The following is a 104,895-nucleotide window of genomic DNA, read 5'->3' on the forward strand; positions in this document are numbered from 1 at the left end:
GTCTATCATAGGAAAGTCGTGAACAGTGGTCGTTACAGACAAACGTTCACGTAAATTGTCCCAGTCAATGGATGAATTTAATGTGTCAATCAATGGCCACAGCCACACTGTTTTGAATTTCATTCTATAGAGCACAAGCCTTGCAAACAAAAATATCAACATGTATTTTAACATTCTTATTTTCGGACAAAACTTCGTTCAGGGCGACGTTCGGGGTCTACACGTATGTAGCAAATATATTCATCAAATTAAACTATTTTTTCTAATACTGAAGTTACTCCATTTACATCACCATAAAATTGCTTCTTCAATTATAATCTTACATTTTTATAAAGTCTGATATTTAGATATGTCACCAATTATTATATCATTAAATTCTTTAATTTCAAAATATGTACATACTTTTTTGTATCTTCTCTTTTTTTAGAAGCTGATTATACATTGTATATGTTCTGCACCATATGAGTATTTAAACCATACGTGTATGGTCACGACTTTTATGCGTATACTAATATGGTCTGACCATACGCGTATTGTCCGATCGTACGGGCATGGTCAGACTATACGAGTTTATACTCGTTTGGTTATTAACGGGCCAGACCATATGAGTATTGGACGATATAGGTATTTTTTCCGATATATGCATCAGAAACGACTGACGTTACAAGTCAAAACCCTCTGTCTTTCATATTGTCTTAATCTGGGTGTACCTGTTTTCTTTTCTTTTCTTCTCAAATGTCAATCATAAGACTCTCTATCTTGTCGATTTTTTCGTCAGTAAAGCCTCGTTCACACCTTAACGGATAGCTCGAACGGATGCCTAACGGATAACTTTTTTCAATCCGTTCATGTACGTTAGACGACCGTTCTTATCCGTTAGACGTCCGTCCATATCCGTTGCGTGTCCGTTTGGCATACGTTTTATCCGTCGACGTCCGTCCGGTGGAAAATTTTGGGCATGTTCAAAACTTTGAACGGACGTCTAACGGATGAAATGTCCGTTCAACGTCCGGTAGGCGTCCGTTTTGTACGGTACTCGTCCGTTTCGTTTCCGTTTTGTATCCGTTATACATCCGTTGGCGGCCTAGCAGATAAATTCACAAACGGACTTCTAACGGACGTCTAACGGATCAAACGGACGTTGAACGAATGTGAAACGGACTTCTACCGGACGTATACCGGATAAAACGGACGATAAACGGATCTGAAACGGATAAATGTTAATTAAAAATTTCAGTCAGAAATGACAATTAGATTTCTTAAGGTTCATAAATTCTTATAATTCATAATCGATCTTAGATAAGGGCACGTCTTCACAATCAAACAGCTCTTATTCAGGTTAGACACTGCCCTTTGGTGGCATTTTGAAGAACAAACCAACACCAGTTTCACAGAAGTATTTCGAATATTTATGCGATTTACATGTATTATGATTGTCGCCTTTAATTTTTCCGTATATCTTGTTCATCCGTTTTATCCGGTACGCTTTTTTAGGTGTCCGTTTTCTGCGGTACTCGTCCGTTTGATTTACGTTCAACATCCGTTCTGTCCGGTACGTATCCGTTTCTTGTACGTTGCATATCCGGTGTGTGTCCGTTATGCATTCGTTACGCGTCTATTTTATGCGGTCAGTACATCAACGGACACCCAACGGATAACAATTTTGTCAACGGACAACTGTTATGTTCATCCGTTAGGCGTCCGTTCGTGCTATCCGGTAAGGTGTGACCGAGACTTTAGTAAAATAGTTGACGTCTTGTGTAACATTTCAAAAAGATATGAGTGGACGTTATCCGAAGTTGACACATTGTTCTTTATGCGTAATGACAAATCGGTAATGGCCACAGGTATAACATGTGTTAACTTTATTTTTTTACTAGTGTGTTAAGCTGCTTATTTTTATTTAGTTAGTCTTTTTATTATCATAATATAATAAGATCATCTTTGAAAGCGTCTTTTTTAATAATGTGACAACTAAAATGGTTATATCTAATAAAGAGTAAATTTAAAAACGTGAAGTCGATTTAAAATGACAAGAAAATATAGCTTATTTAAAAATAATGAATGTCTTTTTGAATGATTGGGGTTTTGGTTTGGTTTTTTTTATGCTGTGTTTATATTTTATTGGACAGATTATTTGTTTCAAAAACCTTTTGAGAAACACAATAACTTCCTTGGATGAATTATAAAAGGAAGATACGATATGCTTATCATTGTGAATAACAATAAATGTATTACATTATCTTTGTAAACATTTCAAATTAAGGACATAACATTTCTATGAAATCGATTTGTATTTTCAACAGTTATGCAATTTAATATAGAAAAACACTAGTTGCTAAGATAGATAAGATAATTTGATTATGTTTTGCAATGCACTCTGAGTTATAATTTTTTTTATTGGATTTAAAAATGTTGCTGAATGATGGACGACTGTATAAATACAATTTAGAGTTTTCATTGTCAGTTGTCTGACCACATTTACTTGAATAAATGGCCTTTATATTGACCTTTAACGAATATCATTATTTCCTTTTTTTCTTTAAATCAAGTACAGGTGTGAGGATTAGCTGCGGATACAAGGATACATTTTTCATTTAAATGGAAGACTCCGTGTTTTGATGAAGAACCAATTAATGTATGAAGAAAATATAAATGAAGTTGAAAAATATAATAATAAATAAAAAAAAAATGAAAGGCAACAAGTGTTTTTCTCTGTTCGAAAGTCATACATCAATTGGAAGAAATAAATCCAGGTTACAAACTGTAACCGATGGAAGCACATCAACTATAAGACGAAAACAAATCAAACGCTAACATACATAGACACAGACGTTTTTATAACAACTTCCATATTCCAGACTTGGTACAGGACATTTTAAGAAAAAATAGTGGGTTGAACCTGGATTTTTTTTGTTAGAAAAACATCCTGTTAATATAATAGGTTATGTCTCGATCATATGGCGACACTACGTGACAGTACAAACAAACGCAAAAGCAAAAAGTCACTCAGAAATCAATCTATTAGTTATAAGAGGAAACATAAAACAAAAACAAAAAAAATAAAAATAAAATCCTATCTCTTGATTAATCTTCACAAATTATATGTTTTCCAGTAAATGTTAAGACTTACAGCACATTGTACTCTACCTTTGATGTTTTCTATTACTTTCTTATTCCCTCCGTATTTAGTTACAAAATGTTCTTTTACCAAATGTAAGACAATACCGAACTCCAAGGTAAATTTAAAAAACGAGAAATTGATTAAAACTAACAAAATCAACAGAACAATTGGAAACAGATTTGTTTAATTCCTGACCTGATACAAGCATTACCAGAAAAGAATAACAGGTTAAACCTGTTTTATAGCTTGCTAAACTTTTACACATGTATGACAGTTGTTGATAGTACCGTTTTTGTTCAGTTGGGAACGCAACATAAACATAAGTGCAAGGTTAATATGACTACGAATGTTGATCCGGTTTTCAAAACTGTGAAGTTCGATAGAAATGACGTGCACCACACATGATTAAATACTTCAAATAAACTGACAGCTTTAACAATATCCGACCATCACTCATTTGTCCACTGAAATAATAAATTAAATGTGTAAAATCAACAATGCATTACAAAACAAGCAGCAGTATTTCAAACAAGTGATACAATATTGTCACGTGTAATTTAGGCGAAAGGGATTTGCATCATTAGAGACTTTATTTATAAAATCATATATTATAATTCTCTTTAAGATAATCGCAATTTCCTTGCAGATGTTGAATGTCTGATAAGTGACGCCTTAGATATATTATTATTCTTAATAATAAATGTATTGAATGCATATTAGTAACCTTTCGGAAGACGATAAACATGACTTTACATAATGTTATTATCAGTAACAGTACTTGAATAGTTCATAGATTTATCTAGTCCGTCATGCGGTAAATGAAACTGAAATAAGATGAGAAACAAAGAAAAAGAAATACCTTAAATGTATTTATTTGATAAACATGTAGTTTATCTTGTCAAAATATTGTGATAAACTTAATCACAGGCAACTTCCTCATTTTGGTCATCTGTTTCCTGTATTCAAAGATTACTGAAGTTCACATTTGTTGATAACTTAGGTGAAGTTGCACCTCCTACTAGCTAGATTCTTTACTTCTGTACGACAACCACTAGGTCCATACTGTTGTTAAAATCTTACGTTTGAAAGTTATCATTTCTCAAGTTGTAGGTTATGATTTCGCAGTTTTCAGTTGATATATTTTTGGGTTTTTTTTTGTTTTGTTTTTGTTAACACTTGATATTTATCATGACCAACTTGACACTTGTCAGATCCAAGTGTATATTTGTCTATTCCAAGTTGAAATTGCTCACCTTTAATTCACTTTGGCGCTTTCAACTTGACATTTCCTAGTTTAAAGTGTACTAACGCACTACGAAGTTGTAACTTAAAATGTTAAGTTTGATTTTGTTAAACATGTTGTTGTATACGTTTTTCGGATACATAGCAAACTTTCTCAATTTCCTGGAATAGCAGATTGCTGCGTTCAGACAAAACCAAATATACTGGAAGACCTAAGCCGTTAGTTTTCTCGTTTGAAAAGTTTTACATTGTCTTATTGGGGCCTTTTAAAGCTGACTATGCGGTATGGGCTTTGCTCATTGTTGAAGGCCGTACGGTGACCTATAGTTGTTAATGTCTGTCATTTTGGTCTTTTGTGGATAGTTGTCTCATTGGCAATCATACCTCATCTTCTTTTTTAACAACTTGTTGTACTTCTGTAAACTTCAGTAAAAATGAATAGCTACCATGTGAGATAAATCTGTTGAAATCGACCATGCCTCATTAAATATAATAATTCAAAGTGGTGTCGTCGACACAGCAACTGTATTCAGAATTACGACCGCTTTTATAAAGGGAGACAATTTATTTCAAGGCTTAACCAAGTATAGTGATTAGTTTGTTAATGCTGTTTTAAAAGGATCTTTCTAGACAAAATGAATTAAAGAATGTAATGTTGAGGAGCAATTCAATCTAAAATAAGGCTTAAATGTAACTGTAACTAGTTAAACTTTACCAAAGATCACAATAATTTCAAATTTTACATAACAACAGAAATATTCATTACGTGATATACAAACTATGATATATGGAAATCAAAGTTGAACCAATACTAAAAATGAAAAAAAAAAGATATGTAACTTCACGTAATTCGTAATAAAACCACTTTTTTCCCTTCTTCCTTACTTCTTCAAATTATGCAGAAAGTTCTAAATCTTTTAATAATCCTATGAACGTGACGTTTAAAGTCGCTAAACAATCATAATCTGTTAGGTTCTAATACTTACCCCTGGTAGTCAATAATTATTATGAGAGATTCCACATTCAAACTAATTATTCAAGTTTTCGTCTTAGACACAGCTGGACATTGTATTAACGTAGTACAATTATATTCATCAAGGGTTGTAAATTATTTTTTATCAATAAAAACAAAGCTAAACTACATTTTGTAAGCTAAAAACGATTAAATGTTATGATCAATGATGATGAAGAAAAATTCAATACAAAATAAGGCCGTAGATTTAATTGGATCATTCAGTTAGTTTGTTGTCTCGTTTACCTTAACCAAAGTTCTAAATTATGTCATATGATACATAACAATAGAAATGAGTGTTACACAATATATTTAACAGACAACGACACCCATGTTAAATCACAGTAAACAAAGACTGATCAATAATACACACCTGACGTCGGTGGTATGTAATTTCGCTGTATTCGATCCAACAAACTGAAATTGTCCTTCTTCCTTACTTCCTTACACTTTACAGACAGATCTATTGATTGTGAGATGTAAACTTAATGGGACCGAAGTATTTGCATATGTTTTAACACATACAAATAAATAACTTTGTTTTTTGTATAGTTTTATATTTCTAATTTAGGAGTTCATTTTTTTTCTTCAGTAAATTAAAATGAAAAGATATCAGGATGTTAACAAATGTTTGTAAAGACTTGATTTGTCATTTTTATGAATAAACGGAAATTTAAGATAAACTTCAATGGTAAAGAATACCAATGACATGTAAATAAATATGTATATGAGCTATAACCTCGTTTTCAACACAATACTTGTCACATAAGTAATATTTTGAGATATTTAGTTCTTCAAAATAATAATCATGTGTTCTAATACCATGTTTAACCAAACTTGTCTAGGGAAATACTTTCCATTGATATTACTGGAATGACTTTTGAAAAGGATACGTATCTATTTATGTTGGCGTTTGTTTTGTTAGCAGTTCAGTGTTTTTGTTTTTCCGTTGTTTTACTTTTATAGTTGATATGTTTATCTCGGTTTAGGGTTTTAACCCGAAGTTGTTTTGGCTTAATCTATTTATGATCATTGTACAACGATATACTACTGTTGCCTTTATTTTCATTGGACAGTCAAAGTATTCTCTGGAAACAATAAGAAAAATGGGCGAACGTAGGGAAGGAAATACAAATCGAAAGTAATGTAATCCAGATATTAGTTTCCAAATGATAAAATCATGTACTAGCACACAATAATGAACAACACTGGTTCGTGGAAAGCTATAACGTACTGAAACTTTAACGCAAAACCCAGTGCTTTGAAATCATGGTCATGATGATGTTTCACAATCTATTATGTAAATGATATGAGCAAATCGGCTCTTATACGGATAATATGTCAATGATGTTTTATTTGAGAATTGAATGCTTCTTTTTGTAACTTCATTGGGGTGTAAAAGCGTTGACCGAAGTACATTTTGTATAAAGCGCGGAAGCGCTTCATACTTAAAATGTGCGTACGGTCAACGCTTTTACAACCCTATGAAGTTACAAAAAGAAGCATTCAATACTTATACTGTAAACCAACTTATTTTCGCGAGCGATTTTTTTTTCGCGACTTTCGCGAGAAGAAAAGTAACGCGAATTTAAATCGTCGCGAATATGTAAACCTTGGATCTTTCATTATTGAACTTCATCAAGAAAATCAGAAAAGCGCGAAATTAAATAGCCGCGAAGTGGTCAAAAAATGTTAAAACGCGAAATAAAGTATCCGCGAAAATAAGTTGGTTTACAGTAATTACATTTGTAAGCTATGATCATGAAACAACAATTTTATAATTGTTTTATCTAATTCAGCTATGCACTTTATTGTGGGACCACGTGTTATCATGAATGAAAAGTTTAGTTATGCAATTGCTTTAGGAATAACACGTGATGTGCAGTTAGCCAATCAGAATAACGTATTATGATGAAAAATACATCTAATGTAATTATTGAGTTGATTATCATGCCTGTGGTGAATGTTAACACAATTTTTCCTGCTGTATCCCAATCATTGTCACGTTTACGTATTATGTGCAATACGATATAAATCCGGAATTAATATTGGTTTTCGGTCAGTGCTTATAAGGGGTCCAATACGAAAAAAGGGGTTTCAACTTTCTTATGCCTAAGCTTACTTAACCGTTTAATTTTTGGCGTATCGTTATGCATATATACATTTGTATTTGAACTTATATCATAAAACATAAAAAAAACTTTGAATGATGTTCCATGTTTTGTAACGTCTTTAAACGATAATATTTCTCAGCCTTTTCGAGTACCACTCCGATTAATTTTCCTGTATCATTTCCGTTGATCAATCGTCAGAATGCAAACATTTGAAAGTTTTGAACAGGAATAGTTTAACTGTCTGGTTTATTCTTCCCAGCTACTTTATATTTGCTAAATAGAATGAATTTGTAATACCATACAATTAAGTACTTGGATGAGAAATCAGAAATTACATCTAACAATGTTAACTAATAATCCATCGTTAACGTAAAAAAGACAAGTACAGATATAAACTTCTGTATCTACTTCTACTTTAAGGTAAATTACTTAGTTTAATTGAAAAGTTGGAATATTTTGATAAAAGTGTTACATGTATGAACTGGCTATTATAGATTCTCGATCAGCTTTATTGTCAGGTACTTTACTTCAGATTTCATCTATCACTGGGGTAAAGCTGATGACCGTAACTGCATTCACGGTCATCCCAAGATGTCGGATGAAAAATTAGGTCAGTTTCTGTATTGTCTGTTAAAGTGTTTCTATATCATTTTCTTTACAAATCATACATTGAAACGATGTAAATTTATAAAAGAATCACTCGGAAATCACTAATTACTTCCGAGAAATGTGCATGAAACGGGAAATTCGATTTAAAAAAATCGCCAAGATGACCGTAAATCATAATCGAGATGACCGTAACAGAATCAGAGATTCATAACAAGGCTGACCGTAACTGCTTTTAAGATGACCGTAATTTGTAAAAGATGACCGTAACTTTTACAGGATGACCCTCAATTCTAAGAAATATCCGTATTTATATAACTATCTTTTTATATCAAATGATTAATCGTGTTGGTATACACATATTAATATGAGAGTTTTATCCTATAGGTAGAAGAAAATAAGACATGCTTCAAATGCAAAGATTACCATATGTATCTTTTTTTACAGTAGATGGTTTAATTTTTAAAATGAATTTGACAAAAGACATGCAAATGAACAGGAAGGGAAAAATGCTACAAAAGCGCGATAAAATGACACCTTACAAGCATAATGAAAAAAACTGCGGTGCACAGCCTTCAACTGCTCGACAAAAGATTTTTTTTTTGTTTCTGGGATTCCTTTAAAAGACATATAATAAATACACATTTTTAAAAATGCCAAAAATTTGCATGTACACCCATTGATATTATATCGTCTTTCATTTTGTCATGCAAATAAAATAACAGAAACATTTTGAAAATATCATTCGAATAAACTAGTGAAGTTGAGCTCCAGCAGAGTAGATCCTTAAAATAGTATTGTACGAAAAGCGTATCACAAGGCGGAACGTTGTCAATTTGTATATATACAGAAATGTTATTCATAGAGTCAGGATTCTACTTCTTCAAAATTATCTCCCCATTACGCCAGTTCATGCTCACAATCGTAGAAATGGAAGCCATTGTAGGGATGACGCTCTGCCAATTTTGCTCTTGAAAACTGATAAATTTATCCACATACAAAAATGTAGCACCATTACGATCGATCGTTATATGTCAGTTATATTTTAAAAGACAAATGTATCTACTAGCTAATGAGCATTAGTTAATGATCTTCTCTGCATTGATTCAACTTAAAAATATTGTCTGTTCGGATGTCAGATGGAATTTTTGAAAATTCTTAACCATTTAAAAAACTTCTAATTAAATATTTCGTGGAAGGGCAGACTAAACATTTTCAGTAGTTGAAGATTATAAACCCTAGTTATCACACACAAGAAAATCATATTTTTTCGAAGATATCCATTTTCATCATCCAAATTAAAAGACTTTCGTCAAGTACTTTTAGAAAAAATTGCTATTCGAACACACCTACTCTGTTTTTGTGATTCTTTAGATAGGTATCTCACTTGACCCATATATTTCATCTTTTCGTACTGTCATTTTTTTACGTTATAAAGTCAACCTGTAGCTTTGATATATAATAATGATAGAATCTGAAGCGAGATGCTATATAAAATACTCTTGCTTTGTACGTTTTAAAGACAAAATATACACCCCAAACATGCCCTAACATAAAAAGGTGCACTCGATTTTTCTCGTTTCGATACAATCGTTACCTGTTTTGGGGAATTTTTTCTTGAATTACATAATGGAAGGACAGACACGAAAATTTCTGAACTAAAAGATTGATATGTTCTCCGTCCGTGATAAAAAAAATCTGAGGTTATGCATTTTCTACATCCAACTTATAGATACTATATATAAAAAAAAGATGTGGTATTATTGACAATGAGACAACTATCCAGAAAAGACCAAAATGACACAAACATTAACAACTATAGGTAACCGTAAGGCTTTCAACAATGAGCAAAGCCCATACTGCATAGTCAGCTATAAAAGGCCCCGATAAGAACCATGTCGTCGACTTGATATCTTATTGTTTTGCATTACTATGTAATAGATACATTGAAAACTTATGCAAATGGTGTTTTGAAAATAAGAAAATTGTCGTTTTATTTGTTTCTATTAACTTTTTAAAATTTTGTTACTATATCAAACATTACAGTTAACATTTATCGCTTTCTCGATAAACACAGAGCTTCGATTCTTTTGTTCTATTTCAAAAGTGTTTCCGCCTGCATATATCAAGACAAATTAAGATTTTAATCTGCTTCCTCTGGAACCATACACATGGGCTCGATTACCAAATATTCGTATGTATTATTAATGTTTTTAATGCTCCATTTATTGGCATTATGTTTTTCTGGTCTGTGCGTACGTTCGTCCGTTCGTCTGTTTGTTTGTCCGTTTGTCCAGCTTCAAGTTAAATAAAATTGAAACTTAGTACACATTTTCCCCTATGGTATGATCTTTTTAATTCTAATGCCAAATTACAGTTTTATCCTATTTTCATAGTCCACTAAACATAGAAAATGATAGTGTAGATGAGACATCCGTGTACTAGGGACACATTCATGTTTCTTCAAATTTTCGTCGTATCGCTGTCAATTTGTGTTAAAATTTTAACGTCGATATCAATAAATATTTCATTGTTTACGAGAAAAATGCAATTTACGGTCATCCTTTACAAGTTACGGTCATCTTTTTACAAATCACGGTCATCCTTGTTTTATGTTACGGTCATCTTGAAAATATTTTGATTATGATTTACGGTCATCTTAACGATTTTTTCAAATCGAATTTCCCGTTTCATGCACATTTCTCGGAAGTAATTAGTGATTATCGAGTGATTATTTTATAAATTTACATCGTTTCAATGTATGATTTGTAAAGAAAATGATATAGAAACACTTTAACAGACAATACAGAAACTGACCTAATTTTTCATCCGACATCTTGGGATGACCGTGAATGCAGTTACGGTCATCAGCTTTACCCCAGTAAAACAATTTCTGAATGGTTTTTTATTCATAATAAAACAGACGATGAATTATTTGAAATCAAAGATGTTTTCAAATAAAAATTTGTATATCGATACAATAAATTACATTTCTCGAAAATATTCAAATAAAAGGCATTCGTAGAAACACCTTTCTTTTTAAAAATCTTGTTTCAGAATCTAAGATATGCAACATGATTCAAATTGAATTATCTTCTTTTTAACATTACAATAAAAATTCTACTGAAAATAAGATGTTTGTCTTTTTATTTTTTAGCCATGACGTTGTTAATTTATTTTTGATCTATGAGTTTTTCTGTCCATCTAGTATATTTCGCTCCTCCTTAACAATGTGATTATCAAGTTCTGCCATCAATACCAAATTCTCAAAATGAAAGAAAAGATAAAACTAGACAATGGACGATTACTGATCATGACAGGGATCATAGCTTTTGACAAACACTTGAACAAAAGCTGTTAAGGTCTTAAACCTATCCCTTGTAGTTAATAATTTGTATGAGAGATTCCTAACTTATTCTTCAAATGTTGCTCTTAGACATAGCTGAACATTGTATTAAATTTTTACAATTATGTACATCAAGTGAGGCAAATGTTTTTTTTATTAGTAAAAAGAAAGCTGAACTAAGTTAAACTTATTTGAAATTAAGTAAGTGAAGAGAGGAATTTCAAAAAGGTTGTCTAGAAAAAATTACAAGTTTTACGGAATGTCCTGATCAATGATGATGAAAAATAATCAAATGAAAATTAAGGCCGTAAAGTAGATAAACTCATCATAGGTACTAGGATTAAATTTTGTATTTACGCCAGACGCGAAATTCGAAATTCGTCTACAAAAGACTCATCAGTGATGCTCGAATCCAAAAAAAGTTTAAATTGCTAAATTAAGTACGAATTGAAGAGATGTAATTGTTTTATTCAGTTAGTATGTTGTCTTGTTGACCTTACCAAAGTTAAAAAATGTAATGATACATAACAATGTAAAAAAATATTACACAATGTATTAAACAGACGAAGACATTCACGTTAAATCACAGTAAACAAAGACTAATCAATAAAACACACCTGACGTCAGTGGTATGCAACTTCGCTGAATTCGGTCCAACAAACTGAAATTGGCCTTCTTCCTTACTTCCTTACACTTTACAGAAAGATCTATTTATTTTGAGATGTAAATCTTAAAGACTGAAGTATTTGCATAAGTTTTTCAAAACATACAGATAAATAACGTTTTTTTTTGTACATGTTGTAGTTTTATATTTCTTATTGAGGAGTTCATTTTGTTTCATCAATAAATTAAAATGACAAGATATCTAGATTTGAAATGTTTGCGAACACTTGATTTGTCAATTTTATTTATCAAGACTGAAAGCAGCATCATTGTCGAATACATAATTCATTTGGAAATTAAGGTCTTTCCGAATCGACTGGACTTGCACAGAAATGTTGCCACTGGTCTTTACTCAAACAACGATTCACTCATAAATGCATTACTTAAAAAGTGTGAGGTGAATGTATTGTTTGTATAGTACATGTATCTCGAATCCGTTAAATTACCCTTAAACCTAAAAAAAACAACATTACCCCCTCCCTTTGCCAAATACTCCTTGGAGAAGAAATACCATTTGAAACAAACAGAAAAGATAGGATTATAGTGATCCCTAAAATATTATTCCTTCTTCTCCTTCAATCTCTGTACCGATGTAATGCATTGGCTTTATGAGAATAAAAATATATATTCTTTACCTGTGAGCACGCTGCTGCAGCCTTCGTTTTCTAATGCTTAATCGAGACATCTTTATCATTTTGAAACTACTGCAAATCATCAAAATGGCTTTCATAAAGAAGCAACTACTTAACTTAAAGGGGGGGGTATTTTGTTAATTTATCTGAGCTACAATATTTGACACTATAATGTATGGGGAAACTCTTGATTTAGAATATTTTTGTATCATCTGTAGGACCTTTTTTTTAATTGGGATTCGGAATATTTCCATTACCCACCCCCCCCCCCCCTGATTTGAAGTCAAATGGTCGTTCCCTTACTGCTAGAAACGTTGTCCGAAAACGTTGCATTCGATTCTACGTAATGAACATTTAAATGACATAGAGTTTACAAGTGTGAACAAATCTTATGTACAGGTAATTAAACAAGGTGTATAGATGTGAACAAATTTAATGTGAAACCAATATCCAGTACATTAAACTAATTGTAAACAAGTTTACTGTACATGGCGTTTGGTGTGAACACGGCCTAACTTAAGTGAATGTTAATCTCCAACTCGCTATATTCTTTACTTTTGTACGAATACCACTAGGTCCATACTGTTGTTAAAATCTGACGTTTTAAAGTTGATATTTTGCAATTTGTAAGTTAGCATTTTGCTTTTTTCAGTTGACATAGTGTTGTTTGTGTTTATACTTGATATTTATCATGATCAACTTGACACTTGTCAGTTCGAAGTGGATATTGGTCAATTCCAAGTTGAAATTGCTCACCTTTTATTCACTTTGTGAGATAAAATCTGTTGAACTTGGGTGTTACATACTAAATTTGTCCTTCTTTCTTATTTCTTCAAATTATACAGAAAGTTCAAAATCTTTTGATAATCCTGTAAACGTGCCGTTTAAGGTCGCTAAACAATCGTCAACATGATAAACTTCAAGACTCTTATGAGTTTTATTTGGGGAAGATTAATTTATCTATTGAATCAAATGAAAAGATATCAATAGTTTAACAAATGTTTGACAATACTAGTCTTATCATCAATGTTGTATATAAATAAGAAGAGATGTAAGACGCTATTCAATGAGACGGAAACCAAATGACATATATAAAAACTGTAAAAGAGTACGGAAGCGCATAAGGCTCTTTATAGTTTCGAAAGTTCAAAAATAATCAATAATTTACAATGTGATTATCAAGTTCTGCCATCAATACCAAATTTGCAAAATGTATCAAAAGGTATAACTAGACAATGGACGTTGACTGATCATGACAGGGTTCATAGCTTTTGACAAACACTCGAAAATAAGCTGTTTTAAAAAAGGTCTTAAACCTATCCCTTGTACATGTTGTAGTTAATTATTATTATTTGAGATTTCAACTTTCAACTAATTCTTCAAGTTTTGGTCTTAGACACAGCTGGACATTGTATTGAAATAATACAAGTATGTTCATCAAGGGAGGTAAATGTTTTTTTAATAATCAAAATCAAAGCTAAACTGCATTTGTAAGTTATAAGTGATTGAAATTAAAAAAGTGGGAAGAGGAATTTTAAAAAAGCTATATCTAAAAAGATAATACGTTTTACAGAATGTCATGATCAATGACGATGAAGAATAATTCAATGAAAAATAAGGCCGTAGACGTAACTGTTTTATTTAGTAAGAATGTTGTCTCGTTGACCTTGACCAAAGTTTTATATTATGTCATATGACAAATTACAATAGGAAAATAACGATAGATTAAACGGACAACGACATTCATGTTAAATCTCAGCAAACAAAGACTGATCATTAAAAGAAACCTGACGTCAATGTAACTTCGCTGATTTCATTCCAACACACTGAAATTGTCCTTCTGTCTTACTTCCTTACACTTTACAGAAAGAGCTATAGATTGCAAAATGTAAATCTTAGATACCGAAGTATTTTCATATGTTTTTAATACATACATATAAATAACCTTGATTTTTGTAGTTTTATATTTCTTATTGAGGAGTTTATTTGTTTTCTTCATTAAATTAAAATGAAAAGATATCTAGATTTGCGAATACTAGTACTTGATTTGTCATTTTTATGAATTAACGGAGATTTAAGTAGTTATAGGAAGATGTGGTATGAGTGCCAATGTAACAAATAGCCATCCAAGTCACAATTTATAATAAGTAAACCATCATAGGTCATTGTACGGCCTTCAACATAAAGCCTCGGCTCACACCGAACAGCAACCTATAAAGGGTATAAAAAAATATTACTAGACGTGTAAAATCATTTAGACGGGGAAACCAACGGTCTAATCTACATGTATATAAAAACGTGAGACGAGAAACACGTATGAACTACATAAACAGAAGACAACCACTGTACATCAGATATACTTAACGATACAGAAAACAATGACATGTAAAACATATATATATATATATATAAGCAAGAACCTGGTCTTTAACACAAAATTTGTCAAAAACGATATTTTGTTAGATATTTAGTCATAATCATAATCATGTATTCTAATACCCTGTTTAACCTATCTTGTTATTGGGAATGATATCCATTGATATTACAGAAATGAATTTTGAAAAGGTTACATATTTATGTATGTTGGCCTTTGTTTTGTTAGCAGTTGAGTGTTTCTGTTTTTCTGTAGTTTTTCCTTTATGTTGATATGTTTATCTCGGTTACGGGTTGTAACCCGAATTTGTTTTTCCTTAATCTATTTATGATTATTGTATAGCGATATGCCTATTGTAAAGTCAAAGTATCCTCTGGAAACAATAAGAACAAGAATGTGTCCAAAGTACACGGATGCCCCACTCGCATTATCCTTTTCCATGTTCCATGGACCGCGAAATTGGGTAATAATCTAAGTTGGTATTAAAATTAGAAAGATTATACTATAGGGATCATATGTACTAAGTTTCAAGTTGATTGGACTCCAATTTTATCAAAAACTACCTTGACCAAAAACTTTAACCTGAAACTCCCACTTTCATTTTCTATGCTCAGTGGACCGTGAAATTGGGGTCAAAAGTCTAATTTGGCTTTAAAATTAGAAAGATCATATCATAAGCAACAAGTCTACTAAGTTTCAAGTTGATTGGACTTCAGCTTCATCAAAAACTACCTTGACCAAAAACTTTAACCTGAACGGACGGGTGCACAGACGGACGCACAGACGAACGGAGCCACAGACCAGAAAACATAATGCCCCTCTGCTATCGTAGGTGGGGCATAAAAAATAGATGAAAGCAAATAACCAATCGAAAAAAATATAATCGAGAAATCAGTTTCCTAATGATAAAACCATGTACTAGAAAATAATAATGAACAACACTGTTTCATGGAACGCTATAACGTACTGAAACTCTAAACGCAAAACCCAGTGCTTTGAAATCATGATGTCTCGCAATCTATTATCTAAATGCTATACGCAAATCAGCTCTAATACGGATACATCAGAAATTACATCTGACAATGTTGAATAAAAATCCATCGTTAACGCGAAAATATAAGTTCAGATGTAAACTTCTGTATCTACTTCTACTTTAAGGTAAATTGCTTAGTTTTATTGAAGAAATAACATCATTTGATAAAAGCTGTTATAAATTCCGATCAGCTGTATTGTCATGTACACTGCCTCAGATTCAATCTATACAGCAATGTGAAAGCTATGATGAAAACAAATTACTTTCTTTAATAATTACTTTGTATAACAATTTCTGAACGTTTTTTTCATATTAAAACAGACGATGAATTATTTTTAAATCAAAGATTTTTTCAAATAAAATATTTCTATATCGATATAATAACTTACATTTTTTTAAGTATTCAAATCAAAGGCGTTCGTAGAAACATCTTTTCTTTTGAAAATCTTGTTTCAGAATTTAAGATATGCAACATGGTTCAAATTGAATTATCTTCCTTTTAACATTACAATATAAATTCGAGCGAAAAATTATAATTGCATTTCATGTTTATCCAGTTGATACTATACATAAGTAAAGTAGACTATGGGGCTTAACCGGTCGTATCTATGTTTTATCTGACTTCCGTCTAAATGCGTGTGTTTTTGTAGGAGATTAACTCTATGAATGAAGCTGGCTCACATGAGTTTTCTAACTATCGGGCGTTGAAACAACCAATATAATACTGCAGGTCTCGACAAAGTCTCAAACAGAATGATTTAACATATACACAGTATAAACATAATGAATAATTATTCGATACTTTTTATGTAAAACACGACAAAGTTGCGTGCTACGCATGTCTCCACTCGTATATCAAACTATTAATGCACAGACAGTAGATGTCTTAGGGATTTTAATATTATTAGAAATTTCCAATTCATCAGTATTAAGCTTTTGAGCATAACACAAATTAGGTATCCAAGAAAGTAAAAGAAATGTTTAGAAATCTTTGTCTAGAAAAAACGGACGAAAGGACGAACAGATGAAAGAATGATCGAGCAATGTTGATCAAATATACAATTTAAAAGGTTGATTGAAAATTTATATTAGTGTATGTTGAATAGATAAACTATGTTTGTTCGTTAACCCACTTGGTGTAATGAAACCTTATTTGATTTATTGGTCAAGTTAGTGTGCAATGTGTTTGTACCTGCACTGTGGAAGCTTAACTCCAATTTAGGTATAGATGTAGTTTATGTCAATGTAAAACGGTTTTTAACACACTGTATTTTTATATTTTTTCCATGTTTGTAGGTGACATTAGTAATTTTCCTAGTATACTAGTATAAAATTGTTTAATTGTTATTAAAGTAATGACAGGTAGCTACTATAGTAAATTACTATACTTTGCAACACTAAGATATACAATACTTTATTGTTCTTTAAATCTTTGGACATTGGTACATATTTTTGTGGTAGTACTTTTCAAATCGCTCTTATATTTGTCCATTTTTCAAATACTTTTGTATAAATTAAACAAGACTTCATAAATTTTCTGCAATAAACCGTAAAATCAATTACAAATTATATATATTTATCACAATGAAATATAGACATATTTAAATTAATCTTCCCAAAACATGGTGACCAAACGTAGTCTCTCGTTAATAGTCGTATAGTACTTGAAATGTTAGCTAATAACCAAACGTTCATACAGTATTTCTATTTACGCTGAAATCAACACAATTTGCGTTCTCTGGTTAACATACGACAAACGTTTCAATTGTATTACTTTTATTGGTTATTTTGCAACCACTTCCCCGCATGAAAGCTTCAAATTACATTTTTGTATTTGAAAGTGACTACTCCTGGATACAAAAGCCGCATAAATCGAGTTATAAAAAGTACGCATTGAAACGAAAACAATGATGTTTTTTTAGTACTTTATATCTGGCATTTTACAGAATTGAGCCATTACTTTTTATAATACTAACAAAGATTATAATTACATCAAGATGAATAATACACAAGTTTTAAAGTTATATCGAACACTGTTATTTTTATGGTGCGTTACATAATTAGAATTAACAATTATTGTATTCGGCAATGTCCGTATAATCATGTGAGACCTATTTATAGATCGTTTGTTCTGTAGTAATAATCATCACCAGGAGCCTCGGTGAACATGGTATTCATTTCGTCCTTCAGTTGTTTAAACCCTGAACGGTGTCGAGGATCTAAGTGCCAACATTTCAACATAACTTTATAAAATCTAAAAAATATAGGTTTATATGTTTCAACAAAGCTATATTAAGGTGGTATGGGAGTCTAAAATAAAAATGATAGAATTTGTTCATACTTTGCCAAAACGTTGTATCTATTGATACATGTTGAAAAATATAATAAAAATGATAGGTCACCGCGCATTTTCTCAAGCTACAGGACGGGACAAAATGACACATTTTGTATGGATTATACAGGAAAAAACACCATTTTGTGATTAGAAACTAAACAAAATGATAGAATTGTTAAATACTTCAGGAAAAGATAGCTTTCAGACACTGCTTTGAGAATATCAAAAGGAAAGATAGGGTCACCGTACGTTTTTTCCGGCTAAAATACAAAATAGGAAAATTCCATACAGAATCCTTCAGAAAATGCACTTTTTCAGAGTTACCTCCCCTTAAAATGCCAATTTAAAAAAAAAAAATAAAAACAACCAAAAATAATTAACATTTGCAAAAATATCAATATTTAGAAGTTATATTCTTATAAATTGGTACTTTTAAATGAAAATGTACATTAAACATTTGCATTCCTGCATCAAATTTTGCTAACTTGATGGAAAATCTGCACCTTTGATTCTCTGTTTTTTACAATCCAAGATGGAAGAAGACACCCATACCACCTTAAGTGTACAATACATGATTTCCGTGCCTCACTTGAGAGATGAAAAGGGAAACATGCTTTCAAAACATTGTATACGTGGTTATTGGTTTAATGATTGATATGTACAGGCAGAAATGTATGTATTATGTTCATTTAATTGAGAACAAATGTATGATAACAATTTTCAATGTGATCAATTTTATTTTAGAAATATGCCTTCTATGCTTAAACTGATTATTTTATGAAAAAGGAAAATAGCACGTGTGCCTCACATTTAATTTACAAAAGATATTAATTGGAATAAGTAAAACAACATGTTTCTACTGATGCTCAAATGTCAAGCAATACGGTAACATATAAAAAAAAATGGTGAGGTTCACAAGAAACATTTTATTATTTCTATTTTTATTTGTATTGGATTTGTTTAGTAATGAATATTTGCAAAATTGACACAATACTTTGAGATGAAGAACATCAATAAAGAGTATTCAACTTTGATATTTGTTTGATATTTACTATGCATGTACTGGTTATATGTATTTGATGGTTACCACATATTGTTTTTCTATTACTACGTTGTTATTTCAGCCCAGTAGTCAGCACTTCAGTGTTGACATGAATATCAATGATGTGGTCATTTTTATAAATTTCAGCCCAGTAGTCAGCACTCCAGTGTTGACATGAATATCAATGATCGGGTCATTTTTGGAAATTTTCTGTTTACAAAACTTTGAATATTTCGAAAAACTAAGGATTTTCTTATCCCAAGAATACTTGTTTGGCTTTGTAACTATTTTTATATGAGCGTCACTGGTGAGTCTTATGTAGACGAAAGGCGCGTCTGGCGTACTAAATTATAATCCTGGTACCTTTGATAAATTTTTTAAGTACCTATATATCTTTTATTTTATAAAATCTCCACAATCCCCTCGCCCCCCCCCCCCCCCCAAAAGTAAAAATCGCCCATATAGGACAATAACTCATAAAGAGTTGTCTAAAAAATTCCTCCATTTGTTTTGTTTGTAGATCTAGTCTTGCTGACCGATCTGATTTGCTTATAAAAATTTCTATTTATTTGAAATTCTTGTTCAAGATATACGAAAAAAAAACAAAAAAGTGGTAAATTCCTTATCTTAAGGGCAATCGATCTAATTAGGAGTCGACAGGCGGAATCAACCGTTAAAGGTATTTTAGGTTCTTATCTTGATGATAATTTCCAAGCTTAAATTTTCTCTTTACCCATCATATAGTTTCTATATAACAGGGGGAAATGGGGAAAAACATGTGCAAATAGGGTGCATACTAAATAACCCGCGTATCATACTTTATAATTCTAAAAATCTGATAACTAAGTGATCAAATGAATGACTGTCTGTATTTGTACGTACGCATCATCACAGTATTCCGGTTTCTTCAACTTATAGCCTTGTTTGATTTTTCCAGGAACTTCTCTGCTCTGTAATCCGGGATACGGTGTCTCACCTGATTATATTTGGTAATGTAATAATAATCATGATAAGACAACTATTAAATTATTTGTAGATTTTTTGTTGTTTTTTTTTTGTGGGGTGGGGGGGGGGGGTAGAGGGGCATGTTTCCATAAGAGATAAATGCTCTTTTTAAAGTGAAAATCCAGATTCTGCGTATTTCCCCACGGCTAATTATCTGTACATAGAATTACAATTGCATTTATTGTTTATTTGTTTTTATCTTCATTAGGTTTTACACGTTCGCCATTTGACGTACTGCCAATTGATATTGCTAGCATACGTTTATACAAATACCGTACCAAATCATTACATAGTACGGCGATTTACAACATTACAAATTTCTTACCCTGTTATTGAATATAACAATATAAGCAGCCGTTTGTATTTCTTAAAGTAACATCGGATAAAGTTTTTAAATACATGACATAGCTGTGCTTAAACTGTCATTGTAGCGATTTTTTTTCTGGTTTCTTTTCTCTCGTATATTCCATTATTTAGTTTAGCTGCTTGATTGTTTTGTCGTGAGATTTTAGGATGAGTTGTTTTCGTCTGGAGTCCGGTGTTTTATTTTCGTTTGGTTATAGGGTGTTTGCAAGATGAATTTTGTTAATAATCATTCAGGTTATATTTCTTCAACAGAATATGTTTATTTCTTGTTTTTATTTTACTATATAGTAAAACAATTTTGCTCGAGAATTAAAAAAAAAAGAAAAGAAAATTCTATGGATTTACTGACTATGTATGAGCAAGAGAATCACACTGCATAACAACTGTACGTAATTTTTTTTTCTTCAAATAGAACATTATCTATTATTTGTAAAATTGTGTGTTCATTTATGTATTTGGTATATTAAATCTGAGTTAATACACTACTTGATGCTTAATTTACTCAAATACTAAGTATTCGTCTGGAATGCAGTTTACCTGTTTTCATAATTACTTAAAACATATTTATCTTGTTGTTTTGTTTTTGATTTTACTTTTTGTTTTGTCAGGTATTTTGCATTGAGTGTAGAGAAATCATATTCGATTATAATCTTACCAAGTGAGAAAATTTCCCACATTACAATTCCAAAAGACCAAACATCGCTCAACTCATTGGCATTTTGTGGTGAACTCATACATTCTGGTGCCAACCATTTGATAGGAATTCTTTCACTTTCCTAAAATTGTTTTTTTTTTTATTTTCTTTATTTAGAAGTTAGAAATTGAACTAAATGCACATTAGCGACAAACTAAAATCATGAATATGTCAAAGCAATCTGTAATGTGGCTGCAATATACCTTCACAGTATATGCTTTTATTATGATGCATTTGGAAGCCGATGTTTCGCGACAAATCAGCCAAATTTATCAGAAGTACACTAGAACCTCAAAACATCATCTTACTGTTTACGAAAGCAGATTTGTGCATTTGATTTTCCGTAAGTGGGGATAACAAGTACTTGATTAAGGCCAATTAACTATGGTTCCTTCGTCTTTTTCTATTTCTGTGCAAATACATAAGAAGTCTTATCCAATCAACTGAATTTTGAAAAGTGTTATGTTCTTGTGATATCATTATGGTGCCGATTCTGAGTACTCTGCTTCAAACATGGGTGGAAAGGCCACTTACTTTTAAAAAAAAGTTTACCAATAAGATATCAGGAGGAATATGAGATATATCTAGACAAAATGTAAAACAGGATAACAGACATATCAAAAAGTTATCATATTTCAGACTTGATATTGTCAAAAAAGCTTTATTAAGAATACTTTGACCTGAAAAAAGCAACGGCTAGAAATAAATGATTTCCTCCGTTAAACTCATACGTAAATACAAAAACAACAAAATAGGAGAGCATAATGATATCAATAGTCTTGTAATCTAGGAAGGTTTCATAAATTAAAAAAAACTGTTAGGGGGATAGCGGATTATATATTGATACCCCATCCGTATTTGCATAAAAATAAATACCTACAGATTTGGGATCTCCTTCGTCAGAAATAGGTTCTGGACCAAACCCTGTGATCTTTGGTTCGTACATGTCATTCAGTAATATATTTCGCGCAGCCAAACGTCTGTGAACAATCTAAAGATGTATAACAACACATGAACAATGTTAGAACATATTGCTTTAAGCTGACAATGTGTTAATAATAGTCATCTGCACAAAGCACAAATTTATAATTTTTTGCATTTCGGAATTATCAAGACTTTTTTATGTTATGTATTTTTAATAGATGACGCTTATTGAAAAACTTATGATGTATAAAATATAGCTATTCATTTACCTAGAAAATTTTGTAGCTGATTTATTAAGAAAATAAGAAATACAATTTAAACTGTGCGCTGTTTCATACCAATTATACAACACACTATCAGTATTCACTTAACAAATATTTGTCATGAGGAGTTATGAATTTGAAAACCTCTGTAGTTTGAAATCTATTTTTTATTGCAGTTCCTTAGTAGAAGAAGTGACAGCAATTCTATATGGTACATATTGCATTGGACTTATTTGGCACAGCTTATTTTACAACGCTCGGTTATCAACTCTCTTGAATCTGATATTTGATGTGGCATTTTAATTGTATTTAATCGAGCGTCATTATTGAGTCTTATGTAATTAAAACATACAACTGTCGTAGACAATTGCTTGGTATCTTTGATGACTTTTATTGGACAAAATGACTGAAAGTGTGTGTATATTAATATTGTAGAAAGCAGCTCGAATCCGATATATATTAAACAGACTTAGTTATGAGATTTGCTTCCGATTAAATTCCCATTGTAGATGAATATAATCAATACTTACTTTCTTTGAAGCAAGAAAGTCCATTCCAAGGCATATTCCAAATACAATTCTGTACAGTCTTTCGTCTATGTCAACTGACATTTTTGACTTTATTGACTCTAGAAATAGTTTCAAAACTCCCTTGGAGCAGTACTCCAGTATCATCATTGGCCCACCTATAAAACATATTTAAGTTTATGATTGTTTCTGTCAATGATCATTCAATTAATGCATTGAAAATATTTATGTACCTACAAGAGTAGACCTGTCGTTAACACGAAAACGATAGTATCATTATTAATCGTATGTTGCCATAGCAATTGCTTTCATCCACTTCGTATACTAGTTGTCTCACTGGTAATACGTGTAGTATCACATCTCCTTATTTTCGATTACTACTCTCTAAACTAATGGCGAATTTGATCTGGTTATATTTGAAGAATGCATTGATTTTGTTACAATACAGTACTTTGACTGCTGTTTCGATTGGTTGTGTGTCTTTGGATTGTTGTTGTATGGATTTTTACTCCAAACTCGTTGTTTTTCATCTTCAGTATGTTTGTTTTTTAGAGTGTTGAGAATCTTGACACAAAATATACCATGGCCAATAAAAAAAACCGGCAAAATACAAATATTTGTGAAAAATACTACACAAAAAAGTAAAGATTTCGTTCTGTGAAAAGTTTGGTGCTCCTTGTCTTCTAAAATTCATTTACTAGTAATTAGATGTACGTTAAATTATTAAGTCATACCATTAACAGATACATCTTGATTTGTAAAATTAACTTCTTTTATTTTGTGTATCCCATTTTTTATGTATTTGAACTTGTTTTTATTCTCATCGATTCACACTTACGGACTTCGTCTTCAACACTTCCAATGAACTCCAAAATATTTTTGTGACGACCAACTCTTGCAGTATAGAAATTAATTTTTGCTTTCATTTTCATAATTGCTTCTTCTTTTTGATCATCTAATGGAAAAAAGAAAAATTTAATCGCATTTGCCTGTTTTTAGTCAATGATAGATATCATGGCGATGCTCTATAGACTTTTCCCCACAGTTTTACCTATTCTTCGAAAATTCACGTACAACTTTATGAATATGAATATTGTTTCCAGTCCTTCCGTGTGTTAATATAAAGTTGAGATTCACTTTGTCGTTTTTACATTAAAAAAAAAACAATTTAATATTAAATTTACCATAGAAAATTTAAACAATTTGTTTGTACGTTTTGAATGAAAAATATTCTCATTGCACAAAAAGTCAGGTTTCATTTCGTAATCTTCGTTACTTTTAAAGACATGATATAATAATCATATAAAGCATCGCAATATCAATAACAAAATAGAAATGCAAACTTATATTTATCACCATATCAGCATATATTGTAGGGCATCAATTTTTTGAAATAGTGCACGTATGCATATACGTTGTGTTGCATTTATTTAAATGAGCGAATTTGATTGGTTCTGTTTTATAGTTGCATTAGAACGGAAAGAATAGTGCTGTGTTTGACGTTGGTTTTTTTTTAAGGCACCTGTTTTTATTTGAAGTTTTGAGCGCTTTTAAATTAGCGGCAACCCTAAAATGAATTTAGCCACCAAAACCTAACAGCAAATGTTCAATGAAAAAGATTTTAATTCCGGAATAGCTTGAAAAATAGGAATAACACAATGTTATCAATCTTAACTTTATTTGTCTTAAACTGACGAGTTTTATTTCGGAAATACAGGTTTTAAGTTAAATCATGATAAAAAAAATCTATTCATTGTATTTCATGGTTTTTAAATCAGTTAACATAGAGATATAAGGGTTTTGGATCAGACACTTTCAGTTTTGCTAGAGTAAATATGTTGTTTTAAACAGACGTTAACATTGGCATATAAGTCAGTGGTACGTAAATTACATACGTTTCTTTAACCCATGGCGAAACATTAGTTACAACACCTGCGGTCTAGAATTTACCTTAGACGAATTTAGATATAATTTTTGAACTCTTTTGGTTAAAAAGATCTAAACTCGTTTCGGTTCTTATCCACTCTTGCCTTAAAACGTTGTGCATTGGGTACTGCTGACGATGTTATATCAGGAACATTGCTTCAGATTCATACATAAAATTCATATATACAGTATTATAATTTTCATTTTATTGAACTACTCTGCACTCCGCATTTTTAACATAATGTTATTCTTTTGTCTGATTGCTATTGCTAAAAATATTGGAACACTATTCAAGGCCAGAAGATTTTTAAATGTACATGCATTATAAGTATACAGTTACTATAGAACATGGGTAGGATGAGGTATAATAATTAAACTCTAAAACCTATTAGTAATGTATTTGATGAAGTTGTTATTTAAAAACAATTTACCTTTTAATGTCTTTGCAACAACATCATGACATTCGCTTTTAGCGTAATACTTCGCCAGAAAAATCACAGCAAACCTTCCACGAGCCAATTCCGATTTAAGTGATATATTTTTGCGGGATATTTGCATAGTGTCTTCTAACATCTCCATTCTACCGTAGAAGTAGATATCGTCTTCCTCCTTTGAAACATTAGTCCGATTCTGAAACTAATTTGTAAAGAAATTAGCAAGATTTCATTGATTTCATTGAAGCATTCAAAGTCTAAACAAGTAAACTATTACTTATTTGTATTCTTGTAGGGCATCTGTTACATGATTCTTATCATCGGAATTTAACTGTACATAAACGAACTTTAGTAATACTACTTATGTAAAATAGTAGGAATTTCTTTCCTTATCGAACACCATAATGTTATGGTCCTCGGGTTTTTGTACACTCTGTTTTTGTTTTTTGGCTCATTTCCTCAATTTATGGCTTTTAAATGCACCTTGCTATTTTCGTTCTTTTGTAAACGATCCTCTATCCATAAGGATTGTGAAATAAGCTTTAGCAGGGATGGGCGCATTGCCAGATAAATATGACGGTAATAGTTTTATTTTTCTTGATGTCGAATTTTTAAATTTTTATATTCACTCATACAATTTTGCATACATGCACATGATTGTTTTTTTTTTTTTGTATTAAAGATAATTTGAAAGAAACTCTTTATTAATCGATATTCACAAAGCAACTAGTTGTTAATGTTGGATAACAATTTCCATATTAATTTAAATGTTGAATGTTTACCAGAATAACTTCATTATACCTACATTCACAGTATACTCATTTGACGTAGGCTGAACTCGAATTGTATTTCTGACTGTACGTATGCTAGATGTAATACGTTGTTTGGCTGGTTGTAACCGTCCAGTCCTTCCAAGGAATACCAAGACAATGACGACAACTATTAGGAGCACTGTTACTCCTATGATAAATAGAAGTTTTAATTATAAGGCAACAATCAAAAGCTACCTGCATAAAAATAATGTTTTAATGACAAAATCAGCAAATGGCATACTTGTGTTTACACAATTGCTATTCCAACACTGAATCCCCTAATTTGCTTCAACCTGCATTAATTAAAACCAAAAAGACCATTTTCAGTTTTAACCAATATAATTGTGGTACCAACCTTGAAAGACTACCATGCGTTTATAATATTCAAGATCAGTTTCGTACAGATAGGCTGTTTGCATACGAAACTAGTGATCTCGAGCGAATCTAATGATTTTTTTTTCTTGTGAATCATTTTATAAATCGTTTTTGCACATTATTCGTTTAGTTAAAATAAGCATACTATTATAGTACATACCTCAGTAGATGTTGCAGACCGATGCATGTAATAATAGAAATTGTTCCAATTTTGAAAGTATTCAATAATTATGAAAAACTAACGGATGAAAAAATAAGATTCTCTCAATACATAAACATGTAAATACAAACATACCTGCTGCTATTCCTATAATTCCATATGTTGACAAACTTTTGACTGCAAATAATATATTTATATGTTTATGAATATATGAGGCAGAAGATAAAACAAAATAAATAACTTTTAAAGCGTGCAATTCCATCTCAGTTTGGTTATATTTCCCATATGGCAATTAAATAAACCTAAGTGCCCACATTGATATATATTTACAACAGCTATCACTATACCTTTAAAACTATGGAGTTGTCAAATGATTGAATTATTTGGAACATATATAAAAATATCTGAGAGAAAATCAAAACAATGAAATACAAAAACAAGTCTATAAATATTTGACAATTGCAAAAACCATTCGTGTGATACAACTCCTTATTTTGGCATTATACACTTACAGGTATGAAGACAGTGTATCTATAGCTAGATAAAAAGTTTAATTCCTAATTTTCTCACGTGGAAAGTTTATATACCAAGTCATTAGTGTTGTATTTGTTAGCAATTCGTTTGATTTATTGAAGCTTTTGATTTTTTCATTTGATTAGGGACTTTCCGGTCTCAATTTTCCTCGGGGTTCGGTATTTTCTTTCTTTAACATTTAGTGCAAACTATATAAATGTAGCTTAAATGTGTGCCTAATTATGTAATGAATCATGTCATACGTCTAATATGTGTTTTGATAATGAATACGACAATTATAATTTGAAATATGATCATATGTAACACATAGAAAACGTACATGATTAACAATAGCAGACATACAATAAATATTTCATTGGTAAAAATGTTATTAAAAGTATTACGATAACGCTTTTTTCTGAAGTCTTTCAAGGTACTTCAAAATGTATAAATATATAGAATTAAAAATGTATTGACTAAATTTGTATTACCTGATTCGTGGTTTTGTCGAGTAACAAATGCAAACATAGCAGGACTTGAACTGCTGACAAAATTTGTGTCGTTTCCATACTTTGTGTACATAAGAAACCAATATGAGGTCAAAGATGATAATCCTGTAAGGTCAAAGGTTGTCGCATCTTTGTGAACTTTGAACTCTTTTGTCTTATTGTCAGGTCTGTATAAAATAATGACTATTCCGGCTCGTTCATAACACGTTTTAGCCTGGATCCACTTTACACTTACACTTGAGGATGTTTTTCTTACCACCGTAATATTTGATGGGCTGTAGTCTGCAATGACATACATTAAGATGATAATGAAGACTGTCAACTTTGGTTTGAAAAACATTTTTTAAATTTTTTATTTTATTTTAAATGAAATAACTTAAGTTAGTGTAGTTGAAAAATCTTAATCAGATCAAGATGTGTCCTAGACAGCAATCCTGCAAAGTTCAAACGAATTGAAACATTTTAAATTTGTCATTCGATCAAGAATGGATTCATAAGATGATATAGTTAGGCAATATTAATTGTTACACATATTTAGTATTAATGCAATTTCAGAGAAAAATCACTATAGTACACATTATTAAAAGTGCACAAACTGAGGTACTTGAATTATTAAATGTATATATCCAAGAACGTCTATATTTAGTTGCAACAATGTTTTCGGGATATTCTTAGTCCTAATCTTTGTGTCGCTGTATAATTTGATAAACATATTCACTCAATTGTGTGAGCCATGTAGTCGGGAATGATTTATATGCACATGTATATTTATTTGGCTGAGGAGAAAATATTGATGTTGGTCTGTATCTGGCTATGCAGTTCTAATGACCATTCAGTTGTGTAGTGGTGCAATTTAATATCAGAGACTCGTTTACTAACATTATTATATTGTGAGATGATCGTTGTTAGTATATTGATTGTGGATGAAAGTACGCTATTTGATAAATGTATCCATTCGCAAGTCTATATCTTCGATGAACTTGAAATAATGTAGAGGTTTTGCTATACTTGCATAGCAATGAGCTACATGTGGCATCAAACCTAAATACAGTTATTACTACTAAATTGGGGAAGCATTGCGCTTCACTAACAAAACAAAAAGCAAAGACTAATATTGTGAGAGTGTCTGACTCCTACAATTAAATATATATATAGATTATTATTCAATCCAAAATTTCCGGTATAAATAGTTTCACTTCACAAGTTCTTTCATGTTTTTTAACAATCTTCAGGTGAAACTATACAACGTAACTATGCAAATATATATATATATATATATGCATAAAGACAATTTGTAAAGAGGAACGTAATGCCAATAAAACAATGAAATGTAAAAAAAAATACATGAACTACATGTATAAAGCTCTAAATTTGATTAACATGTATTAAGTGCTAGTTAAATAAGATCGAAAACTACGAATTTTATCGTGTAAAAGTTCACAATCAGCAAATAAGAACATTGCAGTGAAAATTTTGCTCGATTTGCCATAAAGAGCTTACGAATTTTTACATTTTTCAAATTTTATTGATAAAAACATGCTATAGAACTACAAATTGTACATGTTCATGCGCATATATAACACATTTATGTTTCCATCGTTTTCAAGAGAGGGACGAAAGATACCAGAGGGACAGTCAAACTCATAAATTGACAATAAACTGACAACGCCTTTGCTAAAAATGAAAAGGACAAACAGACAAATAATAAGTTTTTTCAACTTACAATGCTGTATCCCGTGCAGTTGTTTAACCATACCAATCTACACAATATAATTAGACAAATGTTTTTATGAAATAACAGTCTGTCAAAATTAAGTTATAATTCGAACCCGGCACAAGTCTTACTTGACTATGTTCAAAGCTTAAATGCCGAATATTGGCGGTTGTCTTCCGGTATTTTTTCTCAGTATTCCAATATACATTTGGCTCGTCGACAAAACCATTAAGGCTGAAAGTGGCGTTAAAATACAAATAACATATTAGATTTGCGGTATGAGTTTTACTCATTGTTGAAGGCCGAACAGTGATCTATAGTTGTAAATTTCTGTGTGATTTGGTCTCTTGTAGAGAGTCTTATTGGCAATTATAACAAATTTTATTTTATATATCTATAGTACATGTAACAATACCTAAAAATATGAACACATTGCCTAATAATGACATTTAAACTGATTTTGAGACATTGGTATACTATTACTGTAAGTAACTTTTTCTCTTTATTGTCATATTATAATGGTAAGTATGGCACGCCGTTATTATATTTATTCAATTTCGAGATATCTTATTTAGTTAAATAAGATATCTTATAAACTAATTGAGATATCTTATAAACTAATTGAGATATCTTGTAAACTTTTAGAGATATCTTATATATTAATTGAGATATCTGATTTATTAAATAAGATATCTTATATATTAAATAAGATATCTTATTAAAATGTTTATAAAGATATCTTATTAAATATATAAGATATCTTATTTAAAATATAAGATATCTCTATTAATTTATAAGATATCTTATTAACTATATAAGATATCTTTTATATAGTTTATAATAGAGATATCTTATTTACTTAATAAGATATCTTCATAAGTTAATAAGATATCTCTATACATTTATAAGATATCTGTATTATTTAATAAGATATCTCTATTAGTTTATAAGATATCTCTATTAATTAATAAGATATTGTAACGGATTTCGGCCTCGTTGTTCAACAGTTTTAGTCCCCTCCCCCTTTTCACTTTTATCAGATTAAATCTCTGTTTAACCGTATTGGATACTTATAAATTTTTGAATATGTTTCTTTTTATTAGAATAAGTTATCTTGGATATTTATTATGAACAGTAACTTGAGCAAAGATAAAAATAACGTCAAGTCCTCCCTGAAACTGAGTCGCCTTTCTATTTATTTTTGTACAGTGTAAATACAGAATTTCCTTATGCTGGACCTACCTTTATATATTTGTTGATGATTGTATTATGTTGTTTTAATCTCTATATATATTTATATTGAGTGAATTAGTTAACCTGGTCAAGTTTCTAGAGACTCAGAGTCTCTCTTTTTCCTTGTAATGTCCGCCATGTTTACTTGAGTCGCTTTACCGTAAACCGTCAAAGTGCACTGTCGTGAACGGCAATATTACGTTGAAATAGAGTCTTTCGAGTCGCTTTTGACGTCAATATGAAGTCTTTCAAGTCTTTTTGTTGTATATATACTGCACTACCATTGAACGCGTTAGTCGTGATCGGACTACCGTGGCAAAAGGTTGCTTACAATCACAAGCCTAATAATAAATCCTTTCTGCACTGTAACTTACAATTTGAGTCTTGCACTTTAAAAGGTTAGGAAATATTTTGTCAGAGTTTTACTTTATGTAAAACATAGCTTTATAAATTTATATTATAAGGGACTCTAGAGATTAGAGATCATTAGACGTACAAAAAGTTATATACTGAAAAGTACAGAAAAGTCAGAAAATATAAAATATTCCATATTTTATACAGAGACTCACCGACGCAGTCTCGAGTCTTAAGGTCGCTTTTAATAAGACGTCAATAGAGTTTTTCTTCAGAGAAAGTAACAGTTAAAGTTATTCTTGTATTATTTACTCGATATACCAACAGTATAGAAACTGCAATTATTAACGATTCTTTACATATATATTACGAATTCGAATATTCACAAAAAGTACAGTAAAACCCGGAGTCGCAACTTATACATTTGAGAAGTCGGCATCACTTATATAATTATAGAGATTTCTATAATTACTTGTTAATAAGATTGTTTATTTAATACATGTGTATATAGAACTTGACCAGAGTACTCACTAGCTTGCATACTATTTAAGTGTTATTTATTGTGTTGATCTAATGTAAAAAGATATACAATATTGAAATTGTTTGAATGACATATATATATAACTGATCATAGTAACACTTCATTAAATCATTAACTTGAAACGAATTATTTATTTCTGTCTTCTGAAACAACGCATCTTTAAATATACCTATTGGATTACAGGGTTGAGTTAACCCAAGGGAGCAGTCATTTGAAACAGTATTTATTGTGGAGAATTAGTTTGTCTGGCTAATTGTCTAGTTTTGTCAGTGGGTCAGAGTTTCACTTCAGGGTAACGAAAACGCTATAGCAACACCGAGCGAAAACGTTACATTTGGTGGCCAATGTGGGGAGTCCCAAATTCTAAGGGGCTCTCCGAACTAAGCTGAAGTGAAATTCATATAAATATTTAAATAAATATAATTAATTCCGTTTAATAAATAAATATGTCAAAAACAAATGTCAGACAACCCAGTTTTGTTGTTATAGAAGAAGATGAAAATAGTGCAAGTCCGTTTGGGGTTCGATCACGGCTCCCCGCAATGTCCGTGAACCTGGACTCAGATATGAACAGGAGTCTTATTGATTTGACACCATCAGGGGAGGTTCAAATGCGGGTAAATAGGGAAAAGCATGATGAATTCACTAGTCCACAAGCTCAAGCGGGAGCTACTGAAAAGTCTATGCAGACTTCAACAGAAAATATAGATGTACCTAAACTTAAACAAGAGTTAAATGAAATAAGGGAGAGGGAAAGCATGTTAATGGGTTTATTGGAGAGTCATTCAGGCGACGAGTGTCGCAAATCACGGGAATCCTATGGAGGGGGAGATAGTTTTTGTAATAAGGTTTTCCCTGGTCTCCTAAATGACAGGAGGCGGCAACAGGCAGATCTCCGCGGTCTAAGTAGTGACCAGTGCTATGGGCCCAGCACTAACTCTCTATGGCAGGCACCTCACAACATAAATGATGAGGGGTGCAGTACTGTCCGAGTGGACAGAAACGGGTGTGTAGACACCATGACTCCTCCTGTAAGAAGGGCTACTAATGCAGTAGCAGGGAATGGAAATTATAGTGAGAACTCCCATCCAATTTTTAATATAAATGATAACACAGTCAATAATTGTGTACCTCAAATAAATGAACCGTCAGTTCATTTCAAAAATAAGAAAACAATTACGTTTGACGGAACAGGTAGTTGGCAAGACTTTTTAGTTCAATTTGAACTAATATCTACTGTGAATAAGTGGGATAACGGCATGAAAGCCTATGAACTTGCAACTAGTTTACGTGGAGTTGCACAAGGAATAGTGACCGATATTGAGCCTGCTAAAAGGTTAAATTATGACTATCTTGTATCTGCTTTGACATCTCGTTTTGAGCCTGCAAATCAAGTAAATATGTACAAAGTACAAATGAATTCTATTTATAGAAAGCCTGGTCAAACTTTGCCAGAAATGGCACAAGAAATTCGTAGGGTAACTAGACAAGCTTACCCGACTGCACCTATTGAAATAAGGGATCAACTAGCCAAAGACTGTTTTGTTCGTGCAATAAATGATCCAAAAATACAATTATCAATATTTCAAAGAGAACCAAAAACAATTGATGATTGTGTAAGGTTTGGTCTTGAATATGAAGCTTTCACTGTTGATCAAAAGAGATTAAATAATGCAAAACCGGCAACACGCATGTTGTCCGAAAATGATGATTCTGCCGAATACGATGTAGTTACTCGCTTGGCCAAGATAAGTGAACAAATGGAGAAATTGACAAATAAAGAAAGTCAAAACTTTAGTAGGATGACGTGTTTTTATTGTGGGAATAAGGGTCACATTAAGAAAGAATGCAGAAAATTTGAATGGGACAAAAGACACAATTGTGTCAAAAGTAACAAATTTGTTCCAAATTATAATAATCAAAATTCACAGTCTAACAGTACAAATAACAGTTTTCAAAGACAGGGAAACTGGTAAATGCTGGGGATAAGGACCGTTCACCAGCAGTTGAAGAAAGGGACTCGAGGTCCATTAGTTTAATTAAGTCAAATAAACAAGACAGTTTGTTTGTTAAATGTTTTATTGTTGATGTTGTTGTTAATTGTTTAATTGATACAGGGTCCACAATTTGTGTAATACACCCTAGAAAGTTTGAAAAACTTTCAAATGAGTTTAAACCGGAAATTCAAAGAAATAACCAGCGGCTTTGTTTGGCCGATGGTAGTTTTGTAAATACAATGGGTCATGTAGATTTACCTATTACAATAGGAAATTATACCATTATTCAAAAATTTACTGTTGCAGAGATTGATGTGCCAGCAGTAATTGGTTACGATTTTTTACATAAAAATAACTGTACCATAGACATGGGCAAAGGGGTACTATTATTGAAGGACTCAAAAATAGATTGTATAAAAGAGAGTCAAATGAGTTCAACTTTTAAAATAAAACTTAGTGACAAACTTACTATTCCACCAAATACAGAAGTTATCATATCAGGAATTGTTGAAGGTGATTCAAGTAGTATAATGAATGCTATAGTTGAACCATTACCATCAAAACATACTGAGACTTTACTAGTTGCTAAAGCACTAGTGGACCCTAGTTGTGGTCAAGTACCTATACGAATGGTTAACTTAAGTAAATATGAACAAATAATGCAGCCTTTCACACATGTTGCCACATGTGAACTTATTGACACAGGTTCAGTCTCAAATGAACCAAGGTCAGAAAAACTCAGGCGGTTGAGTTCATCATCATGTGACGAAGTAAATGAATTACCGAGTCTTTTGCAAGATTTGAAATTAAGGAGTAGTGAACTTTTGAGTAAGGGTCAAATTGATCAGTTAGAGTCTCTTTTAAAAAGACACAATCAAACATTTTCTAAAAATAAAGATGATTTAGGAAGGGCTACTGCCATTAAACATAAAATTGACACTGGTAATGCCAAACCAGTAAAGCAACCCCCTAGGCGTTTACCTCTAACAAAAAGGGATGAAGTCGATAAAGAAATTCAACGTCTTTTGGACGGTAAAATAATTGAGCCTTCAAAAAGTCCCTGGGCATCTTGTATAGTGCCTGTGACTAAGAAAGATGGCTCCACGAGAATTTGTATAGATTTTAGACCCATAAATAGCCTTACAATTAAGGACTCATATCCATTATGCCGCATTGACGACTCTCTGGATGCTCTGAGAGGCTCTAAATGGCTGAGTGTACTTGATCTTTCAAGTGGATATTGGCAAGTTGAGATGGACGAAAATGATAAGGAGAAAACAGCTTTTACGAGTACAAAAGGGCTATTTCATTTTAATGTAATGCCTATGGGTCTGTGTAATGGGGTTGCCACTTTTCAACGCCTAATGGAGTATACTTTGGCTGGCCTTAATTGGCAGACATGTCTCATTTATATTGATGACATAATAGTGTTTTCAGATTCATTTGAATCTCATTTATCCAGACTAAGTGATGTATTAGATAGAATAGCACTACAAGGACTAAAAGTCTCACCTAAAAAATGTAGTTTGTTTCAGAAACAGGTTTCTTTCCTTGGACATATTGTCTCAAGTGAGGGTATAGCAACAGACCCTGATAAAATTGCTAGTGTAAAAACATGGCCATTGCCAAAATCAATGACAGATGTTCGAAGTTTTCTAGGAACATGTTCATATTACCGCAAATTTATTAAAAATTTTGCTGAAATTGCAAGACCACTTCATAAATTAACAGAGAAAAATTGTACTTTTAATTGGACCAATGAATGTAATGAAGCTTTTGAGAAACTTCAAATGACTTTAATGTCTGCACCAATTTTAGGCTACCCTGATATGACAAAACAATTCATACTAGATACGGATGCTAGTGGTTTCGGAATTGGTGCAGTCCTTTCTCAAATTCATGAAGGCAAAGAGGTTGTAGTAGCATATTACAGTAAATCCCTCAGTAAAGCGCAAAGACAATACTGTGTAACAAGACGAGAACTTTTGGCTGTAATATTAAGCATTAAACATTTTCATCACTATCTCTATGGTACACATTTTAAATACGAACAGATCATGGAGCTTTAACTTGGCTTCTCAGGTTCAAAAATCCTGAAGGTCAAATGGCCAGATGGCTTGAGACTTTAAACACATATAATTTTGAAATTCGTCACCGCCCTGGTAAACAACATGGTAATGCAGACGGTTTGTCTCGCAGACAATGTTTTCCATGTAGTCATTGTTCAAAACAGGATCAAAAAGAAATTGATAATTCCGATGAAACTTTTGAAACGGTTGATTTTTTAAGAATGGCTAAAGTACAGGACTCTCAAGAGGCCTCTTGTTCCAATAAAACAGACTCAGCTATGTGGTATGAGCATAAAACAAATGAAGAAATGTTTGAAGCTCAAAAGAGTGACAATGTGTTGTTCAATTTATTCTGTCTCAAGTCTGATAATGATAACAGACCTGAATGGGCCGATGTGGCTTTACACGATGTAAAACTTAAGAAATACTGGTCTCAGTGGGATCGCATTGTACTAATAAACAATGTGTTGTACCGAAAGTGGATAAACACTACCACTGAAGAAAGTAATTTACAATTCATAGTCCCTGAAATCTGGAAAGAAAATATTATGAAAATGTTACATGATGACATACAAGTTGGCCATTTTGGCATTCACAAAACTGTAGCCAGAGCACAGAATAGATTTTATTGGGTTAATCATAAAGATGAAATAACCAAATGGGTGCAAAACTGTATTGTTTGCAATTCACGCAAACAGCCCCCCAGAAAAGCTAAAAGCAAAATGAAACAATACAATGTGGGTGCTCCCATGGAAAGAGTTGCCTTGGATATAATAGGACCCTTACCGATTTCATATAAAAATAACAAATATGCTTTGATTGTAACAGATTATTTTACTAAATGGGTAGAAGGTTTTCCCATGCCAGATATGGAAACTACTACCATAGTTGATAACTTAGTTAACCATTTCTTCTGTAGATTTGGAATACCTTGTCAAATGCACTCAGATCAAGGGAGACAATTTGAGTCTGGTTTATTTAAGGAACTGTGTGCTAAGTTAAAAATTGACAAAACAAGGACTACATCATTTAGGCCACAAAGTAATGGTCTTGTGGAGCGTAACAATAGAACTCTTGAAAATACCATTAGTAAATACATCAGCAAAAATCAAAGGGATTGGGATGAGCAACTTCCCTGGGCTTTAATGGCTTACAACTCATCAGAACATGAAACGACTAAGTTTAGTCCTAGTATGCTTATGCTAGGCAGAGAACTACAATTGCCAGTTGATTTAATATATGGTCCCCACCCCCAAGAAATTGAATATCCCGACGAAACAGTATCACACAATGATTATGTTAAAAGTATGCAGGAAAGCATATGGAAAGTGTCTGCTAAAGCACGACAAAATATTTCTAAAAATAGTGATAAACAAAAACGTCAGTATGATGTTAAGGCACATGAGAACACATACAAGACAGGCGATGTAGTATGGCTTTATACTTTTAATCGAAAGCCAAAACTGAGTCCAAAGTTACAAAGGAATTGGGATGGGCCGTACTTTGTTATAGAAGTTATATCGGATTTGATATATAAAATTAAAAAGACAGCAACGTCTAAAATGCAAATTGTGCATCATGATAGGCTTAAACCATTCTTTGGTGATGTTCAAAACTGGGTCAACGAACAAGAAAATCAAAGAACTGACAATACTGTTAACACTGTGGTTGCCTCTGGAATCTGAAAAATAAATAAAATGTGTTTCAAATTCGTATTTGAAATTTGAAAGCTAGTAAATGTGTTTGAATAAATGAAGAACGCATTTTGTGTGTTCATATATATATATTAATCATAGCGAGGTTTATTGCTGTGTGTTAATAAAAAGTAATGTGTTTCATTTTTTTTTTTAAATAAAATGAAAAACAGAAATTTAAGTATAAATACTTACCAAAGTATGCAAGCAAAATTATGGGTACTGGTCAACTGTGCTGTATGTTGAAATTGAATATATTCTCAAAACAGTATTTTTATACTTCAGATGGTTTTCTTTTGCTTTCACTGTGGTGCTCAGTACAACCTAAGAAGCCAATTAACAAGACATGTAAGGGACAAACATCCTAAGAAGATGCTTCAGTGCAGATTTTGCTCTTACATGGTACCAACAAGTAAGAGGTTCCGCCTGAATGAGCATGAAAAGAATGTCCATAGACATATTCTGAATCCAAGAACCAACAACAGAGAACTTATTATCCCAGAAACTCCAACAAGAAAACCAGTGACAACCTCTAATTTTAATACAAGACAAAGTTGCACAGTCACTAGACCAAGAGAAGTAACACCACCAACAACACCTATATTAACAAGGTCTATTAAACCCATTTCTCCATTGTCAGAAATATCTCCTTGTAGCATTTCCTTGGGAATTGAGGATTACAGCTCCGTGTCACCTGTCAAGAAGAACTTAGTAGATCTTTTTGACTCTCCTACAAGACAGGCTGTGGAAGAGCCCAGAGAAGAAACTACTATTGTACCTGAGAAACCAACACCAGAACCCTCCATAGTTACTACTTTGAGGGATAGTAGGCATTTGGCTTTGCCAGCTATTGGAGATGAAGTCTGTCCTGAAGACAGATTTCAGGCTCCACCCTCCCGCTTCCAGTGTTCATATGAAGCTTCAAAGTGCATGCTAGTGGCCGAGAAGGCAAAGAAGACAGGGAAATATACAGGCAGTGTATTGCCAGTAGGTTATGGATGTGTGAAGAAGGAAGAAATATGTATTCTGCCAGATGGGACAGTTTACAAACTGTTTGCAACATGGGTACCAGATCCATCTTTCCAAATATTAAGGTCGAAGGACATACAGACAGACGAGCGTCAAGTGCAACAAACCAGTACACAAACAGAGGATAAGCGGGTTGTGCTTACAACAACAGCCACCCAGACGAGGAGAGTTATTAAGAAAGAGAGAGAGAAGTCCAAACAGAAGATTGTAGAGTGGTAATGGAAAAAGGCACAGAAGAAGAACTAGAGCTGGACATAGAGGAAGAATACATGGATTTTGACTTTTATCATTAGAACAGTTTTATATCCGTCAATTATAGGCTTTTAAGAAATTAGTTATTATGTAAAAATTTATATTTAAGGTAGAGTAATTAGGAAAATTTTTGGGTTGGGTAAAGTTTTTGATAGTTTGGGAAGGGATTGGTTATTACGAACATATATATTTATGAAACTTAGATGTTTCATTCCAGTTTAGAGTGTTGTGTGTTGAGAATATGCATAGTTGTATATAAAATGCATTTATTTATTGTATTTATTGAATCAATTTTGAAGAAATGTGTATTATAAAGGTATTATATTTATTAATGCTAAAAAAAAAAAAATATATATATATTTTAGTAAATCAACTTGTCCGAGGTCGGACAATTTTTTAAAGAAGGGGGCAATGTAACGGATTTCGGCCTCGTTGTTCAACAGTTTTAGTCCCCTCCCCCTTTTCACTTTTATCAGATTAAATCTCTGTTTAACCGTATTGGATACTTATAAATTTTTGAATATGTTTCTTTTTATTAGAATAAGTTATCTTGGATATTTATTATGAACAGTAACTTGAGCAAAGATAAAAATAACGTCAAGTCCTCCCTGAAACTGAGTCGCCTTTCTATTTATTTTTGTACAGTGTAAATACAGAATTTCCTTATGCTGGACCTACCTTTATATATTTGTTGATGATTGTATTATGTTGTTTTAATCTCTATATATATTTATATTGAGTGAATTAGTTAACCTGGTCAAGTTTCTAGAGACTCAGAGTCTCTCTTTTTCCTTGTAATGTCCGCCATGTTTACTTGAGTCGCTTTACCGTAAACCGTCAAAGTGCACTGTCGTGAACGGCAATATTACGTTGAAATAGAGTCTTTCGAGTCGCTTTTGACGTCAATATGAAGTCTTTCAAGTCTTTTTGTTGTATATATACTGCACTACCATTGAACGCGTTAGTCGTGATCGGACTACCGTGGCAAAAGGTTGCTTACAATCACAAGCCTAATAATAAATCCTTTCTGCACTGTAACTTACAATTTGAGTCTTGCACTTTAAAAGGTTAGGAAATATTTTGTCAGAGTTTTACTTTATGTAAAACATAGCTTTATAAATTTATATTATAAGGGACTCTAGAGATTAGTCAGAAAATATAAAATATTCCATATTTTATACAGAGACTCACCGACGCAGTCTCGAGTCTTAAGGTCGCTTTTAATAAGACGTCAATAGAGTTTTTCTTCAGAGAAAGTAACAGTTAAAGTTATTCTTGTATTATTTACTCGATATACCAACAGTATAGAAACTGCAATTATTAACGATTCTTTACATATATATTACGAATTCGAATATTCACAAAAAGTACAGTAAAACCCGGAGTCGCAACTTATACATTTGAGAAGTCGGCATCACTTATATAAATATAGAGATTTCTATAATTACTTGTTAATAAGATTGTTTATTTAATACATGTGTATATAGAACTTGACCAGAGTACTCACTAGCTTGCATACTATTTAAGTGTTATTTATTGTGTTGATCTAATGTAAAAAGATATACAATATTGAAATTGTTTGAATGACATATATATATAACTGATCATAGTAACACTTCATTAAATCATTAACTTGAAACGAATTATTTATTTCTGTCTTCTGAAACAACGCATCTTTAAATATACCTATTGGATTACAGGGTTGAGTTAACCCAAGGGAGCAGTCATTTGAAACAGTATTTATTGTGGAGAATTAGTTTGTCTGGCTAATTGTCTAGTTTTGTCAGTGGGTCAGAGTTTCACTTCAGGGTAACGAAAACGCTATAGCAACACCGAGCGAAAACGTTACAATATCTTATAAAGTTTGTATTTAAAAGAAATCTTTATAAAGAAGTAAGATATCTTATATACTTTATAAGATATCTTATTAATTAATAGAGATATCTCATTAACTTATAGAGATATCTTATAAACTAATAGAGATATCTTATACACTAATAAAGATATCTTATAAACTTTTAGAGATATCTTATTAACTTATAGAGATATCTTATAAACTAATAGAGATATCTTATAAACTTTAAGATATATCTTATTAACTTATAGAGATATCTTATTTAATTGGTTATAAAGATATCTCTATTAGTTTATAAGATATCTCTATTAATTAATAAGATATCTCTATTAATTAATAAGATATCTCTATTAATTTATAAGATATCTTATAAAGGATGTATTTAAAAGATATCTTTATAAAGAAGTAAGATATCTTATATACTTTATAAGATATCTTATTAAGTAAAAGAGATATCTTATTAACATATAGAGATATCTTATTAACTTATAGAGATATCTTATAAACTAATAGAGATATCTTATAAACTAATAGAGATATCTTATTTACTTTCAAATTAAATAAGATATCTCATAAAAATTAAAGATATCTTAATACTTAATAAGATATCTTGTTAAATAAATAAGATATCTTCAAATTTGAATAAATATAAAAACGGCGTGCCATAGGTAAGTGACTTTTAAATTTAAGTTGTCTAAATGTTTTATTTTACATGTGAAAAAAAAATCAGGAAGAAGTTTTATCTAATTATCAGATGAGTACTAAAAGGTTTAATCAATAATGTTCAATTTAGAATCTAATTAGTATTACTAGTAATAAGTTGTATCATTTTTGACAACAGAATGGTTTATGTATTTAAAAATTACATATTTTGTTTGAATTTGATTGATTGAAATTCAATGTCAAAAACTTCTTGAAATTAAAGTATATTATATATTGATTCAAACACTTTACTTACAGTTTTGTATATTTTAGACGATAACATTGCTGAGTTGTATACTGTAACTTCCAACAACAGTACAAAGTTGGCTACTTGTTTTATTGGAACTTTTAACCAGCAGTTGTTTATATCTAAAACTGTGTCTAACAGAAAGCATTCGCCCATTTTAACACACTTACAGTCACGTGGTATGAGTTCGCATTCTTCTTTGGACTGAAAGTTGGAAATTGGTTATGACAATTGAATTAAAAAAATATTCACTGTTGACTGAAATTAGTCGGCATTGATCTGTATACAACACATAAGACAGTGCAGATGTTTCTACTGCAACAAGTGTATACATATAAAGTTATATAGTTTTCATTTTTGACCGAACGTGAATATGCAACGTGACTTAGAGATAACAACGAATGCCAATATAATTACAATTATATTTTTACAGAAGTTCCCATGATGAATGTCAATAAAACAAAGTATTTAGTTAAGATTAAAAGTAGCAAGCAATATTATCATGATAATCATTATATATCATATTGACGCTTTGTCAAACTTTTATGTGAGCTTGCATTCGTTTTCACTGTACAAGACACACATTAAGAAGTTTCTTATTTCAAAAACAGTCTGTTTAAGGGAGTTCGCTTGTGATGTGTTGGGAAGTTTGTCTGAATTTTCGAATCCTCTGGTTTTATCCGTTTGAATGCCTTAATAAAATTTGCCCATTGACCCCCTTTTTTCTTTTATAAATCTCTTACATGTATAATGATAAGCCATCTGTAATAGTCTTATGAAATTTTTAATAGTTTTTGAGAACTTGAACTTGTCAATGATAAAGCTGTGAAAAGTCAAGCTAATATCTCGAAAAACAAGCACATTGACCTATATATATTTTTGTTTGCTCTTTTGATTCCTTAATTAATCACCTTTCAATATAAAACAGTATTTTGAAAAGTTAATTATTTTGAAACTCAGAAGCGAACTCCCTTAACAAAATATCTTGATAAATACTACCTAAAACAAGTCAAAAAACTTTATATATGAAATGAAAATATCAACACTTATGTAACTTCTCATGAATAACTATCTAAACATTAACTTGTAAAGGATAGAACATGTTACGCAAGGTAATACTAATGAGTACCTTTGATTCAATAAGGAAATCTTTCTTTGCCTTTTCTTCGCCAGTTCCATTTACAATAAATCTGAATGATATTTTTCTTACTCCACTGTGCTTCATCTTCTGCTGCAACACGTACTCTAAAAAAAGAACACATCAAAGGCCTGTAATTCTTAACAAAGAACAGGGCTTTACTTGTTTTGTATCAACTTATTATGCAACTTTTTTATATCATTTAAGAGTGTTTGCTGATTTTTCATGCTTTTTAGCCTATATTGTTAATTTTTAATTCTTTGTTTCAACATGTATTTTCGTATTGAACTTTTATTTTACGGTTGGCATTTTTTTATTTCGGTATTTGAATCTGACACGATGTATGTTTAATGTCTTTGTCATTGATTTGTTTTAATTACCATGTGAATGTACAGCGACTAAGAGTAATTTTTATTTCTTTAATAGGACGCTTTTTTTAATTTTCATTATTTTTATTATTATTATTATTATTTAAGTGAGGAGGTTTGATTCTAAAATGTCCAAGATTTCAAAGCATCTGTTGTGTTATTGTTCCGTAAGCGACTAAAATGTATTGCGTTTAATACAATACCAAAACATAAATATTACGCCAATATGAAAAAAAAATCGTGTTTTAAAGTATGAAAGAAATTTATTAAATTGTTCTAGTCAAGTTATGGTTAATTGTAATATGCTAAAATGTATTCTAGTCGGAAATAAACACATTTATTCTAAAAGCAGTTGTTGGCATGAGGGTTATGTTCTTCTCATATATTCTATGATGGTATAATACTAAACCTCTAATAGGTTAATTTGTCTTGATATTCTATGATGAAGACATAATCTTTCAATCAGTTTAATTGATGTCTGGAGCTAGCATGTCAGTAACTGCTAGTAGTCCTTTGTTGTTTAATGTTTCATTGCCATTTTGTTTAGTTTCTTTTGTTAATTATTCTGACTTGGACTTTTGAAGCTTTACTGTTTGTATTGTTGTGTGTTTGGTTTCCTTCATTGGCTAGAGGTATATAGGGGGCGGGGTTGAGATCTCAAGTTAACCCCCTCTCCCTTCCCGAGTTTTAGCGCCTGTCCCAAGTCAGGAGCCTCTGGTATTTGTAAGTTTTATATGATTTTTAATTTTAGTTTTTTGCTTGATTTCTGAGTTTAGTATGACGTCCATTTCCAATGAACTAGTATGCATTTTAGGGGCCAGCTGAATAACGCCTACGGGTGCGGGAGTTTCTCGCTGCATTGAAGACCCATTGGTGGCCTTCAGCTGTTGTTTTCTCTTTGGTCGGTTTGTTGTCTCTTTGACACATTATCCATTTCCATTCTCAATTTTATTTCAGTGTTGATTTCGATATATTCCAAAATATTTTTTTATTTATTCAGAAATAAGACAGCATTGTTTATTTCCTGATTAACCCATCAATATAAGAACCTGAATATCAGAAAACTAATGACAATGATGTTTAATTAACCCAATGTTAACGGAAGGGGAACGATAAATTATTTACATGATTTGAATTACAATCAAAAATTGTATGCGATAAAACGAAATTAGTTATGCATGTAATACAAACATACAATAGACAATTCATGATTTATAGTAATTAGGGTATTCATATTTCTAAATGTTAAATTTTAATGTATAAATAAACTCATTATAGATCCCAGGATTGAAATTTTATATTAATGTGTAAATTTCACAAATATTACTCCATACCTGCTTGAAAATGGGTATTCTCCATCATCAATGTTATACTCGACTTTTAAAGGGTGAACAGTGGGTGGACTCCTGTCAAAATGTACAACAATTGAATCCACTTTATTGTTTCCCATTATATCATGTGCACGAATCCAAAGTTGATAAGAATCTCCATCACGGATGTCTGTAAGTGGGAAAGTTTTATTGTCACTTAAAGGTACAACATCTTTCCAACCAGTCTTTGGGAATATCAAATGAGAAATAACGTGTCTTCCAACGGTTTCAAAACGAATAATGGATTTTATATTTGGTATTGACGATTTGTTTCTTACACCGTCAATATCATCAAACCTTGGCAGTATTTTCTTGTAGTTATGGCGCCTTCCTTGCTTTCCATCGCTTAAGCGTGGCTCGTAGTCAAGTATTTGTTCAAGGAAATGTCCTTTCTCATGCACGTCGTTCATGAAATGGCCTGTCCATGACACTTTAATTTTCGAGAACTGACTTGTTTGCCATGTAAAATTCGATGACGGTGATGCTGTGGTTACTACTATCAGATCTTCCGAGCTAGTTGATACGTTAGAACTTCTATCAAATATTGCTACTTGTCTTGCATATTTAGAATTGTTCGCTCTGTCATTTACTTCTAGAATGGCAGAGTATACACCGGGATCACGGGGTTCATACGACGGAAAGTGGATACTTCCGGTGGCATTCACTTCTTGTATAAACAAAGGTACTGGATTTATGGCAGATGTGATGAGAGGCTCTCTTAATCCATTTCTATCGTAGCTATACTCCATTTTCCAAACTTCAAATACATATTTTGACACTCCTGATAACTTATCTTTCCAGCCACTCCAAAATGGACTCAATTTAACCTGAAACAAATAGTTTTGTTGGTTATATTTACCACAAGTAATAAATAAGTAAAAACTGGCATGCGGGTCCGTGTATATCTGCGTCCATTCGTTTTTCGTTTTGAAATATCAAAAACAAAAAACAAAAAACGAAAGTGTTTTCATTTTTCGTTTCTGATTTCATAAAAACCAAAATGAAAAACGAAAGTGTTTTCATTTTTCGTTTTTGATTTCTTAAAAACCAAAACGAAAAACGAAAGTGTTTTTATTTTTCGTTTTTGATTTTTTTTAAATTAAAATGAAAAACAAAAGTTTTTTTTGTTTTTCGTTTTTGATTTCACAAACAAAAAACGAAAAACAAAAGTATTTTCATTTTTCAATTTTGATTTCTCAAAAACTAAAATCGAAAAATGAAAGTGTTTTCATTTTTCATTTTTGATTTCACAAAAACAAAAAACGAAAAACGAAAGTGTATTTATGTTATCTTTCCAACACAGTTTAATTGTCATTCAAAAAATGACAATGTTGTCATTTGTCATTCATTTAAAGGTCGTTAAAGTATACATGCACAGCGGTTGTCAGATCAATACTACTTTAATCGAAGATAATGTCGACGGATGCAAAAGTCTTTAGCAATCTGAACAATATGGATGCGTGAACTTTATTACTTAAAAAATTTAAGTTTATAAAGGTCGATCCAAGATTATTAGAATTGATGACCAAGATCCATCTGCCAGTATTTTACGAACTACGAGGACGATAATGTATTTTGCTTGATTTAATTTTCAAAATTTCCGCAATTTCACAATTCAAACTGGGATATTAAATTGGTTTGTCATTAGGAGCCTATAAGGTATTAATTTTGCTTATTTGTGAAGACTAAAAGGTGACATTAACTAGAGGTCGTTGATGGGGGATTGTGGAATTGAGAATAGTGGACAAAAAATATAAATAATAGAGACAATGGATCAATAAATAAATAAAATAGCTAGAATAATGGTGTTAAAATGTAATGATAAGAGAATAATTGTCAAAAAGTATAAAGAATAGAGAAATATGGCATAAAATATCAAAGACTACAGAAATTAAGAACCCCGAATCCAGACCATCATACTAGTTGCATGCCTTAATGAACGTTAGTTTGTCTCTGGGAGATTGCTATTGGCTATCATATGGTTTCTCTTTATTTCTATGTCTATTAATTCAGAAGCATGCTTTCATTATTTACCAACATTTTACATATCACATTATAAAAAAAAGACTAATATTTTGCAAACTACCTTAGATTTCCGGTAATTGTTCTGCATAGACCACACCACATTGGAGTCCCTGTAAATTTTCGAGTGGACCGCAGTTACCCACCCTACCCCATCATTACATAAAAGTTAATAAACAAATGTCTACAGAAATACTTCTGTCCGAACAATGTGTAAAGGGGAGCTTGGTAGCTGATGTCTGCTGGAGAAAAAAATCAAGGTTGCTGTTTAGCTTATTTTTTTTTCAAAGATAGGTCCAAAGTTGGGGTCGAACACCGAACCCCATCCTTACCGAAAATGTAACAAAAATTGTCCTCACTAGGTGCAAAGGGAAGCTGGGTAGCTGGGGTCTACAGTAGAAAAATCCAGGGTGTTGTTCTGGTTAGTTTTTTTTTCTAAAGTAGGTCTAAAGTTGAGGTCGTATACCCTACAAAAACCCTTACCAGACAGTTAATAAAAAAAATTCTGCGGCAATACTTTTATCTGCTCTAGGTGAGAACGTAAGCTAGAGATCTAGGGCCTACTTGATCAAAATTACAAGTTAATTTATAGCACGGATCAATCGTTTTTAAGCTAATAAATAATTTACTTGCCCACCATACTTTGAATACAAAAAATAAACCTTTTGTCCAGTCATATTTAAGCGAAATCCACTAGTTCAGAGGTAGAATGTTTTGTAAAAACAGTTTTGTGTGGCAAAAAAAGTGAAACCACGAGTGCAACTTTCTTTTCTTTTAATGCAGAATTATTATTACTTTTCATGAACTATTTGACAGGATGCCGATAATAAGGAAAGCTATTTCACCCAATAGTGCAATTTTGCCATCATTAAAAAAATCATAATTATTTACGATTCTATAAACACTCCAAGTGTTGACTATTTAAAATGTAAAGCGGGCAGTACGCTGTGTAATATATCGAAAGCGATTGATTTTGGCTTTATATAACTAATAATAACATAAGATGTATGTTTCATTATAATTCGTTATTCTGATTGGCTAACTGCTCATCTCATGTTACATTACACAACGAAAATCATTATTCATGATGACACGAGGTCCCACAATAAAGTGCAAAGGTGAATTTAATAAAAATTTGAAAAAAATCGTGTTTTCATGATCCTAGCTAAAACATGTAATTATAGATATTGAATGCTTCTTTTTGTAACTTCATAGGGTTGTAAAAGCGTTGACCGTGCGTACATTTTCAGAATGAAGCGCTTCCGCTTTTCATACAAAATGTATTTCGGTCATCGCTTTACACCTCAATGAAGTAACAAAAAAAAAGCATTCAATTCTTAAATAAACCAGAAATGAAATTTTAAAATTTATTGAGAAGTGTCTTTGACTGCTTAATTATATTTTAAAAACTGATGATATAGTGGTTATATATTAATAAAAACATTTTAAGTACGTTTGAGTCTTATGCAATATTTGTTTTTATATATTTGAAAACTGACTGCTACCGACTGGTTGCTTGAGCCTGTTCTCACAAACTTCGCATTTTCATTACAGCCGATTACATTGAGTGTGTAGACAAAGGTTATATCTTTGGATCGCTTGTTTGTTAGCTGAACTATGAAGTAACTAGGTAAGGTATACCACCCTCCTGTAGAAGGAGCCTAGTCCTACAGACAGATTGATTGGTTATTTGTCGAACTAGTTTACTCTTAAATGAGGGTAGTTTACCTAACCTAATAATACAAGCAAGCTAACCAAGGATAGGCTACCTTTGCCTACACACTCAGTGCAATCGGCTGTAACTTTTTTTACATTACAGGTTGCAACACCTTGCCAAATCATTAGGTTCCAATAAACGTTTGGAAAATTTAGTTAATGTGCTTTCCCATAGGGTTTTATGCAGAACAATTACCGGAAATTTATTATGGAAACTTGCAAAAACAATATCAAAATCGAAATCTAAGTGAACAATGAAGTTACTCACATTAAAAAAGGTTGAGACATTGAAGGCCAAATAATTTTTTTTTATTCTTGCGTGTCTTATTATAATCAGACGCTAATTTTAGAGTTTACAAAGAAATTTAATATTAAGACAAATATTAATGTCGAGTTTCATTGGTGAAATTAACACTACAATACAAATAAAGGATTCTCAAATGATCATGACTTTTGCTTGTAGTAAAATGATCAATCAATCAATCAATCAATCAATCAATCAATCAATCAATCAATTGATCAATCAATAAAATTGAGAATGAAAATAAAAAATGTGTCAAAGAAACAACAGTCAGCCTAACCAAAGAGCACAGCCGAAGGCCACCAATAAGTCTTCAACACAACGAGAAAATCCGGGCTTCAGCTGGTCTCTAAATAAAAATATATACTAGTAATGTGAAAATGGACGTCACACTTAACTTGGACAAAAAAAAACATAAAAAAACTAACAAAGATCAGAGTCTACTGTCTTGGGACAGGCGCAAAAATACGGTGGGGCTAAACATGCTTTGTTAGATCTCAACCCTCCCGCTATACAATTATATCTAGCTCATGTAGAATAAACAAACACACAACAATATGCACAGAGAAACTCAGTTTAAAAGAAATCCGAGTCCGATGACAAAATGGTAAACAAAAGAAACTACACAAAACGAATATGATTCATAAATTAACAAAGAACTACTAGCAGTAACTGACATGCCAGCTCCAGACCCCAATCAAAAATATTGAAAGAATATATAGATATAAGAAGATGTGCATGGTATGAGTGCCAATGAGACAACTCTCCATCCAAGTCACAGTGTGTAGACGGAAACTATTATAGGTTAAAGTACCCTCTTCAACACGAATCCTTGGCTCACACCGAATAGCAAGTTATAAGGATCCTCCAAAATGACTAGTGTAAAACCATTCAAACGGGAAAACCAAAGGTCTAAACTCTATATATAACTAGAGGCTCTGAAGAGCCTGTGTCGCTCACCTTGGTCTATGTGTTTTTGGTGATGGTGATGTGTTCGTAGATCTTACTCTACATAACATTGTTGCGGCTTACAATTATCTCTATCTATAATGAACTTAGCCTAGTAGTTTCAGTGGAAAATATTTTGTAAAAATGTACAAATTCATGAAAATTGTTAAAAATTGACTATAAAGGGCAATTACTCCTTAAGGGGTCAATTGACCATTTTCGTCATGTTGACTTATTTGTAGGTCTTACTTTGCTGTACATTATTGATGTTTACAGTTTATCTCTATCTATAATAATATTCAAGAAAATAACCAAAAGCTGCAAAATTTTCTTAAAATTACCAATTCAGGGGCAGCAACATAACAGCAGGTTGTCTGATTCATCTGAAAATTTCAGGGCAGATAGATAATGACCTAATAAACAATTTTACCCATGTCAGATTTGCTCTTAATGCTTTGATTTCTGAGATATAAGCCAAAATCTTCATTTTACTCCTATGTTCTATTTTTATCCATGGCGACCATCTTGGTTAGTTGGCAAGGTCACCGGACACATTTGTTATACTAGATATCCCAATGATGATGGTGGCTAAGTTTGGTTGAATTTGGCTCAGTAGTTTCAGAGTAGAAGATTTTTGTAAAAGTTACGACGACGGACGACGGACGCCAAGATATAAGAAAAGCTCACTTGACACTTCGGGCCAGGTGAGCTAAAAAACGAGAAGCGAGAACGACACCAACAAACGACAACTACTGTTTTTTGTGTAATTTTTTTTATTACTAGACCAAATATTTCATGATTTTTTATTATCTAGGACTGTATTTTTGATTAACAATTGTTAACCAAGTTTAATAAAATCATATGTGCACTGGGGTAAAGCTGATGACCGTAACTGCATTCACGGTCATCCCAAGATGTCGGATGAAAAATTAGGTCAGTTTCTGTATTGTCTGTTAAAGTGTTTCTATATCATTTTCTTTACAAATCATACATTGAAACGATGTAAATTTATAAAAGAATCACTCGAAAATCACTAATTACTTCCGAGAAATGTGCATGAAACGGGAAATTCGATTTGAAAAAATCGTTAAGATGACCGTAAATCATAATCAAAATATTTTCAAGATGACCGTAACATAAAACAAGGATGACCGTGATTGGTAAAAAGATGACCGTAACTTGTAAAGGATGACCGTAATTTGTAAAGACTGACTGTAATTTATATAGGACGACCGTAACTTTTATAGGATGACCATCAATTCTAAGAAATATCACGGTATTGTATTCAAAGCTTTTTTGTTGAGTTTGTCGATCTCAATAAGGGCTCGGTTAGCGGATATAAATATGTTTCATCAATTTCTTTTTAACCGGATTTTTGTGACAAAAATGTCGGTTATTGATTTGGGGATGTACGGCGGGCGGGCGGGCGGGCGGGCGGCAATCAAATGTTGTCCGTGCATTAACTCATGAACCGTTCAACCAAAGCTTTTAAAATTTCAATATGTTGTTACTAACAACTAAATGAAGGTCAAGTTCAATAATGGCGATTTTGACTTTTACCGTTCAGCAGTAATGGTTCTTGAAAGATTGAAAAATGGAGTTTCCAGTCGTTTCCGTGCATTTACGCATGCACTGTTCTACCTAAGCTTCCCAAATTTTAATATGTTGTTACTGATGACAAAATGGAGGTCAAGTTCAATAATGGCGATTTTGACTTTTACCGTTCAGGAGTTATCGTTCTTGAAAGATTGAAAAATGGAGTTTCCAGTCGTGTCCGTGCATTTACGCATGAAATGTTCTACCTAAGCTTCCCAAATTTTAATATGTTGTTACTGATGACAAAATGGAGGTCAAGTTTAATAATGACGATTTTGACTTTTACCGTTCAGGAATTATCGTTCTTGAAAGATTGAAAAAATGGTGTTTCCAGTCGTGTCCGTGCATTTTCTCATGAACCATTCAACCAAAGCTTTTGAAATTTTAATATGTTGTTACTGATGGCAAATTAGAGGTCAAGTTCAATAATGACGATTTTGACTTTTACCGTTCAGGAGTTATGGTTCTTGAAAGATTGAAAAATGGTGTTTCCAGTCGTGTCCGTGCATTTTCTCATGAACCATTTAAAATCTTAATTTGTCTTGATATATGCAGGCGGAAACACTCTTGAAATAGAACAAAAGAATCGAAGCTCTGTGTTTATCGGGAAAGCGATAAATGTTAACTGTAATGTTTGATATAGTAACAAATTTTAAAAAGTTAATAGAAACAAATAAAACGACAATTTTCTTATTTTAAAAACACCATTTGCATAAGTTTTCAATGCCCCAAAACAGGTAACGATTGTATCGAAAAGAGAAAAATCGAGTGCACCTTTTTATGTTAGGGCATGTTTGGGGTGTATATTTTGTCTTTAAAACGTACAAAGCAAGAGTATTTTATATAGCATCTCGCTTCAGATTCTATCATTACTATATATCAAAGCTACAGGTTGACTTTATAACGTAAAAAAATGACAGTACGAAAAGATGAAATATATGGGTCAAGTGAGATACCTATCTAATGAATCACAAAAACAGAGTATGTGTGTTCGAATAGCTATTTTTTCTAAAAGTACTTGACGACAGTCTTTTAATTTGGATGATGAAAATGGATATCTTCGAAAAAATATGATTTTCTTGTGTGTGATAACTAGGGTTTATAATCTTCAACCACGGAAAATGTTTAGTGTGCCCTTCCACGACAAGACAAGATCATTAACTAATGCTCATTAGCTAGTAGATACATTTGTCTTTAAAAATATAACTGACATATAACGATCGATCGTAATGGTGCTATGTGGATAAATTTATCAGTTTTCAAGAGCAAAATTGGCAGAGCGTCATCCCTACAATGGCTTCCATTTCTACGATTGTGAGCATGAACTGGCGTAATGGGGAGATAATTTTGAAGAAGTAGAATCCTGACTGTATGAATAACATTTTTGTATATATACAAATTGACAACGTTCCGCCTTGTGATACGCTTTTCGTACAATACTATTTTAAGGATCTACTTTGCTGGAGCTCACCTTCACTAGTTTATTCGAATGATATTTTCAAAATATTTCTGTTATTTTATTTGCACGACAAAATGAAAGACGATATAATATCAATGGATGTACATGCAATTTTTGGCATTTTTAGAAATGTGTATTTATTATATGTCATTAAAAGGAATCCCAGAAACAAACAAACATCTTTTGTCGAGCAGTTGAAGGCTGTGCACCCCATTTTTTTTTATTATGCTTGTAAGGTGTCATTTTATCGCGCTTTTGTGGCATGTTTTTCCTTCCTGTTCATTTGCATGTCTTTTGGCAATCATTTGATACAAAAAGATAGTTATATAATTACGGATATTTCTTAGTATTGAGGGTCATCCTTTAAAAGTTACGGTCATCATTTACAAATTACGGTCATCTTAAAAGCAGTTACGGTCAGCCTTGTTATGAATCGCTGATTCTGTTACGGTCATCTCGATTGTGATTTACGGTCATCTTGGCGATTTTTTCAAATCGAATTTCCCGTTTCATGCACATTTCTCAGAAGTAATTAGTGATTTCCGAGTGATTCTTTTATAAATTTACATCGTTTCAATGTATGATTTGTAAAGAAAATGATATAGAAACACTTTAACAGACAATACAGAAACTGACCTAATTTTTCATCCGACATCTTGGGATGACCGTGAATGCAGTTACGGTCATCAGCTTTACCCCAGTGATGTGTGTATAGCAAACATATTAACTTTGGCTTGAAAGACGTCTATTTAATTGTTTTCGACTCGCTCTGCTCGGTTGGAAAAATTGACAAGAATAAAATCCTAAGATTGAACACGTTCGTTCAACAATCTTATTAAAATTAATATATATATTAATTTTCTCATACACATAAGTATTACGAAATCAGAGATATACATTTTGATTAGATTAGTTCGTCTAATTTACAAATGTAGTGTTATCTGTAGTAAATTTACTGACTTCTTTAATAAAGGATTTGAATAAGAATATGTCCATACCACATAAATGCCCCACTCGCACTATCATTTTCCATGTCTAGTGGACCGTGGAATTGAGGGTCAGAACTCTATATTTGGCATTGAAATTAAAAAGATCATATGATATAGAATATGTGTACTGAGTTTCCAAAACAATATATCTGTACATTAACTTCACTTTCAAGTATAGAGATGAGATTTTTTTTCTGAGACAAGTGCTTGTGACAATCCAAAAGAACTTGCAGTCATTCGATGTTCAGTACTTCAGTACTTTGATTGTTTGAAAACGAGGTAAAAATACCCTGCCACATTCGGTATGTGTTTTTGTTAGACCTTTTTTTTCCTTCTGTTTTGTATCGATCTCATACGTTAAGCCCTTTTCCACTGATTTTTATAGTTTGTTCTTATGCTGTGTTGTAACAAAACTGTCCCGGCTGTTTACAAGCATGTTAAACGCCACAATATATTGCATGTGCCTGCTCCAACTCAGGAGCATGTAGTTCAATGGTTTTCGTTTGTTGATGTCTTTTATATGTGTTTTTCGTAATTCATGTTGTTTTAAAATAGGCTGTTATTTTTCTCAATTGAGCTGTTTCATATTTTTCAATTCATGGACCATAGTAGCCGACAATACCGTGTGTTTTTCTCATTGTTGAAGATTATATGGTTGCCTATATATAATTGCTTACATCCACTACATTTGAACTTTGTTGGATAGTTGACTCATTTGCATTAATACCAAATCTCCTTATTAAAAGTTGAGGGGTGTGTGTGTTTCTTTTGCAAATTTCAATATTTTTCTCCCAGGTCACCCAGTTTGAATAGAATATTTTGACATTTTGCTGTGCTCTTGGATTTGAGTTAAGAGCCAACCAAATCTCACGGCCTGTTGATGGGTAGTTGACGACTATATGGTAAGCTCTGGATGTCTTTTTGAGTATTGCATACGGTGATTTGGTGATGTCTTCATGCCATGCATTGTCCCATTACTTTATATAGACAGCTTATCAGTCAACCTGATCTATCAAGTAGCTCTCCTCGCCTTTTGTATAGTCAGACGAAAAACAAGATATAAACTGACTTAGCTTGGTATATACATGTTTATTTAATATACTCATATAAATATAAAAAAGAAGATGTGGTATGATTGTCAATGCGACAACTCTCCACAAGAGACCATCATAACACAGAAATTATCAACTATAGGTCATCGTACGGCATTCAACAATTAAAGAGCAAAGCCCATACCGCGTAGTCTAATATAAAAGGCCCCGAAATGACAATGTAAAACCATTCAAACAAGAAAACTAACTTATTTATGCACAAAAATTGACAAAAAACAAAAAATGTAACACATAAACAAACGACAACCACTGAATTACAGGCTCCTGACTTGGGACAGGCACATACATTTTGAATGTGGCGGGGTTAAACATGTTAGCGGGATCCCAAATTCAAGTCAAATTGATATTTTAAAACAACATAAAAGTTAAAAAGTGTAAAAAAAAAAAAAAAATTAATAAATGTTGAAAATATTATTGTGTTTGTGAGTGGAAAACTACTTAAAATTGTAGAAATATTCAAAAGTAGCTCTCGCGTTTTTGTTCTGCGGCTACGTTAACGGAACATCAATCAAGTAATCGATCTTCATGACTATGGCTTCAATATTTAATGGTATAAAATATCATATTCTGCTTGTCGTAGACTCAAAAAGACTTCAAGTTGGAATAGATCTACGAAGACTAGAGAACGTTCATGTGTGGTTTAGCAATTGTACATGCCCACGAAACCGACGTCCAGATATTGTTCGGAAGATGTTTGGAGCAGTTCCGATGCGACCGGACAAGTAAAATTAAACTGTTACAGTATATTACAGAACACAAAACTGGCTATCTTTGCTGTAAATACAAGTTAAAAACCTGACATGGTTTACATTAAATCTAAAAATCCCAATCCCACGGCATCAAATAATTTTAAAAAAAACATATGACCTATAACATTGGAGGTCTAAACTAGCATTGAGCCGTGTCCAGGTCCGAAATAGAAAATAAAGAGATGTGGAGTAAATGTACACGGGACAAAATCGCACACAATATATAGAAAAAATACAAATTATTAATGAACAGGGCTTTTATGCCTGTTCTTCATCTTGAAAGGAGCTGGAGGGTCTTCAACGAGGAACTAGACCATTGATCCTCATTATACAAAAGTAACATAGGTTAGTGCATCGGACTATACAAAAACATAAGTTCCTGGTTCGATCACCGTTCCGGTGAGAAAGTTTCCAATCCACTATTAATAAATATGTTTAAACTAACAATAGCCACACACTTGACTTTGTGGATTACATTATTTTTTTCATCATCCTACATATGTCTTTTGATATTGTTCATACATGTAAATACTAAAAGTCTTACAATGTATCTATATATTTTGCTCCGAGACCAGAACATAATAAAATAGATAAATTAAAACTTGCGCTTTAGATTAAGAAAGGGTGTGAAAGATTTTGTATCATTTTTTCCAGTTCTTCTGGAGTCCTTGAGCCCTTCCCTCGCCAACAATATATAGTTTGCTTTATTTGTAAAAGAGGCTAGTTACGCTACAATATTATCATCTTAGATTAACCTCTCCAAACTTAAAAGTAAAGATCACGAACCCTTATTGTTTAGATTGATAAAGACTTTTGCATCCGTCGACATTATCTTCGATTAAAGTAGTATTGATCTGACAACCGCTGTGCATGTATACTTTAACGACCTTTAAATGAATGACAAATGACAACATTGTCATTTTTTGAATGACAATTAAACTGTGTTGGAAAGATAACATAAATACACTTTCGTTTTTCGTTTTTTGTTTTTGTGAAATCAAAAATGAAAAATGAAAACACTTTCATTTTTCGATTTTAGTTTTTGAGAAATCAAAATTGAAAAATGAAAATACTTTTGTTTTTCGTTTTTTGTTTGTGAAATCAAAAACGAAAAACGAAAACACTTTTGTTTTTCATTTTTGTTTTTAAGAAATCAAAAACGAAAAATGAAAACACTTTCGTTTTTTGTTTTTTGTTTTTGATATTTCAAAACGAAAAACGAATGGACGCAGATATACACGGACCCATGCGCTTTCCATGCTCTGCTTTCACATTTGGATGAGACACTTATTTTGTTATTAATACTAATAAGAGTAAACCAATTCATGTTCATATGGTTTCAATATTCGTAAATATTGAAACCAGAAAATGATTAGAATCTGTTATCAATGAACTGATATTGAGTTTTGTAAGAATACAATGTTTTTATTACATATAAGATGTCCAATGTGATATATTTTTGCGGCCATTTAGTAATCAGTCAGTTGGAATAGAAACTTAGAATCTTATCTTATTTTAAAAAAAGTAAGTTGGCATATTGTTTGTCAGAGAAAAAAGTATGAGTATCTATATATATGTCTATTATATACATGATTAAAATCGTAATATAAGTCATTGGTATCTATAATACTAAATAAAAGAGGTCCAATGTTAGCCGTCATGGGGTAGAAACGACAATCAAAGAATTCAACTTTGTATATAGCTAATAAAGGACAACTGGTGTTGATTAACAATTACACCACTCCAGACCCTTTTGTTTTCCATATAATTAATATAGTCAATAATTAACAAGTTCCTGGTTGAAACCGATACCGATACCAATAGAATATTTGCCTGTTACCTATTACCTTATATATACGTGCGGCATCTGACAGGCGCACCACTAAACGGTGAACTTAGGATTTGCTTTATACACGAGTCAAAGTCACAGGGGTTGACGCTACTAAATTCAATCAATGTCAAAGTGTTTCCTATTGTCATATTTTAATCAGTATGAATTTATAACCTGCCAATACGAATACTTAAAATCTAGACTTAAAATAAGACGTAAAGGTACAGTTTCCATTTTGTTAGCCGGCATGACGTAAAACAGCGAATCAAAGAATTCACCTATAATTTATAACTTTAATATAGGACAATGGTGTCCATGCAAGGCCCTTTCGATTTCCAAATAATCAATATTACCAATAATAATTTACAGGTCGACGGGTTCACACAGAAAGATTTTGACAGCAGAGAAAACTGTGCATTTATTAATGTCAAATAATCAGCATGACTTTATCAATGTCAAATAATCAGCATGACTTAATCAATGTCAATACCAATACTAAATATCCAGGCTAAAATAAGGCTTACATTTAATTATATACTTTAATTCAGCCACGGACCCGAAATATCCCAGGTGTGTTCTAGTTTTACGAATCCGTAGCATATATGTATATTTATTTGGCAAACTTTGTTGAAACGTTTTTTTTTGTAGCATCAGAAATGTTGCCGATTGCAAAGTTAACAATATAGCTGAGTGAGGGATCTCATTGTGGCTGATACATACAAAGGAGGTTCCACATATCCTGTTAACGCATCAAGTATTTTTCATGTTGACGCTTAAGGTGGTACCAACACCTTCCCTTAAATTAATTTGGGTCGTTTAATTTTTATAAAATTTTGACAAAGTATTAACTTTCGCCCTTTGATAAAAATATAAAAAATTCAAAACATTTGAACCAACCATTTTATCAGAAAAAATACACTGTTTATATAGCAGTTTGACAAACACTAATTTTGATCATTGAGAAGCTTAATATTACATTAACAACACAACGTTATTAAAACTTTTAGCTGATTTTACAGAGTTATCTCCCTGTAGTGTTAGGTACCTCCTTAAACAAAAATTGAGTTGTTTGTACCGTCATTTTCTAACTTCTTCGTTGATTTTTGACGTACGTAATTGTTAAGTCGATACAAATATACACGTGAAAGCATATCTTACATTTGTTACATCGTGACTTAAAAGGAATGGAATTTCTCCCGAAGTGCAATTGTGATCTTCAGAACAGTGAATTGGATCTTCGTAATCAAAATGTAGTTGCATCGAATTTTCAGTCTTAATTGCATTGTAGGTATTTCGTCCAACGTTACTATGACCATTTTGAAGATTCCTGTATCCACCAGTACTTACTGAAAAATGTACCATGTACCTGAAAGAAAATTTAATAATACATAGAAATAAGAAGATGTGGTATGAGTGCTAATGAGACAACTCCCCATCCAAGTCATAATTTGTGAAAGTAAAACATTTTAGGACAAAGTACGGTCTTCGCCTTGGTTCACACCGAACAGCAAGCTATAAAGGGCCACAAAAAATACTAGTGTTAAACCATTCAAACGGGAAAACCAACGGTCCAATATATGTCAAAAACGAGAAACGAGAAACACTTATAAACCACTAAAAATCAAGCTTCTTCATCGCCCTTACCTTAAACAATAGTATAAAATCACAACATAAAAGACACACTATGAGATGTCAATTGAAATGGATAAACGCAATCAAGAGACATATTAACACAAACAAGTGAAATTCGAGAGTACTCACAGTTACGGAAAGCTACTTAAAAGCAAAACACATAAATAAAGAACAATTATGTATTTTTTAGCTAATACTCATGTGTTCGGGTACAAATATTTTTGTTTTTTTTTTAGCAAGCAGATTTGTAGAAAAATCTCAATCGCATTATTTATCTTTATAGTATTTAAATGCATTTGAAAGACACTTTGATGTGAATACGATACCATTTTGTTTCTGAAATATATATAATCGAGTTAATATCAACAGAAATTGATATGAGCGCTCAATAAGAAAAATCATCACCTTCATCTGTTCATCTTCGCCTGTTCTATAAGTATTATTCTTAAAGTTTAAAAACAATTATAATATGACGTGCCTCGTTCGCTTTGTGAATAAACACATGCTCTAAATCCAATAAAATGTGTTTGAACATGCGTATATTGACTACTGCAGAATAATTAATTTTATCAAATTGGCATACATATAGTATATTTCATTTACTTAAAACACTTCCAAACTCTAAAATAATACACTTGTTACTAATTAATTGTTATGACTATAATGTGTTGCAGTTCGAAATTGACAAATTTGACCTAGATACGACAATCGTTCATGCATGCTGTTCAAAACTCCTCGATTGTCAGTCCTTTGTTTGTTTACAAACAAAAAAGGGAGGTTCATGGAGGATTTTATACAAACGCTTTACTCTTATACATATACGACATAGAAATTACACTAATTGTCCTATAATCAGAATCGAAATAATTGAAGTTTGCTATACTTTATTGTAGTATTAACATGAGTAGGCATTACATTCGTGATTATTTTTGCCCGAGCGAAAGCGAGGGCTAAAATGTTAAAAGTATAGCTGGCATCAACTATTTCTTGAATAATGAATTTAATCAGAAAGAAAACAAAGTTGATTCCATAAATATATACCGAAAATAATAATATCATACAAATGACATAGATGAACAATGCATTCATCTATTATAATCGTGAAGAACGTTGACTAATAAATAGGTCTTTTGCATTGCATCTTGTTTTTTTACTTGCCTCAAATGCGTTTAGTGTAACGATAAAAGCATGTTAAAACATATCCCAAAACATGTTAAAAACGAATAAATAGGAAAACGGAATTCGTTTAATACACTAATATTATTATGTAAAAATGATGTTTGGCGAATACATTATACGAAACTGTGCTATTACCTGTCACCGGAGTCAAACTGTATAATATATCTGGTGTTTAAGTTGCAGGACAAATCGGTTATTGGATTTGTAGGAGAAGGTTTTGAACATGACAGGTTGTCCGTCTTGGCTTTGTAATAATCTTCAAATAACACATGATGTTAATATCTCAAATATGTTTAACTGTCAGTTATAGCACACTAAACAACACTTTGGAAATATGATAAACAAGTTGCAAATCCAAGATGTGTAGTGGTCTAGACTACAAATACAGGTAGTTTTAAACAAAAATACACGTAGATTAAGTTAAAAAATTGCAGATGTACTTACAGTTAACGTTAACTATCACTTTATACTTTTTTCTTAAATTGTCCTGTACCAAGTCACGAATAAGGCAGTTGTATTCAAATAGCTCGTGTCTATATATGTTGGAGTTTGTTTTTGTTGGACTTCAGTAATCCTGTTGTGATTTGGTTTTACTCTTATAGTTAGTAGGTTTCTCTCGGGTGTAATTTGTAACTATGATTTTTTTCTCTCAATCAATTTATGACTTTTGAACACCAATATACCTTATTTATATTCCTTTATTTAAAACAATTATTTGCTAACTAATTTACTATATCTTTTTCATTCAATTTGGTTGTGTAATGATCTAAACATCGAAAAGTAATATAAATGGTTTTAGAACAATATAAGTTGAAGCCTGGATCTTTGCGAATAGAACTGTTGATCGTCGATTAGCCTAGGCTTAACATTCGATAAACATATCTCACCTCCATTTTTCAGTTTCATGTGGACAACAGATGCAGTGGCAGAAACGATCCCAAATTGCACCGTGCTGATATAACTTGGAACAGTGCTTGGGTTATGGGAAAATACATAGGTATCGTCTAATGAGGCTTTAAGGTAAAATTCAAGAACATTGAATTTCCCTTGATTTGTCCATGTTATGTCAGGCTTTGTCATGTGAGTGGCATCACACTTATAACTGTATTCATCTCTTTTTAACGTTTCACTATGATAGGTAAAAGTGGCATTGATCTTCTCAATAGTTGGTAAAAACGTTTGGCTTTGCACTGTTGGAAAACATTTAATACTAATTATCCAATTGAAGAGAGAACTAAATGTAGCATGTAGGCCGACTTTACGATCGTAATTTGTTGCATACATTTTTGTGTGCGAATGGTTCAATTGATAATTCATTGCATTAAATTGTACACAATTTGCTGATTCTAGCAGTGTCCTACCTAAAGCAGGACATTAACTGTCATACATGTATACGTAGGATGTAGAATCACTCGGGTAATGACTTCATGTAATTGATAAATAATATATGGTATATTCTATTTACTAGTTTGGTTTTATAAATATTTCGATATGAACGTCACTGATGAGTCTTATGTAGACGAAACGCGCGTCTGGCGTACTAAATTATAATCCTGGTACCTTTGATAACTATATATACTTAAGCAAACATATCTACATTGTTTGTTTATAACTTTACACAAATGTGGATTTCATTCTGTATTTCTAATTTGTGAATGTTATCATATTTACAAGTTAAGCAGCTTCCTCCATTAAATCCCTCTGAACATCGACATGTACTGCCATAACACTTCCCAGGATAACAAGGTTTGAGATGAGAACATGAAGATACTGTTAAAAATAAGTTGTTCTTGTAATGAAAGATCTAAACATTAGATCTAACGCCATTGTACTAAATATGTGCATATGTTCTATCTATTATTGATGATCAGGTCAGTTCTTGTAGACAATTTAAATAGACATATCCACTAATCTTGTTTGCACTTCTATAGCCAAAATGAAACAAACTATTAAAAGTCTTTTGATTTTGCCGTAAATTTAGAGGAGCAAATATGTGTGTAGTGTGAAATTTTAAAAAATATATATTGAACATCCACTCTAAAAGGGTAGAAAATGGTCGTTTTTCTACCGTTTCCCGGAAGTTTGACAGTACGAAACAGGTAGATCTGAACAACCGGGCAATTGTGCTCTCAAATTAAAATGGCTTTTACTTATTTATTATTCGCAAGAATCTTTAAACATTGATCCCAAGTCCACAAACTTTCATTTGATACCACAACTATACAATGTGTCATCTATTGACAAAGACACAGCTATGCGTAGGCACTATTCTGTTTTAAGAAATATACTTCTTTCTTTTATGTTCTTTTTAAACGGGCCGGAATTACTTTGTTCCTTACCTTAAACATTATTGTCTTATTATAAGCATTTCCATAAGATCAAAAGGAACAATGTTTGCTGTTCGTATATCAAAAGAAGCTGACAATATGCAATTGTTACAATGTTTCTAGGGTCTAGGCTACAGTAATCACTTGTTTGTAAACACCGAGGTTTCGCAATTGAAACTAAGCAATGTTGGAGAACTGTTACGATAAAAGAACATTGATTGTCATAATGTTATCATAAATATCTATTTTTATTCCAAAATTTGAAGAATACAACTGACAATGATGAGTGACATATATACATGTATAGCTGGTAATAATGAGCTACTAAGAACTTGTTCGACTTGTATGTACCTTAATAATTCTTTTATTTCAATTGCTTGCACACTTATATATCCAGTTCTAACTTGCAAAAAATATCTAAACTAACATCGGTATACCTGCAAAATTTGCAACTTATAATGGAAATTTTGACAAAAGAATGAGTCTTTATTTTCAAACTATTAGAATAACTAAACAAATATTATGTATATAAACATGCTTCCATAAATGGTAGGTTGTCCAACTAATTATAAACCAATTACCTCCACCACATAGTTCGCCTTTGTATCCAGTTGCACACCTACATCGATTTGGAGAATAACACGTTCCTCCGTGCATACATGGTGGAGAACATATCGCTGAAATGGAAATAGTCTTGATGAATGTATAATGAAATTGTTACGTCTAATTCAACATGCATAACAAGTTGGGTTTTTTACCTGATTTTTCGTGATCTTACATTGTTTCGGCATTTTTTAAATATTTGCATGTTAGTTTTTATATACTAGTTGGCTGATTTTAGATGCTGACGACAATATCTTATTGATAGGGTTATATTTATATATTTGTTTACGAAACTCTGTACTCTTCAAAATACTTTTAATATGTGTTACTACTTAAGAAATAGTTTACTGTAGATGTTTTTGCCCAAACCTATCTGAATTTTAGGTTCTAACTATGTATTATATCGGGTCGTTTTAAATACTTTTTATTCACTCGTCACTGATCAGTCTTTTGAAGAAAAGAGACACCTGACGTCTGAAAATAATTCAGTGGGGTTAAACATGTTTTGTGTGACCTCAACCCGCCCCCTTATGCTCCTAGCCAATGTAGAATGAACAAAAACACAGCAATACGCACAGTAAAACTAAGTTTAAAGTTTAAGATGTACGAGTCCGATGTAAGAATAGGTAACAAAAGAAACAAAGCAAATGGATAATGATTAATAAATTAGTAAAGGACAACTAGCAGTTATTGACATGCTAACTCCACTCCTCAACGTGCATATCTTAACACATTGACATAAAATACTCTTCAAATTTAATTTGGAAATAAAAAGAACATTGTATAAATCGGTCATATATTGTTGAGTAAACCAGCTAAGACTATTAAAAAAATGTAATATTTTGCTAATCATCGATTCCAATATTGAGTACTTAACTCAAGTCAGCAAAGCCGCAGATAGCCGAGCACTCATTATACAAGTAATCAGATATTGAATGAAAAGGTGAGAACCTTCTTGTTTGTTAGCCTATATATTTAGTTTTTGATAGTATTTTTATCGTTTAACAATATTTCAATAAAGTTATCTTTAGACCTTTTATCTTAACTTTCTTATGGTAACGGAAGAAATAGAAATTTGATGTGATAGGCTTTGTTTGTTTCTAATATATTTTTTTGTCGTCTGAATTGCGCAAAGGTATTGATACATTGAAAACGTTTATATCAGAAGGTCATTTACATACAAAAAACTTTAGATAATGTTATACGGGATGAAAAAAGTACTGATAAAGACTCCATTTACTTTTTATTACTTTGAATAGGAACCGACGACAACATTTTGAAAATCAAATATAGATTATGAATATTTTTCAACTACTTTAAATAGTTTTGATCACAATGAAACCCAATTAAGTCAAATTTTGTCTCAGTGCCAGCTACAAAAACAGATCTAATATGTTTGGCAATTACACAACTATCCAGCTACAACTAACGATTACACGGGTGTGAGTTACAACAGGTTATTGTATGGAATTTAAATACGAGAAAAAGTAAAGTAAGCTGGCACGTCACTAAATAAAAAGTAAAAAGGCCAAGTATGATAAAAAGTTCATATTCAAGAAGGAATTCAAATTTGGGATATGCATCAAGTTAAATCTTTTCCTTGTATTTCGCATATTATGAAAAAACTAAAGTTTAAGATATTCAATAAACTACAATACAATGTATTTTAAATCACTAACCTATATTACAGATCTGATTACCGTTATGCCTCCATCCACTGCTACAAACATTTTCATAACCATAGACAGGATATTGTACAGTTCCGTGGCTCCAGCATCTTTACAATACAACAATATATGATTATGAAAAAGAATCAAATGCCTTCTTATTGAATGGATAGTATGTAGATAAACACAAGTAAGGTATAGACATGCTTGTTGATGAGACCAAACAATCGTTAACAAAACTCTAGCAAAGTTCAACATATAGTATCTGACAAATTACATGGGTAACACAATATTACATAAAAATAAATAAAAAATAAACCAAAATGTTGTGTTTCATAAGTGTTTGGAAATTGGTAGAAGTGAGCTTAACCATTTCATTTCAATATAATAATAAAAACACAAAAAGAAATTATAGGATTATTGCATGAATATTGGGGAATATTGTCCCGAGTAGAATTTTATATTGCACGAGCTTGCAAGTGCAATGTATGTTCTACGAGGAACAATATTCCCCAATATTCATGCAATAACCCTTTTATTGTATACGTGTAGCAATATAATATTTCAAAGTAAAAATTGGTTTAAACTAACATTTTGTCGTTGATGACGTCATGAATTTTGAAGATTTATTGCACTAGTACAATATTAGAATTTATTGCACGCTACCGTTTTGTTACTTTCTGTTGGAAATATTATATTGCTATGCAATAAAGGGTGTATTTGCATAACACGGTATTAATACATGAACAGCAAAAACACACAAGTATTAAAGAAAATGGCATTGTTGATCCTTGTAAAACGCTTTTTTCAAAATGATACTTTTTAAATATATAAAAGTTGGAACTCTCAAATTGAGGCCATATATTGCCTTTTTTCAGATGTGTTAATATCGATATATTGATTCCGCCTCTCATCAATATTTAAAAGTGAAAAATAACGTGTAGTGTGCGTCTTTTGAAAGATCCACTAAAGTCAAAATATAGGACACTGTATAAACATCAAAACTTTGCCTGTATTTTTCAACATAAAAAAGTCACGTGCGATGACTTAATTTGTTTAAAATTGGTATGACTGATAAATATATATTTTATTCAAAGTCTCATGACAAACGATACCAAAAGAAAGAAGTACATGTATGCGCAAATGAGGGATTTTGTTTCTACAGTGGACTTGGCCCCCTTATCATTCCACGCAGATAGTTGTATTATGAAAACAAACTGCTTAAGTCAACATTTTCTAGCTATTTTATTTCTTTTGAATAGGATTCAATTTGACCAAAAACATAACATGCAGATACAATATGTACAAAAAAATGTAAGTGCTTAATTGACGAAATCGTAAGTCTCTTTTCAAAAAGAAAACACATAGGTCGGTGTGCCTTTGAAAGTCCTTGTTGACCAAACGAATAAACAACAGAGTCGTTAAAAATTCCATAATATATTGTAGTGTATGCCAACATAATCATGATACTTTCTTATAACGTGACTCTATACTTTAAAAGATCCCGTCAGTTTGATATTGTTATATTTTATGTCATTATGATATATTTCTATTATGAATTACAATATACGTTGAACCACAAACGTCAAAATCATTCAATCGCGTAGTGGAATTAACTATTTGTGGATTCTTATAAATTCTATATATAACTATTGGACTAGTTTAAATCTCGCTCTATTTCTGAAATTTATTATTACAAACTTTTGATTTTTCATACCTGAATGCTAACATTGCCTAGGTAAATTTTAAAATTGTTTGTATGCACATTGAACGACAAATCTATGTGACGTATAAAATTTTATGACGTCAGACACACAAATCAATGAAAGTGTTTGTAGATAGATGTTTTTGTGTTCTGTTAAATTGTTCCTTTTAAAATTGTTATACGATAATGACTGATGTACCAATATTCTGACTATTTTATTTATTGAGTCTGTTAAGTTAACGCATCAATGTAAATATAACGGAAGTTGACGAGACTGTCATCAAAGTGAGAGGGTTAGCGATATAAAACCAGGTTTAATCAACCATTTTCTACATTTGAAAATGCCTGTACCAAGTCAGGAATATGACAGTTCTTGTCCATTCCTTTTTGATGCGTTTTGGTAATTGATTTTGCCATGTGATTATGGACATTCCGAATTGATTTTCCTCTAAGTTCAGTATTGTTGTGATTTTACTTTTTATACAGTTTCGTATCACACATGTATTAACTGAAACAGTCTGACACGGTAATGCTCATTTGAGAAATCGATATTTTCATTATTTGCCTTTCTTCCAGGCCATGTCACTCAGTTCAGAAATTGAACCCAATTTAAGATTCGATACTTTTGAGACTTAAAAAATAACATTATCTTTAAGTCGTCGTCTACAATTATAGCTATCACTGTATCGGACCTTTACCTGATTTTTATTTATCTTAAATTGATAATCATGACAAAAGTAAAATTCAATCAATGATCTAACAAACTATATTTTTGACCGTTTGCTTGCTTCTATATCTTCTGGTTGAACAAAATATAGTATATAGAGGTGTCTGGGCTTTAAACGAGGAACCAGAGTCATGATTAACATAGATTTTTGTTTTAAAACATGTAAGAAAAACAAATAATAATTAAAAACCAATTCTTCAGAGAACAATTGAAGGTCTTTCCACCTCGATAATTAGAATGAAATTGAGAAAAAGATGTTAGAAAGGGTCACTCCTTGTTGATGTAATTTGGTACCTCAACTGATATAGAAAAATAAGATTAATAAGTATATGCAGAAGACTTAATTGTTTTATAATGAACAAAAACAAATTTAAAGCAAAGGTCAAAATCTAGAACGTCAAGTTGACCATTGACCTTGACCTCAATTTCAAGGTCATAGGTCAGTGATCTCAAATCAAAAGACCCCAGGTCAATCACTTGTATGGTTGAAAAGAAATATCGATTTCAAAGACAAAAGTGGAGAAAACTCATAAAAGGGTTGACCAAAACACTTCGACTTAAATGGGTTGAAGTTGCCCCTTGTTGTAAACAATAATTTGGCAAACACATCGTATCATTAACTGTTACATTTTCTTTTGAATAACGATAACAAGCAAAAATCAAATTTTTATAAATTTATAACATGACCTTGACCTTTGACCTTGACCTCAATTTGAAGGTCATGGGTCAGTGAACTTAAATTAGAAGGTCCGAGGTCAATCACTTGTATGGTTGTGGAGAAATAATGATTTCAAATACATAAGGGGAGAAAACTCCTATAAGGGTTAACCAAAACACTTCGACTGATTAATTTGAAGTTGCGCCTTATTGTAAACAGTGATTTTGCAAACATATCATATCATTAACTGTTACAGTTTCTTTTGAATAACGATAACAAGCAAAATTCAAAATTTATAACATGACCTTGACCTTTAACCTTGACCTCAATTCTCTTTATTTGGACCAAGGACTTCATATCAAAAGACTGTAGGCCTCTACAACTTATACTGTATGAATTAACCCAACATATCGTTTATTTTAAATTTTCAAAGGGAAATAACTCCCATAAGATGTCTTCTGATTCCCTCAGTCAAAGTAAAACAAATCATTCTTAAGAGTAGACGAACAATTTGGTGAAAACAGTTTGTAAAAATCTTATACGGTTTTAGAGATATAGCGATAACAAGAAAAAGGGGACACGGGGAGATAACTCCTATAAGAATAAGTGTTCGGTCACACAGGGTGAGTTTTGAAACCTCCATTACTGAACAACATCGTTGGCCAAACATCCATTAGATATGTTGTAAAACAAAAAAGCATCTCAGACGGCAGAAGAAAAAAAAAAAAAAAAAAAAAAAAAAAAAAAAAAATAATCAGAAGAAAAACAAAAGGTCTTTCCACGAAAAGTGGAAAGACCTAATAAATCAAAATGAAATGATCTAAGTATATGTAGTTGTGTTTCTTACCTTTATTTTATCATTACAATGAAATATATTGTACACATAGGTACTCTGTATTGATCTCTCGAGAAAACCTGTTTGACGATTTAGTATATCGAAATACACACTTTAACAGCTCTAAATTAGTATCACAAGACACATTTTCACTATATTCTTTTGAATTTTTTACTCACATAGTTGGAAGATAAAATCTGCAACATTACTATAATTATATCTTGACAAATCAGATGTAACGGTCAATGTATTAAACAGGGCTCAGTGCTTTCAAATTGAATGTGGTTTCCTCGGCAAAAATCGAAAACCTATGTCATGTTAGATAATATTTGTATAGTGGTCATTTCGGGGCAATTAGCCCTAATCGTAATCTAGTATGAATCTCTTTCTCATGACAATGCCATCGTGAATATATTTATTTACTAAACAATTTGAGATTCTTCTTTAATAACTTTTTAAAACACACCAAATATTTTGCTGAAATTCGTATAGCTGACAAGCTACAATGTATACCAGTCTCTAATAATAGCTTAAAGTTATGAAAATTATAGATAAATTGTAAGGACATGATTGCTTGTTTTGTAAATGTACAATATGTTGCCAATATTCACATCTAAGATGCACTAGCGAGGAAAAAGCGGCCTATGCATTTTTGATTAAAACAAATGAAAAAATGAACATTTGCATGTTTATTAAAAATCACTGAAAAGATAAAGGCATGCGTTTATTAATGTAACATTTATCTTGACAAAAAAGATTCAATGTTTATTTTAAACTGCAATGATGTAATTTTGACTGATTAAATAACTGATAATTACAAGTTTACAAATAGTGTAAAAATCACTTGATATCAAATCGTGCTTTTAAACTTCAGTTTGGTAATATAATAAACGAGCAGTTTTTGGGGGGTGTAACTTGACATCAACCTCATTTATTTGATTTCGATTTTACAATAGAGGGGGGAGAACTCTAAGTTTATCATAATTTTCGTTGAAATTTAACAACGGTAGCTGATAGTAAGCGAATTCTCACGATTTGCTTATCGTATGGTTACATTTACTTCAATGGAGTTTTGTTTCGATTTGTCAAGCTTCACTTGTAATGTATCTACTTATCAAATTCATAATATTGTCAGGAAAGCAGACTACTTACATCATCGGAGATTTTCAAACTATGAGTATGCTTCAGAAAGGAATCAAATTTGACAACAGAGAAAATATTTTTCAGGTGCAAAGGGAACAAAATTGTCCTGTACGACCTTTGAAAGTAGTCATTAACCTTACGAATAGCCAGAGAAAAATGTCAAAATTGCATAACACATTGCAAGGGATCAACGAACCTTAATAAAGTATATATGTATATGGATATTTCTAAAAAAAAAAAGGATTTTCTTATCCCAGGAATATATGACCTCAGCCGTATTTAGCACAACTTTTTTGGGGAATTTAGGGTCCTCAATGATCTTCAGCTTTTTACTTGTTTGGCGTTATAACTATTTCGATCTGAGTGCCACTGATGAGTCTTATGTAGACGAAACGCGCGTCTGGCGTTTTAAATTATAATCCTGGTACCTTTGATAACTTTTCTGTCGTATATTCTGCTCTAAAAAAAAGGGGGGGAGTTTAGCGCTATGAAAACACATTATTCTACCGTTATTTTAGGAGAAAAAGAAATGTTTTATGATAATGACAATGCATAATAAAAAAGTAGATAAAGCGTTATCTTAATGTATGCATGGATTTTGATTCAGGTCACCTTAGAGATAACACCGCCCTTAACAAAGTGTTATATATTCCGTAAAAGTACAAATGAATATAATTTATAAACTGCGCATAATACAACTCGCACTAATCTTATCTAATAATTATAATATCATTAATTTAATGGTATGATTGATTTCTTCCTTGTTCTTATTCTACTATCGCCATATGTCTCGTGAAAAAATCCACGATTAATTAAAAAAAATATTGAAAGCGGAGAAAATTAGAGAATAAAGCAATGTTGCAAATATCTGTTAAATATCAATTTGGAGAAAATATCGTTTTACATACATACATTGTAACTATGTTAAATATTAAGAAAATTTAAAGAGTTTCGTTTTAATGTTAATTTGATTTTAAGGTAGCTCAGGGGTATAGAAAAAAATGACCAAATTTTCTTATACTCTGTATTAGGCAAAACTTTTAGGAATTTTGGTCCTGAATGCTCTTCAACTTCGTTCTTTATTTGGCCTATTAACTTTTTTTGGATTCGAGCTTCACTGATGAGTCTTTTGTAGACGAAACGCGCGTCTGGCGTATATAAAACATTTAGTCCTAGTATCTTTGGTGAGTTTATTGCCAAAATGAAGATTTTACTATAATTTGCTGAGATTGTTCGTGAAAAAAATCACGTTTATGTGCATTTATGAGACACAACTATGAAATATGATATGAGAATATAGGTTTCATAATATATTATAAGAAAACAAAAAGAAAACATGGTGTCACCGAACTTGTTTTCTTGCTACAAGTAAAAAATGAAAATTCCCCTATATGTCTAGTATAAATTTTGCACTAAAAGAGTAATCTCCTCTTTAATGGCCTATTTAGAATAAGTTTTCTATATATAAAGAAACAGTGTAACCAATAAATTGTCAATCTGTCTCCAAATATGGAGATTTAGGCAAAGAACTAGTTTATTTACTGTGATTGTACAATTCAAGTTGGCGGTATACCCCTGAACTACCTTATAGAAATGTTGTATGTCTCAATAGATCGCAGTGATGTTGCTGCTATACTAAGAACGACACCCCGACAGAGAACTAGGTCATCTACGAATGATTTTACACTTTTGTTTCGCATGGGGTTATATCCTTACTAAAACATTTATAAATGATAATTCACACCTTTTTCACATTTCATCTATTTAATTTAATAATACCAGCACCATCAAGGTAGTTTGCCTTTTTTCACGAGCACGAAAATATCTCAATGATAACAATTAACTGTAATTAACAATGCGCAATTTAAAAAAAACATGAACCCATAAGGCTTTCGTCATTTTCCATTTCCCAATTCTCAGCAGTAACAAAACTTCTGCAACATTGTATGTCGTTTACATCCATCTCATTTGATACATTACGATCGTTCACATACATGTATGTACTTCATTATCAAGGGTGTGCATCCGATGATAAAACTGCTCCCCCATGAGTCTTAGGAAAAACGACTGAAATCAGCATTACAAAAGTTGAAACATTAACAAAACCATATATCTGTGTCGCGCTTATTGTTTTAGCGGTCATGATTTTAAGATATCATGATGTTCTCTGCTCTTTAAATATATCGATTTACACATCCATACTCTTTGATGAAGTAAGGTTAAGATCATTAAAGGCAGATTGGAAGTTAAAACATGTATAATTTGGACTTTTTTAAGGAAATCCGTGGCTAATAATTTTTTGTTTTATAAAAAAAAATAATAACTTGAAACACTGATAAGATCTGTTGTTAATCAACCATCATTGTCATCTTACAAACCAAACTTTGAGTGTTGTCTTGTTGCAATTCCAGGCATTGCATTCATTTCAGAACTTTAATCAAATCCACGGTTTAAGTAAAAGTTTTACACTTTAACATTTCAAATTTATCTGCTTTTCGATTGTTTTTATGTGATATCACTGTTTTAAGATCGAATATTATTTATTAAGTATTAATGTCCTTCGACAATGATAAGCCTCTTTTTGAACTTTTTAAATTGCCTAGCTTCGTAGTGAAGCATCACATATGTACACTAAGTGTCATTGTTATTCAAAACCATGATAAAAACAATACAAAAGACATCGGTCATTGATCTTTTTCAGTCTTTGTTTTTATCGTACTTATATTATTTATTTGCCTTTGTTAATTTTTTGTCTGTTTTTAAATCAAATAATCCTTCTTGTATATAGCGTTTTTTATGGCAACACAGATAGCCTTTAATGCTATAGGGAATGCACTGTGTCCAGCAACGTCCTTCCTATACAAACAAAAGAGGGTATAAAGACCATATGTTTAAGGAAGCACACCATAATTTGACATAGTTATATTATGATTATTAATATTAGTATTATATAACATAAACGTTTTTATAATTACATTCCTGGCCATGTTTTCTTTGTGCAAGGATGGGTTGTTTTCCAGTATCGTATATATTTCCTGGTGTAGTAGTTTCTAAAATATAAAACGGTATAGAATTTGATATTTGAATTAAACTTATGTCTTGATAGTATGTTATCATTTTATCATCGTCATTTGTTATCTCATTAATTAGTATATTTCTTTGGAAAACAACGTTTATTACTAATATTTGTTCGCTCAGATTTATAGAATAAATACTTTTTACTGTTTAATTGTCGTTGCACTTTGCAATTGTGAAGTTACGTACAGAAATATCATGATGCAATGACAATAGTTTAGCGAAAAAAATTATAATCCAGGTAGTTGTTTGATTGTGGAACTGTGATTTTATTTAGGCTATCATAATAATAAAAGTGTTTTGTTTGAGATACTAAAATTAAATAAACTTAAGACAACACAAGGTTACAGAATACTGTTCTCTCTGTGATATACTAGAGGTATATACAATGGTGTAGAAATACTTTCCACTTTTAAAGATAGGTTGCATATATTTATAATGAATCTTTTTCTATGATACGTGTTAAAAAAATGTGAAAAAAAGAGTCGGGCATTTTCTTGTTAAGAAGAGAGAAGATAAAACCTGGTTTTACAGCAAGCTTTACCTCTAACTATGACAGTCGCATTAAATTACATCATATTGACAACGATGTGTGAACAAAACAAACAGATATAATAATAATAAAAATGTCAAAAACAGCCGTCATCATTGATTTTATCACTTAAAAAAATATTTAAGAAAGAAGCACACATAGGCATACAGACGAAGATCTTCAGCAAAAATGAGAGACAAGAATACAAAAATTTACAACAGCACATAACACAATGACAGAATTTTCAAGTAAAGAGTTACGTCGTATGTATCAAGGAAACACAAAAAGGCGTATTGACAGAGCCCATTAGCAAAAATGGTCGACAAAAATACAAATTTGATCATAGAACAATAACAAAATGAAAGAACAGGCTCACGTCATATGTATCAAATATGTGATGTATAATGCTATAAGAAAGGGGCAGATGCCAAAGGATATTCAGATTAGATGTCGATGTCATTGCAAAATACGAAACACTAGTAAAAGTCAATCAACAGTATATCAAACACAATATAGAATACAAAATACTGAGCACCACAAACTTAAGAGATCAGAATGATCTCCCGTGCTCCGATCGGGTAAACAGATCATGCTCCAAGTGTGACATACTTCGTGTTCATCTATATAAAAACTATATTTAAAAGAACCAAAGCGTAAGAACCTCGCAAATAACAATACACAAATGTGCATCTAAACATCATTGCATACTATGATATATTACATGAACAACAAACATAGAAACCATTTCAGATTCCTAAAACTTGAACAATTAACCAAATAAAATAGAGTACAACATATGAAATAGAGACAAAAAAGGGTGACAAAGCAATAATATCTTACCCACTCCATGAGTATGCTGTATGAAAAAACAGTATTATAAAATAAAAAAAATAGCAATTCCATTTCAAGTACATAGCGAACAGAATGTGTCATCAATATTTCAAGAAAGAACAGTTTTTACGACGTGACTTCGTTTATCTATTTCGTTAACTTTGGACCCTACCTTAAAGAGGTATTTACAACAGATAGTATTTATACACTTTTGATAATATGATAAACCAATCAACACATTTAAATCTTTTTTATAAAGTATATACTATGGTTTTAAAAATGATCATTTAGTGAAGTATGGCTGGTAAAAAATTGTCTCTGTGTAAATATAGTCCATTGATCCAAAAAATCTTAAAAAGTAAAATAACATTGTGTATGACAGAAAGGTGCAATACTTTAGTAAAGTATTACTTATGGTGCGGTTAGGTTCTTAGTTAGGCCGAAGTGTACGAGTCTCGGGTCTAATACAGCTTACCTAAAAAAAACAGACCATGCCCAATACAGAAATAGCAATACAGAAATAGCTAATAAATGACACTATGATATTTCTGAAACCTTAATATTTGAACCAGCGATTTATAAACACGTAGATTCATTACAAGCTCTTAGACCAAAAGTTGCAAAAAAATAAAGAAATTCAGAATATAAAAAGTTAAATCACAAAAATACTTCACTCCGAGGTACACTCAAAACCGATAGTCCGTAATCAAAAGCTTTAACACATCTTACGGACAACAACTGCCATGTTCTTACTCGGTATAGGCACATTTTGAATTGTATCATAGGTCAATTTTAACATGTTTACGGCAACATATATAGTGAGTTCACTGGTGACATTTCTGAATTTAATAGTCCAGTTTATATCATCATATTCCTTTAGAAATAGGACTAGAACAAACGATCAATTTGAGAAGTTTGCAGTCACACCTCCTCTCATTCTTACAAAACCTGAAATTAAGACAAAACTCGTCAAAGATACGAGGTTTAACATATTGTATGCAGACGCGCGTTTCGTCTTCGTAAGACTCACCAGTGGCGATCTAGTATAAAAACACAATAGGAAGAACAAATTGTACAATGTATTCAAAGTTGCAGAGGTAAGATACAAAACATTAAGGGAGAATGAGTGACACATACGCTTCAAACTTTCTCTTCCATATGTGAAGGTCTCGTTTGAAAATACATATATGGCATATCCAAGGTACTTTGTTCATATGATTTGCACCACGTGAGTTTGGCCCTTTTGATTAAATTTCTTCAAGTAGTTTTAGATTGAAAATATAAATTATATCAAATTTGCGGATAATTCAAACTTTTACCGTCATAGATCTAAAACTAATGCGTCTTTGAAAACTTCCTTCGCCGGATATTTACAAAACAAAATGTATAATTCTAAGGAAAAATGCTAAAATATGACTTTTTCGAAATGGGAAGGTTGAAATCATCATGTTTTAAAAACAAATTGGCCGAAAACTTTAGAAATCAGGTAAGTTAAAAGTCAATTTACTTTAAAAATCAACCTGCAAGGTGTTTCCCTTTATGCGGACAAATCATGAACAATGTCTTCTTGTATCTGTATTTCTATTTTGAATCTTGACTTTTTACTTTTTTCGTTATTTTATATAGCAATTATACTACGGTTACGCTTCCGATTTTCAAACTAAAAAGGGCGAAAGTTTCAAAGTAGACAACGTTCAATTGTACAGGGACAAAAGATAAAAAAAAAAAATTAAAAAAAACATGTACAGTTCACCTTTATTCTGACAAATTGTTGATTCAAAATAGAAATTGGCATATTGGCATTTTCATTTAAGGAGCATATATACTCTTATTGTAATGGCGGTCGTCATGATAAGGCACGATGACCGCTATACAAATTGCCAGCGTACCCCCAAATTTTGCATATGAATTCTTTTCTGATACAAACGAAACAATCGGTTCAGCGAGCACACGTTTACTGATGTACCCATATTTTGACTATTTTATTTATTGTGTCTGTTTATTTAACGCATCAATGTAAATGTATCGCAATTTGATGAGACTGTCATTAAAGTGAGAGGGTTAGCGCTATAGAACCAGGTTTAATCCACCATTTTCTACATTTGAAAATGCCTGTACCAAGTCAGGAATATTACAGTTCTTGTCCATTCGTTTTTTATGCGTTTTGTTATTTGATTTTGCCATGTGATTATGGACTTTCCGAATTGATTATCCTCTAAGTTCAGTGTTTTTGTGATTTTACTTCTTTTTTATATCATTTGTTTTAAACATACGTTTGCAAAGTTTGCATAAACTTTGACAAACATTGCACTCGCTACAAATGCGTTTACAGTTTGTCAGTCGTCGTTTGTTAACATTAAATCAATTATCTATTGATAATTTTCCTACTCAAGAAAAGATTTATTCTGACGAAAGGAAAAGATTTTAATCGTCATAACTTAAATTTAGGCAATAGTTACTCACATTTAGGTGTATTAGGTATAATCCCTCCTTTCTAACAGTGCCACGATTTGAAATTCATCTGATGTAGACGAAGAACTGACAATAAAATTATTTATGAACACGAGTCCTGTGTGCCTACAACATCTTCTACAGAAGCTATTTTACCGCGTAATAATTTGAGTTTGTTTACATTTTTACAGTTCAAACAGGGTAAGTAAAAACTGATTAAACGATGCATTTGTTTCTTTTTTGTAACGTTTAACCATCTCTAAAGAGTATACAATTTCACTGAACTAGTACATAATTTAATGTAGGGGCCAGCTGATGACAACCACCGGTAGCGTGATTTTCTCGCTGCTTGAAGACCCATTGGTGGCCTCAGCTGTTGTCTTTTCTTTGGTGGGGTTGTTGTCTCTGCGACATATCCCCATTTCAGTTGTCAATTTTATCTATACATTGGCCGCCCTTTCAACTTTGATGAATATTTGTGGAAACTTGCATTGTATTCACATTTGCAGGGAGTACGTCGAAACAATAAACTAATTGAATTTATATTATACATTGATTAATTCATTCGAACCAATGATATTGCAACCCAGCTTATAATGTTCTAATAATATCAATGACTTTTCATATCAATTTCAATAGAACATTTAATTTTCGGAAAATCCATGTATGCGTATGATCAAATCACGTGATCATTATCCGGACTATTATTGATCGAACACTTATTAAACTGGATGTGCATGTTGTTCAAGCAAGTATAATTTTAAACTATATCTTTCTCCTGATTAAAATCCTACTGACTTATAAGTTAAATGATCAATTGGACAAGTTGGGCAGAATATGAACGATGCAGAAAGTTTCAATTTTATGTGTAATGCAAATAGAATGATTTTTGTCGCCAAAAATAAATCACTTTCACTTTCGTTTTATCCGTTGTCAATAATAAAATATCTTTTAGTCACCACAATAACAATAAGTGTAAATAGTCTCCAATACAATCATATATCTTCTTATTAATGAATGAAAGAATAACTTTCGAATAAGAAGCATTTGATATATTTTTAAATAAATAAAAACAAATGGTAAAAATCCATCATGCATAATCAACTTTTTACAATGTTTATATTTTATCAAGGCCCAATTTGAATTATAGTTTTACAATTAAGGCTCTCTGAATTTCGTCTATGACCATTTCTGTTGGATACTTACTTCGAAAGGTGCTTCTAAGTAATTAACAAATATGACGGTATCGTCACTATAATTGTAATGTAATGTACTTTATTCATACAGCGCATAATTGATAACCAGCGTGCTTTATACATGAACAGTATATAGGACATTATAGTGATATATGTCAACATTTACAGCAATTATTTTTGATTTGTTGGTGGATAGATGTCACATTGGCAACTTTACCACATCACCTGATTTTTATATTTGACCTTCCAACAAAACATAAAAAATTAATATCCACATCATGTGTAGGGTATTTATATTAGAATCGATCGTGCAATTATCAAACAAAAACTCAGAACCACTATTCAAGGGTTATTAAACAAAGGGAAGTAAAATACTTTATAAACCAATGGAAAAAAGAACAACTGTCGTATCCCTGTCTTGGTACAGGCATTTTCGAAAAAAAAGTTGTGGGTGAAACCTGATTTTATAGCTAGCACAACATCACAAAATGTACCCGACTGTTGGAGTGAGTCTTCTTTTTCTTGTTGTTAGCAAGGATTAAGGACTACTTCTTAGGTTTAAGATTGGCAGATTTTCACTTTTACAAATTTATAGGAATATCAGCAATACAACTCAGTGATACAAGATTGTTGTTTAGCTATAATGAACTTAAAAGTAATTCTGTGTCGGCAGTAGGAACATGGTTGTCCGTCATTGATTTATATGTGGTAGAAAATCATTAAGTCGAATACGAACATGTAGAGCTAAACAAATCGAATTCCAAAGTCAATTAGGCTAAAGCAATATATACCTCGGGTAGAAAACGTCTATATTTTATTGTCAGTGAATGATCATAATTACATGCCGTTTTACATTTCAATGTCAGTTATTGATCATTCAGGGGTCCCATTGCGATATTGTCGGTACTGGTTTTTCAACGTGTTTATTTAATCTTAGACATCTGATCCATTTACAAGCAAATCTGCTGTTAAATTTTGGTGCAATAATTAACACTTATGTAGTAGGCGACCTGTAGGTTCTAATATCTATGTCCTTTGCCGAAACAATGTTTTATCATTAAAATCATATCAAATCTTTTTAGTCTTTTATTGTTTACTTGGTTGAGGTCTCATTCGATTATGAAACCCGTTTATTGATAATCGTTTCATCTCAAAGTCTTGCTTTGTAAACTTGACTAGCTCTTGCGTTGTATTGTACATTTATTTTATCTTTTTATAGCATATATTTTGATTGAGATCAATGAACAAACATTATAGATTACATTCATATCAATATAAGTACACATTTAAATTTTCAAAAATTCATTCATACGCATGTAAATAAAGTGTTCGATATATTTACCTACATTGATAGTGCACTTATTACATTCAATGTTAATTTTGAGCAGGTATGTTTTATTTTCTACATTGTAAGTAATACATTTGTATTGCATAGCATATTAATTTTCTGTAAAAGACTTCTTACTTTCGGAAATTTAGTGGTGTACTTTAATAGATATTTGAAAATAACAGTCATACAAGAATGACGTATCAAATTTTTTGTTATAAAGCAAATAGAAGGTCATTTGTGTCGCCAGTCATAACTTGGGTTAAGTTAATTTTACTTTCGGTATTATTTGTAAGAAATGTATTTGCATAAAATATGCTCCCAATCAGACAGAGTCATATAATTGAAATAAAACAACTACGGTTTGTGTACTGAATTATCAATGGAAAATATTTACCAATTAGTTGATCAAAATATATATATTTGATTTATCATTATTCGATAAATTTTGTAGCTTACAATTCACAAAATAGTGTCTAGGTCCAATTTTGTCGAAAAACTCGTCTGGCTTACACTTTAAATTCTGTTATCTATGATTATTATTTTTTATTCTCTGTATAGGTCAGCTGAATGGTTATATCGTGGGTTTTCTGAAGATTAGCTCTGAAAATTTTGGGGGGAGGCTAACCATGAAAGGTGCTTTGATGCAGTAAATTTGTAAAGTTCTACTTCAAACCATAATATTTACTTGATCCCTAATTGACTAAGACAAAATGAAGGAAGTCCGTGTACGCTGATAGAACGGCTCGAAGATACGAGTAGCAATACTTGGCAAAACGCTTTGCATTATCTGCTTTTCGCCTTGATGACGTAAAATAACATAGGCAAAGCAAAATTATTTGTTGTCGTTAGAGAAAAAGGGTAAAAGATAGAAAGAAAGACGATTTAATCAAAGTTATGATTTAATGGATAGATTTGATATACCACAATATATCAAGTAATACCCAGTGATCGCTTGTTATGAAAACTATAACTATCGTTCTTAAAGCAAACATTCGTTTTTACCCTGATTTAGGAAGTAGTTTAGTATAGTTGTTAAAAGGTAATTGCAATTTGACTTAACAATTAACTGACCTGTTTTCCTCAATACATATCATCTGATACCCGATTGTTGGCACACGATACGTGTTTTTCCTATGAGCGTTCCTTTTAGAGACTTTTCAAAAAAAAAAGACATGTTGTTAATTTGACGCCGTCTTTAATTGTTTCCATAATTTCATTTCGTCATTAATTTGACAATCATATAATTTAATTGTGCATGACTATTATTTAATAAATCAAAATACTGCAAGTGTTAAAAGGGGACAGAAATGTTATAGAGAAAATAAAAACCTAAATGTCCAAGAGAGACAGACAAAATATGGCAAAAATGAAATACGAGGAAAACTCAAACAAAGGACTACAAAACACTACAAAAAAAACTAAAGACCTACAGCATCTGTCATTTGCTTCGGTTTGTGTATTAATTATAGAACACCCAATATTTTTCAAGAATTTGAGAAACTTAATTCGAAAACTCGTATGGAACCTTGACAGGACAAGAAAACAAAACAAAACAATACCTGATTTACACAATTCTGCGTAAACGATTATTATCCAGGTATATCGTTAATGAGGATATTGTTTTCTATTATTCAATGCAGGATAAACATTGGAAACAAAGCCAGAAAATGTTAGCTGCAGAGGATTCTCTGGTTGAGAAAATTGACGGACTTAAAGTTGATGACAAATGCCAAAGTGGAACTGCCCCAAAATGTGAAGAAGGCAAGGAACAATTATACATATATATTACAAACACAGAAGAACAAGAATCCGCGGTAAAGGAAATAAATAATGCTTTGTCTACTGAAAAGATGATTGCTATAGATTTAGAAGGAGCAAATTTATCGAGAGCAGGATCAATAACACTTCTTGCTATTGCTACGCGTAGCCAAATATATCTGTTTGATGTTTTAAAATTAGGTCCAGCTACGTTTGACAAAGGTCTGAAGGAGATTTTGGAAGATGATGCAATCAATAAACTATTGTTTGATTGCCGAGAGGATTCAGATGCCCTTTGGCATTTATTTGACGTCAATCTGAAAGGAGTACTAGATATTCAGTTGTTGGAAATTATAACGCAAGCTACAGCAAAAACAGCAAGTGAGCGGAAAAAAAGAAATTTTAGAGATAACGAGATTATGCGCTTAGAAAGTCTTATTTCTTGTATGTACCATTACATGGAAGACAAAGATATATTGCTTATAAAACAACACGTCGAAAGAAAAATTAAAATCCAGAAAAACCTATGGGAAGAAAGACCTCTCTCTGATACTCTCCTTAAATACGCTGCATATGACGTAAAATGTCTTTTTCCCCTGTATGATTCACTTAAACCCGATGAAGAACAAATGAAACGATTGCGCATTGCTTCTGAAATATATTGTAACACCAAGCGGTCAATGGTCATGAGAAGATTTAATCAATATGAACGCAATCCTTATCTACCAATTGACATCATTCCTGACAAAGGACAAACTAGTTTTTCCAAAGGCAATACAAAGTGTACCGGTTGTCAGCGTCTGTTTCCACGTGACGAATTTTCAAAAAATCAATTGCGTAAAGGAGATCAGCTGTGTAGAGTATGTAAAATGGTTAAGAGCCATTCAGATAGGCAATGTCCATATATAGAGTCTCGCCTTGGACCAGTACCATCTGATCCTGAAATCGAAGAGAAACTCGATGGAGATTCGAATCAGGAAGCTTCAAAATTACCAATAGCAATGTCCGAGCCGCCACATTTCGATATGTACGATGACGACAATGATTTTTTGTTTGATCATGATAATGATTATGACGATTATGATGACAGATGGAATAATGATTCCGATGACGATCATGATCGCTATGGCAATTTCAGATATACGTACGAAAATGGCCTTCATGAAATGGAAGGAGGTGATGGATCAAGTGAATGGCAGTTCTATTATTGAACGCATCCTTGTGTATAGACGTGTTGTTTTTTGTTTTGCATATATCATACTTGGTAAAACAATGTACTTAAAAAGTTATTTGAAGTTTGAATAATAATTAATGTTACATCTTTCTTTATTTAAATATATGAACTCTTGCCTGAAGGAAAATAACAGTTTATACTTATATTTTACTAGATCTGAAAATAGTTACTTGAAACAAGTAACTGTTTTACTGAAAAATTGTGTCTATCAAAAGAATTACTTAAATTAAAACAAATACTAATAATAATTTTACTCACTTGAGTAAATGAATTACTTAATCCATATTTAGGTAATAACTTACTTGTACTGTTTTAGTAGAAAGAAATAACTTAGATTAAGTCATATATTCAAAAACTACACTTATATACCTATATGGAGTTATTTTCTTTCAGAACGACAGATCATTCTTTTTCAGAATCAACCCGGACGATACCATGTTTCAATGAAATATGCTCATAGGCATAAAATAATGTCCTGTGTGAGGTCATTATTTTCCTTGATAAAAATGCAATCTATAATTTACTTCAAAATTTTATTCGTCTGATAGTTTTTTGTTGCCGATTTGGAAATTTTTCTTTTAAAGTTCAATCAATGATAGATGTAAAAGAAACCTTCATTGCCCGCATTTTAATTTTAGAAACAAATAACGTGAAGTTTTGTTAATTTACGCTACAATAAAGAAACATTTTCATATATGTGAGATGAATTTTAATATAGGCTTTCATAAATAAAAAGCCAGATTTAACATATTCGTGTGTTAGATTTTGAAAATCTTATTGAGTCACACTGAATAGGTTGGTTGATTTTTGGTTGCTTGCTTAACGTCCATTGGCAAATATTTCATGCATGTTTAGGACGATAAACGCTGAATAGGAAATCATACGGTGACCTACCTGTATTTATATTCGTCTTTGTGTCAGTTCGTAACTTTTTTAAATTTATGTATACCTTTTACTCTATCAAATGATCAACTAATAAAATTTTTCTTAATTTTTTATTCGATTCAATTAAAATTGTTAAAAAAATAACCACTTTTCCGCGATAGAAATGACATTACAAATAGAAAAAAAAACATACCCCTCCCCCTTTTCCATAAGCTAAGTGGTACAATAAATTACTTACAATGTGTCTTGTATTTGTCATACACCGTTATCGGATGGTAACAATTCATTTGTGTCTTACTTCATGCAGTTACAGTAATATTTTTATTGTGTATGGATAATATTTTTTTAAAGGTTTATATCTAGATTAATTAGTGAGTTTTATTTCACATTCTAAATGAGCCGTAGGACGTATTAAAACCTGGACGTATTAGAAAGGAATATCCCACTTAGTGTTGTCGGTAAAATAGGATACTAAATTTTGCAAATCTTTATAACAAATTATATTTTTTTGACGGTATATAAGTCAGATAATGCATATTTTAAGGTTTTTGTTGTCGTAGAACACACCTCGGGGTGTCCGGATTGCTCAAAGAAAGACCTCCCTACGATCGGTCTTTTATTTGATCAATCCTGACACCCCTCGGTGTGTTATACGACAAGAAAAACCTTAAAATATGCATTATGTATAACATATTTTTTAATTTATACTAAAATGCTGTATGAAAGTTACTGGAATTACTTCTGATAACATGGATATAAAACTTGTTATTACTATATAGGTTAAGGCACTACATCATGTTGTTTTCTTGCATAAGGCTTATTATATATAATAATAAATCTTCCTATGACATTTGACTCCATAATTTAACAATTTCAACAATATGTAGGTTTAAGTCTGAAAATTGCATAAGTTTAGATATCAATTTTCTTTAAACAGACAATTATTCCAACTTGGAAATATTTTTAATCATATGGAATTTGCATAATTTCCAGTGCTTGACATGTTTTATAAATTCCATGTATATTCTGTATTTTAATGTTCAGTGTGGCGCCCAACACTTTATATTCCAAAGTAGATAACACATTTTCAATAGAATGTATTGTGCTGCGCACAACACTATCTGTACAAAATACATTGTATGGAAAGTATTATGCAATGCTTAAAAATAATAATGCAGAATAAACATGGAATTTCAAGCACAAGAAATCATGCAAATTACATAATTAAGAATAATTCCAAATTGAAAAAATAGCCTGTTTTTAAATAATACTTTGAAATGCTTAAAAAATTTGATTGGAATTACTTAGTATCAGAATTACTAGTCATTACTTAACCTGTTTTCATATCAAAATATCTTCAAATTATTATTATCTTTTTTTAATATAATTTTTATAATGTAAAATAACAAGACTTAGTTTTACTAAAATTAAAAATTATCTATTTATTATAAATGTACAAAATTGTATAATACTTCCTGTATTTTTAATAAGTAGTTTTTGATTTGAGACTGAAAACATATTCGGCCAATCAGAATTAAGGTTTCATTTGACTTTGGTAAGCTATTTTTGAAAATTGGCTGCACCTCATTCAGTTTTGAATTTGAACAAAAGTTTACAGAGTTTGTTGAAATACTTCCACGAGTTACAAACATGAAAGGAAAGGAGAACCTTACAAAAAGGACACTTTGTGGGTTTTCATGTTTCTGGATACTCTTTGTGCACTAATTCAATTAAATGAAAATGTAACACAAAGAGTTGCTGGGGAGGTAGCCCATGTTAACTTACAACAAACAAGAGAAATGGATTATAACAAAGGATATAGTATATGATCATTCTTTAAAAAGGTATGTTACTTTTTCAAATTATATGCATTTATAATAAAACAGTGTAGACTTTTTATTTTAATCTATAAATATATTATAAATATATATATAATTTATGTGTAAAAGAATTACTCAATAAATATTAAAATAATTACTTACTTTTATTAAGACAAATAATTAATATGCATTAAAAGAATTACTTACTATCATTAAAAGAAATACTTAATGTGTTTTAAAAGAATTACTTACTTTAATGAAAAGAAAAACTTACTTTTATTAAAAGAATTACTTATTTTATTAAATGAATTATTTACTATAATAAAAAGAATTACTGAGTATATAGGAAAGAAATAACTTAAGTATTCATTAAAAGAATTACTTAAGATACATAGAAAAATTACTTAAATTTAATTACTAGGTAGTTACTTACAATTACTTGGCATTACTAGCAATTACTCATTTTTTGACAAACATTTTTACTCGGTTTTTTTTTTGCTTAATTTGAGTAAATTAAATACTTGTTTTAAGTAAATTCAAGTAATTAATTTTTTTGAGTGTACAAACATTTTTGTAAGTTATTAGTAACTACACATTATGAAAAACAATCCCACCTAGTGTAGAATTTGTTTATCAAACAGTCTTAAAATATTTTGGTCCATTGTGTTTCAATAGTAAAAAACGCGTTACGCAGTCTTTACTTTTGTATTGACTGTTTGCATTGACAATCATGCAAGTGCATGGTAATTAACGATTGCCTATCATAATACTCATAATCAACACACAGGATAAAAGAACTCGAACCAAATGCATCACTGATGATAAATATTCAATCAAATATTGATTACCTTCTTATTATTGCGTTTCCCTTAGTTTGTTCTCTTGCTTTGTCATTTAAATATATTGATGAGATTTAAACATTGATTAACTACGAACTGTCAATTCAATTTATTAAATCAAAATATTCAAAAAATGAAACTGGTCATAAAAATAAATCTGCATATCGTATACGAGTAAACAAATAGTACTTGTTGTTTCATCGAAAAGCACGTGGTAAATCGATAAGAGGAAACAGTGGTATGCATGGGGTTATGTGACATGTCTTTTCATTGATATTTGAACGAGTTCGTTTTTCTTTTTACTATAGAACAAACATAGTAGATGGTATATAATATGTCCTAACCCTGAATAAAATAAAAAATTGCGCTAAATGCATATTTTTCCGTCCAATTTTCTTTTGATGTAATGTCTGTTTTATTCTATCTGAGATTTTCAAACGAAAATAGAAAACATTTTTGATATAGGAAATGTTTGTATTTGTGTAACTTTTATATTAAAGTTGTATGTTTAAAAGCGTTCACAGGAAAACACCATTTGCAGAGTTGCTCTAAAATTATCGTACAATAACCTTTTATTTTTTTAACTTCTGTAGAATTTTGTTTTTCTCATTGCCAATTATACCACATCTTCTAATTTTTATATTTTATCTACCAAATGTCAAACTCTAAATCCTGCCTTAAGTGAATTCAAATAATTGTAAAAAATACTTTATATAGTTTTAGTAAAGTTCGTGAGAAATGTTTAGAATTTAAAAGATTTGTAAATGAATAAGATATTGAGCATTCACTTTTGTTATACTACTAAAAAAGGACATAATATGACTGACGTAATTGTTTACCTATGTTGATTGAAAATCTGTGAACCATTTACCATCTTTTAAAACTATTGGTTACAGCAACTAATACGTGTTTGTATCTAACAACACTCTCACAACTACAGTTTGCAAGGCATTTCAGCATGGCATATCAATATGTCAAGACCTTGTCCGATCTGAAAAAGGCTATATCAACAATATGTAAAGGTATATATGAAAGCAAATTAATAGCTGTTGGGTTTGAAGGAGACAATATATCACGAACAGGAAGTATTTCCGTATTGACAATAGCAACTAGAACCGATGTCTTCATTTTTGACATTTTAGAATTGGGAAGTGCTGCTTTTGATAAAGGCATATCATTTTTTCTCAAAAACGAAAGTATTACGAAAATCGTGTTCGATTGTCGTGAACCGGCAGATTCTTTATTACATGTGCATGGTGTATTGCTCACATCAGCTTACGATATTCAGTTGTTGCAGTGTATCGATAAGATTGATGGTATACGTTCTCGGTACGGTAAATTGGAACGACGTAGAAGGGTTGATGAAGTTATTGAAATCAAATCTTTAATGGCAACGATACAATTGTACGTGGGAACGAATTTGAAATTCAGGAAAATGGAAGATGTCTCTACTAAACTTAAAAGTATGAAAAATGTATGGTCTATGCGGCCAATTAATGAAGACACTTTTTCGTTTTTGGCATATACAATGACCAGTCTTTATATGATTTATTGCAGTCATAGAACATGGACCATTAACATGAGCAGACTTAAAGTGGCATCTGCAATTTACTGTAATACAAAAAGAGCTATGAGAGAAAGAAGTTTTGATCCATACGAAGTCAATCAATTTCTGCCAATCGATATTATTCCAGATAACGGGATGCTTTTTTTCGAGAAAGGTAACAAACCTTGCACAGGTTGCAAGAGGCGATTTCCGATAAATGAATTCTCGAAAAAAGATTTAAGAGGCTGTGAACAGAAATGTCGTGTATGCAAAATTGTGAAAATAAATGTTGCGATTGATGGGAACTCGATGAAACAAAAGAAAAGTACAAAACGACGACATAACCGGAAAAAATCACGAAAAGGTCGTTCAAAAAGAAAACGAAATTTGAAATACAATTTTGATCTCGGTGAAAACGAAACTTCAATACACGAAGAAGAATTGAAAAATAGAGAAATTTTATTGTACAAACTGCGATTTATTAACACTGGAAAAACGTCTGTTTAATTAATGTATGTAGCGATGAGATTATTAATGTTTCTTTTGACACATTAGGACCTTTAATATAGAAATTTGCCAATTATAAGTTGTGATATTGAAGAGCGTCAGGTACAATTATATGAACAGGTCATTTATCTTTTTCTTTAAATTTGATTGATTTTGTGTCGTTTTTGTGATATACACTGCAAATTATTTTAATACTATCGTTTTCCATATATAGATATATTCAATGTGAAATTATCACTTTATTTATTAAATGCACCGTTTCGCTGTTTTGATTTTACATTATTAGAAACGCTCATAAATAACAATTCGAAGCCAGTATATACAAATACTATGTTCTATAAACAATACCTCATTTCATTTCATTGAGTTTTTGTAATGGGTCAGTCTGAAAATATGCATTATGCATGTATATTAAGGGATCGTTCAATTCCCATATCTTCAGGTAATCCATCTAAAATCATAGCACTTGACTATTTCTTAACTGCTTATGTTAATTCCAAGAAGCCCGCGGGTTTCAAATTTAAATTTAAAACAGTTTCTCGAATTCAGGTTCATATTATCGATTAACCACCAAATTTGATTACATAATCTAACCTTTGCCATATGTCTTGTCTGTGGTCAATGTTGTACACGACCCTTTTCGTATATGTGGGTAAAATATTTTATGTTTCAATGAAATATGGTCCAAGACATAAATAATCACCTGTGTAAGGTCATTATTTTGCTAAATAAAAATGCACTCTATAATTTACTTATAAAAGAGTGACGAAAGATACCAAAGGGACAGTCAAACTCATAACTCTAAAACAAACTGACAACGCCATGACTAAAAATGAAAACATGACACAACATAGAAAACCAAAGAATAAACAACACGTACCCCACCAAAAAACTAGAGGTGATCTCAGGTGCTCCGGAAGGGTAAGCAGATCCTGCTCCACATGTTGCACCCGTCGTGTTGCTTATGTGATAACAAATACAGTAAATAGTCTAATTCGGTAGGTCACATTCATGAAAGGGAAGGGGATTGTAGTTACGACGTAAGGAACATATCCGATATCATTTGTGAAACGGTTATTCCATAACGGTCAACCAACTCATGATGGCGTCCGTAAAATTTACGAAGGGATGATTTCAACTTCACCATTTGGAACTCTTGGTTTTATAGCTTCCTTGTGAGCAGAAATCCTCTATCAAGAAAATCATAATAGGAAATGCAAGCACGGGAATATCGTATCAATTGGGAGATATATACCCCGTATGTAGGTGCTGCTGGAATGTTGCTACTAAGAAATGGAAAGTTCACAATTGAAAAGCTAAAATCATCTCTTTTATCGTAAAAGTTTTGTTTTCAACCGACCCTCATTGTCAATTTCTAGATGTAAGTCAAGATATGAGGCCGACTTAACTGTATCTGTAGTATCCTTATAAATAATATTCGTCTGATAGGTTTTGTTGCCAATTATGGAATTTATCTTTTAAAGTTCAATCTATGATAGATGTACCAAAAGTTGAAATCGCCCGCTTTTTAATTTTAAAAGCAAATAATGTAATTTATCGCTAGAATACAGAGACATTATCATATAGTTATGTGAGATGAATTTTAATGTAAAACTTTCATAACTCTTTTAAACAGGCCAGATTAAACATATTCAAGTATTAGATTTTGAAAATCTTATTGATTCATACTAAATAGGAAATCATACTGTGACCTACATGTATTTATATTCGTTTTCTTGTTACATGTACATGTATCACGATCCATGCTCCCTTGAGGTCAGTTCTTAACTTCTTTTTTTTACATTTATGTATACCTTTTACTCTATCAAATGATCAACTTGTAAAGTATTCCTCTATTCTATCGAATAAAATTCACGTACCTCACAATTGGGTCTGGTGGGGGAAGGTACAAAATTATATCCTGATTATCTGAAAATTTCATTCGAATCAATTAAAATTAAATGTTGAAAAAATAACCACTTTTTTCGCGATAGAAATGTTATAACAAATAGAAAAACAACATAACACCCCTTCCCCTTTTCCTCAAACTACGTTGGTACAGTAACTTGTTCAAACAATTTTCATGAGAATGATGTTATGGAAAGGCAACTCTATAATTATTTGGGCTACAAACGGTAAGTCATAACAGATTATCCAACCGAAATCATTACAGAAACATCAAAAATAAATATCTGAATGATGAATGTACATCAATAACATACATGCAAAGGAATGTCATGGTTACAATTACACTGACGTTTTTCATCATCTTCACGTGGGATAGTAACCTTTTATTTGTCATTTTGAATATCACTTTTACTGTTTAGTCTATGTGTTGGTGATAATCAGTTGACGTGGCTCGGTACTTTCATATCCCATCATTGTATTATTGTGCTATGCTTAATTTGTATATACTTGTCTTTAACTTTTCGCGTGCGTTGTCTATACTGCTTTTCGTGTTTCTCTGTTACATTTTTTACGATTATAACACAATGTTGACTGTTGTACCCCTATTTTAACGTGTTTACCTATTATACATGTTATATCTGTTCATTTCGTTCACAAATCGTTGTCAATATAATGGAATTGTATGTGCTACTGTCATACAAATGAGAAGTTTAGCTAGCGATAAAACCAGGTTTAATCCACCATTTTCTACACAAGAATATGCCTGTATTAAGTCAGGAATATGACAGTTGTTATCCATTCGTTTGATATGTTTAAGCTTTTGATTTTATCATTTGATTAGGGACCTTCTCTTTTAAATTTAGGCCATAGTTCGGTAGTTTGGCAATTTTACTTTTCTTTATACAATGATATAAAATACATGTTTTATGGAACATGCAATTAAAGTGAAATCTACTTTATAACTGACAGAAAAATTTTAATTGAAATCATCAGAACAAAAGATGCAATCAAAGTGTTGGACGTATTCCAACAGGAAACAAATTTCATAAAAACATATTTGGAGTATTTGTAAGGAAATTACATGGTACACTTACATGTGTGCGTTGTTAAACATTTTTAAACATTCTGTTAAAACACAACTTTTGTTAAGGCTTTCATGAATGAAATGGGGTTTTTTTATGATAAAAGGAATGATTCAATCCCGTTACCTATGTATATTCAAAATCTATGAAGCCTTAAACGCATTGATGACAGTTGTTATGGGTTATTAATGACTAAAACTGAGTCGTATGCATGATATCGAACAACATATGTTATTTTGATGGAAAGTATATTGTCCAACATGGATTCATTTCAGTATGTTAAAACTCTGTCTGAAGTTCAAAAGGCAGTAAAGACCATTGGTAAATATACAAATGAACACAAATATATAGCTGTCGGGTTTGAGGGAGAACATATCTCTAGAAATGGAAGTGTTTCGATATTGACAATAGCAACAAAAGATGACGTCTTTATCTTTGACATTTTAGAATTAGGAAAAGATGCATTTAATCATGGTATTGCGTCGATTCTTGAAAACGATTTAACGTCCAAAATAGTTTTTGATTGTCGCGAGCCTGCAGATGCGTTATATCATGTGTATAGTGTAATGCTTGCAGGAGTACTAGATGTACAGTTATTGCAGTGCATGGATAACATTGATGAAATACGTTCGAGGATCTGTAAAAAACAGCGATGGAATCGTACGCAAGAAGTTATTCAATTACGGAAGTTTATGCCTTCTTTGCGATCAAAGAAGAAAAATAATAAGAAATTCAGAAGAATGAAAAAAATTTCAGCTAATCTTAAAGAAAACATTTGGGAAGTGAGGCCATTGGAGAATGATATCTTAGCCTATTGTGAGTACTCCGTACAACATTTATTTAAGTTATTTGATGGCAAGATATCATTTGATGAAAAGATAGATCGACTTAAAATTGCATCTGCAAGTTATTGCAATTCAAAAAGATGCCTGCATAGTCGATATTTCAATGAGTATGAATTGAATCCATTTCTCCCGACCAATATTATTCCCGAAAAGGTATCAGTTGAGATAAAAATAAGACATAAGGTTTGTAAAGGCTGTAAAAGTATGTTTCCATACGACGAATTTCCACCAAAACAGTTGATCGATCGGCAACAAAAATGCCGTGTATGCAAAATCGTAAATAAACATCTTCGACAAGTCCAAAAGTGCAATGAACTCACAACAAAAGATCGTCGTGAAAGAGTTCCTTATGTTGATAATGATGATTATGATTATGCAAATGATGATGATGATGATGATGAAGATGAAGATGATGATGATGATGACGATGATAAGAATCATGATAATGATAAGGGTGAGCATGAATATTATTATTATCATACTGGTCATGATCATCATTTGGACGAATGCGACGTTTGTTATATGAGAAATCAATTGAATTATGATGAAGACGATGAAATAGCTGAAACGGTAGAACAACATTACTTTGATTCTCGAAAGAAGAGAAAATCGATTAAAAAGTTGATTGCGAAACATTCAGAACACCGGGGTTCACATTATGCACGGAAAGGGCATAAAGATATGGAAATATTTAACAGATGTTGTTCGGAAGAAAAATTCGATTTTTTGTGACCATTTTTTGGATTTTTCCTGACCAATTTTACTATTCCATGTATATTATATGCTGAATATCACTTTTTATGTTGCTTACACAGGGGCTTTGCACCAATGATTCTTGTAAAGTTGAAGGTTGCATTTCTGTAAATATTGACAATGCAATTTCCCATAGGAACTCCTTTTACGGCTAAAACTGTGCCACTTTTACTATGAATTTTTGAAAAAAATTCTTATTCTAACATTAAAAGTTCATATGCACTACAATTTTTTTCATAGGTCAAAATATAGGGTTGTGCGGCATATTTTCAAAGTTTATATGCCCTAAACTTTTCAGAGTTTAAACTAACACTAATTTTCTATACTACCCCTACCTCGAATGAAGGGTTACTACAGATTTCCGTTTAAACAATATGCACATGAACATTTACTGGTAACATTCCCAAGTTATGTCTCTATGAGATGGAAAACAGAGAGCAATACTGGGAACTAGTATGTAAACAAAATTAATTTTCTATGAATATTCTAAATCTCCCCAAAAGAGGCGTGGTTTGAGAAACAGCTGTATATACAAAGTGCAACATTTAGTTATCATTTCGAATGTTTTACCGAAACCCTCATGATTTGTTTGAATGTTGTGAATGTCCGATCATAAATGGCTGCTGTAGTCTAAACTGATTCATTAGAAAATATGAAGACTTTATTAATAAAATAAGTCGTGTCAACTTTACATATAAAACACGATGGTCATGAAGTATACGTTATATGTACTGACGTTGTGTGTGGTATCTTAATAACGTGTCATGGAGTTCTTTTACTTACTTTGTATATTTTAATCTTTACTTTTAACTCTATTGGTAATATCATTTCTGTATGGCTTGAAATGTATATATCCTGCCATTATATTATTGTGAGCTAGCATAATTATTGATATGCGTGTCATTCATATTTGCGTATGTGCTTTGTCTTTGCAATTTTGTTTTCATTCTTGGCATAGTTAGTTGTATTTATAGTGATTAAAGTTATAACAGAACGTTGACTGATGTAGACCTTTTTTTTACATTTGTGCCTATAATGGTTTACTCACATGTTTATATTATGGAGTTCAATGCGACTGTCATGCAAGTGAGATGTTTAGCTAGCTTTGAAACCTCGAATCCACCATTTTCAACATAAGAGAATGCCTGTACCAGGTCCGGAATATTACAGTTGTTTTCTTTTCGTTTGATATGTTAAGGCTTTTAATTTTGCTACTTGATAAGTCTCTATCCGTTTTGAATTTTCCGTCGGTATTTTTGTTATTTTATTATTTAAGAATCGTTGCTCAATTAACGAGTGTTTACTAGTCGTCCAGCTCAAGGTAGCAGGAACTAATTTTTCTTCCGAACACAAGTCTCAATTACGATTTAAATGAGTTTAATATGCGCGATCTTATTGTCCGTCTTCATGGTACGTGTTTATATTTCACAACTCGTTCGCTTTGCCTGTGTCTGTTACGTTTTTTTTAATTATTATTTTAACGTACGAAATCTATGTATTACTGGTAAATATTTAAGCCGCGGATTTAGTCACCACAAATTACTTAAAATCTTTACAAAATTTTTCAATAGATTTGGTTGTGAACTTGTTGTACTTGTAGAAAACTTATTTCAAACGCGATAGCACATCGTCATTTTTACGGATATGTTGCTTAATTACAGTGCCCTGAAATTTCAAAACAATCCTGGTGAACTTATCGATCCTTTAAATAAACTTATTCTAAAAGGTTACCAAATAAGGTCGTTAGTTTTCTCGTTTGAATTGATTTGCATTTGTCATTTTTGGTGCATTGTACAGCTGACTTTGCAGTATTGGCTCTGCTCATTATTGAAGACCGTATGGTAACCTGTAGTTGGTAATTCCGGTATCATTTTATCTCTTGTGGAGAATTGCCTGATTGGCAATCATACCACATCCTCTTCTTTTATAATTATGGTTTTATTTACCTTCTGGTGACATCTTTCTCTTATATAATCAACTTTCTTGCTTGTTCATATTCTATGGTAAAAGAATGCCTAAATGTAGCAGATACACCTTACATGAAGTATATTCTTTGACTATAGACAAATTGAAAGAGATGGTATTGTTTTCTTTCATAAAAAAAATGACCAACGTTGATACAAGTATCTTGTCTTAAGGAGGGATAAATCCTAATTTCAAAAGGATCACACTGATTCAAACAAAAAGTTCTCTGAAACTGACATTATCGAGATGCTTGATTTCTTGATTGACAAAATATTTGTTCCATTTAGAGGACATGTTTTTCATATCAGAGTGTCGGCATTCCAATGGGAAGTATGCCCCTCTTTTTGTTGACTTGTTTCTTCATTAGTATGCGGCTGACTTCATACAAGAACTTCTAAGGATGAAAAATAAGAAGTATGCAATACCCTTTAACATTACTTTCCGATATATATATATATATATGATGTTCTCTCACTAAAATATTCAAAATATGGTGACAATGTTGAACGCATCTATCACATCGAATTAGAGATAAAGGATAAAGGATACAAAAGTTACAGTTAAGTCTGCCTCATAGCTTGACTTACATCTAGAAATTGACAATAAGGGTCGGTTGAAAACAAAACTTTACGACAAACGAGATGAGTTCAGCTTCTCAATTGTGAACTTTCCATTTCTATGTAGCAACATTACATCAGCGCCTGGTTACGATGTGTATATCACCCAATGAATACGATATTCTCGCATCTGTATTCTTATCATGATTTCCTTGATAGAGGGTTGCTGCTCACAAGGAAGCTATTAAACCAAGAGTTCCAAATGGTGAAGTTGAAATCATTCCTTCGTAAATTTTACAGACGCCATCACCAGTATAGAATAACTGCTTCACCTTCCCTTTTCACGAATGGGACCTACCGATTTAAAATATTTACCGGGTTTGCAATAACATGAGAAAAACGACGGTTTCTACATGTGGAGCAGTATCTGCTAACCCTACCGGAGCACCTGATGTCAACCCTAGTTTTTTTTGTTTTGTTTTTTTTTGGGGGGGGGAGGGGGTTCGTGTTGTTTATTCTTTAGTTTTCTATGTTATGTTATGTGTACTATTGTTTGTCTGTTTGTTCTTTTCATTTTTAGTCATTGCGTTGTCAGCTGTCCCGTTTTCCAGAATTTATGTAAATGTCTAAATACCCAAAAAGTTGACTGGCAGTAAAATGTTGGGCGTCCGTTTGTCTAGGCGGAGTAAAGCCTCGTCTGGTCAGAATGGGTATATTAAATCAATGTCTCGTGCATGTTTATAACACTTGCAACATTTTGTGAGGGATATGTAGGTGACCTGTTTCAAGGTTTCATTTTTGTCACTATTTAATAAACCCCCGGACCTACATATGTACATGTATTGTATTAAATTTTAATATGTGGTCGTCCTGACCATGCATGACATATTTGTAACTGGGCGTTAAGCAACCAACAATTATTCAATCAATTAATGTGTAAGCAGGCACAAATTTGTTTAGGTTGAACATTTAAAAAAAGTAAAATCGGGCAAAAAAAAGAAAAAAATGGGCCAATAAAATAGTTAAAAAACAAAAAGGGCACTTAAATATACAAAAAAGAGAACGATGAGAGAAAGAGGATAAAAGCAAAATGGCATACATTTAAAGAATCTAACCCTCATAGTAAAGTGTCGTAGATTTACCAGTTTGTTAGATATATTTACAGTCATGGCATTCTGTTTAATTTTCATATTTGAATCATGTGCAGTAATACTTTTTCGATGATATCTACAATTATTACATTACTTAACATCAGATTTTAAATGAAGACAGTTATTGAATTAAAAAGAAAATGCTGCAAACAGAATAAACGGGTGCTTTCTTAACGAAAACATACAGTTGCAATATAGAAATTGTACTTTCCGAATTTATAAATAAGAAGATGAAATTTCTATGCAATACAAATATTAAGGCATATATTGCAATGCAAATACCTGGGCAATTTGAACAAGTAAAGATAAGAGATGATACAAATTAAAAGACAACGTTAAAAAAAAAAGGGAAACCAAAGGGTCATGATCAATATATAGAAAAACAAAATTAATGAAAAATCTTTAATCTAGTTCGAAATTGTAGATAATACAAAGATTAATATTCATAAAAAGGGCCAGTTCAATATTTGCTGCCCAATTTGTTTTTTTGCAGTTATACGATACTGTTTCATTCATCAAGCAATTCTTGATTTAGCTCCACCATTACAAAATTTAATACAATTTGAACGTTTTCTTTTACATAAAGAACACACTGTGTCCGCTGCGATGTTTCCAAAATTAAAGACTTGTCTATGTGGAAATTCTTTATTATCCTCTGAAAAAAAGAAAAAAAAAATTATTTGTTATTTTATATTCCTGATACTTCTTTTCGTTCAATTCAAAACAAAAACCGTGTATGCATAGTGCAATAGTTGACTGTCCATTCAAAATTTTGTTGATAGTGATTAAGATCATAACACAATGTTGACTGCTGTACCCCTGTTTTTGATATTTTTACCTATTATGTCTGTGTGGTTTGTTCACACTTCGCTGTCAATATAATGGAATTTGACTCGACTGCCATAGAAGTGAGAGTTTCAGCTAGCTTTAAAACAAGGTTTGATCCACAATTTTCTACATAGGAAAACGCCTGTACCAAGTCAAAAATAAAACACTTGTTATCCATTCGTTTGATGTGTTTTAGTTTTGATTTTGTCGTTTGATTAGAGACTTTCCCTTTTCAATTTTCGGACTTCAGTAATTATATGACTTTACTTCTTACTACAGGTACAATCAAGTCGATGTCAAATTTCTTCCTGGAAGAAACTTTACTGCTGGTGGGTTATTCTCGGAGGGTATCATTAACTTTTATGTTTTGTGAATACAAATAATACAAAGAACAAAACCGGCTAGGACGTCGCCCGGGTAACCAAGGTCTGCTTCTGATACACGGAACACTATAGCCTTTGATTGTGTGTTCCGTGGAATTTCCTCTGGGAAACTTATAACCTGACGTGTGTTCAACCAGAAAGTAATTACTTCTTTTAAAATTCAGATACTTTTCAGAAATTAAAACCATGTTGTGTTTATATTTTCGACTGTTTTGAAGACACCATTTATAAGTGAATCAACACCTATCATTTCCTCTTGTAAACATGAAAAGGAAAACGGAGCACGAATAAAACGCGTAATATATCAATCACGACTCCTGATTTTACCAGTAACTTAACAGGAAATAGTTATCAAAGGTACCAGGATTATAATTAAGTACGCCAGACGCGCGATTCGTCTACATAAGACTCATCAGTGACGCTCATATCAAAATAGTTTTAAACCCCAAAAAGTACAATCATTCGTTGTTGTTTTTTAAGTACTGTTTTTCGCATATTAGTATTATTTTTTTCATTATTTTTCATCTTTTCATTTATTTAAGAGAAGGTCATTTATAAAATGTGTAATTATGCATGGACAAAATTATTTGTTTTTTGTCAAAAGAACTAGTATGTTTTCCCCAATCATAAACATTAGAAAAGAGTGACGTTGAGGAATAAGGTCAACACAAAGTAAATCAATTTACAAAGCTAGATAAAAAGGTTAAACATTTTTGTAGAACAAAACATTGAAGTGAGAGTTGATACTCAAGCAGTCAAATGACATTTCATAAAAAGTTTTTCGAAAAAACTAAGGATTTTCTTATCCCAGGCATATATTACCTTAGCCATATTTGGCACGACTTTTTGAAATGTTGGGTCCTCAATGCTTTTAAACCTTGTACTTGTTTGGCTTTAAAACCATTTTGAACTGATCGTCACTAATGAGTCTTATGTAGACGAAACGTGTGTCTGGCGTATAAATTTTTTATCCTGGTACCTTTCATAACTAATTAAAAACAAATAATAAAATTGAGAATGGAAATGGAAATGGAAATGTTTCAAAGAGACAACAACCCGACCAAAGAGCCGAAGATCACCAATTGGTCTCCAATGCAGAGAAAAACTCCCGCACCTGGATGCATTTTTCAGTTGCCCCCTAAAAAAAGAGGTATACTAGTTCATTGATGATGTTTAAAATCTTTTTTATGTAACTGCATATGTATAAGTATGTGTCTATCTCGTGATCAATTATATTTTGATCTTGTTGAAGCTCGTGCTTATAAACCTTGCATGTATTACCCGCATGTTCCTTTGCATGTTCCCAACTGTAAGATGTCTTGTTATCTTTTGTTAAAGAAATACGAAGGTTACTGGCTGGTGATGTCGTGTATCTATGTTTATTTTGTTGGGGGTGAGGGTATGTGCAGTAAAAAGCATTTACATGCATATTGATTAATTGATAATGAATTATAAATGGTCCTTTGTCAGAATATTTTTATATTTGTTTTTATATGTATACGAAACCCGATAAACATAGTATGTAATTATAAAACATTCCGAAGCTTACCTTGAATTCTTCCCGTTTTGCTCATTACACTTTCACTCAATAAGCAGGTAACTATGACGAGAATTATAATCTTGAAGTGCATTGTGTTAAAGTCTTGTGTGTAAACCATATTGTCTTATATAATGATATGTTCAGTATTTTGATACACGGAAATGTGGAATTTGTAATTCCAGGTATTACCACAACTTTCAAGTTTGGAATTTTCAACCGCAAATATGCATTGTGATGTGAAACACATGTTATTAATAAGTTTCATAACGTCAAACCTTTACAGTCAATACTGACTTAAACTACTTAGTTTTTTCAATACTGTGTGTAGATTTGGAATCTTTGCTCTTGTTTCATAATTCGCATGCTTATCTAAAAATGCAGCAAATACCATTTGTTAAATATATTGTTTGAACCAACCATATATCGAACATCCAATCATCAAATTCATATTTACCTATTCGACTCAAAATCTTAATTTTGATTTATTACATACTAGTATGCAATTCTATCTATATAAATAAACAACTTACAATGCATGGACTCGATTATATGCACGAGCATTTCTTATGTATTTTTTGTCTAGACGCTATGCAGAACTCCATCGATGTGACCTCCTTTCAAGGTTTGTAAGATTAAGTAGTAAAGGTTACAAAAAAAAATTAATCATCGTTTGTATCTGTACATGAATGTGTTTTGGTGGATCGAATCAGTCAAACTAATGGTTTATCTCAATTTTACTTGTTTACAATCCGTTCCCTTAATAGCCTAGAACGCCTTGATTATGCGTAGTTCATCTCTGGCAAATTGATTAAATTGAAGAAACATGAATACGGGTTCAATGAAATCAAGTTATTGACTGGTAAGTGAACAATCAGAGATGTGACTTAACTTGTTTTGTCAAAATTGACTCAAAGTGGTTGTTAGAAGTCGAATTTTATTTCACTGTTTTACTTTCATTTATGATCAAAACAAAACAAAATAACATTTCATGTTTTTATATCTCATAGCTAATGACCTTTGAATTATTTATTCGTATTCGTGTTTTTTTTTACTTGTTCTGTTTTTTGAAAGCGTTTGAATTTGTCTTATTATGGATTTCTCTTTTTTTTATTTGAGTTTGGTGTTTTTATACATTTTTTTACATGTTGTATTACTACAGATTCCAGACACGGAACTTTCTTGCAAACGAGAGAAATAGTACCACCCTGTCCAAAACATTATAAGTATATAAACCGACCTGGTTCTTTATCAGCGAAATATGATTCTAAAATTCTAGCAATAATACCAAGAAAAAATGGAATATTTTCATCTTCTGAATAGTTACTGAACTCTTGCAAATGACGGCGAGTCTAACATTTCGATCAATGTTTGCCCATATCATTTTATATTTGTGTTGTCTTTAAAATTTGAAAAAAATGCAAATAACATCTACGCATTTTCATCCTGGGTAATATATATATAGATATCTACGTATTGTCAGCATAAATAGAAACTTTTTCTTAATTTCATCACATCACTTCTATTTATATCGCCTACCACATAATATATAATGCACTTATATAGTTATATAACATGAAAATCGTATACTAATTTCTATTACTAACAATCCTTTCAAGATCCTGTTACAATTACATTGTTTGACCTAAGGTTGAGCTGTATTGCTTTTTTTTTTAGAATATTATTAATGTAATGTATAGAACATGATGATGTTAAATCAGTGGTCGGTGCTCAGTAGACTAGTAAAATATATGTGCGTGCATTTGATACTTATATCGTTTTTGCTGCTGTTACGGTTTCAAATGTCGTTCCAAGATGGATGCAACTTTGAACCTTTTATGTTGATATTGAGACTGCAATTGTCTCTTTGACACATTCCCAATTTCCATTCTCAATTTTATCTGTTCTAAATTCCTTTTTTTTTCCTGTCTATTTTGTATGAAATATGTCTTAGGGGGATTGTAATTATAACGATTTGGCAATGGGTTGAGCCTTTAAGCTACATATTTCACCATGAAACGAGCGGTACCTTTTAAATTATGACAGGTGGAAGCGCTAAAGGTGAACACCAATATTTGCTGCTTGTGACTCAAAACATTAATAATATGACGCATAAAACAAAGAATACTCAAGGAAGTCATTTATTACTATTTGGTGTATGGTGATCTGCAAAAATAGAAATAACTCACCTCTTTATAAAACCCTATATCAAAACGCTTTTACGTTTGATAACTATTTATAGATTTTGAGTATGCATGATCAACATAACAAATATATATATACTATTCGGAAAATTATTATTTCAATTAAATCAATTCCGTTGAAAGTTAACCAGAAATTTGTCTCCTGATTTGTAAGTAAGTAAAGGTCATTATTTTCTAAAATATTCATTAAACTATGGGTATTGACTTTCACAAAATGTTAACATTGGTACATGTTCTGAAGCAAACATTGGTTACTCCTACCAACAAAATAGCAAAGTACACCCCTTTTCTGAATTAGTGACATCTTTAAAGGAGTTATGAAAACATACTTTGAAATGTTTGGACAAATTAATCGAGTATCTTACTTTTTTCTAGAAAATGTACTGTCCACATTACAGTTGGAAAGCAGGTTTCTGAAATATGAAGAGTAAGCTTAACTTTTTTGAAGGATATGTTCTTGTTTTGGGTAAGCAGATCTGTTTTGCTCAACTACGAAACATAGAAGAGCTAAAGTGGTTATATGATTTAAAGAAATTATTCTGACGTTAATTCCACTTTTTAGACTGTAAAATATAAACGTCAGATGTTTCAAATGATGATTATAGTGCACAATACATTATAATTAAATTAAACATTGTACGACTTTGCCCCCCCCCCCCCGCACAGCTATAGAAAAACAGTACATTAACGGGTGTTACACGGACTCTTTTTAGTTGTTACACGGACACTTTTTATGAATAGAATCACTCGTGCATCATAAGTGAGTTCATGGGCACTTTAACTTTCAATTTGATTTGAACTTTTTGGTTCACCGACTTATTCCCTGTCGTTTCATTGAACAAATTATTTACGTTAGCATCAATATCTTTTTTTTCAAACATTTCCAGTTATAACTATTCATATCAGTACACTAAGGGATTAGAAATTTAACTTCAAAAAGGGGGGGAGGTATTTGGGTGATGGTGTTGAAAAGTAAATAGTTAATAAACTCAAAAAAGAACATACCGCCCCCTTTATGACGCAAAATATTCGATCAATAAATGTTTTCTTCAATATATGGACATGAATAGTATTTTGGACAATGCTGAAAGTAAAGAAATGCTGATACTTACATGTATATTTCAATAAAAATAAGACAGGAAATAAGTAAATAAAAATCAAATCTAATATCAAAAGATAAAGTCCCTATCAACTCACCAATGCACGATTGATCCTATAAACGAAAAGTGTTCATGTAATACACGTCCAAATAAGTAGCAAATCTAGACGAAAATCATTCAACTTATGTCATCAATTTTGGGCGGTAAGCTGCGATTGGATCATATATTAACACGTGTTTAATCCCGATCAACAATTGCAAATCTAGAGACGAGCATGAGTTTAAAAAAAAATTAAAGTAATGCCTGATTATATATAATATTAAGACAAAATCCATTTTTTCATAAACATGTCATTCACTATTGAAGTAGGAAATTCATTCTTTTGATACATTTATATTGTTATCGAATTTATATCAGTGGCGGATCCAGGTCCAAATCCAGGACAAAATAGGGGGGTCCAACTTTATGTCCCCATTTAAATACATTTATCGTCTAAAAAAGGGTTGTTCAAACCCCTGCGACCCAAACAACTGAATATTAAATTCATGTATTTTGCAACAACCGCGCGATTTTACGATTTTTTATATTGGGAAATGGAATGGCACATCCTACATTGTTTCATCAAAAAAAAAGATCACAGCCTGTTTATTTTAAAATGAACTAGACCTTCCCCCCTCTCCGCTTTCCGTTTCATTCATAAAAATCAAGCGTTAACTTACTTACCACTAAAATATTTCTTTAATATATTACTTTTTTACGAAGTTGCATTTTAAAAGTCTTCAATGCGTACAACATTCATCTTTTACTTGAAATGGTTCTTTTTTTTTTTTCTCAAATTATTAGATTTCTGAATATTTTTTTTCTTGAAAAAAAATCTCGGTTGAAGGGAAATGTAAAAAAATGTGTTTATACTATGATAACTTACATTTACTGCTTTATGGCTATCTTAGTTTCTCAAATGTTAAGTCTTGCTAAAAGTATTATTACTTTCTTGAAACGTCATACAAGTCAGATAAAAAACAAAAGTAACAAAAGAAACAGGGCGGTTACAACCAGCCGAATAGTTTTTCTGCACTTGTATTCAGGTCAAGGTCCTCGGCTAGAAAAACTATCCGGCAACGGTTGTTACCGGTCTGTTTCTTTTTTACCTTTGTATTTTATCTAATACTTGTTATAAGTATTTTACAGATCTCAGAGTGATCATATACACTATCGTAAAAAATACAATATGTGTCATCAGCCCTAGCATATATCAATTTTGCTAGTTTTGAGGAGACATTTTGATATTTTTAACAGTTGATTGTCTTTCATTTTTTACTTATTAGCTCTTTTATTAATGTCAAAAATAAATTGATAATTAATATTTTAGCTATTTTTGTTCATGTTTGTTTGTCATTTTGACGGATAATATTAGGGAGATACTTACTTACAAAAATCGACAGGACGTTCATTGTTTCGTGTTAGAAATAATCTTTCAAGTTTGCGTTTTCAAATCTCTCCTACCTGGATACCAAGTGTTTGTCAAATAGAATATTTTGACTTTCGATCAGGGGACCTGACAACTTACAACAAAACTTCAGTTTGAAATGTGTGAGTTTTGACAAAAAGACAACAACATACTTGCAGGATGCAACCGAGCCAATCAAAAACGATATAACCAAAATATGACTAAATAGGAAAGGTTAATATTTACAAATACGAATGTTGGTTTCTATGTTTTTAAATAAGCACTATTTACCAGGAACGGTTTTCTATCAATCTATATATGACATTTGAACACCGGTATACTACTGTTGCCTTTATATAGCACTATTACACGTGTTAAGATGATAAACAACGTCAGTACCTATAATTAATACTTCAAGATCATCGCGTTTTATTTATAAAGTTGATATTAATCAACAGGGTTCTTTGAATCTTCGAATAATGTTTTTAAGAAACATAACCCTGGTTCATCAATTTTCTGCTCAGAAACTGGAGTATCACAACTAATTTGAGGTTTTATATTCATGTAAGTATCTCTACTTTTTATTCATACGCTGGCAACAAAACTACAAACCGGGTCACTGTTGAAAAATAGTTATACACTGACAATTTCGAAGAATTAAATTCCTTTGAGTAAATGACATGAATCACATATTAAATTTAAAAACCGTTTTCACAAAATATGATAGAAAATAGATATTCACAAGTTTACATTTTTTTGCCGGGTGTATTTTCCCATAAACAACAATTAAAAATCCCTTCTTTGAACAATATTTCCCTAAAGAAAATTATTTCGTGAAAAACTTAATCATGTTCTAATATTGTTGTTTTGAGGGACATGACAGAATTGCTGTACTTTGAAAAATATGTTCATTGTGACATTTGTCCTAGTACAAAACGTTATAAAACTTTAATATTTGTAAATCTCAAAAATATTCATAAACGCTTGTCCATTTAAGAAACGTAGCTTTATTTTGGAGTGACATTTATTCATATCTCTTTTCAAAAACGTTTCTCAAACTTTATTAAGTATTACACATCAATACTTTGTTTTAGAAATATAAATAGATAGTGTCAAATCATTTATCTTTCAAATCGCAAACTAGGGTATCAATAGCATGTAAAGAAAAACAAAGTTTAATACAAATACCAAACTCCAGGAGGAAAATCTTAAGTAATCAAATATCTGAACCACTTGAATTTAAATATCATGTTCACCACCATTGTTAACACTGTTACAAGCAAAAATTCAAACAAATACAAACTTACAGCTATCATCTCAGATATTGCAAGTCACAAA

The 104,895-nt window shown here is 31.6% G+C and overlaps 1 protein-coding gene and 1 pseudogene across 1 annotated transcript; one reads left to right on the top strand and one right to left on the bottom strand.

The window, feature by feature from the left end:
- Nucleotides 1-17,725: 17,725 nt before the first annotated feature.
- On the bottom strand, nucleotides 17,726-74,488 carry LOC139501358 (uncharacterized; annotated as a pseudogene).
- Nucleotides 74,489-77,391: 2,903 nt separating this feature from the next.
- LOC139501359 (piRNA biogenesis protein EXD1-like) lies at nucleotides 77,392-82,295 on the top strand. Its single transcript, XM_071290400.1, has 2 exons — nucleotides 77,392-77,434; nucleotides 80,849-82,295. The coding sequence occupies exons 1-2, from the start codon at nucleotides 77,414-77,416 to the stop codon at nucleotides 82,175-82,177; spliced, it is 1,350 nt and encodes a 449-aa protein (XP_071146501.1). The 5' UTR covers nucleotides 77,392-77,413; the 3' UTR covers nucleotides 82,178-82,295.
- The last annotated feature ends 22,600 nt before the right edge of the window (nucleotides 82,296-104,895 follow it).

Source organism: Mytilus edulis, chromosome 13, assembly GCF_963676685.1.
Source record: "Mytilus edulis chromosome 13, xbMytEdul2.2, whole genome shotgun sequence".
NCBI classification, from domain to species: Eukaryota; Metazoa; Mollusca; class Bivalvia; order Mytilida; family Mytilidae; genus Mytilus; species Mytilus edulis.

Coding starts and splice junctions, on each gene's coding strand:
- LOC139501359 (XM_071290400.1), top strand. CDS start 77,414: ATGTGCATGTTGTTCAAGCAA. Junction 77,435..80,848: donor TGTGCATGTTGTTCAAGCAA/GTATAATTTTAA, acceptor TATTCAATGCAG/GATAAACATTGGAAACAAAG.